The sequence below is a fragment of the Lithobates pipiens genome, unplaced genomic scaffold, assembly GCF_037356315.1.
Source record: "Lithobates pipiens isolate NorthernLeopardFrog02 unplaced genomic scaffold, aLitPip1_a1.2 Scaffold_1, whole genome shotgun sequence".
Lineage (NCBI taxonomy): Eukaryota > Metazoa > Chordata > Amphibia > Anura > Ranidae > Lithobates > Lithobates pipiens.
Window position 1 is genome coordinate 43,922,680 of NW_027507685.1, and position 144,179 is coordinate 44,066,858.

Sequence of the window (144,179 nt, forward strand, 5' to 3'; positions counted from 1 at the left end):
GCGGGCATTTTATGCAAGCTCAGTGCACCAGCACTGCATATGTTACTGTGAGATACACCCTTTAGATACTGTTGCTCTATTCTGCTATTCTGAAAACACCCATTTAGGACAAAAAAATTTTTACAGTGTTTCCTGCATATCTGCGCATGTGAGATACACACTTTAGATACTGTTCTTCAATTCTGCTATTCAAAAAAATAATAATTTAGGGCAAAAAAAATGTTTTGGTGCATTTTCTGCATATCTGTACGTGTGAGATACACCCTTTAGATACAGTTGCTCTATTCTGCTATTCTAAAAACACCCATTTAGGGTAGATTCAAATATTTTACAGTGTTTCCTGCATATCTATACGCATGAGATACACGCTTTAGATACTGTTCTTCTATTGTGCTATTAAAAAAATAATAATAATTTAGGGCAAAAAAAAAAATTTTAAATAACATTTTCTGCATATTTGTACGTGTGAGATATACTCTTTTGATACTGTTGCTCTATTCTGCTATTCTAAAAACACCCATTTAGGGCCCCAAAAAATATTTTACAGTGTTTCCTGTATATCTGTATGTGTGAGATACACACTTTAGATACTGTTCTTCTATTCTGCTATTCAAAAAACACCCATTTAGGGCAAGATCCTAAATTTGAGAAATATGAGAACGTCAAAGAAGGGATGTGGCCTGGTCGTGGTGCTGCTGGTGGAGCTCCTGTTGCAGGGAGAGGACGTGGTCGATCTGTGCCAGCTACACGCACAAGCGATAAACCTTCCTCAGGTGTAAGTAGGCGACAGAGCCTGTAGCGGTATTTGGTCAGGCCTAATGCGGCTCTACGAATGTTGAGGCCAGGACAAGTACAGGCAATAGTAGATTGGGTTGCTGACAGTGCCTCCAGTTCCTTCACATTGTCTCCCACCCAGTCTCCTGCTGAAAGATCAGATTTGGCACCTGCAGCCGATGTCCATCAGTCTTTCACCTCACCCCCTTGCAAATCAGACAAGCAATTTGGGCCCCAAATCATGCAGCAATCTCTTCTGCTTTTTGATGACTCTGTTATCAGGGTTTCCCAGAGCCATCCACCTAGCCTTGCCCCAGAAGTGGAAGAGATTGTGTGCACCGATGCCCAACCACTTATGTTTCAAGATGAGTACATGGGAGGACCATCGCAGCACGTCTTGGATTATGACGAAACACAGGTGTCAACTGCTGCTGCTTTCGCAATTGTGCAGACCGACAAGGAGGGCAGGGGTGAAGACTGGGTGGAAGATGATGTGGAAGACGATGAGGTATTCGACCCCACATGGAATCAACGTCATGCAGGTGACCAGTGTTGTTTGGAGGAAGAGGCGGTGGTCGCACAGAGCCACCAGCACAGCAGAAGAGGGAGCAGGGTGCAAAAGCGGAGCGTCTGTCCCCTAGAGAGTACACCTGCTACTGCCCAACGCAGCAAGGGACCAAGCACACCAAAGTCAGGTCAAGGAGTTCCCTAGAGTGGCAGTTCTTCAGACAATGTGCTGATGACAAGACACGAGTGGTTTGCACGCTGTGCAATCAGAGCCTGAAGCGAGGTATAAACATTCTCAACCTGAGCACAACCTGCATGACCAAGCATCTAAGTGCAAAGCACGAGCTGCAGTGGAGTAGACACCTCAAAAACCAAGAAAGGTCTCTGGCTCCTCCTGCTGCCTCTTCTGCGGCCTCTTCATCCACCTCTGTAGTGACAGTGGCACCTGCCAATCTGCAAACAGAGGATCTGCCAACAACACTACCACCCATCTCCACAATGTCCCATGGAAGCGTTTGTCAGAAACCATGAATCAGACCGAGACAGAAGTACAATTAAATCACACTTGTTTATTAAATAAAAAGGAAAACAGAGAAAGCGTAATCAAAGCATAGCCAGAGTCCAGTAACCAGATCGAGTAGTCAGCCAGGCCAGAGTTCAATAACCAGATCAAGTAATCAGCTAGGCCAGAAGTCAGGGATCCAAGTTGAGCAACAGCAAGCAGGATAAGGAGCCAGAAGGGACGTCAGCAAGCCTTTAAACAAAACCGCAGGAGATGGTTTCTTGTGATGTGACCAAGGCGAAGGCATAGATGAAGTGAGCTGGACAGCTTAAAGTAGGCAGGTCAGACGAGCATGATCAGGAACAGCTGGTAACTATGGAGAGAGATGAGAGCTGTCAATTAGCCAACAGCTAAGTAGCCAGCCCAGAGAAGGAAGGGCTAATCCAGCCCTGACAGCGTTCAGCTCTCTATCTCCCAAACACTGGAGTGGAAGAGGAAGTACCCCCCTACCCACCCACGATCCCTGGTCCTGAATGCCAGCATTTCAAAATTCCTGGCCTTTGAAATGCTGTAATTCCGTCTGGTGGAGACGCAGAGTTTTAAAAGCCTGATGGCATTGGCTGTCCCACAGTACATCGTGCCCAGCCGCCACTACTTTTCCAAGCGAGCCATCCCTTCCCTGCACAACCAAGTGGGGGACAAAATCAGGTGTGCACTGCGCAACGCCATCTATGGCAAGGTCCATCTAACTACGGATACGTGGACCAGTAAGCACGGTTAGGGACATTATATCTCCCTAACAGCCCACTGGGTAAATGCAGTTGCTGCTGGGCCTGAGGCGGATAGCAGTTTGGCGCATGTCCTTCCACCACCGAGAATTGCAGGGAGCTTCAGTTTGCCTCCTGTTGCTAACTCCTCCTACTCTGCTTCCTCATCCTCTACCGCCTCCTCATCCGGTCAGCGTAACACCTTCACCACCAACTTCAGCACAGCCAGGGGTAAATGACAGCAGGCAGTTTTAAAACTTTCCGGTTTGGGGGAAAAACCCCACACCATGCAGGAGTTGTGGAGGGACAAGGAACAACAGACCGATGAGTGGTTGGTGGCAGTAAGCCTCAAGCCCGGCCTGGTGGTGTGCGATAAAGGGCCAAATCTTGTAGCAGCTCTGGGCCTAGCTGGTTTGACGCACATCCCTTGCCTGGCGCATATGCTGAACTTGGTGGTCCAGAGGTTCCTTAAAAATTACCTGGTGGCATTCCCACCTGAGTGCCGGGGCACAGTGGAAGCACAAGGCAAAGGCAGAGGAGGGGGAAGAGGCCACCAACGCAGCCGGGGCACCGCCAGCACCTCAAAAGGCAGGGTTAGCATGGCCAAAATGTGAAAAGCTTTCTCAGCATGCCACAAGAACCAGCACCACCAGCTGAGATGGAACGTCTTAGCAGGAGGCAGCATTTCACCAACATGGTGGAGCAGTATGTGTACACATGCTTACACGTACTGAATGACGGGTCTGCCCCCTTCAACTTCTGGGTCTCCAAATTGGGCACATGGTCTGAGCTTGCCCTGTATTATCTGAACGTGTATTTAGCACGGCAGGGGGTGTTATCACAGACAAGCGCAGCCACCAGTCCAGAGCCAATATGGACAAGCTCATGTTCATTAAAATAAACCAGGCATGGATCCCACATGACTTGTCCGTACCTTGTGCAGAATAGAAATGTATACCGGTGTTCTGACAAAAACTGTCCAGCGACCATCGGATAGTGTCCGCCCCATACTGCGCAGGCGCAGCGCTTGATGAAGCATGAACGGCGCCTGCACTGTAAGTGCAGGTTCAAGCCCCACCATCCAAGTGGACATACAGTAGCACATAGTAACAGGGCCCCTCGCGGGCTCGTTTCGCTCACCACGCTTCGGGCACGGCCTCGCTTCGCTCACCACGCTTTGGACACGGCCTCGCTTCGCTCACCACGCTTCGGGCACGGCCTCGCTTCGCTCACCACGCTTCGGGCACGGCCTCGCTTCGTTCGGCTATTTTTTATTCTAACTTGGATGGTGGGCTTGAACCTGGACTCATGGCACAGGCGCCGTTCGTCTTCTGAGATTTTCGGAATCCCCTTTCCTCCGTACTGCGCAAGCGCAGTATCCGATGACAGACAGTATTCGACACATCACCGGCCTTACCCAGCCATTGTTATTTTGATCTTTCTCACTCTTTTGGGGTGTACCCTAATTAAAAAAAAAAAAAAATTAAAACAAAAACCAGTGTTGGCTACTTCGTCCTCCTCCACCGCCACTTCTACCTACACCGCCACATCCACCGCCATCTCAACCTCCTACTCCATATGGACCTCGTCCTCCTAGGTCAAGATTTTTATTTATTTTTTTTTAATTTCAAAGTATTTTATTTTGTATCACAAGAATAATACATTTGAAAGTGACATTCAGAATATCGATTCGGTCAAAACATAGAAAGGTTACAGGCAGCGCAACAAGATGAATCGAGTGTAACACATCAGAGATATAAAATGTAAAATCATTTTAGACAGACATGGTAGGTTTAGAGTGAAGGGTTGGTATTCCTGTTAATGGTCGGAGGTGTACCTCCTCCCTGGACACCCCCAATGGGAGCTAGCTGTGTCCGAGAGGAGGAACATAACCACCGACCCCTAGGAGTGAATGTAAGGAGAGGGACGGAAATGACCATGTGTCTTTTTCCCTAAGATAGGAATCCGTGACTAGGCATCAGTGTTTGTCGTCTGCAAACAGGCCACATTTGTGAACCTGAGCGCCACATTGAACTCCTTGTATGTTGGGGTCCTGGCGAATGGAGATAGCTAGTGTCTCAATTGCTATTGCAAAGATTAGCGGAGATAAAGGACAGCCTTGTCTGGTGCCTTTGGCTATATGTATTGGTTTGGAGTAGTGGCCTTGAAGCCTAATATAGGCTTTAGGATTTGAATAAAGAGCTCGGATCAGGCCCATAAACTTGTCACCAAAGCCCCAACATTCAAGGATTGTAAAGATGTATGGCCAGGAGACCGAATCGAAGGCCTTTTGAAGGTCCAGTGATAAAACCATGCCTGATTGTTTTGGACCTCCTGGCCAGTTTGTCTGGAGGATGGAGACTATGTCTATGGCTCTTCTGATCTGATCAGGACCCTGACTGCCTGGGATGAACCCCACTTGATCCTTATGAACATATCGGTTAATGAAGGAAGCTAGATGATTTGCGAGGAGTTTGGTAAGGATTTTTAAGTCGCTATTGATGAGGGAGATGGGTCTATAATTACTGACTTCTTTCTGGGTTTTCATCCGGTTTTGGTATTACTGCAATGTAGGCTGTGTTTAGGTGAGGATCAAGTGGGTTTCTCTGTGTCTTTGCGTTAAAAAATGTTGTCAAATGTCGAGTCAGGGTGATGGTAAATGTCTTGTAATAGGGGTTAGGGAGACCATCGGGGCCTGGAGCAGAATCTGATTTGAGATTCTTATGCCCCGTACACACGAGAGGGATTAAGTCTGACAGACCTCCAAAGGAGTTCCGCCGGAGTTTCGACGGAGTTCCGACGGAGTTCTGGCGGACTTTTCGACCGAACGGACTTGACCACACACCATCACACCAAACTCCGACGGAGTCGAACGTGATGACGTACGACTGGATTCGACGTAGGAAGTTCATAGACAGTAGCCAATAGCTGCCCTAGCGTCGGTTTTAGTCCGTCGGAGTAGCACACACACGAGCGAATTTTTCGAAGGGGACCGGGTCCGGCGGAGTTGCGTCGGGAAAATTTGAAGCATGCTTCATTTCTAAAGTCCGTCAGACTTTAGCGAAGCTAAAGTCCGTTGCAGCCCACACACGATCGGATAGTCTGACGGACTCAGTCCGTCGGAGTTTGGATGTCGAAAAGTCCGCTCGTGTGTACGGGGCATTAATGACTTCCTGTACCTCTTCTTCTGAGAAGAGGGCCTCCAGCATATTATTTTTTATTTTTATGTATTATATGTTATTTTAAGTTATTTTCCTATCCACATTTGTTTGCAGAGCACTTGCCATGATCTTAACATGTTGCTGCCATTTGAAGCCTTCTAGCCCTTTTCCATTACTTTTTTAGAGCCATTTTAGTCCTCAAAAGTTCGGGTCCCCATTGACTTCAATGGGGTTCGGGGTCAAGTTCGGGTCCCGAACTCAAACTTTTTTGTGAAGATCGGTCGAACCCATCAAACCCGAACATCCAGGTGTCCGCTCAACTCTATGCGGAACCACTCCGACTTTTATCCAATAATTTTTAGGGTATGGTTTGACCCTTTTTTCTGTGTCTGCAGCAGTTCCACCATCTAATTTCTTTTACACTTGGTAGTGCAGGAATAATATTACTCTAGTAATCAAGACCCATTTAGTGTGCAAAATATGGTAGCTTGCTGACCATAACCTACCTGGATGATATGTACCATAAACAAAACAATTACCATAGCTTTCTTAGCCCACGTACACATGGTCGGAGATTTTGCCAACCAAATCCGTCGATTTTGCCCGTCGGATTTAGTCCGACGGATTGTGTCCGAAACTGTTGCATACACACGGTCGGGCCAAGTTGCCAATAGCTTTGATGTAGGAATTTGATCAGAGCATGCGTGGCACTTGGTCCGATGAAAATGCTCTACACATGATCGGATTAGGTCCGTCCGGCCCAGTTGGTCGGGAAATATTTCCAACATGTTGGAAAATTGGGTCGGACGGAGATTCGGACGGAATCAGTCTGATGCATACCACACACAGTCGGATTATCTGACGACACGGTCCTATAAGACTCATTCCGACAGATTCTCCGACCGTGTGTACAAGGGCTTAGAGTCTACTGTAGAGTCTTTTCTCTACTTTGTAAATTTTTGCAAAAAGCTTTAATAAATATTACCTGATTCAAAAAAGAAGCACTAAGATGGAAATTGGATGGTAAAGAAAGAAAGCTATAGTAAATCTTTTTCTTTTTTGCTCTCCTCATTAGATATCGTTAGATATACTGTGTCCACTGTACGTGCGTGTGTGTGTGGGGCTCCATTTCCATTTGCTTGGGGCCCTCAAATTCCTTCAAATGGCCCTGCTTACCTCTCCATCTTCCCCATTAACCCCACTAGCAAAGAGGACCCCTTTCCAGGTTCTCAGTTCTGCCCAGTGTTGCAATTTTCTCCTCCAGATTTCTAATGCGAGCTTCTAGAAGGGCAACCTGCTCACATCTGCGCAGGGGTATCCACCCTGGAGCAGTTGCTCCATTGTTGTACACATGTGGCACACTGTGCACAAAACCTTCAATCTTGCTAACCCCCATTTTTCCAGTTACAATAATAATATTACTAACAGGAAATTTCAGATGTTACTTACAGGTTTGATGAGGCCTGTTATAAGCTCCTGTTTTAAACTCTGTTTTTTAACTCACCACTTAGTTTAGTTTCACTTGGTTAGAGTTCCAGCAAGCAAATGTTAATGCCCCATTGTTGATATTAATGGGATGAATAGTGCCCCATCATTGGTATCAATGGGAGGAATAGTGCCCCATTATGGTGTCAATTCAGAGGAATAGTGCCCCATCATTGGTGTTAGTGGGAAGAATAGTGCCCCATCATTGGTGTCTATGGGAGGAATATTGAGTAAAAAAGGTATATTAGCCCCCTGTCAGGCCCTAATTTGGATTTGTGTCCCCACTGAGATTAGGACAGGAAGAGGTTTGAAATCTCTGAAGCATTAACTTTTTACAGGTATTTCCATATCATATTATATATCTACAATCATATCAACATTGTAATCTTGTAATACCTTGAAACTATAAACAGTGTAAAGTATTGAATGTGTACATGTATTTTTCTATATGCTCTCGTTGCATATACAGTTTCTATGTCCTGGTTGTGCCTTTGTATTTCCCTTTTTTAATATTCATGGCACAAAAATAGCTTTAAAAAAAAAATATTAATGTGACTTGGTAATTTGACCTGTGCCATATTGATTCATGTGAACTGTGAAATTTTCTGATGAGTCCCCTTTAAACATCTACTAACTGGCATATAGTGAAGGATGGGGTAATAGCCTCAAGGTTGCCACATGGTGCATTAAATAGATGTCAATTTCTCTTATAAAGTAAATATCACTTTGCATAGATGGTCCAACAGTATGTGACCAATAACCCTAAAAAGAGAGTCCAAAGTTATCTACATTTATTTACAATTATTGACAATATGTAAAATTCCTTCAGTACAAAACATATTCATGGAAAAATAAATTTTCAAAGTGACTGCTCCCATTGTATATGTGTTTATGAAGCCATTAACAATGGCATAAGAATATATTTTTAACAGATTTACATATAAAACCATCCTTTAACTAGATGCTGTCAGTTTCTTGTTTTTGTACCTGTTTTTATCCTAACAGTCAGTAAACTGCGTGCAATACACATGACATAAAATGTATAGCCTCTGTTTATTTAAAGAAAAACTCCTCTAAGGCGGCTAGAGGTATCATAAAATGATCAGATATTCCAGAATGGACATCCAAATTTTACGGTATATCCACAAATACTCCTATTGGGTGAATATTTATGTTTAGCATGTGCAGAGGATCAGGAAAGGCAACCTGCAGCAATCCACCTATCACTACTTATCAGGGGAGGATCAATGGGGTTCCTATCGTATCCAATAGTTTTTTCTGAAAACATTTATTCTAATCTAGTTTATGAGCCCCTATATCCAAACTCCAGGCAGATATAAAATTTACAAGTTAAGTCAGATCTGTGTTCTCTAATAAACCATTGAATGCAACCAGCGTGTGTACCTAAATTAGACTTCAGAATGGTAGTGTTGCAATTCCCTGTATAGCAGTGCTCAGAATTGGAGCTGGAGATGGAGCACTGGGAGCCAATCAGATGTATCATGTGCAAATGTTATAATAAGAAGCATACTGATAGGTAGAAAGTGAGCACAGGGATGACTTCCTAAATCTTCTGCTACTTTTTTTTGTGTCTAGTGAGCCAATATGACCATATCGACAGTGGTGTCATTCATCTGGCTGTGCTTTGCGGCAGGTCTTTGTAGGTCTCTGGACTGGGTGGACAGGATAACAATTCCATTGGCAGGTAAAACAGCTCTCATTTGTGTATTTTTCATTAATGTTTTTAGCTATTTGTCTGGAGTTACGCTTATAGATTGCATGTAACTGGCCAGATAACAAAACCTTATTAAGGCTGGGATCACATATGAGCGTGCAGTGGCTCACAGCAGGGGTCCGGTGAGTCCCCGTTCACCATTTCAGGTCCGATCCCAGCCTGAATTCGGACCTGAAATGGACCAAAAGATGCACAGGGCTCCTGTGCAAACTGCACCGGAGTCGCTGTGGAGATATCTCTATAGATAGCCGGTCACAATCTCCTGCTATTGCAAGTTGGATGTGGAGAAATCCACATCCAATTCTCACTAGTGTGAACCCAGCCTGAAGCTGGGCAGACACTGATTATTCTAGGTGCTGGGTACAGGAAAGCACCTAGTATTCCAGAATAATATTTTAGACCAGAGTTATTCTTTAAATAATCGATAAAGCTGACTGGTTAAAAAATGACATGTTTACTATTATTCAAATTGGTTAAAGCGGTTTTGTACATAAAATTGCATCTTCTTATCTAAATCTCATGGTAACATAGATGCAGTAATGAACATTGAAATAAAAAATTATTCAGTATTTACCTTATATTTCTGATGTTTGTGCCGACTTCCGGGCTGTCCTCCCGTGGGAGTAGGTGTGGTTATCGGCTTCGCAATGGTCCCTGGGAAATTTTTTAGCTATTTCCCAAGAATCCATGGGGGACATAGTAATTCCGAAATCTCGTGAGATTTCGGAAGGAGGACGCCGGTCACGTGACGAGGGCGTGTCCGAAATTGCCATTTTCAAAGTGGGCAGGCAGCTGTATCTGCCTTTACCACTATAGCACACGAGGCAAGAGGAAGGAAAACATGCCCGAGGTGGAGCGGTGGATGCTGGGAGCTCAGCGTCATCGCATACAGGAAGTAAATGCCTGTGGGCTTCAGACGCCCACAGTAAAAATGGAAACCGCCGGACTGCTTTTTTAAAAGTTTTCATTTGCAATGAAATCGTCACGCCGGGGGGTCAAAAACACGCCGATCGTGACTGCTAAGACACGGTAGGAATCGCCCACCAGTGACACAGGTAAAAAAAAAAAACGCAGCGGAATCCCGCTTTAAGGACCATATTGTATTGCTAGAGCTGTGACCATCTCAGCACTGAAGACCTGGATTTTCAAATAAAATATTCCCAAGCAGCTAATGCAGGCCATACATGGTCAAATTTCTAACAAATTTTCTTTTCAAAATCAGAAAGTTTGTTTTTTTGGTGATCCGATGGCGCCACCATTGATTTTCGAAATTCGGCCGACCAAGCCTTCAATTTCCCTTGCTACAGAAAATAATTTTTGTGGCCGGGAATCTTCTTTTGTCTCCGTAAATTTTCTTTTCTTATAACATTTCTCGCATGATTCTCCCATCATTGATTAGAATATCGTTAGTTTTTCCAAAAATTTCCAACATGTCCGATTCCTCAAATTTGATTTCCGCACGGAAATCGGCTGTTGCTGGAGCCCACTAATGGTGCGAAATTCATACGAAAATTCTTAGATACGATTTTCGAAAGAAAATTCTTTCGTAATTCGAACCGTGTTTGGCCGGCATAACTCTCCAGTTTCAGTAGGGCAGGAACTCCAATTTTATAATAACTGTAGCTCCAGTGGCTGCTCTGCTGACTCATCCCAGCCAGTCCAAAGGTGGATGGAAGGTGATTTGCTGTGAGTAAGAGTCGGGGGGGGGGGGAGGAGGAGGGACATCTGATGTGAAGGAGGACTCTGGTGGGGACATCTAATGTAAAAGGGGACTCTGATGAGGACATCTAATGTAAAGGGGGACTCTCATGGGGACATCTGATGTGAAGGAGGACTCTGGTGGGGACATCTAATGTAAAAGGGGACTCTGATGAGGACATCTAATGCAAAGGGGGACTCTGATGGGGACATCTGATGTGAAGGAGGACTCTGATGGGGACGTCTGATGTAAAGGAGGACTCTGATGGGGACACGTGATGTAAAGGAGGACTCTGATGGGAACACCTGATGTGAAGGAGGACTCTGATGGGGGCATCTAATGTAAAGATGGACTCTGATGGAGACATCTGATGTAAAGGGGGACTCTGATTGGGACATCTGATGTAAAGGGGGACTCTGATGGGGACATCTGATGTAAAGGGGGACTCTGATTGGGACATCTGATGTAAAGGGGGACTCTGATGGGGACATCTGATGTAAAGGGGGACTCTGATGGGGACACCTGATGTAGAGGGGGACATTGATGGGGGGCATCAAATGTAAAGGGGGACTCTAATGCGAACACCTGATTTATAGGGGGACTCTAGTGAGGACACCTGATGTATAGAGGGATGCTGATTGGTACACCTGTTTAAAGGGGGACAGGGACATCTGTTGTAAAAGGGGGCTCTGATGAACACATATTATGTTAAGTGGTTTTATTTTCTTTTATGTGAAATGTGGATGTGATTGGCCTACTGTGACGGGCACAGTGAGGCTGCATAAGATGGGCACAGTGAGGCTGCATATGATTGACACAGTGAGGCTAAAATTGATTGGCACAGTGAGGCTGCATATGATGGGTACAGTTTTATCTAGCAGTAATGATACAAAATCATCTGAGAAATGGCTATTTACAGCCTTACAAAAAATTTTCAGCACCAGCCACCACTGTGTAGCTCCCATACTGGTGAGATCTAGTACTGTGAAGGAATCAGTCAAGTACAGCACCCTTCCATCTCATTGGCAACAAAGCCATATACAAATAGAAGAGGGGTAACTCAACTGATTTGGAAAAGGGCTGGAGTGGTTGGACTAATTCATATTCCTCAAAAAAAGAAGCAGAATAAGTGCTGAATATCTGTCTGGTTATGAAAGGATAGCCTTACGTGTAAAAAATGTATATGGAATGGGACACCTGCTTTGACATAAAGGGGGGAGATTTACAAAAACTGGGGTGTTCAAAATCTAGTGCAGCTCTGCACAGAGACCAATCAGCTTCCAGGTTTTATTGTCAACGCTTAATTTGAACAAGCTGAAGCCAGAAGCTTATTTCCTACCATGCACAGCTGCACCAGATTCGGAGTGCTCCAGTTTTAATAAATCCCCCCGAAAGTGTGTTCACACAACAGAGTTTACAGCCTTCCACTATTATGTGTACTGTTACTGTAATGGAGTGGCAAACACTAATAAATAAACCACCAATAAAGAGAACAATTAGGAGATGTTCTGCTTGTTCATTCTACATAACAGCCTGTCTCCTGTATCTCAGCAGCAATTTTTACAGCAGTGAATCACACTTAATGCCCTGTAGACACGATCAGATTTTCCGACAACAAATGTTGGATGTGAGCTTGGTGGCGGAAAGTCCAACCGTGTGTATGTTCCATCAAACATTTTTTGGCGGACTTTCCACCAACAAATGTTGGCTAGCAGGTTCTCAAATTTTCCACCAACAAATGTCTATTGACGGCCTTTCCGATTGTGTGTACACAAGTCCATCGGACAAAAGTCCACGCATACTCAGGATAAAGTACGAGCTGGAGATATAACTAGCATTTGTAATGGAGATATCACGTACGTCTTGTACGTCACTACATTCGTAATTGTTGACCAACATTTGTCTGACCATGTGTATGCAAGACAAGTAGGAGCCAACATCCTTCAAAGAAAAATCCACGGTTTTGTTGTCGGAAAGTCCGATCGTCTGTACGGGGCATAATAGTTACATATCGGGTAACCCATCTCATCCATTTCTTTATTTTTTACAGGCAGGAGGGACAAGGGCAGATAGAAGATGTACACAAAAAGTGCAAATATCCTTTAAATCTCTCAAATACATTACATTTAAAGGTTAATGCATGCCATTAAAAAGCCTGTATTCTCTTCAAGCTTGGTCTTTTGGGCAGGTAAATTATAGCTTAAATATTTATAAATACAGAAAGAACCTGTATTCTAGAGATGAACATCTTGTACATCTAGGAGATGATAATTTTGTCACGGCTGACATAGCTGTCATTCTTAGTAGAAATAAAAGTAACATCTGCTTTCCCCTTTGTATTAATACAAAGAAAACACTTTGCAATAGTGTGGGGGCAATTATAGAATTGTGTTCATACACATCAGACTCCTACAGTAGCACTCCTGGTAATGATAATGGTACCATTCTGATGTGTCACATAATAGCACCCAAGCACCCTGTTCACACTGGCCCTTTTCCAGACTCTGATGGACACCACCACATTTTTTTCTTCCTTTTTGTTTTACAAATCACTACTGCGATTAACCAGCTGGTGGTTTGACGTAAAAGTTTATCTATAATCTATGTAGTGCACTACAAGAGTCAATTTCTGCTTCTTCATGATAGAAGATGTTGTGTCCGTCCTTGGCTGGTGAAAGCTGCTCTGAATCATCTTGCCATTGTCTTTAACGTGAAGCTCTTTGCTTTGTCGTGAATTCATAGTGGCATCGCTGTCATGTGGTTCTGATTCACATTTCAGAAGAGTGACAAAACATCTGTAAAACTGGAATAAAATTCATATTTATTAATGACAGAATTAAACACAAGTATTATCAGGAATATATGCCACTTAGTGGTGAATTTAACTGAATACGCCTCTTAGGTTGGTGTCTTATCTATCTCTCCAGCTTAAAGTGGTTGTAAACCCTTACAAACCACTTTGACCTTACTTTAACTTAACTTAATCTAGGCTTACCTGTAGGTCCAAGAAATATCTCCTAAACCCACACGGTTTAGGAGATATTTGCTGAAAGACAGGCACCGCTGTCTACGGCGCATTCGGCGTAGACAGCGGTGCGCAAGCACACTGAGCGTGCCGCTGTCAACGGCGATATGCCGCGAGTGGCGGCTCCCGTGTGCATGCGCGGGAGTGGCGTCATCGCGGCTTCGCCGAATGACAGCGGCAGAGCAGAGAGACCCACCTAGAAGATGGATAGTAGATGCATAGTAGTCCATTATGCTTTACCTTTGCAGGGAATCATAGAGGAAGTAAACTCATCAGGGTTTACTTCCTCTTTAAAGTGGAACTAAAGTTCCCTCATTATTCACTGTAAGCAGTGAGGTTTTTTTTGTTTTTTTTTTGTTTTTTTTGCAGAAGAGACATGTAATGTTTCTTCTACAATAAAATACACCTACCTGCTCTCAGCATGTAACTGAGTGTCTTATGCAGTGTGCCGGGATAATTCGCTTTTGCACATGTGCAACAGTCAAGTCATCTTGTGCCAGCCAATGGAGATTACTGAAAACCAGCACACAGAAGACGCCAATGCATTTAGTTCCACTCTAATGTACACCTGAAAATGACTGTATTTATACATTTGTTAGTGCTTTAAAACACTGATTTCTTTAGCTGAGAGTACAGTGGAGTAATTAATCCTCAGACGCTAAAGTCAGGTTTCAGGGGGTTTCTAAAAGATTGGAAGCATGTGTGTGTGCTGTGTGCTTATATTAAAAGGCTGGCAACCTACCAAAATTCTGCTTCTGTAGAAAAAAAAAATAGGGGCTGTGATTTCAGTGGTTCTGTTGTTAAATCTGAAGATCAGGTTCTCTACAAAGCCTAAGGGTCCTTTCACACGGGGCGGATCAGTTCTGATCCACCCCGTGGATATCCGCTTGCTCAGCGGGGATCGCCAAAGCGATCTCCGCTGAGCAGAAAGATGACAGGTCCGTCTCTGCACTGCGCAGGGACGGATCTGTCACAGCGCCGCTCTACCCTATGGGAGATCGGGTAATGACGAACCGCAGTGTCCGTCGTCACCCGATCCGATGACGGATGGAAAAATAGCTTTTTCCTCCGTCACACTTTTTTGGATCGGAGCGGGTCGGATGTCAGCGGACATGTCACTGCTGACATCCGATGCTCTATAGAGCTCTATGGAGCTTCCGTTCAGGTCCACCTGAAAAACTGACAGGCGGACCTAAACGGATCGGTAGTGTGAAAGGGGCCTAAAGCTATGGAGGTATGTGAGAGCTTTTTTTTTTTTAAATAGGTAAAGGCATTGTACATTTTAAAATGTTTTCCTTATTTTAACTAGACGTTAGTGTAGTTCTATTCCCTGTGTGGTTTGTTTGCCTTACCTTGTAATGAGGAGCTGACATGTTATGGCTTCAGTTCATAGGTTCATGGCTCATTGATTTCCCTTTGTTCTTGTATTACTGTAAGTGGCCTGTCCATATTCACCAGAGGGACAGGCACCTGTTCCAGGTCACACAGCATCGTATGCATTGCCATTTCCTCTGTGTTGCATCTTAAATGTTACTAATATGATAAAAACACCTCTTCCAGCATAGTGATGCCAAACATATCAAGCCTTATAATTGTGTTTGAGAGTGAAATGGGGACAAACTTTGGTAGCAAAAATTTTCCATGTGCTGGGCTTTAAAAGCCCCTACGGGCCATCAATTTAGAATTAGCCATGAAAAAAGAATGCCTATTGGGTTACAGGCAGGAGCAAGGGAAAAATAGGAGTACAATGGTAGCAATTTGGAGGAGTATGTTTCAAGCTAGGAAACTGATAGCAATAAGATGGCAATCGAGGGTGCCTCCTTCAGTTAAAAATTGGATTGATGCTATGAATGAAACCCTCACTAAGGAGAGAGCAGCCTATGTAAGGAGATGCAACCTCAAGGAGTATATTAGAATGTGGGAACCCTGGTTGAAAGGAAAACATACTAACCTACCAAGTAATTAAAATTTAGGGGGAGCCAATGGGGGGGGGGGGGGGTCTATAGGCCATAAAATGTAGGAGGATTGGGGGGAGGAGTACCTACCCTGGGTCCCTCCTGCTAGGACATATGGACGGACTCCTTTATCCTGAGATGGATAGTCCTTGGCCAAAAGCAGCTCTGACTAGCTGCTCTCTCCTTGTGGGTCCTTTTGGGATTAAGTAAAAGGGTATTTTGTGCTTTGTAATAGATATATTTATTAAGATTGTATGTCGTTATAGTTATAAAGGGGAATTCCTTGTATGGGGGGGAAAAAAGATGGTAAAAATTGAATAAAGATTAATATATAAAAAAAAAAGAATTAGCCATGATTAATGGCCTTAGCAGATGACTTTCAAAATATGTAATATGAGCAGCACAATCAACGTTTTTATGTACACGTGCGCTCCACACATGTATTTATGTTAGAATGTGCGTGTCTGTGGGGAATGGAGGTCACTTTTTTTTCTGGGTGGGGGGGGGGGGGTTTGAATGTAACTTTTTTACTTAATTTTTTTCACCAAACTTTACTTTTTATCACATAGAGGACCAGTACATATAATATGTCAAAAGACATTCAAGAAGACCCTTGTCTGTGTTACTCTATATTGCATTTTACCATAGCTGACTACACTATTTTACGCTAGTAGCCTTTAATATGTCAGTCATACCTGTTTATTCATAAATATATAAATTAGAGGATTAACACAGGTGCTGCTCTTGGCCAGAATGGATGGTATGATGCCAACTGTGGGAGAGATGATTCCAGGTTCCCCAAAAGTTGTAATCAAGGAAACTAATCCATAAGGCATCCAGCAGATGAGATAGCAAGTGATCATGCAGAGCACCATAAAAAGCAAATGGTGTTCCCTTTTCTGAGCAGAGCTCAGGTTAATCCGCCCCATCTGTGAAGAAAATTAGAAGACAGTTGTTAATCATACACCCTAATATTATCTGAACAGTCACTAATGTTTAGGACAATTGCAACTATATACTGTATTTGACTGGATGATTCATTGTTAAAATACATTTCCATTTTTATCAAACCTCCCTATAGGGCTCAAAACAGAAATAGTTTGAAAGGCAGTGCAATTTATGGCATGTATTTTCACTTCCCATGTTACTAGTTGCCTCTTCTAGAATACAATGGCTTACATGGAAAATGCTAGCTTCATTAACACTGATGACAATGGGCTAAATATCCAATTGACTATAGGCTGCATACACTTTTATTCACAGTTTGATTTGGTTAAAAGCCCATTTAAAAAAAAAAATGTGTGTCCCAGGCTTAAAGGATCTTGGTCAATGTACCACTAGCCATTGTGTTTGCCCCTTTGCCTGGTCACAGTTTCTCCTCCAGAACTGTGAGTGGCTCTTTAAGGCTTCATGCACACGAGACGCAGATGCAAACGCTGCTGGACACATGTTGAAACCGGCGTTTAGAAACGCGCGGTTTGCCGCGATTTTTACCGCGATTTAGCGACGTTTTACCGCGTTTTACCGCGTTTGCGTCTAGAAGCGTTTAGTTAAGCTAACATCATAGACTCTCCCCAGCTCAAAAATTAACTATTTCAGCAATTTTGTGAGACCAGAGTGAGTAGCAGCAGCTGTGAGAGCTGCAGTGTACTTGTATTTAGCGTGTCACTTGCCACGGCACCTGCCACAAGTTGTGGATTGTCCACTTGCCACGTGACTTGCCACATCACCTGCCACGTCACTTGCCATGTCATCTGCCACAAGTTGTGGATTGTCCAACTGCCACGTCACCTGCCACAAGTTGTGGATTGTCCACTTGCCACGTGACTTGCCACATCACTTGCCACGTCACTTGCCACGTCACCTGCCACAAGTTTTGGATTGTCCACTTGCCTCGTCACTTGCCACGTCACTTGCCACAAGTTGGGGATTGTCCACTTGCCACATCACCTGCCACGTCACCTGTCACAAGTTGTGGATTGTCCACTTGACACATCACTTGCCACCTGCCATGTCACTTGCCACAAGCTGTGGATTGTCCACTTGCCACGTCACTTGCCACGTCACCTGCCGCGTCACTTGCCACGTCACCTGCCACAAGTTTTGGATTGTCCACTTGCCACGTCACTTGCCATGTCAGCTGCCACGTCACTTGCCACAAGATGTGGATTGTCCACTTGTCACATCACCTGCCACATCACTTGCCACATCACCTGCCACGTCACCTGCCATAAGTTGTGGATTGTCCACTTGCCACGTCACTTGCCACATCACCTGCCACGTCACTTGCCACGAGATGTGGATTGTCCACTTGCCACGTCACTTGCCACGTCACTTGCCACGTCACCTGCCACGTCACTTGCCACGTCACCTGCCACAAGTTTTGGATTGTCCACTTGCCACGTCAGCTGCCATGTCACTTGCCACAAGATGTGGATTGTCCACTTGTCACATCACCTGCCACATCACTTGCCACATCACCTGCCACATCACCTGCCACAAGTTGTGGATTGTCCACTTGCCACGTCACTTGCCACATCACCTGCCACGTCACTTGCCACGAGATGTGGATTGTCCACTTGCCACATCACTTGCCACGTCACCTGCCACATCACTTGCCATGTCACCTGCCACAAGTTTTGGATTGTCCACTTGCCACGTCACTTGCCACGTCACTTGCCACAAGATGTGGATTGTCCACTTGTCACATCACCTGCCACATCACTTGCCACATCACCTGCCACGTCACCTGCCACAAGTTGTGGATTGTCCACTTGCCACGTCACTTGCCACATCACCTGCCACGTCACTTGCCACGAGATGTGGATTGTCCACTTGCCACGTCACTTGCCACGTCACCTGCCACAAGTTGTGGATTGTCCACTTGCCACGTCACCAGCCACATCACCTGTCACAAGTTGTGGATTGTCCACTTGCCACACCACTTTCCACGTCACCTACCACAAGATGTGGATTGTCCACTTGCCACGTCACCAGCCACATCACCTGCCACAAGTTGTGGATTGTCCACTTGCCACATCACTTTCCACGTCACCTGCCACAAGTTGTGGATTGTCCACTTGCCACGTCCCTTGCCACGTCCCCTGCCACGTCACCTGCCACAAGTGGATTGTCCACTTGCCACATCACTTGCCACATCACCTGCCACAAGTTGTGGATTGTCCTCTTGCCACGTCACCTGACACAAGTTGTGGATTGTCCACTCGCCACGTCACTTGCCACATCCCCTGCCACAAGTGGATTGTCCACTTGCCACGTCACTTGCCACGTCCCCTGCCACAAGTGGATTGTCCACTTGCCACGTCACTTGCCACGTCACCTGCCACAAGTTATGGATTGTCCACTTGCCACGTCACATGCCAGTCACCTGCCACAAGTTGTTGATTTTCCACTTGCCACGTCACCTGCCAGGTCACTTGCCGCGTCACCTGCCAGGTCACTTGCCACGTCACCTGCCACAAGTTGTTTATTGTCCACTTTCCATGTCACTTGCCACTTCACCTGCCACGTCACTTGCCACAAGTTGTGGATTGTCCACTTGCCACATCACTTGCCACCTGCCATGTCACTTGCCACAAGTTGTGGATTGTCCACTTGCCACGTCACTTGCCACCTGCCATGTCACTTGCCACAAGTTGTGGATTGTCCACTTGCAATTGCAATTGTTTAAAATATTTTTCTAATGGTTTTTCATCATTTGCAATAATTTTTGAGATTTTTAATGTAAAAAAAAAGTAGCGGTAGCGGCGTTTTGCCGCGTTTTACCAGTTTTGCGTCTGAAACGTGGAAATTTTTGCTTCTGAACGCATTTTTTTGCTTCTGGAAAAACTAGATTAAACGCAACTGCATAAAAACGGAAAAAAAAGAGACTGTGTGCATGGACACATAGGATAACATTGAATGAGTTCAGGGGCAGTTGAAAAAACTGTCCAACTGCATCTGAACGCGCGTTTAACTGCGTCTCGTGTGCATGAGGCCTAACTGCATGTGCATGCCTCAAGGTGGATGTGGTGTCATATATGTACTGTATGTGCATACAAAAATGCCCAGTGTTGCCATTTGCTCAAAATGTGGTATGTAAGCTTAATTCCAGAGCACCTTGGTGCTAAAATGATTGTAAAGCCCCACACACACACAGATTTTCTGATGATTTTTGTCTTCAGATTTAATAAAACCATGTAGTGCAAGGGCCTGCCTGATTGCATACAAATTGAAACTCCTAAGGTTTGACCTCATATTATATGGTTTTGGTAAATCTGAAGACAAAAATCAGCAGAAAATCTGATAGTGTGTATGGGGATTTAGCGTTCCTCCTCAGACTGGAACTTATTTGACCTGTTTTTGGGCTGGCTTGACTGATATTTTACCACACTTAACCTATCTTCATCATGGCTATATTTGGCCCTGGTTTGCCTATCTGAACCTCTTGTTGTTGCCCTCTTCTCACTGCTTTTAGTACTTCTTTTGCCTGCTTGCTGTTTAACCACTTTCAGACCGGACCAATTTGCTGGTCAAAGACCAGACCACTTTTTGCGATTCGGCACTGCGTCGCTTTAACTGATAATTGCGCGGTCGTGCGACGTGGCTCCCAAACAAAATTGACATCCTTTTTTTCCCACAAATACAGCTTTCTTTTGGTGGTATTTGATCACCCCTGCGGTTTTTATTTTTTGCGCTATAAACAAAAATAGAGCGACAATTTTGAAAAAAACGCATTATTTTTTACTTTTTGTTATAATATATATCCCCCAAAAATATATAAAAAAACATTTTTTTCCCTCAGTTTAGGCCGATACGTATTCTTCTACATATTTTTGGTAAAAAAAATCACAATAAGCGATTATTGATTGGTTTGCGCAAAAGTTATAGCGTTTACAAAATAGGGATAGTTTTATAGCATTTTTATTAATAATTTTTTATTTTTATTTTTTTACTAGTAATGGTGGCGATCAGCGATTTTTATTGTGACTGCGACATTGTGGGGGACCCATCGGACATTTTTGACACATTTTTGGGACCATTGTCATTTATACAGTAATCACTGCTATATAAATGCAGTGATTCCTGTGTAAATGACACTGGCAGTGAAGGGGTTAACCAGTGTGTGGCAGTGTAGGGGTTAAGTGTTCCTAGGGGTGTGTTACTAACTGTGGGGGGGTTGGGCTTTCATTTAGTGAACACTGATCTCTGCTCCAATCACATGGAGCAGAGATCAGCGTCACTAGTTGCTAGGCAGAATGGAGAAATGTTGTTTACAACGGCACTTCTCCATTCGGCCGCTCCGTGAGACAATCGCAGGGATGCCCACGGCGATCGAGTCCGCAGGTCCCGCGACCGGACTCACGGGGGTCCCGACCAACGCGGGAGCGCGCCGGCGCGGCGCGCTCCCGATGGCAGGGCGGCAAATTTAAAGGGACATACATGTACGCCCATTTGCCTGCCCGTGCCATTCTGTCGACGTACATTGTCGTGCGCTGGTCGGCAAGTGGTTAAAGTGGTACTAAATGCTAAATACAAAAATGACATATATGAAGCAGTTTGTAGCTAGTGTTAACCAAGCAGTCTTCATTTTTCTGAAGCTCCCCGTAACTTAATTTTTACCTGTTGATCCTGTTATTTTTCCACCTCCTTTAACAGACCAAGCTGTGCAGCAAAAGTGAAAGTTTCAGGGTTGAGCCAAACCATTTAATACTGAAAGGGGTGCTTACAATGATCCAATCCATTTATGTAAATCCTTTATCCCAAAATTAAAAAAACTAAAATTCTGTAACTTCTTAGAAAGCGTTAGCTGGAGTTAAGCTTTAATTTGTTAGTCATTTATTTAAATCCACTAGTACATCTAACAATGCTGCTGTCCAAGGGTGACTCTACCGTTCATCCACAGATATAAAACAGGAAGTGTGTTAGTGACCGAAGCATCAGGTTTTAATAAAGGAAGAACCTAAAAATAAAAACGAATGTAGCTACCACATTTAACAATTGGTAAACTGCAATCTATTAAACAATTTTTTTTCTGGAATTAATATGGCTTTAATGCCATTCTGTGCCTGAGTACATTGCTGGATGTCAGTTTTGTGCTTTCAACTCACTTACAGTGTCTTTGTCCAGCCCACAGCGCTGCTGCCACCAATCTATCCCCTCGAACTGTACCAATAGGTACGGGGAGGGGAGAGAGGAACTGGATGTGATGCCAGTTTGTTTACTAGAGATCGCTCCGTTAACGTGGTAAACGGCCGCTTCCGGTGCCCGTTTACTGTGATCAGTGAGAGAACCCAGCGGTCACAGATGTTCCCAGGTGCGCACCCCAGGGGGGGTGCGAGAGTGGGATTCTGGGAGGACGTCATTGTACGCCCTCCCAGACTTATTCGACGGAGCTGCAGCTGTCATTCGGCTATAGTGTGGTCGGCAAGGGGTTAAAAGACAAGTATGGCATTTGGATGGTGATTGTAGATCCATCCATCCAGCAGATCATATATAGGTCTACATCTTGAAGATGCTACACAGCAAATCAATTTTTCACAAAAGATGAAAAATGAAATATAGTGGGGTCTGTAAATCTGAACATAGGTCTCTTTCATAATCAGTTAAACACTATTGAAAATTGTTAGTTCAGGAAATAAAAGTTGTAGCTGAAGTCAGTAAAGGCCATGTTTATATGTTTTCAATTCTATGTAAAGAAACACCTTAACGTGTGCTGCTAAATAAAAACTCCTCCACAAATTATCAAGATCATTGGCTTGCTATATGACATTGGACCCCAGACTTTCAATTTAGAGAATGTATGTTTTTATGATGATTTCCTGTGATAACTGGACGTGGAGCATGTGTTGTGTGGTTCACCCTGAAATGTAATAGTGCCAGTAATGAACGCGGTGATGAAAAGGTAACTGATAAAGATGGAGCAGATTTCACTGCTTTGAGTTGTTATTTAAAGAACGGAAATAAAGCTTTCCATTCTATGTACTTATTTCAAAACACATCTTAGAAATGAAACATCCCCAGAAGAAAATGTCAAAGATACATATGTAACAGGAGAAATGTGTCATGGCTTTTCTTACGTCCTGAACACATTTCCCTGAGTTTGTGCGGATACCCAATGGTTATGCACAAGTGTTCATGTGCCAGTCACTTAAGACATTAAGATGCTTGAGCACATTTTGCTTGCTGTGTGACACAATTGCTATATTTAAAATACATTCAAATGTCACTTTTACAGTTTAGGTTCTTCTGTTTAATGGACAAAATGGCCCCAGAGCTAGGCTTTTAGAGGCTTTTTGTTTTTTGCTGTTTACATGAAACCGATCGTTTTCCATCATGCATACATAAAGCAGTTCTTTAGGCTAGGTTTACACATATGCAAATTGCATGTGGGTTTGTCAATGAAAACGGTTCACACATGTCCGGGGTGGCCACGGTTCGGTTTGAAAAAGAGTCCTGTGCGTTTTTGGCAAAAATTCTGACCTGATTAGCACCTGAACCAGTGAACAGACATGCACTGGACCCCAAGCACGAACCTGCGGCCGCACATATGTGAACACGGCTTTAGGAGACAGAGCACAGTGGTTGTACTAGACTCATTTCACTAAAAGTCCATGGACAGATGAAACGTCAGACTTTTTTTCCGAAGCTCAACACTAGTCAACTGCTTTTTATTGTTGTTTATGTCCCCATTTGAGAGATTTCCTCTCATTACCTGTCTTTTTATTGAGTGCTAAACAGAACAGTGAATGACCAGAAATCCCTCTAATATTGTGGTATTTGATCACCTCTGCATTTTTTATTGTTTGCACTATAAACAAAAAAACTACAATTTTGTACTACAAACTTTTCTGATAAAAAACCTATTTAATAAAAAAAAATGTAAAAAATCTAATTTCTTCATAATTCCTCCCCCCCCCCCCCCTCCTTGTTTAGCCTTACCCGTGGTCCCTGAATAGCCCAGGGCCCTGAGAGAGGGATCCTCTCTTTTAAAAATTTATTTTTTTGCTTTCCCCGAGATGGCGAAAAGGTCTTCCCCAGCATCGTCATTGAAACTCTGTACCTATAATGTCAAAGGTTTGAAAAACGAGTCAAAAAGAGGACAGATCCTATATAGCTTGCATAAAGCGAATGCAGACATTATACTCCTCCAGGAGACAAATTTTTGCACTGAGGGCATTCCTGTATGCTCTAATAAACACTATTCCCAGTGGTTTCATAGTACTATGTCCGGTTCGAAGGCCAGGGGGGGTCACCATCGCTTTTCATAAAAATTTACTGACACAGCACCTGGAACATATAGCCGATATCAATGGTAGCTATTTCTACTCAAATTCTGGTTGTGGGATGAACTTTTCACAATTGCAAATTTTTATATTCCTAACCACTATCAAACAATGACAATTTCTCGTTATCTTCGTCTTCTAGCAGATTTTGCTGAAGGCGTCATTCTTGTAGGAGGAGATCTCAATCTAGTCTTAGAGCCACAATTAGACACTTCTGCTCAGCGTTCCAATATTTCTCACTCTCGACTGAGGGCCTTAAAAAACAACTGTTTGATCACAGACTACTTGATTTATGGAGGATTTTATATCATAAAGATCGTAATTATACATATTTTTCATCAGCACATAAATCTGATAGTAGAATAGATTATTTTCTATTGGGCCCGAAGGTTCTGGAGTGGAAATGTTTTGGTCTGACTATTCCCTGGTATTTTTATCAATATATCCCCCCGAGGCACAAGTTGGACCTGGTGTTTGAATGATACACTTTCCAACAAGGCAATTGTAGAGGCAATTAATCATTTTGCCCTTGATCATGAAGAGGACCAGTCTGCATTACCAATAAAGTGGCAAGCTCTTAAAGCAGTACTACAAGGGTCGTTTATTCAACATGGTTCTCGTCTTAACAAAAGAAAGATCTATGGCCATTCAAAATACTTTATCAAAGCGCTATTCATTAGACACTCTACACAAAGCTTCACAGTCTACAGAAATACTATATAAAATCACCACTACTAGGACATCTTTTTTGCAGCTTATGGAAAAATCTCATAGTTCATATCAAGATAAATGTGCCTTAAGTAACTATAGATATGGAAATAAATGTGGGAGACAATTAGCACATACATTACATCCCTGTTCTCCTTAGACTTTTATACCCAGTATTAAAGACGTCCTCGTAGAGACTACCTCAGACCCGCAAATTCTCCAACGAACATTTAGAGAATACTTCTCAGCTCTTTATAATCTGGCTCAACCACCTTTTATGGAAGACATGGAGTCTGATGCTTGTAGCATTGATGATTATGTTCAGGAAACTGCTATTCCGACATTAGATGATCATAGGAAATCATTAGATTGCCCCTTTTCAATGGAAGAATTACTAGGCGTAATCACAGATATTCCATCAGGTAAGGGCCCTGGTCGTGATGGATTTACTCCAAAATTTTACAAAACATATAAAGACTATTTGTCTCCATTTATGCTATGGGTATTCAACTCCATCTCTTCCTCAAACTAATTTCCGACCCAAACATTGGAAGCTTATATTACCTTGATTCTCAAACAAGGTAAATATTTAACATTATGCTCTAGTTATCGCCCAATATCCTTAATTGGAGTAGATATAAAAATATACGCTAAATTAATTACGTTACGGTGCCAATCTACTATTCCTAGCCTGGTACATAAAGACCAGACTGTATTTGTCCAAGGAAGAGAAACACGCGATAACACAATAAAAAGACTTTTACTCATGGACCAAGCACAAACAGCTAAAATACCAGCATGCCTTCTCTTGATTGACGCAGAGAAGACTTTCGATAGGGTTGGGTGGCCTTTTCTGTATTCCTCTTTAAGGCAAATAGAGATGGGCCAAAATCTACTTAATAAGATCTTGGCGCTATATACTAAACCAAAGGCAAGAATAAGGATCAATGGATCATTAACTGCAAGTTTTCCCATACAAAATGGTACCCGCCATGGATGCCCTATATCTCCCTTGTTTTATGTCATAGTGATGGAACATTTAAAAATAGCAATCAGACAGAACCCCTCTATCACTGGCATAGGGCTGGATCGGCAGTAAATAAAACTCTCCCGGTTTGCTGACGATCTGTTACTCTATGTTACTAATCCTCATATCTCTATGCCTTATATTCTATCTGAATTTAAGCGATTTGGAGTCCTGAGTAATTTTAAAGTAAATGTTTCAAAATTGGAAATTCTTAATGTGTCACTTTCATCACACCAAGTGACGATGGTGAAGAATAATTTCTTGTTTAAATTTTGCTTCTCTACATTGAAATATCTAGGAATTAATATACCCACAGATTAGACCAATATATATCCAGCTAATTATATCCCTCATATACAACATACTCTACTAGATCAAAAAAAAGACACAAATTTATATTCCTAGTTCGGGAGGATCAACATATTGAAAATGGACATAATACCACGTTTTCTGTATCTTTTTCAAACTATTCCTGTTTCTATCCCTAGAACCTTCTTTTCTATTTTACAATCTGCCTTTGTCAAGTTCATCTGGGGGAACAAGAGATCTAGATTAAACTGGAAAATGTTAATATTACCTACAAAGAAAGGAAGAGCGGGTGCACCTTTTATTACTATTATGTTGAGGTAAGCCTTACCAGACAAGTGAATTGGTTCCATCACTCGGATACTAAACAATGGGCATCAATAAAACAAGGGTTAATCCAGTTTGACCTCCAGTCGCTCCCTTGGATAGATCAATCTTATCTGGGAACTCATCGAGATATGTCCTCTTCCCTACCCTTTCTTACGTCCCATTTATTGAGCATTTGGCACAAAATGATTTTGCGTCTAGGGCTCTCTTCACAAATAAGACCAATGACACCTTTATTTGGCAACCCACAATTTCTACCTGCAGTAGACCAGACACTTTTCTGTGGGGGGGTTGGGCTTTCATTTAGTGAACACTGATCTCTGCTCCAATCACATGGAGCAGAGATCAGCGTCACTAGTTGCTAGGCAGAATGGAGAAATGTTGTTTACAACGGCACTTCTCCATTCGGCCGCTCCGTGAGACAATCGCAGGGATGCCCACGGCGATCGAGTCCGCAGGTCCCGCGACCGGACTCACGGGGGTCCCGACCAACGCGGGAGCGCGCCGGCGCGGCGCGCTCCCGATGGCAGGGCGGCAAATTTAAAGGGACATACATGTACGCCCATTTGCCTGCCCGTGCCATTCTGTCGACGTACATTGTCGTGCGCTGGTCGGCAAGTGGTTAAAGTGGTACTAAATGCTAAATACAAAAATGACATATATGAAGCAGTTTGTAGCTAGTGTTAACCAAGCAGTCTTCATTTTTCTGAAGCTCCCCGTAACTTAATTTTTACCTGTTGATCCTGTTATTTTTCCACCTCCTTTAACAGACCAAGCTGTGCAGCAAAAGTGAAAGTTTCAGGGTTGAGCCAAACCATTTAATACTGAAAGGGGTGCTTACAATGATCCAATCCATTTATGTAAATCCTTTATCCCAAAATTAAAAAAACTAAAATTCTGTAACTTCTTAGAAAGCGTTAGCTGGAGTTAAGCTTTAATTTGTTAGTCATTTATTTAAATCCACTAGTACATCTAACAATGCTGCTGTCCAAGGGTGACTCTACCGTTCATCCACAGATATAAAACAGGAAGTGTGTTAGTGACCGAAGCATCAGGTTTTAATAAAGGAAGAACCTAAAAATAAAAACGAATGTAGCTACCACATTTAACAATTGGTAAACTGCAATCTATTAAACAATTTTTTTTCTGGAATTAATATGGCTTTAATGCCATTCTGTGCCTGAGTACATTGCTGGATGTCAGTTTTGTGCTTTCAACTCACTTACAGTGTCTTTGTCCAGCCCACAGCGCTGCTGCCACCAATCTATCCCCTCGAACTGTACCAATAGGTACGGGGAGGGGAGAGAGGAACTGGATGTGATGCCAGTTTGTTTACTAGAGATCGCTCCGTTAACGTGGTAAACGGCCGCTTCCGGTGCCCGTTTACTGTGATCAGTGAGAGAACCCAGCGGTCACAGATGTTCCCAGGTGCGCACCCCAGGGGGGGTGCGAGAGTGGGATTCTGGGAGGACGTCATTGTACGCCCTCCCAGACTTATTCGACGGAGCTGCAGCTGTCATTCGGCTATAGTGTGGTCGGCAAGGGGTTAAAAGACAAGTATGGCATTTGGATGGTGATTGTAGATCCATCCATCCAGCAGATCATATATAGGTCTACATCTTGAAGATGCTACACAGCAAATCAATTTTTCACAAAAGATGAAAAATGAAATATAGTGGGGTCTGTAAATCTGAACATAGGTCTCTTTCATAATCAGTTAAACACTATTGAAAATTGTTAGTTCAGGAAATAAAAGTTGTAGCTGAAGTCAGTAAAGGCCATGTTTATATGTTTTCAATTCTATGTAAAGAAACACCTTAACGTGTGCTGCTAAATAAAAACTCCTCCACAAATTATCAAGATCATTGGCTTGCTATATGACATTGGACCCCAGACTTTCAATTTAGAGAATGTATGTTTTTATGATGATTTCCTGTGATAACTGGACGTGGAGCATGTGTTGTGTGGTTCACCCTGAAATGTAATAGTGCCAGTAATGAACGCGGTGATGAAAAGGTAACTGATAAAGATGGAGCAGATTTCACTGCTTTGAGTTGTTATTTAAAGAACGGAAATAAAGCTTTCCATTCTATGTACTTATTTCAAAACACATCTTAGAAATGAAACATCCCCAGAAGAAAATGTCAAAGATACATATGTAACAGGAGAAATGTGTCATGGCTTTTCTTACGTCCTGAACACATTTCCCTGAGTTTGTGCGGATACCCAATGGTTATGCACAAGTGTTCATGTGCCAGTCACTTAAGACATTAAGATGCTTGAGCACATTTTGCTTGCTGTGTGACACAATTGCTATATTTAAAATACATTCAAATGTCACTTTTACAGTTTAGGTTCTTCTGTTTAATGGACAAAATGGCCCCAGAGCTAGGCTTTTAGAGGCTTTTTGTTTTTTGCTGTTTACATGAAACCGATCGTTTTCCATCATGCATACATAAAGCAGTTCTTTAGGCTAGGTTTACACATATGCAAATTGCATGTGGGTTTGTCAATGAAAACGGTTCACACATGTCCGGGGTGGCCACGGTTCGGTTTGAAAAAGAGTCCTGTGCGTTTTTGGCAAAAATTCTGACCTGATTAGCACCTGAACCAGTGAACAGACATGCACTGGACCCCAAGCACGAACCTGCGGCCGCACATATGTGAACACGGCTTTAGGAGACAGAGCACAGTGGTTGTACTAGACTCATTTCACTAAAAGTCCATGGACAGATGAAACGTCAGACTTTTTTTCCGAAGCTCAACACTAGTCAACTGCTTTTTATTGTTGTTTATGTCCCCATTTGAGAGATTTCCTCTCATTACCTGTCTTTTTATTGAGTGCTAAACAGAACAGTGAATGACCAGAAATCCCTCTAATATTGTGGTATTTGATCACCTCTGCATTTTTTATTGTTTGCACTATAAACAAAAAAACTACAATTTTGTACTACAAACTTTTCTGATAAAAAACCTATTTAATAAAAAAAAATGTAAAAAATCTAATTTCTTCATAATTCCTCCCCCCCCCCCCCTCCTTGTTTAGCCTTACCCGTGGTCCCTGAATAGCCCAGGGCCCTGAGAGAGGGATCCTCTCTTTTAAAAATTTATTTTTTTGCTTTCCCCGAGATGGCGAAAAGGTCTTCCCCAGCATCGTCATTGAAACTCTGTACCTATAATGTCAAAGGTTTGAAAAACGAGTCAAAAAGAGGACAGATCCTATATAGCTTGCATAAAGCGAATGCAGACATTATACTCCTCCAGGAGACAAATTTTTGCACTGAGGGCATTCCTGTATGCTCTAATAAACACTATTCCCAGTGGTTTCATAGTACTATGTCCGGTTCGAAGGCCAGGGGGGGTCACCATCGCTTTTCATAAAAATTTACTGACACAGCACCTGGAACATATAGCCGATATCAATGGTAGCTATTTCTACTCAAATTCTGGTTGTGGGATGAACTTTTCACAATTGCAAATTTTTATATTCCTAACCACTATCAAACAATGACAATTTCTCGTTATCTTCGTCTTCTAGCAGATTTTGCTGAAGGCGTCATTCTTGTAGGAGGAGATCTCAATCTAGTCTTAGAGCCACAATTAGACACTTCTGCTCAGCGTTCCAATATTTCTCACTCTCGACTGAGGGCCTTAAAAAACAACTGTTTGATCACAGACTACTTGATTTATGGAGGATTTTATATCATAAAGATCGTAATTATACATATTTTTCATCAGCACATAAATCTGATAGTAGAATAGATTATTTTCTATTGGGCCCGAAGGTTCTGGAGTGGAAATGTTTTGGTCTGACTATTCCCTGGTATTTTTATCAATATATCCCCCCGAGGCACAAGTTGGACCTGGTGTTTGAATGATACACTTTCCAACAAGGCAATTGTAGAGGCAATTAATCATTTTGCCCTTGATCATGAAGAGGACCAGTCTGCATTACCAATAAAGTGGCAAGCTCTTAAAGCAGTACTACAAGGGTCGTTTATTCAACATGGTTCTCGTCTTAACAAAAGAAAGATCTATGGCCATTCAAAATACTTTATCAAAGCGCTATTCATTAGACACTCTACACAAAGCTTCACAGTCTACAGAAATACTATATAAAATCACCACTACTAGGACATCTTTTTTGCAGCTTATGGAAAAATCTCATAGTTCATATCAAGATAAATGTGCCTTAAGTAACTATAGATATGGAAATAAATGTGGGAGACAATTAGCACATACATTACATCCCTGTTCTCCTTAGACTTTTATACCCAGTATTAAAGACGTCCTCGTAGAGACTACCTCAGACCCGCAAATTCTCCAACGAACATTTAGAGAATACTTCTCAGCTCTTTATAATCTGGCTCAACCACCTTTTATGGAAGACATGGAGTCTGATGCTTGTAGCATTGATGATTATGTTCAGGAAACTGCTATTCCGACATTAGATGATCATAGGAAATCATTAGATTGCCCCTTTTCAATGGAAGAATTACTAGGCGTAATCACAGATATTCCATCAGGTAAGGGCCCTGGTCGTGATGGATTTACTCCAAAATTTTACAAAACATATAAAGACTATTTGTCTCCATTTATGCTATGGGTATTCAACTCCATCTCTTCCTCAAACTAATTTCCGACCCAAACATTGGAAGCTTATATTACCTTGATTCTCAAACAAGGTAAATATTTAACATTATGCTCTAGTTATCGCCCAATATCCTTAATTGGAGTAGATATAAAAATATACGCTAAATTAATTACGTTACGGTGCCAATCTACTATTCCTAGCCTGGTACATAAAGACCAGACTGTATTTGTCCAAGGAAGAGAAACACGCGATAACACAATAAAAAGACTTTTACTCATGGACCAAGCACAAACAGCTAAAATACCAGCATGCCTTCTCTTGATTGACGCAGAGAAGACTTTCGATAGGGTTGGGTGGCCTTTTCTGTATTCCTCTTTAAGGCAAATAGAGATGGGCCAAAATCTACTTAATAAGATCTTGGCGCTATATACTAAACCAAAGGCAAGAATAAGGATCAATGGATCATTAACTGCAAGTTTTCCCATACAAAATGGTACCCGCCATGGATGCCCTATATCTCCCTTGTTTTATGTCATAGTGATGGAACATTTAAAAATAGCAATCAGACAGAACCCCTCTATCACTGGCATAGGGCTGGATCGGCAGTAAATAAAACTCTCCCGGTTTGCTGACGATCTGTTACTCTATGTTACTAATCCTCATATCTCTATGCCTTATATTCTATCTGAATTTAAGCGATTTGGAGTCCTGAGTAATTTTAAAGTAAATGTTTCAAAATTGGAAATTCTTAATGTGTCACTTTCATCACACCAAGTGACGATGGTGAAGAATAATTTCTTGTTTAAATTTTGCTTCTCTACATTGAAATATCTAGGAATTAATATACCCACAGATTAGACCAATATATATCCAGCTAATTATATCCCTCATATACAACATACTCTACTAGATCAAAAAAAAGACACAAATTTATATTCCTAGTTCGGGAGGATCAACATATTGAAAATGGACATAATACCACGTTTTCTGTATCTTTTTCAAACTATTCCTGTTTCTATCCCTAGAACCTTCTTTTCTATTTTACAATCTGCCTTTGTCAAGTTCATCTGGGGGAACAAGAGATCTAGATTAAACTGGAAAATGTTAATATTACCTACAAAGAAAGGAAGAGCGGGTGCACCTTTTATTACTATTATGTTGAGGTAAGCCTTACCAGACAAGTGAATTGGTTCCATCACTCGGATACTAAACAATGGGCATCAATAAAACAAGGGTTAATCCAGTTTGACCTCCAGTCGCTCCCTTGGATAGATCAATCTTATCTGGGAACTCATCGAGATATGTCCTCTTCCCTACCCTTTCTTACGTCCCATTTATTGAGCATTTGGCACAAAATGATTTTGCGTCTAGGGCTCTCTTCACAAATAAGACCAATGACACCTTTATTTGGCAACCCACAATTTCTACCTGCAGTAGACCAGACACTTTTCTTATGTGGAATAAGGGGTCCCGCTGAAGAGTAAATCAAATTCTTTGTCAAGGCAAACGCCCACACCTAATAAACGTAATGCTTACACAACAGCCTTCATTTAGGCAATGGATGGAATATCAGCAATTATTATCTTTTTTGTCCTCTATTCCTTGAAACAAATTCTTTAACATCTCTTTGAGTCCATCTTGGTGCAAAGCACTAGACCAAAAAAACTTTTTTGTCAGCAATAAGATTCTAAATCTATATGGATCTAAATGATGTAATCAGAGCAGAGTGGGATAAGTCTTTTATCCTCACACATTGTCATTGGCAACTAAAGCCCAAGAGACAAGCTATAAGCTGGTTTCTCGTTGGTATCTATGCCCAACTTCATTACAGCATATCTTTCCAGATGCATTGGATAATTGTTGGTAATGCCACATCGCCAAGGGCTCGTTGTTACACATTTGGTGGGAATGCCCTCAAATTTGTAAATTCTGGGACAGTATCATGGAGTTGTATACTATAGTTACGGGGGAGGTCATCTCCAATACACCACAAATTACCCTGTTGTCCATTCTACCATGCTATAAAAATATCAAAAAGGGTTTGCTTAGACATTGGGTGATAGCTGCAAGATTGGTTATTCCGCTCCACTGGCGATCAACACATTCCCCTTCAGTGAATGAATGGGTAGTGGAAATGGACCATATTGAGAATATGGAGGCATATAAACCAGACACACCTAAAAAAATGTCAGTAGATATGGGCCCCCTGGAGGGCATTTAGGGAATCTACAAGAAACTAGAGGGTTAATCGGTATTAGAATAGAACGTAAGTGTGATTTAATAAGGCCACAATATAGGATGTATACAGTATATGTCAAAAAAATAGAAATATACTTTTTTTTTGCCATGTCCCCCCCCCCCCCTTTTTCTTCTTTTTTTTTTTTGTTTTTTCTTGCCCTTCTGTGGGTATCTTTTGTTGTTTTTTATGTTAGTTTGTATAATGCATTTGTAAGATGTTTTGGTGGTGTGACAATACCCCTAATATATGTATATATGTTATGTGTCTAATAACTTTTCAATAAACTAAGATTGATATATACATAAATTTAGGCCAATATGTATTCTGCTACATATTTGTGGTAAAAAAAACAAATTCCAATAAGAGTATACTGATTGGTTTGTGCAAAAGTCATAACGTCTATAAACTATGGGATATTTTATTTTTTACTAATAATGGTGGAGATCAGCGACTCCTAGCAGGACTGCATTATTGCGACAGACATTCGGACACTGACATTTTTGACACTTTTTGGGTACCAGTGACACTAATCAGTGCTAAAGATAAAAGGAACCGTCACTGTACTAATGACACTGGCTGGGAAGGGGTTAACATCAGGGGAGATCAAAGGGTTAATGGTGTGCCTTGCTAGTGTGTTTGTGTACTGTGGGAGGTGATTTTTACATGGATCCATGTCCCTACTTTGCAGGAACAAGGGGGCCATGCCTTCCCTACTGACAGAAAGGTGATCTGCCTTGTTTACATAGGCAGACCCCTGTTCTGCTTCTCTGCTGGAGGACTGGCAGGTGCTGGTGGACATCGAGTCTGCGATACCCACTGCTGGGCTCCCGTTGTGTGTGTCCCCTACCTGTAAGAGCCATATCACGTATATATACGTGATACGGTGCAGAGGTGCCATCCTGCAGCAGTAAAATTGCTAAAGAGCAGCCCTTAAGTAGTTAGGTTAACTTTATGCAAATACATATGGGCACAGCAATCCCTCTTCCCTTGTCATCTGAGGTCCTGCGTCTGGACCCCATGTTACGCTTTATGCATGTAAACATTTGTAAAAAAACACAGTACGGCTCTAAAGAGCCTGGTTGACCAATGAGTATCAGATGCAGCTGTATAAACCTCCTGAAAGTGTAAGTAAAGTAATACAAACCAAGAACAAAAATGAAAACAGAGCACTGAAATTGAGCAATAGTTAGCAGCCAATGATGTAGGAAAATCTTGTCCAAGAAGAGGTTAAAAACAATGTCAATGCTGTCCAATATTGAAGAATAAAAGTAAATCTTTAATAGTTACAAGTGTATAACAATATATAAAATACTTTCTTACTGGACTTGGGGTAATATCTCCTTGTGGGATGTGGAGAACACGGTGTGGTTGAAGATTGCTGCTCGGTGGTCCCCGAGTGAGCTCCAAGTATGCAGACACTGTCCGCAGGGTAACCGACAGGTAACCAACAGTATGGTTACTCTCTAAGGCCACGATGTCCACGACTGGAAGTGATGTCACCACTCAGGCGGATGTGATGTCAAGGGGACCATGGTGTAGATGGTGGCTGAGAGGATCCAAAAAAAACAACTTGATTGATAACGCATTTTAAAGCAAAAGCTTCTTTATCAAATCAAAATGATGAACAAAGGAAGCCTATTATACAGACAACTCAGGGGAAGGGGATGGGGGGATGGGTGGGCCTGGGAGGTGAATATTCTCCACATCACATCAGCACTCTCACTGTTGGTTGGGGGACTTCAATGTTGTAGACTGCTGGTTCAGCAGGTTTCATCCTCTGCCGCGGGATGGAGAGCGAGCATTTCTCTTCGGTGTGCTGGTCACCTGCTGTGTCTCTGGGGCCCTTTTTAGGCTCCCCAGTCTGTACGTGCATTTGAAAAGAATCTGTGAGGGAGATTTACTAGAACTGGAGCAATCAGCATCCCTTATTGATTTTTAACCTCTTCTTGGAAAATAATTTCCTACATCATTTGCTACTAACCATTGGTCAATTTCAGTGCGCTGTTTTCATTTTTGTTAAACATTTGCGCTAACGTTTACATTATAAGTACTAGCAGATTTAGATTTTACACACACACACAAAAAAAACATTTTATTTGCAGTTACGGCAACATATTTTTTTCTTTTCAGTATAAATGTTTTACATAAATACAACCTTACCATTTTAAGCACCCCTGTCGATGTTAAATTGTTTTGCTCAGCGCTCTAACTGCTCTATCTACAGGACAGCTTGTTCTCTTGAATAATCAACAGACTGGCAGGATCACCAGGTGAAAATAAATGAAAGAAAGCCTAAAAAGATAAAACTAATTCAATTGTCATATCTAAGAATTGGTAAGCTGCAATATAGGCTGCTTTTTCGCATGCTGAGAAGTCTCTGTACCCATGAGAGGAGTAGACAGTTTCACGTCAACCTCCAATAACAAAGAATTTACAATGAAGAAATTCATCACATGTAACATAAAACACGTAGTGTATGTTTTGGAGTGCCCTTGTAGGCTGATGTATGTGAGCCGCACAAAAAGACCGCTGAAGGTCCGCATTGCAGAACACATACAGAACATAAAATTGGGGTTCAAACACCATAATGTGTCGCTACATTTTAAACTCCACCATAATCTGGATCCTTCAGGCCTGAAATTTTAGGGTGTAGACCATGTAAAACCAGCATGGAGAGGCTCTAATATGGTTAGGGAATTCTCCAAATGTGAAAAATCACTGGATTTTTTAAATTGACAGACTCGCCCCTAAAGGGTTAAATGTGGAGTTAAATATAAAAATTGCTTTATTAGCAACTATTGAAACTTTTATATTATGGTTGACTTTTTTTTTAAATTGGCAGAATAATCTTTAACCACTTCAATACCAGGCACTTAGAAACCTTCCTGCCCAAGCCAATTTTCAGCTTTCAGCGCTGTTGCAATTTGAATGACAATTGCGCGGTCATGTTACACTGCACCCAAACAAATTTTTTATAATTCTGTTCCCACAAATAGATCTTTCTTTTTGTGGTATTTGATCACCTCTGCGATTTTTATTTTTTGTGCAACAAATAATAAAAAAAAAATTTAGAAAAAAAAACAAGTTTTTCTTTGTTTCTGTTACATTTTTTGTAAATAAGTAATTTTTCTTCCTCATTGATGGGCACTGATAAGGTAGCACTGCTGGGCATGAGGTGGCACCGATGTGCACTGATAGGTGGCACTGACTGATAGGTGGCACTGATGGGCACGGATAGGTGGCACTGGTATGCGGCACTGATGGGCACTCATAGGTGGCACTGATGGGCACTCGTAGATGGCAGTGATGGGTACTTATGGGTGGTACTGATGGGTAATGCTGGGTGGCACTGATAGGTGACACAGATGGGCACTGATGGGCATGGATGGGCACTGATAGGTGGCACTGATGGACACTGATGGGTGGCACTGATGACACTGATGGGTGGCATTGCTTGGCATCCCTGTTTTCTAATGTGCCACAAAGGTGCCAGTCAGTGCCCATTTGTGTGCACCGATTGGAATATTTTTTCACATGTGGATGTCCATGGGGGATGTACCTATAAGTAACATTTGCATTCCACGGCAGGAAGAGACAACTGGAAGTAAGCGGTGGACACTGTCTTCCTTAAGTTTGTAAGCCTCGTGTCGATCCTGTGCTGCGAATTACGCTGCTGGTTTTTGATGACATAAGAACCATCTTACTGTCATATTTTATGGAGTGTGCCATTGAGTTTAATACAGGATAAAACGGAATTACGCTATCTGGAGCTTTTTTCTTTATCCGAGTACCTATGGGAGATGCTGTACAACTCTGACCCCCTCCATGATGTGGATGACGGTTACCTGAAACATTTTAAGGCTTGATATGTTTTGCTTTCTGGTGAGTGAGAACCCCTAAGGGGAGTGTGACGCACGGCTTTAGGATTTTGGTGTGAAGTGCACATCTACAATATCACATTAGGATCGTCACCTGTGTCTTTCTGGACTTTTTATCACCATTTGTCATTCACTTTGATCATATTCCAATGTCATATCAAAGCTAGTCATAATTAAGTAATGACAGTAGCACTGCTTTAGTATTCAGAGGTACTTATTGAAGTGCCTATGGACATTTTACTAACATTAGTGTATAAAAAATGTTTGCTTTTGGGTTTATTACTGCTTTAAACTGGAACAAACTTGCAACTTTAAGAAAAACTGTCACAAAGTGTCCGATTGGCTGTCTCTGCCTAAATATCACCATTACATTGTGCATACTGTATGTGTCCCATAAGTATGGCTGAGTTTTGGTGCTGTGAAGCTTTACTAGAATTTAAAATAAGTAAAAGGAGTATAGGATGGGATTTTAAAGGTGCCACACACAGGAAATGTAGAATATCAAATTTGTATTATAAACATTAAAATGTCATTATTTTTGATAAAACATCATAATAGTGTCATGAAATATACATACAGTACTGATGCAACGTATTCATCTCTACATGTTTTGCCAAACTATGGCGTTCGCTTTGTGAATACTGCATAACAGTTCACTAGAAATTCAGAAAACAGATGGGGGATATAAAATAACCCCAAATCATGCTGCAGCCTTGCTTTGGGAGAAGTATATTTACCTAATTTGTTCGCAATTGTAGTGGCAAGATCCCTGGTCCCTGTTTGCTGGCATAAGCACCTGCTATGGGAATTATATCTAAGTTGTAATTTTTTGTTATTTCAGTTCAAGCGTTGTTTGAAGACCAATTGCTGCTGATGCTATGTATTTGTTATGCAGCTGAATGAACTCCGCTATTGACACGATAATGTGGATCTCTGTGACTCCATATAGTCCATCTTTATGGGCCCTTTTGGATCTTTTGGATCTCTGTCAGTGGTAGGTATAGCCTCTTTTCCTGGCTGTTTGGCTATAATTATCTGCTTATACTGATTAATTGCTCTTACTCCCTATCCTCCATAGGCAGGCTCATTTTGGGTCTATATTCTCCCCTGTGATTGCTGATATCTTCTTAATGTCAAAATGTGCACTGCGCTACTCAAGAAAAGCTGCAAACACTACAATCAGACAAATTGAGTGGATAATGGGAATATTAAGTACAGCGCTAATCCATATTATGTGTATATATAGAAAAAGTGCACAGGTATGCAAACAATAAGTATAATACATAGACTGTGCAAAATAAAATAAATTGCTAGGTGCAAACAGCAATAAATTTATATAAATAGAATTCATAGATTGAAATCACTAAAAAGTCCATATATGTGAAATGGCATTGTGAATAAATAACCCATTAGGGAAAAAAACTGTCCAAACAGGTGAAATTAAATCACAAGTGTTTAGGTAAAAAACAATGTTGAAATTTAAGATATATTCGACCTCTGAAGGATAGGCCACCATCCAGCAAGAAATCACCGGGCCAGTGGCACCGAGTCAAACAGGCATGGGACTGAGAATGTGGTCACTCTCAGGAAACAACATGTAAGGTCAGCTTCCATTCAACCTTGTCACCGGACCCAATCATGGACTCCACCATTCATAAAAGAAAAAGACTGCCACATAGTGTAAAACCATTAATTATGGGTTTTATTGTAAAAGGTACAACACTTACATCAATGATGATATACAGGCGAGATAAGGGTTGTGATCACAAATACATCCAAGAAACGCAGTAAGGTGGCGCTAGTCCAGTCTACCTGATATCTTCTTGCTATACTCAGATGATGCTGGACATTTAGCAGGAATCTTTTTTTGCCTAAATTCAGGTGAGGGAGTCCCCCAGATTGCCTAGGACAGTGATAGCGAACCTAGGCACCCCAGGTGTTTTGAAACTACATTTCCCATGATGCTCGGCTACACTGCAGAGTGCATGAGCATCATGGGAAATGTAGTTCCAAAACATCTGGAGTGCCAAGGTTCACCATCACTGGCCTAGGAAGATTTGCACTTATTGATGTTAAACACTGTAGTAGTAGTAGGGTGTAACCCACCTATATGTATTCATTGTATATTTTTTGTTTTCTGGATGCACTAACATATTGTTTTCTGAATTTCTAGTGAACTGTTATGCAGAATACATAAAGTCTCCTGAAGAAGTCATAGTTTGCCGAAACATGTAGAGATAAATACATTGCATCAGTACTGTATGCATATTTCATGACACTATTACAATATTTTATCAAAAATAATTAAATTTTAATGTTTATAATAAAAATTTGATTTTTTATACATTTACTGTGTGTGGCACCTTTAAAATCCCATCCTCTACTCCTTTTACTTATGTGGTGCCTAGGGAATTTCAGACACCAGTTATGTTCCTATTTACTAGAAGTTACTCAAAGACTCTAAGAGCGGCCTGTGAGCAAAATCTACATTGCTACAAACTATATTTTCTATCTCCGTTAGTTGCTACAACTAGATACTTTAAATACAGCACATATTTTATACTGCAATGATACTTTATTATTAAAGTAGCTTTGTGAAAAATAGTCAATACTTGCACAAACGCTTGAAATTGAGGTGAAGAGTGTTTTATATATTTGATTACTGACAGGCCAATAAGATTGTAAAATAGTTTATGTTACTAAAACTGGAGAGTGCGAAATCTGGTGCAACTCTTCACAGAAACCAATCAGCTTCCCTTATTTTTTTTTTCCTTCAAAGCCTAACTGAACAAGCTTAAAGTGGAAGTAAACCCATCGATTTAAACAGTTAAAAAAAAGGCATGCCGGGAATGCTTACCTGCACATTGGCTGTGCTCGCAGCCAAACTATCAAACCATCCAATGGCTGGTGTCATAACGAATCACATGTGCAGCACCATAGCAGTTGAAGATTAAACAGAGGCAAAGATGGCAGCTTCCTTGGCTGAAAATGATAGGGGAGTTTACTTCCACTTTAAGGTAAAAGCTGATTGGCTACCATACACAGCTGCACCGGATTTTGGCCCTAGCCAGTTTTAGTAAATCAACCCCTTCAAGTCCTCTGTAAGTAGCCTGTATATATGTGATTTAAAGGAGGAAAACAAATGTATAAATAAAAAGAACATGAAGAGGGAAATACAGAAACTCTACGCTGTCAAGAACTCTGGTTAAAAATCAAACTGAAGGTTCCATAGCTTCCAGGCAACCAGGATCACGGATTGTTATATAACATATGAATGTCATTCATTTGTCATGGTGTAGTGTACTTTTTTTTTAAACCCACTGGGATTGATTTACTAAAGGCAAATAAGACTGTTGACTTTGCGAGGGAAGCTGCACTGTGAAACTGAATTTTCCCCATAAATTAAAGTGGAAGAAATGCTTAACTATAACTATTCTTAAAAATTTTTCCCTCCCTCTCCTCGTACCCATCCTATCTACCATGTAAAAAAAAAAATCTGTGTACTTACATATTTTTTATCTGCTCCAGTCTGCTCACGTGATCCTGCAGCTCTGGCTCCCCTGTGTAAGGTGCACTCAACAGCTGTGAATTCTGGGAGATATCACCCATACGTTTTCATGGCCCAGCCATTCCTGATGCTCCCTCCTCTACCCTGCAGCAGCTGCTCGGTGACACAGGGGAGCTAGAGCTACAGGATCACATGACCAGGCAAGAGCGATTTCAATTTAGGTAAGTACACAGATCTTTTTTTTTATTAATGGGTAGACAGGATAGGTATGATGAGGGTGGGAAAGAGCATATTTTTAAGACTAGTTATAGTTGGGCTTTTCTTAAACTTTAATGAATGTGGTAAAGTTTCCCATCTTAAAGTATACCCACTCACGTGCAATGGAAATAAAAAAAAAACTGCATTTTTGCTTCCACATGATTAGATGATGGAAGTCAGCACAGCTTCACCTCATTCACTAAGCTCTAAGGAATATAACCTTGCAAAGTGCAACTTCTATTGTAATGTGAACAGCCTGTTTACTTTTAGTAAATGAATCCCATTATGGCCAACATGTCCATATAATAGAATTTAATAATTGGAGCCAAGAAAATAAAATTGAACTTACCCCTCGAATGACTTTCACAATGTGTCCATAGCTAAATATCATAACAAGCAGAGGTAAGACCAGACAGAACAGGAAGAGGCACACAATATATGATACATTGTTTTGTGACCTTGAGTGCCATACCACTGAACATGTTGTTCCCGAACTTTCCAGGCCATAGCTGCTCCAGCCAAAAAGAGGTGGTACTGTCCATAACAGAGAATAGAGCCAGGATCCAATGATACATAGCCAAGCCTTTCTGTAGTTGGATGCATCAACTTTTCGACATTTTAGCACTGTTAGGTATCGCTCGTAGGATAACATAGACAGGGAAACCAGGGACACAATACCTGCAGTACAGATTATGTGGTTAGAATTGTTGTAGATTTTCATGAAAACATATTTCTACACAAAACTATATAAGAAAGACAATAAAAAATTAAAACATAGTAAGTTAAGGGCAACTCTGCTTTAAGTGTAACTCTACTTTTGTGGAAACAAAATATCGCAAATAAAAAACATAATATAGCACATATATTTGCTACACAAGTCATGTTGTCATTTAATGTAGTTAAAAACGACCTTTCCTTTTCAATCTGTGGGTTACTGTAATTTTCTGTAGAATTCTGTAACATTTATTGCAATATGGCAACCTATTATTTCCTGTTTGTGTGATTGGCTCACTGATTTTCCTGAAAGTCTGCACTAAGATACAAGCTACATTTTAGGGGGGCCCGCAATAAGAATTTCAGTTTTAGTGAGATACTCCTCAAGACTTAAATACTTCTAATGCCGCGTACACACAATCGGACTTTCCGGCAGACTTGATCCGGCGGACCGGAATCTGTCGGATAATTTGATCGTGTGTGGGCTCCCGCTGACTTTTTTTCCCAAAAGTCAGACGGACCTAGAAATAAAACATGTTTCAAATCTATCCGACGGACTCGAGTCCGACAGACTAAAAATCGGGAAAACCGATCATACCTGTATGCTAGTCCGATGGACCAAATACAATGTAAGGGCAGCTATTGGCTACTGGCTATTGAACTTCCTTGTTTAGTCCCATTTACGTTATCATGTTCAAAACTAACGGACTTTCGAACGGACTTAGTTCGGTGTTCTGACACAAAGTGTCTGCCTATCGGATAGTGTCCGGGCCGTACTGCGTAGGCGCAGAGCTTGCACAGTATGGGGGACAAGGAGAAGCCGAACATCTCCGAAGAAGAACGGCGCCTGCGCACTGAGTCCAGGTTGAAGCCCCACCATCCAAGTGGACATAGGGTTGCTCATAGTAACAGGGCCCCTCGGTTCCCTCGCCATGCTTCGGGCACAGCCTCACTTCGCTCGGCTCTTTTATATTCTAACTCTATGTCCACTTGGATGGTGGGGCTTGAACCTGGACACAGTGCACAGGTGCCGTTCTTCTTGGGAGATGTTCGGCTTCTTGGCGGACACTATGTGATGGGGACAGTATCTGATAGGACACCAGTCATGTGTGGCCAAGTCCGTTTCATTCAGAAAGTCCGTCGAACCTCTGCCGAAAGTCCGTCGGGAAGACCATCGGACATAGACCGCTGAAAAGTCTGGTCGTGTGTACGCAGCATAAAGGGATGGAGACCCTGCAGCTTTTCTCATGAGAACACTCAGTCAAGTCAACTGCCAGACCATTGTTCCTAATTTTTACTGACAGTCTACTGACTGGTATGGTATCAGCTGATTGGAGAAAAGCCCAATATTTAAAAAAATGACCAATTTACATCCCTGGGAATTACAGACCAGTTAGCCTAACACCAATAGTATGCAAGCTTTTGGAGGGGATGATTAAGGGAATATATACAAGATTTTACTAATGAAAACGGTATCATTAGCAGTAATCAGCAGGGATTTATGAAGAATTGTTCTTGCCAAACCAATCTATTAACATTCTATGAGGAGGTGAGCTGCCATCTAGATAAAGGAAGGCCCGTAGACATGGTGCATCTGGATTTTTCAAAAGCATTTGACACAGTTCCCCATAAACGTTTACTGTACAAAGTAAGGTCCGTTGGCATGGACCATAGGGTGAGTACATGGATTGAAAACTGGCTACAATGGTGAGTTCAGAGGGTGGTGATAAATGGGGAGTCCTCAGAATGGTCAGGGGTGGGTAGTGGGGTCCCCCAGGGTTCTGTGCTGGGACCAATCCTATTTAATTTGTTCATAAACGACCTGGAGGATGGGGTAAACTGTTCAATCTATGTATTTGCGGATGATACTAAGCTAAGCAGGGCAATAACTTCTGCACAGGATGAGGAAACCTTGCAAGAAGATCTGAACAATGTTAATGGGGTGGGCAACTACATGGCAAATGAGGTGGGCAACTACATGGCAAATGAGGTTTAATGTGTAAAAATGTAAAATAATCCATTTGGGTGGCAAAAATATGAATGCAATCTACTCACTGGGGGGAGAACCTCTGGGGGAGTCAAGGATGGAAGAGGACATGGAGGTCCTAGTAGAAGATAGGCTCAGCAATGGCATGCAATGCCAAGCTGCTGCTAACAAAGTAAACAGAATATTGGCATGCATTAAAAAGGGGATTACCGTATATACTCGAGTATAAGCCGAGATTTTCAGCCCCTTTTTTTAGGCTGAAAGTGCCCCCCTCGGCTTATACTCGAGTCACCGCCATCTGTCTACCCGATCAGCGTGTCGTGCAGACAGACGGCGGCCATTCCACTATTCAAAAGCCGCGCCTCCCTGTCTGTGATAGGCGGAACACTCAATTTCCCAGCAATCAGTGGTCCGCCTATCACGGACATCCGCTCATCCTCATACTACGGACGAGGATGAGAGGATGTCCGTGATAGGCGGAACACTGACTGCTGGGAAATTGAGTGTTCCGCCTATCACAGACAGTGGCGCGGCTTTTGAACAGTGGAATGGCCGCCGTCTGTCACAGACGAGAAGAGGTGCGGCGATCCTGGCTGTTTTTACATGCAGATCGCTGCAGAAGGACACAGGCTGCAGAAGGACAAAGAGGCACAGGACACAGGTAGGCTGGACACACAGGGATGGACGGACACACAGGGATGGACGGACACACAGGGATGGACGGACACACAGGGATGGACACACAGGGATGGACACACAGGGATGGACAGGCATGTCTCACCCTCGGCTTATACACGAGTCAATAAGTTTTCCCATTTTTTTTGTGGGGGGCCTCGGCTTATATTCGGATCGACCTATACTCGAGTATATACGGTAACTCCAGAGATAAAATGATAATTCTCCCGCTCTACAAGACTCTGTTCCAGCCTCACCTGGAGTATGCTGTACAGTTCTTGGCACCAGTCCTCAGAAAGGATGTACTAGAAATGGAGCGAGTACAAAGAAGAGCAACAAAGCTAATAAAGGGACTGGAAGATATTAGTTATGAAGAAAGTTTACAAGCACTGAACTTATTCTCTCTGGGAGAAGAGACACTTCAGAGGGGATATGATTTCAATTTACAAATACCATACTGGTGACCCCACAATAGGGATCAAACTTTTCAGTGGAAGGGAGTTTAATAAGACATGTGGCCAATCATTAAAATTATAAGAAAAGAAGTTTAACCTTAACTGCGTAGAGGGTTCTTTACTGCAAGAGCGGCAAGGATGTGGAATTCCTTCCACAGGCGGTGCTTTCAGCGGGGAGGAACGATAGTTTCAAAAAACGATTAGCTAAGCACCTGAACGACCACAACATACAGGGATATACAATGTAATACTGACATATATTCACACACATAGGCTGGACTTGATGGACTTTTGTCTTTTTTCAACCTCACCTACTATGTACTATGTACCACAGAGTGCGCCAGCTGATTATAATGAACCAGTCACTCCTCTTTAGAATCAGTCTGCAAAAGACTTGGTGAAACAAATAACTTTTTCTTCAGAGCAACAAAAAGGTAAGAATCTACTGCAAAGAGAGTTAAAATCGCTGAAATGTTCACATAATAGTTTTGGGTTTTTTCTCAACAAAAGTGAAGGTACACTTTAAGGGTTAGTTATCAAAAAAATCCAGCGTATGACCAATATGCGACCCTCCTCAATTCAACCACTGGCCAAGAAAAAATGCTTCACTGAGTATTGACACATACTGTAGAAAGAAGAGAGCTGTGTCAAGGCCTACAAGACTGTGGGTGGGAATTTCCACACCCATCTGAACAATATCTAGTATAAATGGTCACCTAAGTCCCAGAGGCTTGCACAGATTGTATGACTCCCCTGTATAGGGCACATCAGTGATGGATTTAGACCTTTGGGGGCTTCAATCAGAGTCAAGTGGGGGTGTGAGCCTCCCTCTCATGTTTCTCACTGCAATAAATCAATGCTAGTCATTAACTTCACTCCCACATGATGGGGTCGGGGCTGTTGCCTGGCACCTTGTAATAATTTTTTTAAGTTTCCCTTCTCCTATCCACTTGTCTCTCGTAAACAAGGCAATAAATTCTGTTTATTTAACCACTTCCAGACCACCTCCCTTCAATGTACTGCAGATGGGTGGCTCGTGCAGGTAAAGCGACATACTGGTACTAGGGTTGCACTGATACCCATGCCGATATCTGTGCCGATACTAAGCATTTGCATGCAATCGGTACCTATGCAAATTCTCTGATACCTAAAAACAATACTTTCAGGCTCCATTCTTTCAACTGTCATCAGGACACTGACAGCTGAAACATACAAAAGAAACAAAGCAGGAAATTATAGTTGTTAAGGAGCCAGGCCACCGCATCCTTAACAACCAATGACTCATTCAGCTGTTAGTGGGGTTCCCCTGTTGACAGCTGTACTGTAAACGAAGTACTGGCAATTGGAGCTTAAAAAAAAAAAAAGGACCAGTTGATTGGCTATGTCCAATCACAGTTGACAATCGACACACAGCTCTGTACAGAGGGAACAATCTCTCTGTTGCTCATTTCTGCAAAGCAAGGATACAAGGATAAGAAACAAAGAGAGTAAAAGCAGCTCATATTACACACAGTACACATTGTTGGACATACATTTAACCCCTTGATTGCCCTAGATGCCATCCCTTCCCAGCCAGTGTCATTAGTACAGTGACAGTATATATTATTAGCACTGATCACTGTAAAAGTTTTACTGGTGATGCCAGTGGCAGTTAGTCAGTTCCCTGGAGCACTATCACAGTCCCATTACTGTCACTGATCACCACCATTAATTGTGTATAATATATATATATATATATATATATATATATATATATATATACCATAGTTTGTAGACACTATAATTTTCAGGCAAACCAATCAATATACACATTTGTTTTACCAAAGATATGTAGCAGAATAAAGTTTGGCCAAAATGTATAAAGAAATTCGATTTAATTTTTTTATTGGATATGTTTTATAGTTTGTAAAAATTTGGGGTGTTTTTTCCTTTATTTCACAAAAATAAAAACCCCAGTGGTGATCAAATACCACCAAAAGGAAGCTCTATTTGTGTGGAAAAAAATATATAAATGTTGTTTGGATACAACGGTGCCTGACTGCACAACTACCAGTTAAAACAGCACAGTGCCGAATAGCAAAACATTACCTGGTCATGAAGGCGGTAAAACCATCCGGAGCTGAAGTGGTTAAAACAAACGTCTTGGATAGTAAAATATGAGAAATTGAAATGTAATGCCTTCATCCCTTTCTTTGCCTCTAAAGTCAGGCTTAATTGTTCCCTATCCTGACACCCATACACGCTGTTATTTTTTTTTAATATTAAAACTAATTTTATAAATATTACATTTTTTTAAATAAAGGAAGTCTGGGGCCCCCTCTGGCAGGGGGGCCCAGGGCAATTTCCTCTTTTGCCCCCTTATGAATACAGCACTGGGCACAGGAGATTTGATCTGTGCCCCATGCAGTGGTGTGTGTTTTCAATAGCTTTTCATTTTACAGTAACTGCAATGGTGAAATAGGTTATTGCAATATGTGTTAATCGTATGTGATCTTTATGTGATGCGTTGTATCTCTCTCTAAAGGATGGTTGCAGGTGGTGGGTGGGGGTCACATGTGGTTGCATCGCAGCAATCCAGTTATGCCCCATACACACAGTTGGAAATTCCGATGGAAAAAGTCCGATTGGATTATGTTGTCGGCAAATCCAATCGTATGTGGGCTCTATCGGACTTTTTCTGTTGGAATTTCCGACTGAAAAAGTTTGAGAGCTGGATCTAAAATTTTCCAACAACAAAATCCGATCGGACTTTTTCTGATTGTGTAGAGAATTCCAACGAACAAAGTGCCACGCATGCTCAGAAAAAATTTGGAGACAAAAGCTATTGGCTACTGGCCTCTACGTAGTTCTGTTGTACGCTTTGTATGTCACCTCGTTCCGAAACTATTGGATTTTCCGCCAACTTTGTGCAACCATGTGTATTTAAGACAAGTTGTGGCCAAAATCCGTCTGAAAAAATCCAACGGATTTTGTGGTCGGAATGTCCGACTGTGTGTATGGGGCATAAGACATGTTTTTTCTAGAAATTTTAAGGTTTTGAGTCAATATTGTTTACTTTATTTTTAGATGTATACATTTTAGACTGATATTTTATTTTATTTTTTTACTCTTAATCTTTAATCTTTGTTTTATAATGCCAGGCAAAGCTTAGCAGACCAATGTCTCTTTTTTTTCAGCTCTGCCTATAACCTGCCCATGATACCATTAGATCTTACAGTTAATCTGTAGTGCTGTACATGTTGCTGCAGAATGAATACATGCAGGTACCTGCCCGTTCATAACCATGTACTAGATAAGAAGAAATGGGTTGTGGCTGTGTCGTGCTGACCACAATTTTTTCTTTGCAATGATTTTGAGATTACAGCTTGGTTTCAATTTAAAGCACACAGTAAAGATTAGGCTGTGTTCTGTTTAAATACATTATAATTCTAAGAAACACTAAGAAAAATGTAGCAGTCTGCATTAACATAAGTGCAGTTTTAAAACTATCTTTTATCATGCAACAGTCTCAACAATGCCTTAATTTTGCTGTCCCTTGGAGCAGATCACCTCAATCAAGAGGGTTTGTACTGATAGCAAGAGCCCACAAATTAGTTCAGGTTTAAAACTGCCCACAACCAACTTTATTAGTTGTTATATTGTTAGCCAGGTTGAAGAAAGATACAAGTCCATCTAGTTCAACCAAAAAAAAAAAAAAACAACACTATACAATCCCATATACACAATCCTATACCCACTGTATCCATCCAATTTGCTACAGCAGGGGAAAAAAATCCTTCCTTGTACAGCTGTTCCAAAAAATGCAATGCAGAAAAATAAATCCTAGCCCTTCTAGGGTTTACCACAGAGTAAAGTTGACCATAGATTATTCATTGTGAAAAAAATATATATAACAGATCCCTCCCATCCACAAAAGTGAGGTGGATAGAGTAATCCTTCCTGCTTGAGACAAAGAGCAGGTACCCTTCACCGTCCGAATACATTGGTCAGCATTTCCAACATTCCTGTTGAAAAGAAGTTGATTGTTAGATCGATTTTTGTTGAGCAGGAGTGGCCACACATAGATCGAAATTTCGATTGGGTCAGCAGGGGCCATCTATGGCCAGTCTTAAGCCCCATACACAGGGGCAGAATGGCTGGAGTACAAAAAAAAAATACTAGCTGATAGGGATGAGCTCTGGCGTGTTTGCACACTCCACATGCAGAGCCCATCAGGAAGTCGGCGCAGCTCTGCGCTAATCACAGGCAGTGAGACATTTCCTGATCTCTGCAGCCGCACATCGGGGCAATGTCTCACTGCCTGTGATTAGTGCAGCAATGTGCCGACTTCCTGGCGGGCTCTGCACGTGGAGTGTGCAAACACGCCAGAGCTCATCCTTACCGGCTGACATTCTGCCCGTGTGAATGTCAGCCTGTCCACAGAAGCCAGTTGTTCAGGCTGGCTTCTGTCGGACATGGATGCTAGAAAACCAGCAGCCAACGAATCCTGATCAGCGTTCTCAGCCAATGGCAGAGAGAGCTGATCGGAGTGTTCTGGAGAAGCCACCTTCAGCCGGAAGTCCATGCTGAAAAACCATTACCCGACCTACTCCCAATCAGCGCCAATGGCAGAGAGTGCTAATCGGAGTGTTCCCGGGAGATCACTGGTCTAAAGTCGCATGGTTATTACTGTGACTGTCAGTTTTTTTTTCATACAACCCTAAAAAAATAAAAATGTAGTGTGTACCAGGCTTCAACATTTCTCTTTGGCAGGGCAAAAGACAATGGGAGTGATTTACGAAAGCTGTGCTCCATCAGTAGAGGCGCAATGCACATTTCCATATTTAAGAAATGGTGCGCCCGTAGCAGAGTGCGAGTCTCCCATTTACTATAGCAATCTCAGCGCATGGGAGAATGCAATCTGTGCGCCACTATGGACATAGTGCACAGCATCTCTAATTCAATATTGACAGAAGATGGAGGTGCCAATATTATGGGGTGATGTGAGGAAGTTCAGTAACAACCACCCAAGTAACAAATATGCCCAAAATAGAATGAGAAAGTAAATTTTTCATAGAAAGCCTGCTGTGCCTGCAAGTACGTTTACAACTGCATGAGATCAAAGTAAGCAGTTCGCATGCGGCTCTTGTGCTCTTTCACATGAGTTTGTTTACTGTGCAGCCAAAATCTTAGTAAATGTTAAGCAACGTACATGCAATTGCATGGGTTGAACGGGCACACCTCTAAACTTGACAATTTTTTTTTACACTGGTTCACCTTTATGTATTTTTTAAGGAGATTTTCACACAGGTCATGTTAGCATGTTATGTTGCCAACATGTGATATGCACCTTGTTAAAATGATGTAAAAAGACTCTCCTTCCTCTAGCTCCTCCTAAAAGGGCATTTAACCTTCCCCCTCTAATGCATATGATTTCCTTGGGTTAGCTTTTGCTTTTAAAGGGGAACTCCACACTCCACTATATTCTCCAAAGGCTATGAGCTGCCTTCAGCAATCCAAACCACGTCCTTTTTCAGAACATACAACAGGGCCAGTTAGGAAAGGGACAAGAACCATACAAGACCACATGCACTCAACATAGCTGGCTGGCTTTGGAGCATGTTGGGCTCAGCCCAATACCACCCACAAAGCACCTTGTACCCACTAGTTTAAATGGGCTTTCCACATTCTGTAAAGTCCCCTGTCTGCAGCCCCACAACCCCAGCCTAGGGTTTTGTGAAAGAGGCCCTTGTCCCCCTGAATATGGGAACAAGGTGGTTGACGATTGGGGTGCCCGAGCCCCTCCTGCCCCCAAGCATCCATCCCCCTTTCATGGGCTGGCTTGTGTGTTTGGCTAGGGGTTTGTTAGTGTGTGGGAGGGGCACAATATGTTTTTTTTTGTTTTGGGTGGTATTTTTCACGTGGGAGGGGGTTCTCATTTTAAGCCTTAACAGATCCAAATGGTGTTGTATGTATTGGGGGGGGGGCAGGCTATTTCTTGTTTTGGGTTAAAATCTTGCAGCTGCAATGTAGATTTGTACATTTTCTCTAAAGTGATACATCTTTGAAGCAGCATTTGGATACATGCTACAGATGCACCACTTTACAGGCAGAGTAAGCCCCCCCCCCCCCCCCCCAAGTTACTAGCTTTTAAGCAAGTTTGCATTTTTAACCACTTGCCGCCTGCCCTATAACAAAAGCACGGCGGCAAAGTGGTTTCAAAATCCTGACCGGGTGTCATATGACGTGATCAGGATTTTGAGCCGCTGCGCGCCCCCGGGGGCGCGCATCGCAGCGATCGTTGTTGCGGGGTGTCAGTCTGACACCCCGCAACTACGATCTTGGTAAAGAGTCTCCGACGGAGACTCTTTACCATGTGATCAGCCGTGTCCAATCACGGATGATCACAGAGTAAATAGGAAGAGCCGGTGATCGGCTTTTCCCCACTCGCATCTGTCAGCTGCTCTTCTGACAGGGGGGGGGGTCTGTGCTGATCGATTATCAGCTCAGCCCCCCCCCCCGAGGATGCCCACACTGGACCACCAGGGACGCCACCTGACCACCAGGGATACCCAGCACAAGGTATGCCACCCTAGACCACCAGGGATTCCAGTCAGTGCCCACAATGGATGCCAATCAGTGCCCACAATGGGCATCACTGATTGGCATGCATTATTGTTTGGCATTGATTGGCATGCATTAGTACAGTATAAAACAATACAATGCCGCCTATCAGTGCCCATTCGTGCTGCCTATCTATGCCCATCTGTGCCGCCTATCCATGCCCATCCGTACCGCCTATCCATGCCAATCTGTGCCAGCTATCAGTGCCAATTTGTGCTACCTATCAGTGCCCATCCGTGTCGCCCATCAGTGCTGCCTATCAGTGCCGCCTATCAGTTCCCATCAGTGCTGCCTATCATTGCCACCTATAAGTGCCACATATCAGTGTCCATCAATGCCACCTCATCAGTGCCACTTCATTGGTGCCACCTCATCGGTGCCCATCAGTGTAGCCCCATCAGTGAAGGAGAAAACTTACTTATTTACAAAGTTTTGAAACTGAAACAAAAAACCTTTTTTTTCAAAATTTTCGGTATTTTTTTATTTGTTTAGCAAAAAATAAAAACCGTAGAGGTGATCAAATACCACCAAAAGAAAGCTCTATTTGTGGGAAAAAAATGATAAAAATTTAATTTGGGTATAGTGTAGCATGACCGCACAACTGTCATTCAAATTGCGACAGCGCTGAAAGCTGAAAACTGGTCTGGGCAGGAAGGCGCCCTGTATTGAAGTGGTTAAAGGTACTGTTTTTTTCCTGTGCTTTTTGTGTGTAAACAGCACCTGGATTTTTCTGAGCATGCTCAGAGAGTGTGTTTTTTGGGTTAGTAATTTATGGACATCCTTAACAGGTGTACCCACTATGAAGTCCTGTCTCTACATTAGGTGAACTTGCATTTTGTGTGTTTCCTGGACTGTGCATGTGTTTTCAATTGCCTCATTAGCACACAACCCTTGCAGATAGCATTCTTTACCTTGCCCTGAAAAAAGGTGTGTGTTTTTTCATTTTGTTTGTTATGCTTTTGCAAAACAGATGCGTTTTAGAGCAAGTATTTTTTACTTTTGTTTATTTTTTGAGGGGATATTTTTGCCTGAAATATTTTTAATGTCAATGTGTGTTGTAGGTTGTTAGTTTCACTTTGATTTAATTGTTTGTGCTGCATTATTTTGCAAAATCTTCCTCAAGATGTTGTGCCTCAAATTTAAAATACATGTGTTTTTTGCTTTCCTTGCCCTTTTCCAAGTCCTGTTTTGACCAATAAAATTTGTAGCAAATTTTTATGGTTTATGTGTTTTGTTAATAATTTGCAGATGCATGCTCAATCATACAAGTAATGCATTTTACACTCTCTCTTCCCCTCCTCCCCTTTGCACTACAAGTGCACTTGCTGGAGCTCCGAGGGGTGACATACAAGGGGAAAAAAAAAAGCATCTTTGCTTCTACATGATTGGATGATAAAATCACCAGTGCTTCCCCCTCAGATTTACAGCGAGTACACTTGTATTGCAGAGTATATTTGCCTTTAATAAACCCCAAAATACCTAATAATTTGGGGTGTACACGACAAAGTGCTAGAGTGCAATTTGCCTAATGGGGACACTAATCAGACTGACCTGTGTGTCCCCAAGGAAAGACATGGGTAGGGTTTTACCCTCACTTCCTGTTTGGCTATGTGACAGGAAATGAAGCCAATTTTCAGCAAAGGGACACAACGCCCAACCTAAAAAAGACAAGCAGGGATTCTAACACTCAATTGGTTTCCCTCAAATGCCCACTATTAGTATAGGATTGTTTTGAGCTAGATTTTAACTCGGCGCTCTAAATGCGTGGCTCTCAACCCTGTCCGCAAGTACTCCCCAACTGGTCATGTTTGCAGGTTTACCTTCATTTTGCATAGGTGTTTTAAATCACAGTCAATGGCTTGGTATTTTGGACAACTATTTAGCTAAGATAAATTCCCAAAACATGATCTGTCGGGGGTACTTGAGGATTGAGGCTGAGAACCACTGTGCTAAAAATGAAAAATTGAACACTTACCTCTCAGTAATTTTTCTTTCCTGGTTCCTATCCATGGCAGAATACACACAATCCATGCATATACTACCGTGAAGGCACCAGGACAGAAGCTTTTAGACAAAAATCACACTTTTTTTTTGCCATGCATATCAGCCTAGTTAAGCTGCATGAAATTTTTTTGGAGGGGTGGAGAGAGTGTAAAATGCATTATTTGGATTAAGCATGCATCTGCAAAAAAAATATTACCAAAAAAAAACACATAAAAATTTGCTACAGATTTTATTGGTCAACAAAACAGGACTTGGAGCTCAGTTAAGAGACAACTGCTGTCCCAAAAGACCCACAGAAGGGACTCTCTATCTTATCAGTGCATTTAGCTGTCCAAGAATAGGGACTGCACCTGGGAATGGCTTGAACCCAGCAAGGTGCCTTCGACCACTATGAGGGGAAAAAAGGAAAATGCTGGAAGTGCACTAATCCTTTTCTTTTAGAATATTCACTGGTCCCGAGGGAGGAGCCAAGGCGGAGCTTGTCACAGGTATGCTGCCATGGAGGCACCAGGAAATAAAGTTTTCATGGAAAAGATAGAAGAGACAATGGGCAAGCCATATGTTTTGCTAAACCAGGGTTCTGATTCAGGGACAAGGAAAAACTCTTTTTAGTGAACTAAATTAGAATATAAATATGATTGTTTGAAGAAAATCTATTTATGTACTGTATAAGTGATTTCAATGTACAGCCTAGCCTGCTGTATTAGATAGAGACATAGCCTGGCCACACAGTGGAGCATAATCCCTAAACTCCACTCTCCTCACTCCCTCCAATTTTTGCAGAGGTTTTTGGTTGTTAGTGAGGCGATTTTAGCCCCCGCTAGTGGCCAAAAAAAGGGTTAAAACGAGCTGCAAATGCTTTGCTGGCGGTTCAGCTGTGCTGCCCATTCATTTAATGTATACACCGCACCTTCAAGATGCTGCTTGCAGGAGGTTTTTTTTTATCGTCCCTCCAGCGTATCGCCTCAGTGTGAAAGCACTCGGCTCTCACACTGAGACTTTTTAAGGCGCTACACCGGCGCTATTTTCAGCCCAAAAGCGCCTGAAAAATGCCTCAGTTTGAAAGGGGTCGAAAGATGATTGAGTTACCACAATTTCTTCAGTCTGAAAATATCAGCCATGGGAGGAACATTTCTGACACCAAAATAACACAGATGGCAAAATTATAGTGCTTGGAATAATCATTTTTTTTTTTTTTTTTCCTTTTCAAGTCCAGATAGAGTTGCCGCCTCATCCCTTTAAACCTGAACACTTATGAATTATACAGCTTCTGTGGCTGATTAAGGTGGTAATTTAAACTCCCTTGGTGCTTTATCTGCACTAAATTAGTCTCAGAACCTGTGTAATTCATAGGTGTTCGGGTTTAAAGGGATGAGGTGGCAACTCTAATGCCGGCCATACACGGTTCGAATGTCGAAAGAATTTTCTTTCGAAAATCGTATCTAAGAATTTTCGTATGAATTTCGCACCATTAGTGGGCTGCAGCAACAGCCGATTTTCGTGCAGAAATAAAATTTGAGGAATCGGACATGTTGGAAATTTTTAGAAAAACAAACGATTTTCTAAACAATGATGGGAGAATCGTGCGAGAAACGTAATAAGAAAAGAAAATGTACGGAGATAAAAGAAAATGTACGGAGATAAAAGAAAATTTACGGAGAGAAAAGAAGATTCCCAGCCAAGAAAATTATTTTCTGTAGCAACATCACAAATCACAAAAAAAACGAATTTTCTGATTTTGAAAAGAAAATTCGTTCGAAATTCGACTGTGTATGGCCTGCATTAGTCCAGATGACACTGCAACCTTTAAAACATATTTTTCTATGCCACAGGTTTTGTATGCATGAAACGTGGATATTTGCACTAACATACATTTAAAATAGATGCATTTCATATAAAAATATGAATGGATTGAGGTATTGTTGTAAAAAAAGTACTGGAATATAAGGCCCCTTTCACACTGAGCACTTTTGAAGAGCTTTCCCTTAATTTCAATGGAGAGGGGGTTTTTTTCACCACCCTGCCAGCCCAGTGACCCAATGTGAAAGCAGTCATTGATTTTAACTACTTCAGATCTGCGTTATAGCCAAATGTCGGCTACAGTGCGGACCTGCTTTGCCGGGAGTACATCTACTGATGTCCTCCCGTGCCCGAGAGGCCTCGCTGGATCACAGGTCAGAGTAAGGGGTTGATCCTGACCCCTTACCACGTGATCAGCTGTCAGCCAATGACAGTTGATCATGTGATGTAAACAGAGCCGTTATCGGCTATTTTTTCCCCTCGTGCCGATCACCGGCGGCCGTGAGTGGGACATCAGGGAGAGCTGCCACCAGCTCTTCAGTGGCCGTCTGTGCTACCTAACAGTGCCGCCTACTAGTACCACATATCAGTGCATCATCAACAGTGCTGCAAATCAGTGTCACCTACCGGTGCCATCCATCAGGGTCCATCAGTGCAGCCTTATCTGTGCCTATCAGTGCCGCCTCAATTGTGCCCACCAGTGCTGCCTCATCAGCGCATATCAATGAAGGAGAAAAATTACTTCTTTGCAAAATTTTATAACAAACTATGAAACATGATTTTATTTATTTTTTGTTTTAGCAAAAAATAAAAATCCCAGCTGTGATTAAATACCACCAAAAGAAATCTCTATTTGTGTGAAAAAAAATGGGTGTTGTATGACCGTGCAATTGTTATTCAATCTGCGTCAGTGCTGAAAGCTGAAAATTGGTCTGGGCAGGAGGGGCTTTTAAGTGCCCAGTAAGCAAGTGGTTAATGGAAATAGTGTTTTGTGATCTTTTCAGGCGTTTCTTTTTTTTTTTTTTGCGTGAAAGTGCCTGAAAAGCTCCCCAGTGTGAGGGGTCTTAGTGTGCGTATATATTTAGGATAGAATTTTTTATATTTTTTTAAGCATTTAATTAACCACTTGACCACTGGGCACTTAAACACCCTTAATAACCAGACCAATTTTCAGCTTTCGGTGCTCTCACATTTTGAATGACAATTACTCAGTCATGCAACACTGGACCTATATGAAATTTTTGTCCTTTTTTTCACACAAATGGAGCTTTCTTTTGGTGGTATTTAATCACCGCTGGTTTTTTTATTTTTTGTGCTATAAAAGAAAAAATACAGAAAATTCTGTAAAAAAATGAATTTTTCTTCATTTCTGTTATAAAATTTAGCAGATTAGTAATTTTTTCTTCATAAATTTTGGCCAAAATTTATACTACTACATATCTTTGGTAAAAATAAGTAGAAATTGGTGGATATTATTTGGTCTTTGTGAAAGTTATATAGAGTCCACAAACTATGGTGCCAATATCTTAAAATTGATCACACCTGAAGTACTGACGGCCTATTTCAATTCTTGAGACCCTAACATGCCATAAAAGTACAAATACCCCCCAAATGACCCCTTTTTGGAAAGAAGACATTCCAAGGTATTTAGTAAGAGGCATGATGAGTTTTTTGAAGTTGTCATTTTTTCCCACAATTCTTTGCAAAATTAAGATTTTTTTACTTTTTTTTTTTTTTTTCACAAAATTGTCATATTATCAGTTTATTTCTCACACAGCATATGCATACCACAAATTACACCCCAAAACACATTCTGCTATTACTCCCGTGTACGGCGATACCACATGTGTGAGACTTTTACACAGCGTGGCCACATACAGAGGCCCAACATGCAGGGAGCGCCATCAGGCGTTCTGGAGCACCCAGGACAATTCTGACATTTCTCTCCTACATGTAAAAATCATCATTTATTTGCTAGAAAATTACATCGAATCCCAAAACATTATATATGTTTTTTTAGCAAACACCCTGGAGAATACAATGGTGGTCGTTGCAACTTTTTATCTCGCACGGTATTTGCGCAGCAATTTTTCGAATGCTTTTTTTTGGAAAAAAAACTGTTTTGTGCTTAAAAAAAAAAAAAAAACACAGTAAAGTTAGCCCAATTTTTGCATAATGTGAAAGATGAAGTTACACCGAGTAAATCGATACCTAACATGTCACTCTTCAAAATTGCACAGGCTCGTGGAATGGCGCCAAACGTCGCTACTTAAAAATCCCCATAGGCGACGATTTAATTTTTTTTTTACTGGTTATATGTTTTGAGTTACAGAGGAGGTCTAGGGCTAGAATTATTGCTCTCGCTCCAATGTACGCAGCGATACCTCACATGTGTGGTTTGAACACCGTTTTCATATGTGGGCGGGACTTACATATGCGTTCGCTTCTGCATGCGAGCACATGGGGACAGGGGCGCTTTAAAAAAAAAATAAAAAATGTTATTGTTCATTTTACTTTATTTATTTTAGTTTGACATTTTTTTCCCCAAAAATAAATTTTTTGATCACTTTTATTCCTATTACAAGGAATGTAAACATCCCTTGTAATAGGAATATGGCATGACAGGTCCTCTTTACAGTGAGATGTGGGGTCAATAAGACCCCGCATCTCACCTCTAAGCTGGGAAGCCTGAAAAAAAAAAAAAAAAAAAAAAAAGATTCTGGATTTGATAGTATTGGTGAGTCGGTAGAAGCACCGGAGGGCGGCGGGAGGGGGGGGGTGTCTATGGCTGGGTATTGCAGGGTATCACCGACTATGGCTGGGTATGGCTGGGTATATCAGAGTATGGCTGGGTATCTCAGAGTATGGCGTTGCAGAGTATTGCGTTGCAGAGCATTGCAGGATATTGTAGGGTGTTGCAGAGCATTGCAGAGTGTTGCACGGTATTGGCAGGTATTGCAGAGCATTGCAGAGTGTTGCAGGGTATTGGTGGGTGTTGCAGAGCATTGCAGAGTGTTGCAAAGCATTGCAGAGTGTTGCAGGGTATTGGTGGGTGTTGCAGAGCGTTGCAGAGCATTGCAGGATATTGGAGGGTGTTGCAGAGCATTGCAGAGTGTTGCACGGTATTGGCGGGTGTTGCAGAGCATTGCAGAGTGTTGCAGGGTATTGGTGGGTGTTGCAGAGCATTGCAGAGTGTTGCAGGGTATTGCAGAGTGTTGCAGAGTGTTGCAGGGTGTTGCAGGGTGTTGCAGGGTGTTGCAGGGTGTTGCAGGGTGTTGCAGGGTGTTGCAGGGTGTTGCAGGGTGTTGCAGAGTGTTGCAGAGTGTTGCAGAGTGTTGCAGGGTATTGCAGGGTATTGCAGAGTAATGGCAGGGTATTGCAGAGTATTGCAGTGTAATGCAGACTATTGCAGAGTAATGCAGAGTAATGCAAGGTAATGCAGAGTAATGCAGAGTAATGCAGAGTAATGCAGAGTAATGCAGGGTAATGCAGGGTAATGCAGAGTAATGCAGGGTAATGCAGGGTAATGCAGAGTAATGCAGGGTATTGCAGGGTATTGCAGAGTAATGCAGGGTATTGCAGGGTATTGCAGAGTAATGCAGAGTAATGGCAGGGTATTGCAGAGTTTTTGCAGGGAATTGAGGGGTTAATTTTTGGTGAGCAGCGATGTGGGCACTGCAGATGCAGCCCACATCGCTGCTGACACCGATCTCCTCCCCCTCCGCTGTTCCGATCAGTACAGAGAGGGGGAGGGAGGAACCGGCGTCATAAGATGACGCCGGTTTGTTTACAAGTGATCACTCCGTCATTTGACGGAGCGATCACGTGGTAAACGGCCGCGACGAGCGGCCGTTTACCATGATCCGTGATGCGCCGGGTCCTGTGGACCCGGCTGTCACGGATGCTCTCGAGTGCGCGCCCCAGGGGGCGCGCGAGAGCGGAATTCTGGGAGGACGTCATATGACGGCCTCCCACAGTTAAGAAACCGCCCTAAAGCCGTCATTCGGCTATAGGGCGGTTATTAAGTGGTTAATGATTAAACTATTAATGAGTCTGAATTGAGTAAGGCTTTTTTTTAGCATCTGTGTTCCATTAGGAGATTTCCCTTTACTTCCTGTCTCATAGCTGCAACAAAAAGTGAGAAGAAATCCCTCCAAAGTGAGTAATGAATAAGCGCTGCTGAGCGTGAAACATCTACCTTCCTATTTGTCAGTGCTCCAGTGCTGTGATGTTTGAATCTGTATTTGACACTTCAGTAAAGTATTTGCACTATCAGGGGTGTGTGTGGCCATTCCATTTCTATTGCAGGAACTCCTGATGATGGTTGTTAAGGACACAGCGGCCGGCTTCCCGAAACCACAAAATGCAAAAGACATAAAAAATCGCATCACAAACACAGCACTTGCATTTCTGGTGTGATTCCATTGAAGTCTATTAGACACAAAATGTGGGAAAAAAGTCCCTGACCCATTTAAAAAAATGTGTTAGCTGCAAAACGCATAGATATGAACGTGTGCCATAGGGAACCATATTAAATGGACTGTAGTGCATTTCTGCAAACTGAAAAACGCACTAGAAAATGCATAGGTTTGAACCTAGGGTTAAATCGCACCTGAACCAGACTAAAAAATGGACAGGACCCTTTTTCAGGAAAGGAAAATTACGGTAAGTATTTGATATACATTTTCCATTTTCCTGACAGACTCCATGGCAGCCTACGTATGGAAAATAACTAGCCATACACACCCGGGTGGGCAATTGCTGGTTAAAGAAAAGAAGGTTTAATTGGCACCATCAACAGATAAGACATTCAAACCAAAATTAACCGAAGACAAAGAAGCCGGTTCTACACAATAGTGTGTCATAAATGTATTAATCGATGACCATGAGGCCGCTTTACAGATCACTTCCGGGGAAACATGACGGGAAGCTGCCGCCACTGTAGAAACACTCCTAGTAGAATGAGCAGTAACTGTGGGAAGCCAAACCCTTATGCCGCGTACACACGAGCGGACTTTTCAACATCCAAAGTCCGACGGAATGATTCCGTCAGACTATTTGATCGTGTGTGGGCTACAACGGACTTTTGATTCGCAAAAGTCTGACAGACTTTAGAAAATGGAACATGCTTCAAATTTTTCCGACGGAACTCTGCCGGACCCAGTTCCTACCGAAAAATTCGCTCGTGTGTATGCTATTCCGACGGACTAAAACCGACGCTAGGGCAGCTATTGGCTACTGGCTATGAACTTCCTTATTCGAGTCCAGTCGTACGTCATCACGTTCGAATCCGTCGGAGTTTGGTGTGATTGTGTGTGGCCAAGTCCGCTCAGTCGAAAAGTCCGTCAGAACTCTGTCGGAACTCCGGCAGAACTCCGGCAGGACTCCTTCGGAAGTCTGTCGGACATAAGTCCTCTCGTGTGTACGGGGCTTTAGCCTTATAATGGCTTGGACAATCCAAGATCCAAGATTGTCCAAGCCTTTGGATGGCTTGGACAATCCAAGACGTGATGGTTCTGGAAGAGGCACGTAAACCCCTATTCTTCCCATAAAAGTAAATGAACAGGTGGTCTGAATTCCGGAAAGGAGCTGTGGCTTCTTGGTATTGCTTTAAGACTTCCCCAACATCTAGAGGATAAATACTGGAGTCTTCATTTGACTGAAAAATTGGAAGGACAATTTCCTGATTTTCATGAAAAACAGTTGTTACTTTTGGATTTGATCCTAACATAGGAATCAAGACTGCCCGGTCCGGGAAAAAAGTGAGAAATGGCTCCTTGCAGCCCAGAGAACTAATCTCAGAAACTCTCTTGGCCGATGTTATGGCTACTAGAAAGGCAGTTTTAAGAGAGAGATCCTTAATAGATGCTTGTCCCATATGCATTTCTGAGAAAAAGTCCAAAACAAACGGAAGATCCCATTTTGGAAACCTCGGTTTTCTCTGAGGTCTGAGTCTTATTGCCCCTTTGAAGAACTGCCTAGTGAGAGGATGCTTGGCCCATGAAACTCCTGAGAATGCAGAGATTGCAGAGACCTGAACCCGCAAGGAACTTACTGATAAGGACAAATCTAGACCCGTTTGTAGAAAACCAATAACATCCCGTATCTTCGGATCTTTAAATGAGCCGTTGGATGTAGACACATAGTGTGCAAACTTTGACCAAATTCTCTGATAAACTTTGTTGGTACCTGGTCTTCTGGCGTTTAGTAAAGTAGCAATGGCTGTCAGGACAGCCTAATCCTTCCAGCCTTTCCCTCTCCATCAGATGGAGCTGTGATGGGCATGGGTGATAGGTTGTTCCCTGTAACAAGAGATCCGGTCTGGAAGGGAGAGGAACTGGATCCTGGTAGCTGAGCTGTAACAAGAGAGGAAACCATGGCCTGTTGGGCCAGTATGGAACAACCGCTACTATTTAGACCTCTTCCCACCTGAGCCTGGACAGGAATCGGAGAATGACCGGAACCGGGGGAAAAGCATAAGCCTTGTGGAACCTCCACTGGTCCGTCAGTGCATCCATTCTGAAGGCCTGGGGACGACACCTCGTGTAATATTTCTCTAGTTTGAAATTGCAGGGGGAGGCAAACAGGTCCACCTCCGGTAGAATTCCCAGAGACAGAATCCAGTTGAACACCTCGATGTGGAGAGACCATTCGTTGTTGTCAAGGGAAAACCTTGAGAGAAAGTCCGCCTGGACATTTTGAATTCCCAGAAGATAGACCACCGTCAGATTCAATAGATTCGACTGGGCCCAAGACATAATCGGGCTTACTTCCTTCAGCAAGGAAAGCCTGCGGGTGCCCCCTTGTCTTTTGATGTAAGACACAGCCGTCGTATTGTCCATCCTTAGAAGGACCGAGGATCCTGAAGTCAGGTGGAGAAAGGCCTGCAAAGCACGGAAGGCGGCCCGGAGCTCCAACACATTTGAGACTACCTTCTGGGACGGGAAATTCCATACGCCCTTAGTTACTTCCGACAGACAGAGAGCACCCCAACCTCTGCTGCTGGCTTCCATTGTCACTGTTACCCAGGAGACCGGGGCTATTGAATGTCAATTTAGAAGATTTTTCTGCTGTAACCATCAGGGGAGACTCTCCCTCACTGAAGGGGTTATCCGAACCAGATGGTCTCGGGAGCCCGGATCCCACTGTTGGAGAAAGCCCTTCTGAAAGGGTTGCATCTTCCATTGTGCCCATTTCACCATTGGAGTTGTGGCCATTACTAGTACCTATTATCATCAGACACTGTGAGGCCCTGAGAAGGGGAGAGACATTGCAAGATAGATTCTGTCACGAATCACCGGAATCTTCTCTAGAGGTAAGGAGAGTGTACTCTTTACTGTGTTGAATTGGGCTCCGAGAAACGTTAAGGACTGAGTTGGGATTAGATTACTTTTCTGTTCAACAGCCACCCGAACTCCGTCAGGGTAGAAATGACCTGATCTCGATGTGACAAGAGATGGTCTCTGTTTTGAGAAAGTAAGAGTAGATCGTCCAAGTGATGGTGCAATCAAATACCTTTGACCCGGATTAGAGCCACGATAGCCAGTAAGAGCTTGGAAAACACCTGAGGCGATGTTGTAAGCACGAATGGGAGACATGTAAACTGAAGGTGCGATTGATCCACTGCAAAACGAAGATACTTCTGAAAATCCCTTGCGATAGGAACGTGAAAGTAAGCATCTTTCAGGTCTATGGAAATAATCCAGTCGCCTGGTTGGATCGTCTGGCGTATTGTTAGCAGTGTCTCCATCTTGAACTTTTCTTTCCTTATAAATGAGTTCAGGTGTGTCAAATCGATGACCGGCCTCCAGGAACCGTTCTTTTTGAGGACCATGAAAAGGGGGGAGTAAATCCCTTGGAACCTTTCCTCTGCTGGAACCCGAATGGCGGCCCCTTGGGCCAACAGGGATTCTGTATAAGACAGAAGAATTTGTCTCTTTTCCTCTGAGTGTGGCAGTATTGTCTGAACAAACCGGTGTATGGGCGGGCTGCTGAAGACCCAGGAATGACCCACTGACACTTTTTTGATCATCCAATAGTCCTTGACCGAGGCTGCCCAGACGTGCTGAAAAAGGAGTAAACGAGCCCCAACTTGCTCCGCCTGGACAGGCTCTATATCAAAAGGACTTGGAAGGCTCCCGTCCCCCGGACGAAGCTGACTTTGAGGACTTCTGGCCAGAGGGCTGATTTCTCCTCCAGTTCTTTCTAAATTCACATCCAGGTCTGTAGCGACAGGCATCTCTAGCGCGCTCTGGATCCTGTCCATATTGAGATCTTCTCTGGCCCAGGAGACGGCTATCCTGGGGTAAGAACCCCGACTTACCACTTGTAGCACGCGTAATAGCTGAATCCAGCTTGTTCCCAAAAAGGGAAGAACCCTCAAAGGGAATTCTTTACCACGCCTGTTTAGAGGCAGGATCAGCAACCCAGGGACGTAGCCACAAGGCACGCTTACCCGTAACGGAAGAAAGCATAACACGTGCTACTAGGCGAATAATATCAAGGGATGCCTCCCCCAGGAAGGCCGATGCAAGCTTCAGCTCATGTATTGGTGATCTCCTGACCAAATCTTCAGACATATTGCCCAGGGCTGCGCCAACATCATCCGTCCAGGACTCCATCGCTTTGGACAATGCTGGCAGGGCTAAGGCCGGTTTACAAGCCATACCTGCTGTGATATAAATACGTTTTAAGTCCGTATCAATCTTTCTTTCTAAGCTTTCCTTGAAGGACACAGTATCTTCCAGACGGAGTGTAACATGTCTCACTAACCTCATTAAGGCTGCATCAATGAGAGGGGCCGACTCTAGATGTTTCACCTCATTACTCTTGAATGGGTACATTTTTGATGTTTTAGAAATCAAGGAGTTTTTCCTCTCAACTTTACTCCCTTCGTCCATGATAATTTCTCAGAGTTCACCCAAGAAGGGGAAGTTTGGACGTTCCTCCTTAAGATGTTTAAAATATTTCCTCTGTTTAGAGGGAGCTTCTACAGGATCTTCCCATCTCAATGCATCCTTAACCGCTCTGACCAACTGCGGAACTAAGGAAAAATCAAACCCGGCACCAGGTTCCATCCCTTCTGCCTCGCTGTCAGAAGATCCAGTAAATGAGGGACTATGATGAGAGGGACCAGGAACCTCTGTATCCAACATTTCAGTGGCAAGAGCCGTAACAGAGGGAGGAATAAACGGTTGATCAGAATCTGCTTTACTCAGTGATTCCTGGACTACTCTCCTGACCAGAGCTTCCACTTGCTGGTCCCGGCTCCTCTCTCCTTCATGGCTCTGTCATAACATAACTCGCAGAGGGATTTAACCTCTGGGACCTGAGCATTACATCCCCAGCAAGCTCTTTTCTCTGAGCGGCTGGCATGGCGACCAGACTCAGACTTAGACCTCTCTTTGCGGTGTCTGGATGGTGATCTATTATGTCTAGAAACTTGACATGGAATGGCGATGTTGTGACCTAGACTGGTCCGTATCTTTATGCACTGAGGCTCAGACCTAGAAGAGCTGAAAAGAGAACATACAAAACAAGATCATCCTGATCCTAACCCAAGCAATACAGGCAGAATGAAAAACAAAGATTCCATCCTACCTGCGGCAAAAGGGTTGGCCACTGGGGGGCAGTGATACATCCATAGCGGCAGACTCAAACAGCTAGGTAGTAAAAACAAAAACAGTGCTCCCAGTGCAGGGCAGGCATAGACTGACAATAGGAAAAAGAGACCATACTTTGAGAATCAGGGAAGCGGACACCGGGAGCAGCTGCCTGAGGTCTAAAGCATACCAATCAAATAGCTGTCTCTGACTTACCAGCTGCGCAGATCAAGGCAGGAAGCGGCGAGTCGGAACGCAGAAGCGTCCCAGCGCCATGACCAGGAAGACCCACATGACAGAAACAGCACAAAACACACAAAAACTGCTCCCATAGAGAGAGAAAATATGTATACATTACCACCGCACAACACATGATCCGACCTGGACTGGGAGCTTGAAGTACTCACTGTGCACCCGGGGCATCATAAATGGGCCACCTGCTAATAGCAAGGACGTTTGGCCAATTTGCCGCTTGCTAGTCAGTAAGCTCTTCATGGCATCGCATCAAAATCGCCCATGCCCACTATGCTAATAGCTGGGAAAACTGGGCTCCAGAAAGAACTGCCATCCTGAAATTTGTGCACCAAAACCAGCAGGCCCGGATCTGAAAACTTCATAAGGTAAGACACCTTGGTCCTAGGAGGAGGACAAAAAAGGAACGTGGTCTCTGACTAGAAGCAAAGATTTATGGGAGTGGGGTCCTATGAGGTAGGAGGGGCGGGATTAACCCATACGTAGGCTGCCATGGAGTCTGTCAGGAAAGGCTTCTTTTTTTAAGTGACAGCGATCCTCTGCACACTCAAACCTCCCTGCATATACAATAGAGGAGGAGAAGCAGGGGGTGGGCGGGGTATGCACACAGCTCCAGGATCGCGTACGCAGCATCTCCCGAAGCCCGCACCGGCAGCCTAATTTGCTACTGTAAGGCATAAACATTCTCTTCTGTAGGATAGAAGATTGTGCATTAGACAGGGAGGAGGGTAAAGGTCTGAAAGAGGAAGAGAGGAGCACACTGCTCTGGGCATGGAGGAGAGAAGAGCTCTGTAGGGGGGGCAGACATTTGGGGAGAGAGCTCTGTACCGGGGGGAAGATATAAACTGGCCTGCGATTTATGCATACCTGTACATAACACAATCCTGAACCCTGCGCTCTGAATGTAACACAATCCTGAACCCTGCGCTCTGAATGTAACACACTCCTGAACCCTGCGCTCTGAACGTAACACACTCCTGGACCCTGCACTCTGGTTGTAAAGCACGCCTGCACCCTGAACTCTGAATGTAACGTACTCTTCGTCCCTGCACTCTGAATGCAACGCAATCCTGAACCCTGCACGCTGAATGTAATGTACTCTGAATGCTACGCACTCCTGAACACTGCACTCTGATTGTAATGCACTCCTGAACCCTGCACTCTGAATGTAACACAATCCTGAACCCTGTACTCTGATTGTAAAGAACTCCTGAACCCTGCACTTTGAATGTAATGCACTCCTGAACCTTGCACTCCATACGTAGCACAATCCTGAACCCTGCACTGTGTTTGCAGGGCACTCCTGAACCCTGAACTCTGTACACAGCGCACTCTGGAATGCAGCACTCCTCAACCCTGTACATGGCACACACCTCAATTCTGCACTCTGTCTGTAGCACACTCATGAACTCTGCAGTTTCTACACTGCGCACTTCTCAACCCTGCACTCTGTACATAGTCCACCGCTGAATTCTGCACTTTGTATGTAGTGCACTCCTCAACCCAGTATGTAGCACACCCCTCAACTCTGTTCACAGAGCACTGCCCAATGCACTCCCCAACTCTGCTTTCTGTATGTAGTACCCGGGGGGGGGGGGGGGGGGTGTTGATGGGGGCGTAATAGAGTTTCTGCACCTAATCTCTGAGGAAAATGCATGCACTTGAAGACAAAGCTGAATTTTATTTCAAGGCTGGGTTAGGAGAGTAGAAAATAAAAAGATGTTTCTGGATGGCCTCACGTCAGACAAATGGATATTTATTGGTCGATAAAATCCAAATGCAGTCACGCATCAAATATGGAAAAACAGGGTATCCTGTTTATTTGATATGTGACTGCATTTGGCCAGCCAGCACCTGAGTGTCTCATTAGGGATATATGTTTGTGGTGTGTCTGAGAGGCTGGAGCGGTAAACCCTTTTTGTTTGAACTTTACCTGGGTTAGGGGAGTGGTTGTGGGCAGGGCCAGGTGTCGAGGGTGGGGGTCGAAGGGGGGGGCCCCATTCAGGTAGGCTGTACAAGGCCACATGATTTCTAACAGAGACCCTGGTGGTGATTTAACAAGAGAAGAAATACACGACTGAGTTACACATATAGCACTGTATCCATTGGTAGTAATTGCATCTATCACACTGAGTAATAATTTATAGAAGAAGCATCATATTATTCATGATCAATTGATTTTTATTTTACTGTAATTTTTTTTCACAAATTGATGTATACGAGGTTGTAGTTTTAAGTTGCGTGGCACTATTTGCATATTGGTATTGGATATGGGAAACACATTACAGTGTGAGCAGCAACACTAATTACTTGAGTAAACAGGATTGCACCATTGATTTAATTATTGTAAGAACTAATTGGGTTGCAAGAGAATATTTTGTACCATTTTTCACTGTGATTGTTATTTATCTACACGTGATCTGTGCCTCACGATTTGTAGCCACATATTAGTAACAAGCTTTTGAATTTTATCGGTTTTGAAATCTTCCGTGGTGGTGTAGCGGAAAGGCCCCAGTCTCTTGGCTTCAGATGCCTCCTGTCTTTAGTAGTTATGAGCTGAACACCCCTGGTTCGGTTTGAGGCATGCTCACATGCTGTTCGGGTCCCCCGTGAGTCCGGTCATGGGTCCCGCGGACTCGATCGCCACGGGCATACCTGCGATCGTCTCACGGGGCGGCTGAACTGAGAGATGCCGTTGTAAACAGCTTCTCCCCGTTCTGCCTAGCAACAAGTGACCCTGATCTCTGCTCCATGTGATTGGATCAGTGTTAACTAAATGAAGGCCCAGCCTCCAACAGTTAGTAACACACCCCTAGGAACACTTAACCCCTACACTGCCACCCACTGGTTAACCCCTTCACTGCCAGTGTCATTTACACAGGAATCACTGCATTTGTATAGCAGTGATTGCTGTATAAAGGACAATGGTCCCAAAAATGTGTCAAAAATGTCTGATGTGTCCGCTATAATGTCGCAGTCACAATAAAAATCGCTGATCGCCACCATTACTCCTTAAAAAAAATTAATAAAAATGCCATAAAACTATCCCCTATTTTGTAAATGCTATAACTTTTGCGCAAACCAATCAATCGCTTATTGGGATTTTTTTTTTTTTTTTACCAAAATATGTAGAAGAATACATATCGGCCTAAACTGAGGGAAAAATATATTTTTTTATATATTTTTGGGGGATATTTATTATAACAAAAATTAAAAAATAATGCGTTTTTTTCAAAATTGTCCCTCTATTTTTGTTTATAGCGCAAAAAATATAAACCGCCGGGTGTGAACAAATACCACCAAAAGAAAGCTCTATTTGTGGGAAAAAAGACATCAATTTTGTTTGGGAGCCACAACGCACGACCGTGTAATTGTCAGTTAAAGTGACGCAGTGCCGAATCGCAAAAAGTGGTCTGGTCTTTGGCCAGCAAAATGGTCCAGGGCTGAAGTGGTTAAACAGGGGCTGAAAAATTGGGCCTTAGGCACTGGTGCTGGTGCCACGACACTGCAACCTCTCCCAGATACTCTAGTTGGAGTACAGGAATGAGCCCTGCTGCAAAGCATTGCAGCAAAAATTGTAATTACATGCATTACTGTCCAGAGAGGCATGGACATTGCCTTCATCGTACCCCTACCCATTCATCTGAGGGGAAAAAAAGTGTCAATAAAAAAAACACACTACACGGGTTTTTAAAGTAATTTATTAAGCAGCTCCGGGGGTCTTCTTCCGACTTCTCCGCTCTCTTCCGACTTCTCCGCTCTCTTCTGCCCCTTCTCCCAGTGTCCGGTTCTTCTCCCGCTCTCTGGTTCTTCTGCCAGCTCCTCCACTATCTTCTTCCAGCTCTTTTGCTAGCGGAGGCCCAGTCTTCTGTGTCGTCTTCTTCCCTCTTCTCTTACTCCTTTGGTGACACGATGCTCTCTCCCACTGTAATGTTGTGTGAGCGGTGTGGAACAATTTATATAGGCATGGGGCGTGGTCACCGGGTGATGTCACCTATTCAAGGTGTCAAACATTCCTGTAGATCCTCAGGTGAACTACAAAACACTCTACAGGAACTACATCTTATCAAAAGATCGTCAACTATCCCTTGACGACGCACAACATCCAGCTCCTCTCAAGAATCCTCCAACTCTGAAAAAAATAGAGGCCAACAAAATTCCTCTAAGAGAAGTCGATTTAATTCTCCTGATATAGATCCTGTAGACACAATGGACTTGAATGACTTTCACTCCTCATCTTGAAGCTTATTCAATCTTAAGGATTAGCTTTTCTTTGGTCACTAAGTAATGTACCACCTTCAGTATAATCTGACTAAACTTATTTAAAATTATACTGTCCTATTGCATTTTGACCTTCCCCCTTTTAACCCCCACAACCTCAGATAAACATTTTATGTTTTATCTATTTACTCCCTTTCTCCCTCCACCTTCCCTCTGTCTCTACTGCCCTCTTGCCCCCCCCCCATGCCCCCCTTAAGTGTCCTTACGTTAAACTTACAAGGTCTAAATAGCACATGTATGCCTCCAAGAAACCCATTTCACAGATAAGGCGACCCCTAAATATTTTGGTTCAACTTATACCCAGTTTTCACAGCCTCTGCCAAAACGAAACAATGAGGGGTGCTAATAGTGTTTCATTGTACTACACCCTTTTCCTTCTGACCGAGATAAAAGACCCATAAGGTCGCTATCTTATACTCACGGGATATCTATTTGATTCTCTAATCACAGTGCTATCCTACTATGCTCCTAACAAAACTCCATCCTCATTCCTCTCCCATTTATTACAGGTAATTGATACTCATAAAACAGGCACACTTTTAATCTGTGGAGATTCAAATTAAGTCCTTTATCCTTTTTTAGATAAATCCCCAACTCCTATTGCATCTAGTTCTCAAACTCGTAAGTTCAAACAGCTTATTCAACAACACTCTTTATTAGGATCTTGGCGTGAAATCAATCCTGCTAGGCGCCAATTTACTTTTTATTCTCATCCCCATAAATCATTTTCCCGTATTGATCACATTTTGATCTCAATAGGCATGACCCCTGAACTACTTTCTTCATCTATTATGCATTTTACATGGACAGACCACTGTGCTGTACTTTCAACTTTCACTTCTCTAATACCCAAAACACAATATTCTACATGGCATATTAATGACTCAATCATATCTCATCCATCACACTCCTCTGACCTAGAAATAGCCATAAAGGATTACCTGGCCAATAATGAGACCCCTGATATATCCCCACTGACCCTATGGGAATATACACCAAGCCTAATTTCTTAAAAGAGAAAAACAACAACTAAAAGAAAAATTAGAAGCAGAATTTAATACATCAATCCAATCCTACCCCTGTGACTAAATTACAGCTTGATGAAGCACATTTAAACCTTGACCCTTTTTCATCAGAATTTGTAGATAAAACGTAAATTTTATCTTAAAGTGATTTAAACCAGACACTCTTTTAGCCCGAACAAAAACTAAATTCCCCCTTTAAACCGATTAGACCTAAATTATCTCATGATACATTTACTAGTAATCCAGTAAAGATCCACCACGTCTTTCAAAAACATCTTATATAAAAAGGAAGGATATTTTGATCAAACTTTAGCAGAATCTTTTTTTTCACAAATCTAATTTCCTACTATTCCTTTAGCTCAATGCGATTGTCTGAAAGCCCCATTACAGCTATCAAAATTAAATTGGAAATTAACTTACTTAAACCAACTAAACATCCAGGCCCAGATGGCTTCTCTGTCCTATACTATAAGAAAGTCTCTCATATCCTTGCTCCAATGTTAACAGATGCATTTAATTCTCTCCTTAACGATCAATCCTTTCGCCCGAAATATTAACTGCTATAATTTAAATGATCCCCAAACCTCAGTCAGACGATACATCTTGTTCTAACTATAGACCCATATAATTACTCAATCTTGACATTAAGTTACTAGTGAAAGTCTTAGCGACCAGTTTAAATAGTGTAATAGGTTATTTAACCATTTAAGCCCTGGACCATTTGGCTGGCCAAAGACCAGAGCGTTGTTTGCGATTCGGCACTGCATCGCTTTAACTGACAATTGCGCGGTCGTGCAACATGGCTCCCAAACAAAATTGACATCCTTTTTTTTTCCCCACAAATAGAGCTTTCTTTTGGTGGTATTTGATCACCTCTGCAGTTTTTTTTTTCTATAAACAAAAAAATCGCGTCAATTTGGAAAAAACTCATTATTTTTTACTTTTTGCTATAATAAATATCCCCATAAAATATATAAAAAAACATTTTTTTTCCTCAGTTTAGGCCGATACGTATTCTTCTACATATTTTTGGTAAAAAAATCGCAATAAGCGTTTGATTTTGTGCGACAGTTATAGCGTCTACGAAATAGGGGATAGTTTTATGGCATTTTTATTATTATTTTTTTTACTAGTAATGGCAGCGATCAGCAATTGTTATCAGGACTGCGACATTATGGCGAACACATTGGACACTTTTGGTGCGATTTTGGGACCATTTACATTTATACAACGATCAGTGCAATGAAAGATGCATTGATTACTGTGTAAATGTGTTTGTCAGTGAAGGGGTTAATCACTTTGTGGTGCTGTAGGTGTTAAGTGTGTCCCAGTGAGTGATTCTGTGTGGGGGAAGGGGCTGTGTGTGAGACGACACTGATCACTGCTCCCGATCACAGTGAACTGTGATCAGTGTCATTAGGCAGAATAGGGAAATGCTGGTTTACATTAGCATTTCCCCATTCTTCCTCCCCGTGAGACGATCGTGGATATCTCCCCAGACATAGAATCCGCAGAACCCGCGATCACGCTCACGGAGCTCCCGGTGGGCGCCCACAAGCCGCCTCTTAAAGGGCAATGTACAAGTTCGTTAATCTTCCTGTACGTGCCCTTCTGCTGCAGTATATCTGGGGGAGGCTGTTGAGAAGCGGTTAATAAAGACCAGGTCAGCTTTATTCCACAGCGGCAAGTGGCAGATAATGTACACAGGACTACTTTACTAATTCAAGCAGCTAAATCACGACAAATACCCATCTGTCATTAACCTTTATATATCAAAAAAGCATTTGATACAGTTTTGTGGCATTACCTAAATTTTGTCCTGCATCGTTGGGGATTTGGTCCTCATTTTCTTAGCTGGGTCTCCACATTATACAAAAATCCCAAAGTTTATGTTAAAAATGCTGGATATAAATCAAACCTATGACATCTGTAGGGGTACACGTCAGGGATGTTCACTTTCCCCACTCTTATGTGCCTTACTTATTGAACCCCTTGCTCAATAAATCCGTACTGACCCCTCTATTAAAGGTCTAGATTTAGCTGGACACCAACATAAACTTTGCCTATTTGCTGATGATATCCTAATCATTATGTCATCTCCTTGTATTTCTGCTCCTAATCTTATAAGTAAACTTGATCACTTTTCTCATGTATCTGGCCTAATTATTAACTCTCCAAAATCTATAGCCTTAAATATATCTTTACCTCCTCATATTTTACAACAAGCGCAAACATTCCTCCCTTTCTCATGGTCCACTTCACGCCTTCTTTACCTAGAGATAACTCTCACACCCAATTTTCTGACATTTTCACTGCCAATTATCCTCCAATTTTGCGTCAAATATCTAATCTTCTGACACAATGGTCCTCTCTACCATTATCTTGGATAAGTAAAATTAATGTAATAAAGATGGCTTTACTGCCAAAAATTCTTTATCTTTTTGGAGTTTTACCTATCAATGTTCCAGCATACTTTCTCAGAATACTACAATGTAAGGCATTAACTTTTGTTTGGGGCTCCTTAAAACCCCATCTGCCCAAACAAACCCTTTACCTTCCAAAGCCCAAAGGGGGACTAGGGTTTCCTAATGTTACCACCTATTACCATGCAGTTCAATAAGCCCATATCCCTAAATATCATGCAAAAATGTGAAATTTTGCTTTGGGTTGCACTGGAACCAATAGATTGCGACCCACTTTCAATAACCAACCTCATATGGTCTAATTCCTCCGATCATAAAAAAGCTCAATAATCCTATAACTAAACCTACATTAGCCATTTGGAATACATTTAAATTAGTAAATGAACTACAATCTCCCCATATACCTCTTTTATCATGTCTTAAAAATCCACGTTTCTATCTTGCTTGGCCTTCCCCTAAATCTATTAAAGCATGGACCTCCACTAATTTAACTCAACTCTGTGAACTAGCATCCTCTACTTCATTGAAAACTTTCCCTGACTTATGTGAAAGTCACAAACATCCTAATTCCTAGCTATTTTGATATCTTCAGATTAAAAAAAATGTTATGCCCTATATACAAGGAAGAATTAATTTAGATAAATTAACATGCTTTGAAAATATATTTAAACGTGACCCATACACTAAGGGACTTATTTCAACTCTTTTACACTCATCTTATTACTAAACCCAACTCAGACCCACCATCATATGTGGCTAAGTGGGAGGTGGATCTTGGGTTTTCGTTGGAAGCAGCCACAACTAAGTCATCTTCACAAAACATAGCTGCCTTAAGCCCCATACACACTATCAGATTTCCGCTGAGTTTTTCCTTCAGGTTTACCAAAACCATGTAGTGTAGGGGCCTACCTGATTGCATACACATTGAAACTCCCAAGGTTTGACCTCATATTATATGGTTTTGGTAAATCTGAAGGAAAAACTCAGCAGAAAAACTGATAGTGTGTATGGGGCTTTAGAGACAAATAACAAAATACTCACATAGGGGTATTTGGTCCATGTCAGAACTGGGAAATATGTTCCAAATTATTCCCCGTCTTGTTTTGGTGGCTGTGGTGGATCTTGGATCACATCTTCATACTTGGTGGGATTGCCCGGTAGCAAAAAAAATCTGGAAAGATGTATTTCTTATGATTTTAACACTGTTTGAAATCCCTATCAATCCTGATCCTACATCAGCACTTTTAAGCTTAAAACCGGCTACTCTCTCCTACCACCAATTCAAACTCCTATTACAGATCACTACAGCCGCGAAACAAACAATTGCCAAAGCTTATTAGATTTTCTGCAGATTTTTGTTTTCAGATTTAACAAAACCATGTAGTGCAAGGGTCTGCCTGATTGCATACAAATTGAAACTCTTAAGGTTTGACCTCTTATATGGTTTGGGTAAATCTGAAGACAAAAATCTGCAGAAAATCTAATGGTGTGTATGGGGCTTAAATCAAGCAATAATCCATGCCAAAACAGAGGCTATAACTCAAGATAAAATATCCAACTTTGAGAATATATGGAATCCCTGGGTGACTCACTTTTTGCCTTCCAATTTTGATGCTTCCCTACTAATACCTTGGTAATGTCGATTTTTACTCCCATCCTCAGCATTCATGGTATGTGTTTACTACCATGTACTACCCTGGGACCCCTACTACCTCTCATTTCTTTCTTCCCTATCTATTTTTTCTCCTACCTAAGACTACTTTCTTTTATCAATTTACTCTTTATATAGTTCTGGAAGCAGAACTTTATTTCCTTGGTTATCATTATACCAATTGTACATACCGTATATACTCGAGTATAGGCCGACCCGAATATAAGCCGAGGCCCCCAATTTACCCCCAAAAAAACTGGCAAACTTATTGACTCGTGTATAAGCCGAGGGTGAGACATGCCTGTCCATCCCTGTGTGTGTGTCCGTCCATCCCTGTGTGTCCGTCCATCCCTGTGTGTCCGTCCATCCATCCCTGTGTGTGTGTGTGTCCATCCATCCATCCCTGTGTGTGTGTGTCTCCATCCATCCATCCATCCATCCCTGTGTGTGTGTGTCTCCATCCATCCATCCCTGTGTGTGTGTGTGTCTCCATCCATCCATCCATCCATCCCTGTGTGTGTGTATCCATCCATCCCTGTGTGTGTGTGTGTCTCCATCCATCCGTGTGTGTGTGTGTGTGTGTGTGTGTGTGTGTGTGTGTGTGTGTCCAGCCTACCTGTGTCCCGAGCCTTTGTCCCGAGCCTCCGTCCCGTGCCTTGCCTCCTTGCCTCCGTCCCGTGCCGTGCCTTGCCTCCGTCCCGTGTCGTGCCTTGCCTTGCCTCCGTCCCGTCCCGTCCCGTGCCGTGCCTTGCCTTGCCTCCGTCCCGTGCCCTCTTCGTCGGCGCCTCGGCGGCCATTGTAAAATTCAAAAGCCGCGCCTCCGCCTTCGCCTGTGATAGGCGGAACACTGAATTTCCCAGCAGCCTGTGTTCCGCCTATCACGGACATCGTATCATCCTCGTCCGTAGTACGAGGATGATACGATGTCCGTGATAGGCGGAACACAGGCTGCTGGGAAATTCAGTGTTCCGCCTATCACAGGCGAAGGCGGAGCCAGAGGCGCGGCTTTTGAATTATAGAATGGCCGCTGTCTGTCTGCTCGACACGCTGATCGAGCGGGCAGACAGCGATGACTCGAGTATAAGCCGAGGGGGGCACTTTCAGCCTCAAAAAAGAGGCTGAAAATCTCGGCTTATACTCGAGTATATACGGTAGTTCCAATATGGAGTATAAGATTATATATATATATATATATATATATATATATATATATATATATATATATATTATTTTTATTTTTTTTTTAAACTATACTCTTGATAATAACTAAGACCTTCTTCTTTCTTTTATTTTAATTTTTTTTTATCTGAGGTCATCTTATATTAACCTGGTCTAAGTTGGTTTTTTCCTCTCTTATACAATGTATGATGCAATCTTTTGAGCAGTTAGATCTATGCTACTTTTAGTTTATTTTGGAACTACAACTCAAAATTATTACCATATATGTGATCTTTTCTTTTGCTGCCACCATATGTACTTATGTATACTAATTGTTAAAATTCAATAAACCAATATGACAAGAAAAATGAAGGCACATGTAACTTTATTACAGAAAAAAAAAATCTCCCTTTCAAGTAATGATGATTAATGTGTCAAATATAGGCAGTTGAATGACAACATTTATAATGCGGTACATCACCTCCAAACTACACTAAGCCTCTCAGTGTAGGCTCATTCTGATAAAGGGATAGCTGTTAAGAACATTGACAATTAGGGTGCTTGGCCCTTAACAAAGGATTCCACAAGGCCTGTCTGTAATTAGAGTGGACTTTATACAGTAACTGCATTAAGTTGAAAGCTACAGTCCATTTCTGACAGCGTCTATTACATGATTTATCTCTTACGTTTGGGGTTACTGAGGTGGCAATCAAATTCCTTTGCTCAGAAAATAACTAGTCTGAAGTGCTCACTGACAAACTGACCAAAGGGAGGACTATAATGAAGCACCATTAAAGTTAAGTCAATCTATTGATGTGCTGTGTATATTGGGGCATGTCTGATAAGTAAAGCAATTACATGCAGTAATTTATATCTACCAATCAACACTCAGTAATGATCTTTAACTGATCCTAATTTGATAAATTTAAGTCTGATAGGTTGCTATGGGTTCAGGTTCTCTGCATTCTATTCTAGTTTTTAGAATGTTTGTAACAACCAAGACGTGTAATAATGTTAAAGCTGAAGTTGTTTTTTTGTGCAATAGTGCATATGTCATCTCTTGAAGGCTGCTACTTTGTTATGCAAATAACTTTTTATGCCACTGGATATTGCTGTGAGTGGCTATCTTCCAATGCTGTATAGGTTAACAGCAGCCAATGCTAGTGTGAAAAGTTGCACTGCTTGTCTGCTCCCTGCTGCCCTCTCTGCCATTTAAAGACCTTGTACTACTATTCTCCCATAATAAGTTCTGGGAATAGAGGAGGAGCAGATGAATGTCAGGATCTCCATCACCCAGTAACAGAACACGATGCATCCTGGGAAAATAGTAGTATGAGGTTTCTGAATGGTAGAGAGGGCAGAAGGTTGAGCAGCACCAGTCTTCACACTAGCAGCTGCAGCATCATTGGACAGCCACTAAGGGCAATTCTCAGCAGCTATGAAAGTGGTATGAAGGAAGTATCAGTTTGCATGGCATGGCATACATACCATTACATATAACTCATGCGTTTGTCAGCATGCCCCTCCCCCCCCCCCCCCCCCTCAAATTTTTTATATCTAGCTTTAAAAATGTGTATGTGTAGATGTGGTTTGCAGTCAGTTCTACTGAATATGTTATGTTTCTATTAACCACTAGAAGGTACCCAGATCCCAGCTTGGTTTGCTTAGGCAAACAGAGATTGGTCATTGATTCAAGGTGCTTTTCACATTCATTAATATTTGGATTGCTTGATTTCTTCAGGGAAAGGGAAGCCAACCCAGTGTCTGCTTAAATAAGCCCATGTAATGGGTTTTCCATCAGGAATTGCGCCAGCACATTCCCTCCCTAAGCTGACAAGCAGTGAGTGCTCTGGGGCAATGAAGCGTAAATCTGCTAAATGACAAGGCATCTAAATGGGCTTTCATGTCTGGTTATGGACAGGTTTTGTAGTTCTGAAATTAAAGGGTTAAATCTCTTCATAGTTTTTAAACATTTTTCAAATATATGACAGCAGAGGACAAAATTGAACCTAGGCCCTTGGAAATTTTCAAGTCATAAACCCCATGACATATATTCTTACAGCGTAACACCTGATTAAGCATAAGGCCCTGTTCACACCTGAGCAACTTTCTGTTTAAGGCTCGATTTCCACTAATGCGTTTTTTGATGCATTTTGCAGAAACGCAGGGAATTTCACTTGCCGACCGCCTCCTGTACATATACGTTGGCACTTTGAAGATGGATATCCCTGTAACGGCAGCAGCTGCTGCCACAACCGAGGTATCCATCTCTTCAGGAGCCGGTCACGTTTACAATAATGGTGGTCTCCGTGGCGGATTCCGCCGCTTACTGGAGCCGTTGGCCGCAGCGGAGGCGATCGGGTCCTTTAATGGCTGGGTATGGAGACAAGTGAGGGGAAGATGGCCCCCACCCGTCTTCATACCATAGCAGGGCAGAAGCGACGTCATAACGTCCCTTCCGCCCATACGTCTTAAAGAGACATTTTTTTCAGTGTCATTTTTTCAAATGACAAAATTTTTTTTTTATTTTTTTTTATTAATTGCATTTTAGTCCAAATATGAGATCTGAGGACTTTTTGACCCCAGATCTCATATTTAAGAGGACATGTCATGCTTTTTTCTATTACAAGGGATGTTTATATTCCTTAAATCCTTTCATAAAAGTGACCCAATTTTTTTTTTTTTTTAAACTGTGAAAAAAGAAATAAAATTAAGTAAAATAAAGTAGCGCCCGCATATGAAAACGGTGGTCAAACCACACATGTGAGGTATCGCCGCAATCATTAGAGCGAGAGCAATAAGTCTAGCCCTAGACCCCTTCTGTAACTCAAAACCTGCAACCTGTAGAATTTATTAAACGTTGCCTATAGAGATTTTTAAGGGTAAAAGTTTGTCGCCATTCCACGAGCAGGTGCAATTTTGAAGCATGACATGTTGGGTATCAATTTACCCGATGTAAGATTATCTTTCGCGATATGAAAAAAATAAATTGGGCTAACTTTACTGTTGTCTTATTTTTTTTTATTAAAAAAAGTGAACTTGTAAGATCGCTGAGCAAATACAGTGTGAAAAAAAGTATTGCAGTGACTTATTCTCTAGGGTGTTAGAAAAAAAAAACAATATATAATGTTTGGGGGTTCTATGTATTTTTCTAGCAAAAAAAAAAAAGTTTTAAACTCGTAAACACCAAAATCTCAAAACTAGGCTAGTCCTTAAGTGGTTAACATCCCATGGAACACATTCACATCACTGCATTTTTGGAAATGGTCGGGGACACCTGCTGAATGTAAAGAAAAAAGAATTGCCGGCAAAAAAAAATAGTGAAAGAAAACAGAGTGGGGTCCCCCCAAAATCCATACCAGAACCTTATTCGAGCATGCAGCCCGGCAGGTCAGGAAATGGAAGGGACGAGCGAGAGCTTCCCTCCTCCTTAACCGTACCAGGCGACATTCCCCCCAACATGGGGAGTGGGTCTTTTGGGGCAGGGGCTCTGCCCCCCCACCCCAAAGCACCTTGCCCCCATGTTGATGGGGACAAGGGCCTCTTCCCGACAACCCTAGCTGGTGGTTGCATGGATCTGCAGGCAAGGGGCTTATCAGAATCTGGAAGGCCCCTTTAACAAGGGAACCCCCAGATCCCGGCCTCCCCCCATGTGAATGAATATGGGGTATATTGTACCGCTACCCATTCATCAAAAAAAAAGTAGTGTAGTGTGAAAAAATACAGTAGACTGTTTTTGACAAGTCTTTTATTAAAAAATATCTTCTTCTTCCCTGCTTCTTGCTCTGGTCTTCCTCCATCTTCTTCCGAATCTTCTTCCTCTGGGCTTCTCCTTTTCCCATTTCTTCTTTCTCCTGTCTTCTTTGTCCAGTGTTCTTCTTCCTCTGCCACCGCTCCTGCAAATGACCCTCCTCCGATGCTGCATTCCACTGATCTGTTTGCACCGATTTCAAGCATGTCTTAGATAACAATGGGGGTGTGGCCATCAGATGACATCTGTCGGAGGCCCCGACCGCATGTGACTTCACCACTCATAGATATAGGGCTCTTTACGCAGCTTGTCAGAAGCTAAATACAGAGCAGCCAGTTTAAATACAAGCTGGTACACTCTGTTTGCAGCAGACTGAGAGGATGAGCTCACAGTGCCTCTCCTCACTTCTTGTCAGAGGCACTGAGCTCAATGGACAGCTTGGAGCCTTGAACCAATGATAAAGTACCATTAGCCCCAGTTGTCCAATAAAATGCTGCAGTGGAGGCACGCCTCTAACTGCAGTGTGATAGAAGGGGTATGTGTCTAAAAGACAGATGCTCCCTTCCAGCCCAGCCCTCTAAACTACAGGGAAAAAACATGGGTTGTTTATGGGTAAAAGATTTACCCACAATCCAATGTTTTTCTTACACAGTTAGGAGGGAGAATGAGAATGTGCTGCTGTTGAAAAGGTACTGTTATAATCAAGCTAAATCATATATTCTTATGCTATATGTTATAAGATAATTTATTATTTATTTACTGTGAAATTACTGGTTTAAACTGATAACTTCAGTAATTTGTCTGTTAAGCCACCTGCTTGACTACAGTTTTTGAAAATAAATTACCTTAAAAACAATATATAATAATTATTTGTATATTATGGTACTTATTTTTAATTAACTCCTTGCCACCCAGGCCAATTCTTACACTTCTCCCCTACATGTAATAGCCATCATTTTTTTGCTAGAAAATTACTCAGAACCCCCTAACATGAATATATTGTTTTAGCAGACACCCTAGGGAATAAAATGGTGGTCGTTGCAACTTTTTATGTTTTTTATGGCGTAGCAATTTTACAAACGCGTTTTTTTTTTTTTTCTGTTTCGTGAATATAAAAAAAAAGCACTAAAGATAACCTGCTTTTTTTTTTTTTTTTTTTTTTTTTGTATAATGTGAAAGATGATGTTACACCAAGTAAATAGATACCTAACATGTCACGCTTTAAAATTGTGCACACTAGTAGAATGGCACCAACCTTCAGTATTTAAAAATCTCCATAGGTGATGCTTTACTTTTATTTTTATTTTTTTTTACATATTACATGTTTAGAGTAAGCCCTTGTACACACGGTCGGAGATTCCGACGGAATGTGTCCGATCGGAACGTTTTGTTGGATAATCCGACTGTGTGTGGTCTCCATCGGACTGTTTCCGACGAGTATCCGACGGACCAAGTTTTCCAACTTGTCGGTAAAAAACATGATCCGATCGGACCTTGTCCGATCATGTGTAGAGCATTCCCATCGGACAAAGTGCCACGCGTGCTCAGATCAAATTCCTACACCAAAGCTATTGGCTACTAGCCTGAACGTAGTCCCGTCGTAACGAAATAACGTCATCACGTTCTGAACGATCGGATTTTCCGTCAACTTTGTCCGACCGTGTGTATGCAACAGTTTTGGACAAAATCCGTTGGAATGTCCGACCGTGTGTACAAGGGCTTACAGAGGAGGTCTAGTGCTAGAATTATTGCTCTCGCTCTAATGTTCGTGGCGTATGTAATCTGTTTGTATCTGACTCTGATACTAGCCAGTGCATCACCAGCCACTGACCTCACCGCACGTCCCTGGTGTACATTGAGCATTGTACATTACCACAACTAATATGCACTGTTTGTTCCAAACAAATTGAACTGGGGAGGAATGGAGGAGGTTTGGGAATGCACAGAGGATGCTACAAGGAGTCAGAAAAAGACTGAAGCCCCATACACACTATCAGTTTTTCCTTCAGGTTTACCAAAACCATGTAGTACAAGGGCCTGCCTGATTACATACAAATTGAAACTCCTAAGGTTTGACCTCATATTATATGGTTTTGATAAGTCTGAAGGAAAAACTCAGCAGAAAAACTGATAGTGTGTATGGGGCTTAATGGCCCTAAATCTATTTTTCATTCAATTGTTTATTAAGTAGTGAATTTGCATGGATTATTTTTGGGGAATAAGGTTATGATTTTAGCATTTCAGCAATTTTAAAGCAGACCTTCACCCATTACAAAAACAGTGCTTCCTGTTTTCCTGCCTAGGCAATAATTATGTATATACCCTCTCTGCCACCTGGGATTGCTACGTCACACATTCCCACGGGGCAGTTTTACCAAGGGCTCACGCTGTGAGATTCTATGCATACACAAATGGGATATTGCACTTTGCCAGATATTTGGGATCTGGCAGAGACCAGCGGCATCTCTGCACACACTGCGGGGATCCCATGCCTGTCCCATAAACCTAGCTGAGATCTGTGCACAAGATGGATTTTTTAAAATGGTGTTGCACATAAACAGCAGTAGGAGGGTAATAATTTGGAGTGCAATCTGCTTTATGTGGCTTTTTTCTACCAGGGTGGTGCCTTTTGGAGGTATTTCAGCACTACTGTTTCAGCCAGCAAAGTTGATGAAGTGTAGACGGGAAGGATGGAAGTTGACTTTAGGGCTGCCTCATTACACTAACCTAGAACAAGGTCAAGGTCTGCTTTACACTGATAAAGTCATATAGGTATAAAACACAACTAAATAACTAGTTCCCCTGCAATGTCTTTTCTTAACGCACATTATTACACATAAAATAAGGTATTGCAAGAACATGACTGCAAATGACTTGTTCATTTTCTATTTTAAATGTTGCTTTGTTGTTAAATATGTTCATATGTGTAGCAGCAGAAGAAATACAATATAATAATCTAACCATTTTTTTTTTAATTTTTGTGAAGAATAAAAGATGTTTGAATGTGAACTAGAGAAGGGAGGACTGAGTGGGAGAGCAAGAAAAAGGACTAACATATTTTATGAAGTGATAATAACAGGGAAGACGGTATATATGTGGAAAGATCAAAATGCTTAAGAAAAGAAGAAACGCCTCATTCACTGGCGCTTTGAAAAAAAAAAAAAAAAAAACATATAGTAAAACTGTACAATAAATACCAAAATGTACATGAAACACAATGGGAAGTTATGAAAATGGTCTAAGGCCGGGTACACACTTATGCTAATTGGATGCGGCTTTCTCCACATCCAATTCGCATGACAGGAGAGTGTGGCGGTTCCAATGTCTCTGGGGAGGCTGCGGAGCGCACTGCAGAAGGGCCCTGTGCGTCTTTAGCTCTGTTTCAGGTCCGAAAAATCTGGACCGTAGTCGGACCTGAAGCGGTGAACCGGAACGCACTGCACGCCCCGCAGCCACACATAGTGTGAACCCGGCCTAAGGGTCTTTTTTGACAATCAGTTTTTCAGACAGATCTGACTGGAAGCTCAATGTTTGTCTACAGGCATAGAAAATTACATTGTAAAAGAAGAAAAAAATTCATAAGCCTCGGTTCACACTAGTGCAACTTCTGATTTGAATTGCACAGAATCTCATTGACAAGGAAAATTTCAGTTTTTTTCATTCTAATCAACGCAACTCAGAACGTTGTGATGAAGGAAAAGGTTCCTGCACTACTTGTGATTTACAGGGTGATCTGGCCCCACTGAATACGTAAAGTCACACTACAAAATTGCTCTGAAAATTGCATCAACAGAGAAAGGAAGGAACACTGCTTACCGATTCAGTCCATGAACATGTGAATGAGTGTGGCCTCAGTCAGTGCCGTTCCAGCCACGCCCCTCTGACATGTTTCACCCTGCACACCGGGGCCTGATTAGAGGAGTGCAAGGTGAAACACGTCAAGGGGGAGTGGCACTGGCTGAGGCTACACTCATTTACATATTCTTGGGTCATTGAACGGTGTTCCTTCCTTTCTCCGTTGATGCTTCTACATCCCTGAATAGTGCGTAGGCGCCTGATCCCTTCACTGCAATCGGTGGGGAGATCTTTGTCTCGGCTTAGAGCAGCACTGCAACTTATACTTGGATCACTGTGAATGGCGCATTGCAGCAGTTTGACAGGAAGCTTGTACATAGAGGTAGACTTTTACACTGGATTTCTGCACAGATTTGGAAGAACTACAGAAAGCACACTAAGATTCAAGTAGAAATATACATGGCTATTGTAGTTGACAACATTTGCTTATCCAGGAGTTCATGTTTAACAGTTAATATTCCTTCATGTCAGAAGATCATAGTCTGAGTAAGCACTTAGGCAAAGAAAACACTGACTGCTGGCAACCACCTTGAAGAGGAGGGCCGCACAATAAGTACCTAAGGTACTCATGCTTTGGGTTGAGTACCAGAGCCTTAAGCCTAGTATACATCTAATGTCGGCAGTATCGGCTGGTACAATAGAAACCAGCCGACATTCGGCCCATGTGCACAGCAGAGAGCACGTACTTGAGTGTTTTTGGTAGGGGGGTGTTCCCCTGTCAGGACACAATAGAACAGCAGAGGACACTGTACTAACATTGGATTGTTAGTACATCATCAGCTCCAACCTGAGCTGTCAGTTTTTTTTTTTTTTTTCCATTCAACCTGCTGGGTTGAGCAAAAAAAACTGGTAGTGTCTACGGGTCTTTATACAGTACAGAACAATCACCCAATCTGTAAAATCTTCTCTCAATCTTGGCAACAACCTGATGTTTATGGGGCACCAGCAGACACTGACAGCCAATGATTGCCAGGGATGATCTGATCAGACATGTTGATAAGCTTTGTCTTTTGCAAAAACTGGAGGCATCTTCAGCATGGCTCCCAATCCCTACTCCAGAGTGTAAACACGAATAGTCATACAATGTGTAAATTGGTGGTTAGAGGAGCACTGCTTGGCAGGTTCAATCACACCTGCTCATCCAACTGGCCTTTTGTGCTGATTTTAAGGCCCAATTGAATACTTTACTCTGTACTGTACTGTACTGTTCTTTTTTTAAAAATCAATAAACCAGTGGTCTCCACTCTGCACCCATATGTGGTCCTTTGCTGGCTTTCATCCGCTCCTTGGGGCACTTTTCCTTCCACAGACATTAATGATGGTGCACTATTCACTGCTGCAACCTAACAGACTGAAATTTACTGACACAACACCCAAAGTTTACTGGCACAGACACATTTCTACTGGCTAATGGCAGTTAAAAAAATAACAGTTTTAGGTACAAATTTCAGTATCTAGGCTAAAAAACAAGTACAATATGCAATTAGCAATGTGATTTAAGATAGATATTAAAGCAAAAAACATATTTCTTATTTTATTTTAGATGTAGTGGGGGTTATTTACTAAAACTGGAGCATGAAAAAATCTGGTGCAGCTCTGCATAGAAACCAATAAGCTTCCAGGTTTTATTATCAAAGCTTAATTGGACAAGCTGATGTTAGGAGCTGATTGGCTACGATACACACCTGCACCAGATTCTGAGTGTACTAGTTTTAGTAAATCTCCCTCAGGCCGGGTTCACACTATAGCGATGCGGGAACGCCGCGAATCCGCGGCGTTTACCCGCATCGCACACCTCCCGCCGGCAGTTCACACTGCCCTATGCGGACGGCTGGGAGTGTCAATGTTATGTTAATGACACCCCCAGATCCGTCGGCATATCGCAGTGCGATCTGCCGACTCGCACAGGAATCGGATCGCATGGTGTGAACCCCCATGCGATCCGATTCTGTTGCGGACCCAAAAAAGGGTCCCGTGCGAGTTTGCTGCGGGAGCGCTGCGAATTCAGCCATACTATCTGTATGGCTGAACTCGCATCGCTACGGAGATCGGATGTGATTTGCTGTGCGAATCACATCTGGATCTCCCCCCGCAGCGATGTGAACCGGGCCTCAGTAAGTTGCTCAGAGACAGGATTCAGGAGGGCAAGAAATTAGAATGGGCAGGCACAAACACATGACATTGACCCTCACAGTGACACTAACAGCAGTGTGCTGTAGCACAGATGATGACACCTCACCGACATGACACGTTTCCTCTTGAGTCACAGTCACAGGCTCTCGCCACACTATGTGGTCTCTTTACAGTCCCACGCCTGTCTTGCCTTGCTCCCATCCCGCAGACCCGCATAGGAGGCTCCAGCCACTTTGCTCGACTCCCTTGCACCATGACATCATGACAACACACCGCCTCCGCCAGACCCCCTCCCCACCTGGACCGCCCAAAAACACTGTAGCAGGTATAGAAAAATGGGGTTCCCTCGCGCTATCATAGTGAAAAATATCTGAATGTGGTATGTCGGTTAGATTGCTGCTAGACCTAAAGTGTATACCATGCACTTGAACAACAATAAATAAAAAAGGTGATCAGTGCAAACTATATACCAAATATTACTACAAAGATAGAAAATCCTTGTTTGATATGTATTCTACTTCATAGATAAAGTGCAATAAATCAATAATGATAATACTATTTGTGAATCCTAATGCAAATTGCTGCTGTGCATGCAATTATTTAGCTGCTGTGCAAAACTGCTACTGTGCAAGCTACATAAATAAATTATTCGCTGTGCATAAGATTTAGCTGCTGTGCAAAGTGCTACTGTGCAAACTACGCAAATAAATTATTGGCTGTGCATGTAATTATTTAGCTGCTGTGCAAAGTGCTACTGTGCAAACTACGCAAATAAATTATTTGCTGTGCATGCGATTATTTAGCTGCTGTGCAAATTGCTACTGTGCAAACTACGCAAATAAATTATTTTCAAAAAATGCACAACACATTACCATAAATTCATAAAGTGAATAAAATAGCTGCTGCTGTGCAAATAATTAAAACAAACAATTAATATAGTACAAAATCGTGCAAATCATCATCAGGTGCTAAACATTAAAAAATAACTGAATGAACACTAAATAGTGCAAAATGGTGCAAGATAATCATAAAGTTCTGAGTATCAAATGATCCTTTTTGTACACCTTTAAGTGTGTAGGTGTACCAATACAGTTCTATTTATATTAAGAAGTGATACCCATAAAAGTCCATCCATAAACAGTAAACGTGCAAATTAGTGCAAAGAGTGCTGGTGTGCAACAATGTGCCAAGCAAACTCTTTAGGTGCCATCCACTGTGTACTCTTCGTGTGCTCCACTCAGTGCTCTCTATGTGCTTACCTCTAAATGGGTAAGAAATGCCACTCAGATATTTCTAATGATGAGTCCTCCTGAGTGTGGTAACCAGGGATGATGTCCTTAAGAGTGCTGTATTGCAATAATGGCTCCCAGTTGGTTAGTTTGCCCGTTCATCCACAGCAAATGAAAGCGGGTACTCAGATGGTCTCTCCCGGCTACGAGCATCAGACATATTTTTTTACTGCCAGCCTTTTTCTGTCACTGGCATTTACAGGCTGCCAGTAAAAAGATTGGCTATTCCTTCCACTGATACCAATGAAGGGGCACTATTTCTCCCATTGAGATCACAATGGGGCACTATTCCTTCCACTGACACCAACGATGGTGCACTCTTCCTCCTCCTACTGACTACAGACGGGTTGTAATTTTTTTTACGCCTGCTGACCACCAAGCCTCACCTATTGATCTTCCAACCCTTCTGGCCACAGACCGCCCCCTCCCTAAAGTCTAAAGGACAGAAAACTGGCCCTTTGTTTAGAAAGTTTGGAGACCCCTGCAATAAACTATTATTTGAGTAAAGAAATAGATTTGCAGTCAGATAGACTTTGTATGAACAACTCCATTTTCATTTTGGCCAATAAACCTTCAGACTGAACAGAAAGTATCTAACCGATATCTCCATCCACTATACAAAGCATGGATGGACAATTCTCCCACTACCGCTATTGTTTTTTGACAGCTGGCCCTGTCAAAAAAACTGAACTGTGCCTGCATCTGACTCACATATACCCAGTGAAGTGAACAGCCTCAGATGATACACAGAGATGAAACAAATTTCCCTACATAAGTTTTATATGTATATCTGCTGTCTATCAGCTTTATATATTCTTTAGAAAGTTCAGATAGTGTTCAGAGATTTTCTCTTCCTGATTAGCACTGCAGTAAAGCCTGGGCATACAGCCAAGACAGCTGATTGGAGGAAAGGCACACACCCCCTCTCCTTCATAGGTAGAGACTTTCAGCTCTACTTGTTGAATAGTTCAGCACTCTGCTAATCTACTGTATTTATAGCATCCTCCCCAACATAAAACCCAGGCTGCTTTTATCTCAGTTGTAGAAGAACTTGTCAGTAGTGATGGACGAACTTCCGACGGGACGTTTCGCGAACGCGAAACGCGAACGGACACAAACGTTCGCGAAAACGACCGTTCGCCGCGGGCTCCATTGACTTCAATGGGAGGCGAATTTCGCAAACCTTTAGGTCGAATTTGCGGCCACGGGGTAATTATTAGGGGGTAGCACGTAGTCCCACCACCTGGACAATAGCATAATACATGTATGAGGTGAATTTGGGATCGATAACTACAAGCATTTTTTTTTTATTTGGGAAATTGTTCTGACAATTCAGGACTATGGAGCTAATGAAGGCAATGGAGGAGAGGGAAGGTCAGGGACCAGGGTAGGCAAACAAGAGGGTGCAGGAGATACAGAGCACTGACAGCAGCACCGTAATACAGAGCACTGACATCAGCACCGTGACATACAGCGCTGACAGCAGCTCCGTGACATACAGCGCTGACAGCAGCTCCGTGACATACAGCGCTGACAGCAGCTCCGTGACATACAGCGCTGACAGCAGCTCCGTGACATACAGCGCTGACAGCAGCTCCGTGACATACAGCGCTGACAGCAGCACCGTGACATACAGCGCTGACAGCAGCTCCGTGACATACAGCGCTGACAGCAGCTCCGTGACATACAGCGCTGACAGCAGCTCCGTGACATACAGCACTGACAGCAGCTCCGTGACATACAGCGCTGACAGCAGCTCCGTGACATACAGCGCTGACAGCAGCACCGTGACATACAGCGCTGACAGCAGCTCCGTGACATACAGCGCTGACAGCAGCTCCGTGACATACAGCGCTGACAGCAGCTCCGTGACATACAGCGCTGACAGCAGCTCCGTGACATACAGCGCTGACAGCAGCTCCGTGACATACAGCGCTGACAGCAGCACCGTGACATACAGCGCTGACAGCAGCTCCGTGACATACAGCGCTGACAGCAGCTCCGTGACATACAGCGCTGACAGCAGCTCCGTGACATACAGCACTGACAGCAGCTCCGTGACATACAGCGCTGACAGCAGCTCCGTGACATACAGCGCTGACAGCAGCACCGTGACATACAGCGCTGACAGCAGCTCCGTGACATACAGCGCTGACAGCAGCTCCGTGACATACAGCGCTGACAGCAGCTCCGTGACATACAGCGCTGACAGCAGCTCCGTGACATACAGCGCTGACAGCAGCTCCGTGACATACAGCGCTGACAGCAGCTCCGTGACATACAGCGCTGACAGCAGCTCCGTGACATACAGCGCTGACAGCAGCACCGTGACATACAGCGCTGACAGCAGCTCCGTGACATACAGCGCTGACAGCAGCTCCGTGACATACAGCGCTGACAGCAGCTCCGTGACATACAGCGCTGACAGCAGCTCCGTGACATACAGCGCTGACAGCAGCTCCGTGACATACAGCGCTGACAGCAGCTCCGTGACATACAGCGCTGACAGCAGCTCCGTGACATACAGCGCTGACATCAGCACCGTGACATACAGCGCTGACAGCAGCTCCGTGACATACAGCGCTGACAGCAGCTCCGTGACATACAGCGCTGACAGCAGCTCCGTGACATACAGCGCTGACAGCAGCTCCGTGACATACAGCGCTGACAGCAGCTCCGTGACATACAGCGCTGACAGCAGCACCGTGACATACAGCGCTGACAGCAGCTCCGTGACATACAGCGCTGACAGCAGCTCCGTGACATACAGCGCTGACAGCAGCTCCGTGACATACAGCACTGACAGCAGCTCCGTGACATACAGCGCTGACAGCAGCTCCGTGACATACAGCGCTGACAGCAGCACCGTGACATACAGCGCTGACAGCAGCTCCGTGACATACAGCGCTGACAGCAGCTCCGTGACATACAGCGCTGACAGCAGCTCCGTGACATACAGCGCTGACAGCAGCTCCGTGACATACAGCGCTGACAGCAGCTCCGTGACATACAGCGCTGACAGCAGCTCCGTGACATACAGCGCTGACAGCAGCTCCGTGACATACAGCGCTGACAGCAGCTCCGTGACATACAGCGCTGACAGCAGCTCCGTGACATACAGCGCTGACAGCAGCTCCGTGACATACAGCGCTGACAGCAGCTCCGTGACATACAGCGCTGACAGCAGCACCGTAAGCAGCCCCAGGAGGAAGTCAGCACAGCACAGGGATGGTGTGATCCCCTCATAATAAGAACCCCCAGGAGGAAGTCAGCACAGCACAGGGATGGTGGGAGCCCCTCATAATAAGAACACCCAGGAGGAAGTCAGCACAGCACAGGGATGGTGGGAACCCCTCATAATAAGCAGCCCCAGTAGAAATATGACACCGCTCAACCTCTTCAAAGAGGAGGGTAGGGGCATATAGTACGGTGTGCTTTTTTGGGTCAGGGAAGTGAGCCAAATGAATTAAGAAGGTCTGTGTGCTTGATTCCAAAAATTGTTTATAGACATATACATGGTCTACTGATCACATGTGTTGAATTCCTCCGAGATCCATGCCTCATTCATTTTTAGAAATGTGAGGTAGTTAACACTGTGGTGAGCTAGGCGAGTACGCTTATCGGTCACAATCCCCCCTGCTGCGCTGAACGTCCTTTCGGACAGGACACTGGATGAGGGGCAAGCCAACAGTTCGATTGCAAATTGGGCAAGCTCTGGCCAGAGGTCAAGCCTGCCCACCCAGTAGTCTAGGGGTTCATCACTCCTCAGAGCGTCCACATCGGCCGTTAACCCAATGTAGTCGGACACCTGACGGTCTAGGCGTTCCCTGATGCTGGATCCGGATGACACCTGTCGATGGGTCGGCTGAAAGAATGACCTCATATCCGAAGTCACCAACACATCTTCAAACCGGCCTCTTCTTGCAGGCGCTGTTGGATTGGTACCCGCAAATCCTTCTCTGGGAGTGGGAATTGCTCCTCTGCCAGCGCACGCAAAAGCAGAATGCAGCATTTCTCGAAGCAAGGCCTGGAAGTGCTGCATTCTGACAGCCCTCTGCGACGGCGGTAACATTTCCGCCATTTTGTGTTTGTACCGGGGGTCTAAGTACGTTGCCACCCAGTACTGGTCCTTGACCCTCATGCTTTTTATACGGGGGTCCCTATTAAAACACTGGAGCATGAAGGCCCCCATTTGCACTAAAGTGGAAGCGGTGTGGTGGCCTGGCTCCTGCTCATCATCCAGGATAATGTCGTCCTCTTCATTCTCCTCTCCCCATCCTCGCACAACAGGGATCCCAGAAAGGTTTAAAGCATGCTCTTCTTGCTCCTGCTCATCCGCCCCGGCACCATCCTCCTCTGACTCCTCATCAGACTCCTGTTGTTGACTTGTCTCAGATAGAGTAGCCCCCCCTGGGAATTCATCCAGCATTGCGACTTCCTCATCTTCCCGCTCCTGCTCCTCCACAGCCTGATCAATGACACGACGCAATGCACGCTCCAGAAAGAAGGCATAAGGTACCATGTCACTGATGGCGCCATGGCTGCGACTGACCAGTTTGGTGATCTCCTCAAATGGCCGCAGAAGTCTGCATGTGTCGCGCATGAGCAGCCACTGGCGCGGTGAAAAAAAACCCAGCTCCCCAGAACCGTTTCTTTCGCAGAGTTCATACAGGTAGACGTTAACTGCACGTTTCTGCTGGAGCAGCCTATCAAGCATATAGAAGGTTGAGTTCCATCGCGTCGGGCAATCGCAAATAAGACGTCTGACCGGCAGATGGTGTCGCCGCTGAATGTCAGCAAGGCGAGCCATGGCCGTGTAAGATCTTCTGAAATGGGCCGAGATTTTCCTTGCCTGCCGCAAGATGTCCTGGACCCCAGGGTATTTGACAAGGAATCGCTGCACGACCAAGTTTAAGACGTGTGCCATGCACGGCACGTGCGTGATTTTGCCCTGTTTCAATGCGCTAAGCAGATTGGCACCGTTGTCACACACCACTTTACCAACTGTCAAATTGAGCGGTGTTAGCCACTCATCTGCCTGTGAACGCAAAGCTGAAAGGAGTGCCGGGCCAGTGTGGCTCTTTGCTTCCAGGCACAACAGACGCAGCACGGCATGGCAACGTCTCACCTGGCATGTGGAATAGGTTCTGGGGAGCTTGGGCGGTGCAGTGGAAGAGACGCTAGCAGCGGAAAAGGAGGAGGCAGCTGAGGAGGAGAGGGAGGAGGATGGAGTAGGAGGAGGAGAAGAAGAGTCAGGCCTGCATGCAATCCGTGGCGGTAAAACCAAATCTACACGGGTGCCACGGGTTACATGCTTGACGGCCGTCAGAAGGTTCACCCAGTGGGCAGTAAAACTGATATACCTTCCCTGCCCGTGTTTGCTAGACCACGTGTCTGTGGTCAGATGTATCTTGGCACCGACACTGTGTGCCAGAGATACATTCACTTGCCGCTGAACATGGCCATATAGCTCTGGGATGCCCTTCTCTGAGAAATACTTCCTTCCTGGGACCTTCCATTGTGGTGTTCCAATGGCCACAAATTTGCGAAAGGCCTCCGAGTCCACCAGTTTATATGGCAGTAGTTGGCGGGCTATGAGTTCTGACAAGCCAGCCGCCAACCGTTGGGCAAGAGGGTTATCCGGCGTCATCATTTTTTTACGCTCAAACATTAGGCCCACGGAAGCCTGCCTTTTTGCAGAAAAATGTGAGCTTGGCGTGATGGAAGGTGGAGTGGAGGACAATTGTGAGGAGAGAGGAGAAGGAGAAGTAGAAGACGAGGCTGGACGGTGAGAGCCTGCAGTGTGGCTTTGTGTGTTCCGTTGCTCCCACTGGGCTCGGTGATGGCTGCTCATGTGCCTTCTTAAGGCGGTCGTCCCTAGGTGAGTATTGGGCTTACCGCGACTAACGCGTTGACTGCAAAGATTGCAGATGGCAACGCTATTGTCAGCAGCGGACACGTTAAAAAAAGCCCACACTGCGGAGCCATGTGCCGGTGTCCTGGGAGCGCCAGATGTGACCGTACATGGTCGATGACTCGCTCCTGATACATTTGCAGTCTGCTTTGTCCCTGCTGTGCAATGTAAGTCATTGCTGCTTCTCCTCCCTATCTGCTGGTCCATATCTCCCTCTGAACTCCCCTCCTCTTCCTCTCTTGTGGGCACCCACGTGACATCACTAGACACGTCATCATCAACGTCACCTTCCCCACCGCTATAAGTAGAGTAGGCAGCAACACCGGGGACCAACCTCCTCCTTGGGCTGATCTGGGTACTGGCGTCAGACTGCTGAGTAGCGCTTGTTGCTACCTCCTCTTCCTGATCCAATACCAAGAGTGGCTGCGCATCAGAAATGTCCTCTTGATATGGATCGGAAAATAATTCCAGTGACTCAAGCGGAAGGTATGTGGTGGTGGTGGTGGTGGTCGTGTTGTTGGTGGTAGTGTCTTTGGGGGTGCACATAGCAGAGAGTGAAGAAGAGGGTGCAGATCGAGAGGATGAGGAGGGTGCAGAAGAGTAAGGCTGAGCGAGCCACTCAACCAAGTCTGGTGCATCCTTTAAAGTAATTGAACGCACCTTCTGCAACTTCCCACTTTGGCTCAAGCCTGTTGCTCCTGCCCTACCCCTACCACCCCTGCGGAAGGGCCTGCCTCTTCCTCTGCATGTCATTTTTTAAATGACCCTGTGACAAAACTCTTAGTCCCTATACCGCTGAAGGACTGCTGCAGTATAGGTGAGCGGTCAGCAGTGGTGCACGTCAACCCTATCTATTGTGGACCTATAGCGGTCCTTACAGAACAGCAGACTGTACCGCACTCAAGCCTATGTACCGTAGCACCCTATACCAAGTTACCAGTCCTTATAAGAACTTTTGTGGACCAAGCAGGTTGTGTATTAGTGTTTAGCAGACTGTACGTCAGTCCCTATACCGCTGAAGGACTGCTGCAGTATAGGGCAGCGGTCAGCAGTGGTGCACGTCAACCCTATCTATTGTGGACCGATAGCGGTCCTTACAGAACAGCAGACTGTACCGCACTCAAGCCTATGTACCGTAGCACCCTATACCAAGTTACCAGTCCTTATAAGAACTTTTGTGGACCAAGCAGGTTGTGTATTAGTGTTTAGCAGACTGTACGTCAGTCCCTATACCGCTGAAGGACTGCTGCAGTATAGGGCAGCGGTCAGCAGTGGTGCACGTCAACCCTATCTATTGTGGACCGATAGCGGTCCTTACAGAACAGCAGACTGTACCGCACTCAAGCCTATGTACCGTAGCACCCTATACCAAGTTACCAGTCCTTATAAGAACTTTTGTGGAACAAGCAGGTTGTGTGTTAGTGATTAGCAGACTGTACGTCAGTCCCTATACCAATGAAGGACTGCTGCAGTATAGGGCAGCGGTCAGCAGTAGTGCACGGCAACCCTATGTATTGTGGACCGATAGCGGTCCTTACAGAACAGCAGACTGTACTGCACTCAGGCCTATGTACCGTAGCACCCTATACCAAGTTACCAGTCCTTATAAGAACTTTTGTGGACCAAGCAGGTTGTGTGTTAGTGTTTAGCAGACTGTGCGTCAGTCCCTATACCGCTGAAGGACTGCTGCAGTATAGGGCAGCGGTCAGCAGTAGTGCACGGCAACCCTATGTATTGTGGACCGATAGCGGTCCTTACAGAACAGCAGACTGTAACGCACTCAGGCCTATGTACCGTAGCACCCTATACCAAGTTACCAGTCCTTATAAGAACTTTTGTGGACCAAGCAGGTTGTGTGTTAGTGATTAGCAGACTGTACGTCAGTCCCTATACCAATGAAGGACTGCTGCAGTATAGGGCAGCGGTCAGCAGTGGTGCACGTCAACCCTATGTATTGTGGACCGATAGCGGTCCTTACAGAACAGCAGACTGTAACGCACTCAGGCCTATGTACCGTAGCACCCTATACCAAGTTACCAGTCCTTATAAGAACTTTTGTGGACCAAGCAGGTTGTGTGTTAGTGATTAGCAGACTGTACGTCAGTCCCTATACCAATGAAGGACTGCTGCAGTATAGGGCAGCGGTCAGCAGTAGTGCACGGCAACCCTATGTATTGTGGACCGATAGCGGTCCTTACAGAACAGCAGACTGTACTGCACTCAGGCCTATGTACCGTAGCACCCTATACCAAGTTACCAGTCCTTATAAAAACTTTTGTGGACCAAGCAGGTTGTGTGTTAGTGTTTAGCAGACTGTGCGTCAGTCCCTATACCGCTGAAGGACTGCTGCAGTATAGGGCAGCGGTCAGCAGTAGTGCACGGCAACCCTATGTATTGTGGACCGATAGCGGTCCTTACAGAACAGCAGACTGTAACGCACTCAGGCCTATGTACCGTAGCACCCTATACCAAGTTACCAGTCCTTATAAGAACTTTTGTGGACCAAGCAGGTTGTGTGTTAGTGATTAGCAGACTGTACGTCAGTCCCTATACCAATGAAGGACTGCTGCAGTATAGGGCAGCGGTCAGCAGTAGTGCACGGCAACCCTATGTATTGTGGACCGATAGCGGTCCTTACAGAACAGCAGACTGTACCGCACCCAAGCCTATGTACCGTAGCACCCTAGACAGACCAAGTTACCAGTCCTGATAAAGAGCTTTGTGGAACAAGTGAGTTGTGAATGATTAGCAGACTGCAGCAGAAGGGCAGCAGTCAAGTATAATATTCTTTCTATATTTGGAAGAAAGAATATTATACGTGTACAAGCCTATTACCGTACCACTGATACCAGTCCTGAAAAGAACCTTTGTGGAACTAATAGTAACAGCAAGTCTTTAAAATTATCCTCACTGCCTGACACACTGCTTCCTGCCTGTCCCTATACAAATTGGCAAAAAAGAGTAGGCTGGAACGATTAGCTGGAACAGCTCTTTTGTGGACCTGATAGTAACAGCTAATGATGATGATGATGATGATGATGAAGAAAGACTAATCTGGCTGAGCTGTCCCTAAAATAGCAGCATACAGCGCTCTGTCCCTTTATCTAAACTGACAAAAGAAACTCAGGCTGCTGACCTAACACCTATACCAGTCCTGAAAAGAACTTTTGTGTACCAAATAGCTAGCGTTTTCTCTGTCCCTACTCCACACAGGATCCTTTCCCTACAGTGACAGAAGAAAGAATGTAAAATGGCCACCGGATCGGGTGTATTTATAGGTTAGGGGGAATGTCCAAGTGTCCATGAGCTGTCATGTCTCAATTGGTTGTCCTGTAACACATGATAAACGTGTCACGAAAGGTTAAAGTTCTTGTATACATTAAACACGTAAGTCCGCCGGGGCGAACGACGGAAAAAGGCGTTCGAACCCGCGGACGGCGAAAGTCGGAAATTCGCCGCGAAACGACCGCCGGGCGAACCGTTCGGCCATCACTACTTGTCAGAAGTTATCACGCTGATAACAGAACGGAGTGGGAGACAGCTACAGGACATAGTGCTTTGAAGATTGATAAGAAAACACTGCAGATATATGTTCCCAGCTCAAATTTCATGAATTGGAATTACATCCACTTTAAGGTATACATGAATCCTATAACGATGGTATGGCAACAACTGAGATAACCTTACTTTTCTAATTAGCTCCCACATGCACATGATTGACATATATATTAGCCACTTGCCAACTGTAATACGTATATATACATTGCAGTTTGCAAGTGGTTTATTGGGATTATGGCTGAAGATGTCATCCATAACCCTGGGTACTGTAGTTTTACAGTCTGGTTTTCTCTTGAAAGCATTCCCGAGTGGCTCGTGAGCTTTCCGAAACAACGGGAGAGGACTTCTCCCCCTCCCATCGCTCGCCGGTGTTTCTCGAACTTACCGTTTCCACTGGTTCACCTGAGAAAGGATTGGGCAGTGCCCCCGGCTGGCCACACAGGCAATCAAAGAGGAGATCTGATTTGATTACCTCTATGGCCTTGGTGGACCGGAGCGATGTCATAATGTCACTGCTGGTTCAGGCTGAAAGTAAACAAGTCGTTTGGGGTTTTTTAATAGCAAAAGATCAAAAAATATATGTAATCTTTTACTTTCAAAGGTAAAGAAGAGATTTTGGCTCTTTCTGACCCCAGATCTTTCCATAAAAAGGACATGTCATCGGTGGTGGCTGGTGGTATATTTTTTGGGGGCGTAAAAACGTTGCACCCACAGACACCCCCCCCAGTCGGGTCATCCGAACCCCCCCCCCCAGGTCGGTCGGGTCACCTGCATTCCCTATTAGGCTAGGTTCACACCGCTGCGATGCGGGAACGCCGCGAATCCGCGGCGTTTTCCCGCATCGCATACCTCCCGCCGGCAGTTCACACTGCCCTATGCGGACGGCTGGGGGTGTCAATGTTATGTTAATGACACCCCCAGATCCGTCGGCATATCGCAGTGCGATCTGCCGACTCGCACAGGAATCGGATCGCATGGTGTGAACCCCCATGCGATCCGATTCCGTTGCGGACCCAAAAAAGGGTCCCGTGCGAGTTTGCTGCGGGACCACTGCGAGTTCAGCCATACTATCTGTATGGCTGAACTCGCAGCGCTACGGAGATCGGATGTGATTTGCTGTGCGAATCACATCCGGATCTCCCCCCCGCATCGGTGTGAACCCAGCCTTACAAGGAATGTTTACATTCTTTGTAATAGGAATAAAACTGATCAAAATAAATAATAATTGAAGGGACAGTAAAAAAATAAAAAGTTAAATAAAGAAGAAAAAAATTTAAATGAATGCGCCCCTATCCACACATGTGAGAAAACGCTGTGAACGTTAGAGCGAGAGCAAAAATTCTAGAATTAGACTTCCTCTGTAACCCTAAACAGGTAAACCCTAAAGGTGTTTAAATCATTGCCTATGGGGATTTTAAAAGTGTTTGTTACCCCAACACTTCATATTTCTGATATGTGCCTGCTGTACCATGTGCTTGTATGAGATAATACCCTGTTCTTTTAGCATTGCTTTCGTTATGTGAAACCTCTGGTGTTCCTGCCAGTCCCTCTGCTTTGCTATTAAAAACTGACCACACTAAGCAGGAGAGCACACCATAACCAGTACTCTAACTATGCTGGGAACTCCGTGTGCTCTCTTCCAATGATCAGACTTGTCCTGACACGCCTCCACTGCACAGACATTCACTGGGAAACGCAGAGTGCTGCTGCTTCTCCTCCCCAGCTCTTATGCAGATGAGAACATAGAATGTGATTACTTATATAAAAAGGGGAAAAAAGGTATTTATAATGTATTCTATATCTAAACAAAAATGTTTTGCTTTTCATTTCTATTTTAAACTGAATAGGTTGTTTTACAAAGTGATCATTTAAAATCACTTTAAAGGGGTTGTAAAGATTATTTTTTTTTCAAAAATAACAAACATGTTTTACGTTCCTCCTCTGTGCAAGGGTTTTGCACAGAGCAGCCCAATCCTCCTCTTCTGGGGTCCCTCAGTGACAGATTGGCACTTTCCATGGGGGCACTCATGTGGGCATGCTCCTGAGTCCTGCAGCTGCGTCTATTGACACAGACAGCAGGAGTCGTCCCCTCCCCCAGTGTCACTGGATTTGATTGACAGCAATGGGAGCCAATGAGCCAATGGCTTCTGCTACTATAGATCTATACAATGAGGACCTGAGACAGCGGCTGGAGTAGCTGTGCTCGTCCCCATTGCTGGAATGATTGGGTTTAGGAAAGTAAAATGGGGGCTCTGGGGGGCTGCTGCACTACAGAAGGTTTTCCATAGAATGCATTAAGGTGAAAAACCTTGAGGGTTTACAACCCCTTTATTACCATAGTTTGTTGCCATTCTACGAGTGTGTACAATTTTAAATGGTGACATGTTGGGTATCTATTTACTCAGCATAACATCATCTTTCATGTTTTACTTAAAAATTGGGGTAAATATTCTGGGTTTTTTTTTTTTTTTTATTCATTAACTCCTTCCAGCCGAAAGACGGCTACAGCTTGGGCAGCGAGCTCAGTAATCGCTGAGTTCTAAGGACTCAGCTGATCACAGATCTGGGTAAAGGGCTAATCACAGTGGCCCTTTACTACGTGATCAGCTGTCAGCCAATGACAACTGATCGGGGAAATAAACAGAAGCCGGTTATCGGCTTTTTTTCCCCACGCGCTGACAGCCTGAGGAAAGAAAAAAGCTGTTACCAGATGCTGTTAAAGGGACATCGATCTCCACATTGCTGTTCAGTCGTTGTAAACCCTTACAAACCACTTTGACCTACAGGTAAGTCTAGATTAAGGCTACATGTAGGTCCAAGAAATATCTCCTAAACCTATACGGTTTAGGAGATATTTACCCGAAGACAGCCACCGCTGTCTACGGCGCATGCGCTGAAGACAGCGGCGTGCAGGCGCACTGGGCAGGCCGCAGATCGCGGCGATATGACGCGAGTGTCGGCTCCCGTGCACATGCGTGTAACGTCATCGCGGCTCCGGCGAATCACAGCGCCGGAGCCGCGAGACCTGGAAGTCGCTCCGGGATCCATGGCAGTGGTGAAGAGGAAGACGGAGGGCCGCTTTGGGGGCTTCGTTCTCAGGTAAGTTATTCATAATGAGCTAGTATACTATGCATACTAGCTCATTATGCCTTGGCCTTGCAGGGTGTGTTTTTTATTTTTTTCCCTTTACTTCCTCTTTAATCAGTGCCCACCAGAGCTGTTAATCAGTGCCCACCAGTGCCACCTATCAGTACCCATCAGTACTGCTAATCAGAGCCCACCAGTGCCACCAATCAGTGCCCATCGGTGCTGCCAATCAGTGCCTCATCATCAGCGTCATTTATTATTGCCGCCTAACGGTGTCCATCAGTGCCACCTATGGGTGCAGCCTCATCAGTGCCATCTATCAGTGCTCACCAGTGCCACCGTATCAGTGCAGCCTATCAGTGCAGCCTATCAGTGTCATCTATCAGTGCAGCCTATCGGGCTCATCAGTGCAGCCTCATCAACGCATGTCAGTGATGGAGAAAAATTACCTGTTTGCAAAATGTTATAACAAACTATGAAAAATTACATTTTTTATTTTCATTTTCTGGATTTTTTTTTTGTAATGTAAGATGTAAAGGTGAACTAACACCACAAATGTAACGGTGAACTAACACTGGTTTGACTATTCAGGATTCATTTGGTCTGTCCTGGAAAATCATTTTTTTTTAATTTTCTGGATTTATTTGTTTAGCAAAAAAATAAAATAAACCCAGTGGTGATTAAATACCACCAAAAGAAAGCTCTATTGGTGTGAAAATAAAAAAAATGTTATAATGTATTTTTCCAAAAAAAAAAAAAGTGTTTGCAAACTGCTGCACAAACACAGTGGGGCATAAAAAATTGCGATGATCACCATTTTTATTCTCTAGGGTCTCTGCTAAAAAAAATTAAATAAAATAAATAATGTATAATGTTTGGAGGTTACAAATCATTTTCTAGTAAAAGGAAAATTGGTAAACAAAACGCTTGGTCTTTAAGTTGAATAATGACCCGAGGATAGAAAGCAAAGGTTAGGACAATAGATGATTGAAGCCCCGGCTCGATGTGACTGTCACCTACCGGCCCGTTGGACTTACCGAAGAGAGAGTTGCAGAATCCGTACCACGTACAGCCCCGCGGTCCTATGAGCCACTGTCCGGACACATTGGAGGCGAAGCTGAGCGGAGTGCCGAACACACACACCAGCAGATCGCTGACACTGATATTCAGGAGGATCATATTGATCGGGGTCCGGAGCGCTTCAAACTTGATGAAGATGATGAGCACCAGAGAGTTATAGAGAGATCCTTGTACCAGGATACAGCCCAGGAACACCGCCACCACACTGTGAGCGCTCCTTGTCAGCCCCGCGGGGGGGGTCCTACTCTCCCCTAGGCTGACATTCCACACTCCGCTCTCATTGTACATCATCGCTCTTCACCCCCTGATCTCCGGGCACCGCACTGCCAGCCTCACCCCCCGATCTCCAGCCATCACAGGGACTCCACATTATATATAGAGGACTGAGGAGGGATGCTGGAGTGACCGAGCAATACAACCCCCCCCCCCCCCCCCTACCACAGTCTGCCTATAGAAGCACATGACTCCGGAGGGGAGGGGGATGTATATGTACTGCAGGGACAGGCAATGCAGGGTCATCTATAGCAACACCTACACAATCATCATTGCCTCTCCTTCCTAGGATCTTGTCACAACTTGTCACAGATGCTGCAGGATATGTCCTTACCTGAGGAGACTGACAGCTTGTTGTATGTGATACTGGAACACCTCTATGCCTGACAGTCAGATCATTCTTCTAGGCTCTGTCAATGGTGGCTTTGTTTGTTTGTTTGTTTGTTTGTTTGTTGTGTAGTTAGCTGTGTAGCTTTTGAGAAAAAGTTTTGTTTTCTGAATGTATTGTAATAAATTGTTCATTCACCTCTAACGAAAGTAATGTAAAAGTGAACTAAAACCGGAAATAACGCAAAGGTGAGCTAACACCGGAAATAACGTAAAGGTGAACTAACACCGGAAATAACGTAAAGGTGAACTAACACCGGAAATAACGTAAAGGTGAACTAACACCGGAAATAACGTAAAGGTGAACTAACACCGGAAATAACGTAAAGGTGAACTAACACCGGAAATAACGTAAAGGTGAACTAACACCGGAAATAACGTAAAGGTGAACTAACACCGGAAATAACGTAAAGGTGAACTAACACCGGAAATAACGTAAAGGTGAACTAACATCGGAAATAACGTAAAGGTGAACTAACACCGGAAATAACGTAAAGGTGAACTAACACCGGAAATAACATAAAGGTGAACTAACACCGGAAATAACGTAAAGGTGAACTAACACCGGAAATAACGTAAAGGTGAACTAACACCGGAAATAACGTAAAGGTGAACTAACACTGGAAATAACGTAAAGGTGAACTAACACCGGAAATAATGTAAAGGTGAACTAACATCGGAAATAAAAAGGTGAACTAACACCGGAAATAAAAAGGTGAACTAACACCGGAAATAACGTAAAGGTGAACTAACATCGGAAATAAAAAGGTGAACTAACATCGGAAATAAAAAGGTGAACTAACATCGGAAATAACGTAAAGGTGAACTAACACCTGAAATAACGTAAAGGTGAACTAACACCGTAAATAACGTAAAGGTGGCCTAACACCGGAAATAATGTAAAGGTGAACTAACACTGGAAATAATCTCCTATTGCCCGGGGGCCCCAGGAGTTGTCAGTCTGCCTCTGCCTCCGACGATCTGCGCATGCGGCCTGTTGACGTCATGCCAACTGATCAACATCAGCTGGAGTGACGTTGCATACTGCACATGGGCAGACCCATCGGAGGCATTTTCAACGGAGAGCATTTCTCGATAGAACACCGGTCATAGATGGTGAGATTTCTTTCCTGTAACCATGGGTTGCAGAAAGAAAATCACTTGGTTCCCCCATCAATACAGCAAGTGTTGATGGGAGAATGCCTTCAGGTGAGCTATAGTGTTCTCCCAGCAGGGGGGAGGGGGGGGCCGTTATTGCCTGGAAAAACACACAATCATTATTGCTAGCAGTTATAGCCGCTGGCAGTAGTCGCATGAAAAATCCAATATGCTGGTTGTACTGAGGTTAATCAATCAAGTTGATCGGGAAGAATCAGCCTGCCCATACATGGTTAGAATCTCAGCCGTTTCAGCAGGAATTTAAGCCATCTATGGCCGGCTTTACTCTACTGGAAGACAATATTGTATTCCTGCTAAAATAAATGGACAGCTCTACGGTGATCTGCGAAACGTGGTAAGAAACCCAGTTCAAAATCACTTATTGGGCGTATCTCCCATTTTGCCACAGCAAAATTTGACTCCTCTATCTCTACATGCCCTTGGTGCATTACTCCCCAGACCATCCCTTTTCCACAGACTATGGACCTGTCAAGCAATTGCCATCTTTTGGGACCAGGTGTTGAAATACATTGATAAGTCTCAGCAATTATTCTACCTAAGGACCCTATGTTATGCCTTTTCAGCTGCGATACCTCGCAGGCTTCCTCGTCAACGCCTTCCTGTTACTCTCTTCCTCAATGCATCCATATCTGCCTTCTGACAGCTCGCAGGGCAATAATGCATTCTTGGATCCACCCTTCCCCACCTCAAATTGCCTTGGTAAAACAAGCAATCTTAACTCTATTTCACATTGAGAAATTAGACACTATCACCCAACATTCTACATCACTGAAACGCTTTATTACAAGATGGCGTCACTTTAGGGAACACTCTTTCTCTCCAGAAGAAATCTCTTTTCACATGACTCCCTTCCACTATATGGACTGGTACCTGCGTGCAGACCTTGCTAATACACTGGGTACAGGACAACGCTTTAACCCCTCATATCCCCCCCCCCCCCCCCTGCATTCCACCTAATTTATGTGATTAAGTAGTACATTTGATGTGAATTGTTTGATATTTCTTCATAATTTTATTAATATTTCTATCCGTTTCCGGGGTAAATGTTCACCTGCTTCCACTCTTGGCCACCACTTTGGCAGAACCACCAGTTAGTTACTCTTGTTGGACCAGATACTGTGTTATTAGTTATCTCATTAATATTAGCTCCAAAACCACGCTGTTTTATCCTGCTTACTATGTAATATTATGTCTGTTACTTTGTTGTCTTTGCTGGTAGACTACTCCTGCTTCCACAAATCTTGTACTTTTTTTTATGAAAATTTAATAAATATATATTTAAAAAACAAAAACAAATGGACAATTGTGAGTACAGGAAACCTGCATGGTTGAAAATTAGGGATGAGGTTTGAGTTTGCTGGGATGCAGTGTCCATAAACAATTTTATCCATTCATGGTTTTAACCACTTCAATACCCGGCCATAGTCAAATGATGCCACAGATGGGCTCTCCCATCCTGGGTGGGCGTCATATGACGTCTTCGGTATTCCGCCGATCCTGCGGGCCCCTGTTGCAGTAATTGGCATTCAAAGTGTGAGAGCGCTGAAAGCTAAAAATTGGTCTAGGAAGGAAGGGTGTATAAATGCCCTGTATTGAAGTGGTTAAACAAAAAGGACAGCACTGTTCTGTTTGCCCGTGTGAACCTCTGGCTGCTAATGCTGCTCGCGTCAGAAGTCATTCACTTAGTGGCGTTATTACTTCTTCCACTAAATGACAACTTCCCACAGTGCAGGCCGGAAGACTTTTCAGCTGTGGATGCAAGGATGATGTGTGGACTGGCAGACTCTGTCATACCAACCAATGACATCACTGACTGGTAGGGCACGGGCAGCTGCACAGTGATTGGTTGTTATGATGCACTATAACAACCGAAGATGCTATACAAAAAAATGATGTGGGGTCCCCCCAAAATCCATTAGACCCTTGTACTAGGTGGAGGATATTGTTTGTGAAGTTTCCTTTTTCAATTGTTCCCTGTCCAGGTCACTATCCCATTCTCGCCATGCCCCCTGTGCAGTGGGAACCTATGAAGTCCTGTGTGCATCCCTGCAGTGTACACGCTCCCTCTCTGTACCACAATTCTATGTGTAGCCGCTCAGAGCACTGCACACACAGCTAGCATGGGAGAGGGTTTAGGAGTTTATGTCCTTTTACTTGCTACTGTTTTTTGCAAATGCAGGTTTGGGCTAAAGGACAACCCAGACAAAATACATTTCTACATTTTGGAGTTGAGTGGGAAATCTGAGATTTTAGCACACAGCACAAATATAATTATTTGTGATGAGTTCTCCATATATTCCAAAAAGAATCCATTAGAGAGAACGTAATTACAGTCTATGGTGTCAGGAATTCGATCTGTCTGTCAATTGTTTCTGTAAAATTGAAGGTTATCTTCTGAGGCATGGCTGTACATGCAGAGACCATTCAAGACAATGGGCACGTTGGGATAGAAAGGTTATGATGCCATACCCTCCGTTACAAGCATGACATAGAAGACATGAATAAAATCTTCCAGCTTTTCTCCAAAGCTGCTAAAAACCCACAGAGAAACTTAGATCTGCTTCATCACATGCAGCTGCCCACTGACCCTCTTTTTCTCCTTTGTGGTAACTTCTGCTGATTTTTCATTTTATGAGTTTCCAATTAGTTTGGGTTATTAGACTCCATTTGCATGGGCGATTACACGTGCTGCGATTTACAGTGGCAAGAATCTGTGGCTTCCTGCAGCTGTAATTGACAGATGTGTGCAAACAGCTGCACCTCTGAGCCCACACAGTGCAATGACAGACTGATGGCAACCGCACCTAGTCATGGCTGTTTGCACAGGCAGCGATTAACTGCTGTGATCGTGGCTAGACACACCAGGAAAAGTACTTGCATTGAATGTGGCTGCATTGTCCATTGAAATGTTATTTCCTCTAGCCACCCCCTCCATATAGCTGCAGCTGTAATCTTCCAGTGCTGCAGCGGTTAATAGAACCTGCTGGACCTGTCAGAGTCATTCCTCAAAAGTGGCAACTATGTCTGCGCCCCCCCCCCCCCCCTCTATTCACAGAAGCTATACTATTGCTTCCCACAATGAAAAGAGCTCTGTTAATGGAGAACAGGCAGATGATGAAAGATCTGTCTCCTCCATTCATAGAAGGCTTTTCATTGATGGAGGAGATATTATGAGTAATGGAGAAGGGCAGAAAGGGCAGGCATTGTAGCTCATAATAAACTCTGCAGCAGTAAAAGATCACACCTGCAGGGCAGAGAGCAGCAACCAGCAAAAGGGACACTTCTCATTCAATGTAAGTATAAGTACCGACCATTGTGCTAATTAAGGTTGGGTTCACACTATTGCCAATTGGATGCTGGTTTTCTGCATCAATTCACATGTCAAGAGACTGTGATCAGCTCTTTATGGAGTCGGATCACACATCTCCGGAGCGCCTCTGGTGTCAATTGCACAGGAGTCCTGGTCCGTTTCAGAATTCAGACACAAATTCAAGCGGAAACTGGACCTGAGATTCTCGGCCCTTAATTTAAGCTGGCTGTGAAGATTGCAGCAGATTGGATATCCTTGTTTTGTGGCAATATATAAATAGGAGGGGGTGACGGGCTCTATCACATGACCCCTGATGATGTCAGATGCTGCTGATGAAATGCCTCGGGTCCGGTGATGCATGCTACGTCACGTCCACCACTCGGAATGCAAATGGAGCGCTAACGACATCCCTGCCATTCTTTCAAATGCATTTTTTTTTCTTCTGCTTATGTAAGTGCAAGCTGTATACTTTTAATAAATGCTTTTAATGGTGCTGCACTATGAGGAGCTTCTGTTTTTGTCTTTTTGATAAATATGCCATTTCCATTTGGTGATTGTGCCAAATCTCTGAGCTGCCGTTTTCTGGACATCCTTTTGCTTTGCTGATTTTGACTACCTGTTATGGGTGTCAATTCCGCCCGGTGAGTAGGACATCTACCTAGAAGTTGGTGGAAGGAGATGCAGTGGAGATACTAGCACTTTACGTTTCATTGTAACATCTGATACAATGAGAGGAATTACCAGCACTTTATGTGGGTTCAATTTAATTGTGGTGGTGGATTATTGGATATATATAAATTTTATTTCATTTTATATTATTATCTACTTATTATATGATTATGCACTATAATGTTCTGAGAGCGGTATGAAATCACAGCCGTTTTTCTTTAAACGTTGAGCCGTTGAGCCTTACTACCAGCTGCTTTATTTATACATTGATTTTGTTAATATTTAGATCTCATATTTACACTGCACTGTATACTATTTAATTTCAAATCCAGGGCGCGCAGGTTATAAGGGATTTTTAGATCGTTTTTTTCTTCTGTTAAAAAAAAAGCACTTGTAGTTTTTTTTTATAATTCTCCTTTTAAGGGAGCATGGCATGGGGTGTGTCCTATGTCTACATACTTTTGCTAATAGATGTCCCTTGTTCCCATCTCAAAAAATTGGGAGGTATACTGATTAAAAAAATATATAATAATATAACTTAAGCTGTAACTACTGAATGCAAGGTGAATCCATATCAACATGCAGAGCTGTATGCTGATATGATTTTTAGTGATAATAGGAAAAGATCCACTTTAACAGAGCTGGAGAGCTACAGGTCTGCCGATTGCTGAAAGGCAATCTTTTGATGTGCGTTCTTCATGTCTACTTGGAGTGAATGTTAGGGAGGGGGAACCATTGCGCACATATGAAAATTCAGTTCAACCAAAGCTCCTAATAAAAACACGATAGAATACTCTAGAAAGTGGGCCTAATTTGTGCCATTTATTCTTTGCTATTGTAAAAAAATTAAAATAAGATGTGTGAATATATGGTTTAATGTATTAAAAATGTTCTTGTTACTGTAATCAACCAAATTCATACTATTCTCAAGCCAGCCAAAAACTAGTATATTTTTGAATGACCGTTTGTACGAACATTCTCGGTACGTGACTTGACAAATGTTGTTCAAAAAGTACTTAAAATTGAACTTATCTTTTAACATTCAATTTTGGAATAAATGGACTTTCCTGAATGAAAACTACATTCACTGTTAAAACGTTGTTCGCTCAAGAAAAAACTTCCATTCTGCTCCTTCAATCTTTGTTGCCACTGCATCTGAAAACAATTATCAGATTTGACACTACCATTGATTAGAAAATTGAACTTCTTAAAACCAGGGCTTTTTTTTCTGCAGGAACTAGGGGGAACTCAGTTCCACCACCTCTGGCTCAGGTCTTCTGCTCCCTGCTCACCACTATCACTTGGTAACACTGAAGTCCAGCTTCTGCATTTACAAGTGATAGCTTATCTCCCAGTAGCTCCCGCAGGTCAGATCTCCTTTGCAGATCCCACTGAGTTCCGGACAGGGACAAGGGATATACAGAACTGGTGCCCAGGGTTCAGTGCAGTCATTGGCAGTAGAGGTTAAGTGGTAGGCTGCACCCTCTGTGGTCTCCATTTTTTTCCCTGGTGACCAGTTGTTGATGCTCCTACTGCATGATCTCCTATACAAGTGACTGTTGTATAGTATAGTATGCTGGGAGGTACTACAGCCAGATAGGTGCTTCAGCTTAATATTGCAACAAAGCTAAGACATTTGACAGATGGTGGCGCTTTTAAGGAGGGGGGAGAAGATGAGGGCAGTGGAGGGAGGGGGTTGTATGCAGAGGGAAGAGCTACTATTTGATGCCATTTGCCAGGTATGTGTGTGTGGTGGGAATAGTTAAGTTCCTGCGCCTATTCTCTATCCCCAAAGCACCCACCCCCTATGTTGAGGGCACGCGGCCTGGTGCGGTTCAGGAGGGGGGGCGCTCACTCGTCCCCACCCCCTTTCCTGACTGTCCGTGCTGCGCACTCAGATAAGGGTCTGGTATGGACTTTGGGGGGACCCCCATGCTGTTTTTTCGGCGTAGGGGTTCACCTTAAAGAGGTTCTGCACCTAAAAAAAAAATATTAAAAGCCAGTAGCTACTAATATTGCAGCTGCTGACTTTTAATAAAATCACACTTACCTGTCCCAGGGTCCAGCGATGTCGGCGGCAGATGATGAGCGATCGCTCGTCTCGCTGCTGCCCCCGCCGCCATCCTCTGTCAGGAAATCGGGAAGTGAAGCATTACAGCTTCACTGCCCGGTTCCCTACTGCGCATGCGCGAGTCGCGCTGCGCGTCTCTTATGGTCCCCCGCTGTGTCTCTGGGAACTGTGTGTTTCCCAGAACACAACGAGGGGGGGGGGGGGCAGGGCGTCTGTGGGGGTCTGTGGCAGTCTGCCCCGAAGTGGGTGCAGATACCTAGATTATCCGGGTAACTGCACCCCCCTCCCCCTTGAAAGGTGCCGATTGTGGCACCGGAGGGGGGGAGGGGATCAGATGAGCGGAACTTCCCCTTTAGGGTGAAAACCGCTTTAAAATCCATACCAGGCGACGGGGCTTGCGATGTGTCAATCTCACAGGCAGCGACATTAACTTCCTTCGCTAGCCCCGTCTACCTGGAGTCGCATTAAAAATGAAAGGACTTTACTCCGTGTGTGGGCAAGTCCCTTCATTTCAAAAGTCCGGCGGACTAGGACTTTTGGTCGAGTGTGGGCAAGTCCGGCGGACCTCCGATGCAAAGTCCGGTGGATTGTCCATCGGTCTGATCGTGTGTACGCAGCATTAAAGGACTTGTTAGGGTTAACCATGGAATTCTACTTTAATGCCCTGCCTGCTGGCTACAAATGGTAAATTAAAGCTGATCTCTAGTAGGGATGAGCTTTGTGTTCGAGTCGAACGTACGTTCAACTCGAACATTGGCTGTTCGGCCGTTCGGCGAATTCCGAACGTTTGGGCCGTTCGCGTCAAAATTCGAGTGGCGCGCGCGGACCACAATGCACTGCGGTGGCGCAGTGCATTGCTGGCTCATGATTGGCCAAGCATGCACTGTGACCCCGCATGCTTGGCCAATCGTAGCGCCAGCAGCGAGGAGAGCCATGATTGGCCACAGGCATCCTGCCTGTGGCCAATCATAGCTCAGGCTGTGTAGTGCACGCCCCACACTATATAAGGCCGCCTTTGAGGCGGCCTCGTGTAGTGTGCTAGCATCTGAAGCAGTGGGTGTTCTGTGTACCTTCAACACAGTACACACCAATCGTTTTTGGCTGATTTCCTATCTTGCTGCTGTGTAGTGGTTGTTGTCTGTGCCCTGACCGCAGTATACACCACTATATTCACCTCACCTATATAGCTAGTGATCTAGCTTTAACCACTTAACAACTGCCCATTGCCGATTAACGGCTTCAGGGCGGTTGTTTAACTCTGAGAGGCCGTTAATTAACGGCCTCCCAGAATTCTGCTCTTGCGCGCCCCCTGGGGCGCGCACTCGAGAGCATCCGTGACCGCCGGGTCCACAGGACCCGGCGCATCACGGATCACGGTAAATGGCCGCTCGTCGCGGCCGTTTACCACGTGATCGCTCCGTCACATGACGGAGTGATCACTTGTAAACAAACCGGCGTCATGTTATGACGCCGGTTCCTCCCTCCCCTCTCTGTACCGATCGGTACAGCGGAGGGGAAAGAGATCGGTGTCAGCAGCGATATGGGCTGCATCTGCAGTGCCCACATCGCTGCTCACCGAATTTAACCCCTCAATTCCCTGCCAATACTCTGCAATACCAGTGCATACTCTGCAGTACCCTGCCATTACTCTGCAGTACCCCGCCATTACTCTGCAGTACCTCGCCATTACTCTGCAGTGCAGTGCCCTGCCATTACTCTGCAGTACCCTGCCATTACTCTGCAGTACCCCCCATTACTCTGCAGTACCCCCCAATACTCTGCAGTACCCGCCATAACTCTGCAGTACCCCGCCATTACTCTGCAGTGCAGTACCCTGCCATTACACTGGAGTACCCTGCCATTACTCTGCAGTACCCCCCATTACTCTGCAGTACCCCCCAATACTCTGCAGTACCCCCCAATACTCTGCAGTACCCGCCATTACTCTGCAGTACCCCGCCATTACTCTGCAGTGCAGTACCCTGCCATTACTCTGGAGTACCCTGCCATTACTCTGCAGTACCCCCCATTACTCTGCAGTAACCCCCAATACTCTGCAGTACCCTGCTATTACTCTGTAGTACCCCGCCAATACCCTGCCAATACTCTGCAATACCCTGCCATAAATTGCCATACCCAGCCATACTCGGAGATACCCAGCCATACTCGGTGATACCCTGAAATACCCAGCCATAGACGCCCCCCACCCCTCACCGCCCTCCGGTGCTTCTACCAATTCGCCAGTACGATCAAAGCCAGAATCTTTTTTTTATTTTTTATTTCAGGCTTCCCAGCCTAGAGGTGAGATGTGGGGTCATATTGACCCCCAGATTTCACTGTAAAGAGGACCTGTCACCCCATATTCCTATTACAAGGGATGTTTACATTCCTTGTAATAGGAATAAAAGTGATCAAAAATATATTTTTGGGGAAAAAAATGTCAAACTAAAATAAATAAAGTAAAATGAACAATAAAAAAAAAAAAAATTTTTTTTTTTTTTTTTTTTTTTTTTTTTAATCTTTATTTAAATTTTTTCCATACAAAAAGTATAAAACATAGTATACATATACATATGCATCCTACTACCCCCCCCCCCCCCCTATAGCCCTACTACCTCTTCATATTTCTTCGTTGATTTAAACAGTTTCCATTGCTTCCATTTCTTTCGAAATTTCTTTTCCCCGCTCTCCTCATCCTCTTCCCATCCCTCCATTCTATACATGTCCTCTACTTTACCTATCCATTCCCTCAATTTTGGGGCTTCCGCCTGTCTCCAGTTTTTTGGTATCAAGCTCTTTGTTACGTTTATTAGGTTTCCTATGAGGCCTTCTTTGTACTTTTGAGTTGGGGTGTCTGTACCATGGAAAAGACATGTCCATGGGTTTTCTAGTACCTGAGTTCCTGTTATTATTTTTATTAAAGTTAATGTTTCTCTCCAGTAGTTTCTAATTTTTGGGCATTCCCACCAGATATGTGCCGCAGTCCCTTGCTGTCCACACCCTCTCCAGCACATCCCGAGTTGCTCTTCCTGATATCTCCTCATCTTGTCTGGTGTCCTGTACCATCTAGCAAGGCTTTTATAATTCATTTCTATTGTATTAAGATTTTTCGATGTCCCGTGTGTTAAGTGTAAGATTTTTTCTAAATTCTGTTTCTCCCCTCGTGGCCCTATTTCTTCTTCCCACTTTTTTATATATATAGGTACCTCCGTCTCGTCCACTTCTCCCAGCATCTTGTATATCTGTGAGATATTTACTCTTATTATTTTCCCCTCACATATCCGCTCTAAGGCGTTAAGGTCTGTTCCACTTCTCAGTGGTTGTGGCAATGATGAGACAAAATGTCTGAGCTGGAGGTACCTCCATCCATCTATATCCATGTACTCCTGTAGTGTTTCTAACGTGTTTATTTTACCCGCATTTATTATGTGTCTCAATTGAATATCTTCTCTTCTAATCCAGTGTCCTCCCATAGTGCTCTTCCCCGGTGGAAATAAATTATTTTCTTTTAATGCCATTAGTGGAGAGTTGTATTTCCACTTATTATGCTTGTGAATTCCATCCCATATTCTAAAAACGTTTTTTGTGAGTGCAAGTGTTGTTGGTCCGAGTGATCTGTGTTTTGGGGGTATCCAAATTTCCTTTCCTAATCGTGTCTCTGCAGCGCTGTGTTCTATTGCCACCCATCTTTTTTCATTATCTAATTTTGTCCACTCCACCACCCGTGTTAATACTATAGATTCGTAATATTTCTTAAAATCCGGTACTTTTAGACCTCCCCTCTCTTTTCCCAGTTGTAATACCTTTAAGGCTATTCTAGGCTTCTTATTTTTCCAGATGAGCTTGGTTATTAGACGTTTAATAGTATTAAAGTAGACTGGGGGAATATATATCGGTAACATCTGTAACTTATATAATATTTTTGGTTGTATGATCATCTTAAGGGCATTTATCCGGCCAAACCAGGACAATGGTTTCGTCATTATTTTTTTTGTGTCTTCTCTTACTTCGTCCAGTAGGGGGATATAGTTTATCTCATAGATTTCCTTTAATGAGGCTGCCAGCTTTATACCTAAATATTTAATTTCCTTTTTCCATAGGAAGGGAAATTTGCCCTTGATATCCTGTTCTTCCCCACTGCTCGTGCTGACACTTAAAACCTCTGTTTTTTTTAAATTTATTTTAAAATTTGATATATCTCCATATTGCTCGATACTCTTTACCAAATTTGGCATGGAGATTCTAGGTTTTGTCACATAAAATAGGACATCGTCCGCAAATGCGGCTACTTTATGAACCTCTTCCCCCAGCTCAATTCCTCCTATATCGGGATTTTTCCTCACTGTCTCCAGCAGTGGTTCCAAAGTCAACACGAACAGTATGGGTGACAGTGGGCAACCCTGTCTAGTCCCATTGTACATTCTAAAGGGGTCAGACAAGTTGCCGTTTACCCTTACCACTGCCATTGGGCACTCATAGAGTGTCTTTATCCAACTCAGGATTCGGATACCAAATCCCATTTCTTTCAACGTGCCCAGCATAAATCCCCAGTCTACTCGGTCAAATGCTTTTTCTGCATCTATTGACAAGAGAAGACTGGGGATTTTGCTCTCCTGGGCTTTCTGGAGAAGCAATAGTGTCCTCACTCCATTATCCCTTCCCTCTCGGCCCCCCACGAACCCCACTTGATCTGGGTGGACCAAGTTCGGAACTATTTTTTTCATTCTAGTAGCTAGTATTTTTGCGAATAATTTTATGTCGGTATTTAATAATGAGATTGGTCTATAGTTTGAACATATCATACCTTCCTTCCCTTCTTTCAATATTGTGGAGATAATTGCTAGAGAGGCTTCCTTACCCAGTCCGTATTTTATATCTAGGCCGTTAAAATATGCACATAACCTTGGTGACAAAATTTCCCCAAATTTTTTATAATATTCTATTATATAGCCGTCCGGGCCCGGGCTTTTCCCTCCTGTTGTTTCTTTTATTGCTTGGTTTACTTCGGATGTTGTTATAGGAGAATCCAATTCCTGTACTATTTCCTGTGATAGTGTAGGGACCTTAGCGTTTATTATATATTCTTTGATTTTCCTCTTTCTAATATTCTCTTGCTGCTCTGTCTCCTTTTTTCTCACCCAATATAATTGCTCGTAGTATTCTCTAAATACCTCCGCTATATCTTCAGTCTTATATTTAATCTCGTTTTTTTTATCTATTATTTTCTCGATATAATTTTTTGCTTTCTTTTTCCTCAATATCCTAGCTAAACTCTTGCCATTCTTGTTTCCCAAGAAATATCGCTCTTTCGTTATTTTATGATATTCTCTCCTTACTTCTTGCTCTATTATTTCCTCCAGCTCTAGTTTTTTTATAGCTAGATTCCGTTGTAGCCCCTGTATCTGTCCCTTTCCATTTTGTTTCTCTATTTTGTGTTTTAATTCTAATCTCCTAATTTCTTCTCTCAATTCCTTTACCTTTTTATTCCTTTCTTTTTTTCTTTTTGCCCCAAGTGAGATATATATTCCTCTTATGTAAGCCTTATGGGCCTCCCATAGTATGTTCTCCGCCATCTCGTCCTTCCCATTTGAGGCAAAAAAAAATTGCAGCTCCTTTCTTATTGTTTCCTCTCCTTCTACGTCTAATAGATCTTTATTTAGTTTCCAGGTAAACGGGGGTTTCTTTACCTCTGGGATTTTAATTCTCATGGTTACAGGCGCGTGGTCCGACAGAGTCCTAGTTCCGATGTCCGTATCTACCACTTCCTCCAATAGCTGATGTTCCACCAGCCAATAATCTATCCTGGTGTACGTCCCATGCACGGGGGAGTAGAACGAATAATCTCGTTTCTTCGGATGTTGTATTCTCCACACATCTATCAGCTGTAATTCGGTCATCCATTGTTTAATTACATTTCGCTGCATGTTCGCCGTCTCCCGTGCATGGGACGAACTATCCAGTCTCGGATTTATCGGAAAATTCAGGTCTCCTGCCACAATCACCCTCCCCTCCTTAAATTCCCAAAGTTTTCCCAGTATCTTTCTCAGATAAGTTATTGGATTCTTATTCGGGCTATATATATTTGCCAAGGTATATTTTATTCCCCATAGTTTTCCTTTTAGAAACAGGAACCTCCCTTCCGGGTCTCCCATCCTGCCCTCTACTATAAATTGGATATCCCGGCCTATCCCCACTGCTACCCCCCTTGTTCTACTTGAGACTGAGTCTCCATAGAACCAGGTCGGGTATCTTGGGGAGTACAGTCTAATTTTACTTTCATGGGTTAAGTGCGTTTCCTGTAAGAACACGATCTCTGCATTAAGTTGCTCCAATTCTCTTAGTATCTTAAACCGTTTGTTAGCTACATTTAGACCTCTCACATTATACGACACACAGTTTACCATTGTCATGTTAGAACCCAAATAGTGCCCTTTACTCGAAATCTTGAGCTATAGGTTATTCTCCTCTCTCCCTCCCCCCCCTCCTCCCCCGCCCCCCCCACCCTCCTCTCCCACCCCCCCACCCTCATCCCCCCCATGGCCCATCTCCGGGCCTCTTGCATCCAACCTGGATATATCCCCGTCCTGGTGTCTGCACCTCTTCCCTTGAGGTGGAGACCCCAACCCGGCGCCCCGTGTGCACCTCCCCGGGTCCTGGGATCCCGGGGTGGGCCCTAAAGAGAGAGACCCTTCCCCAGCCCCCCCCACCCCCCCCCCCAGTAAACAGCTTCCACCACCTCAATGTACTTCCATAACTTTAGAGCAGCCTTTTTACTACTTCTTCCCTCCCCCCCCTCCCTATACCCCCCGCCACCCCCCCTCTCCCCCCGGTAGCTCCTCTCTTATTAACCCTTCATACTCTTTTGGAATTGGTATCTGTAGGTTTTTACAAAAGTCCTGCATATCTTCCAAAAATCTCAACCTTACTGTCTTCCCATCTCTGTGTACTATTAATGCTGCGGGAAATCCCCAGCTATATCTAATGTTTAGTTCTCTTAGTTGATCCAGCAGTGGTTTGAGCTTTCTTCTTCTTATTAGGGTCTCCGCTGATAAGTCCGCAAACACTTGTAAAGTCTTTTGTTCGTACTGTAGAGGAGGTCCCTTCCTAAGATTATTCCATATTTTTTCTTTGTCTGAGTACTTATGGAACTTAATAAGCACATCCCGTGGCATGTCCTCTTTTAGCCCAGGTGGTTTCCTCACTCTGTGTACTCTATCAATTTTTATCTTTTCTGCCTCTCCTCTCTCCAGTAGGGGGTTAAATATCCTCTTCATTTTTTCCTCCAGATCTTCTCCATTTTGCTCTGGTATAGCCCTTATCTTCAAATTTTGGCGCCTATTTTGGTTTTCTTGCGCCTCCATTTTATAACAACATTCTTTCTGTTGTCTTTGCAGCTCTTTCATTTGTGTTTTTAGCCCAGCTATCTCCAGTGTTTGTCTCTCCGCTTTCTCTTCTACCTCTTCTACCCTTTTTAACAGATGTCCCAAATCCATACGTACGTTGGAGACCTCACTTTTTATCAGGTTTTCCATTCTCTCGAACATTGCTAACATATCCAACTTAGTAGGCATTAGGGATTCACTCCTCAGATCTTCCTCCTCTGTAATCTCCGTCTCTATTCCCATGTTCTCCTGTATCTTTTCTCCTTGGGCCCCCTTTAATTTAGCTGCCTCTTTTCTTGCGCCTTTGTTTACCTGAGCTGTTTTTTTTTCCATACTGGGACTTCTGGTGTTCCCTTCTTTAGTTGTTAAATATTTCTGGATTGAGCTTGCGTTTGCACTTGAATTTAAACTTTCTCTGGGGGTTTTGGGTTCTGTTACTTTTTGGGATCGGCCTTTCATTATTTCTTTTGGGCTCACATCCCCTCCGGCTTACCCCTCTCCCGTGTGCTTATCCCTCTGGGATTTATAATATATTCCTCCTTCCCCTCCTCCTTTCCTTGTGTATGTTTCCAGACAAAAAAAGAAGGGAGAGACCTCTCTTTGATAGTCGATAACTCTGTTCTATGCGAGTGCAATAGATGTATATACGTGCTCGTGCAATTTTTTTTAAAGCGCCCATGTCCCCATGTGCTCGCATGCAGAAGCGAACGCATGCGTAAGCCCCGCCCACATATGAAAACGGTGTTCAAACCACACATGTGAGGTATCGCCGAGAACGTTAGAGCGAGAGCAATAATTCTAGTCCTAGACCCCCTCTGCAACTCAAAACATGTAACCAGTAAAAAAAAATGTAAGCGTCGCCTATGGGGATTTTTTAAGTAGCGACGTTTGGCGCCATTCCACGGGCATGTGCAATTTTGAAGAGTGACATGTTTGATATCTATTTACTCAGCATAACTTCATCTTTCACTTTATGCAAACATTGGGCTAACTTTACTGTTTTTTTTTGTTTGTTTTTTAAGCACAAAACTGTTATTTCCCCCCAAAAATTGCGTTTGAAAAATTCAGTGTTGCATGACTGAGTAATTGTCATTCAAAATGTGAGGGCACCGAAAGCTGAAAATTGGTCTGGTTATTAAGGGTGTTTAAGTGCCCAGTGGTCAAGTGGTTAATAATAGAGCTTGCAGTCAGTAGTGTTAGGAGATAGTGCGTGCTGTCTGCGTGCTCTGTACCCAGTACATACCGCTATAATATAGGGCAGGCCCCTACTTTCAAACATCCAACTTACAAACATCTCCTACTTGCAAACGCAAGGAGACAGCAGCAAGTGAGATGAAAAAAGATGGACGACAAAACAAATTATACAGGGGTGATAACCCTTCCCTATGTTTTCCAAAAAGCTTAAAAATAGTTTGTTTGACTGGAGCTACACTTTAAAAATGTACCAGTTGAACATTACAAACAGATTCAACTTAACACAACAAACCTACACAGTCCCTGTCTTGTTTGCACCGCCTGTATACTGCTGTTCTGAGTATATAGGGCCTGGGGGCCACACGCTTTTCCTTTTTTTAATATGGGTACGGGGTTCCCCTTAATATGCGTACAAGACCCAAATAGGCTGATAATGGGCAGGGAGGGCTACCCATGCCATTTTTCTGAATGATTTTCAACCATATTGCAGGAACCAGATATAACATTAAAACCGCAAGCAGCTTTAAATGGTGTTATTTCCGTTTAATGTCATTTTGTGAAGGGACTGTTCCAAACACGGGAAACACGTGGCACTTCACAGGCATACTACAGACACCCCCCAGGCACCATATTTAAAGGAATATTTCACCTTTTTTTTTCACTTTAATCATCATTAAAATCAGTGCTCCCGCCAAAACGGCAGTTTTTAAAACTTTTTTCTTGCAGTGACCCATGTCCCCTGAGGCAGGAGGCAGGTCCCCAAACCCTTTTTAGGACACTATCTTGCATATTAGCCGTTAAAATTAGCACTTTCCATTTCGAACGTTCGAGTCCCATAGACTTCAATGGGGTTCTAACGTTCGTTTCGAACGCGGGGGTCGTTCGCAAGTTCTGGTGCGAACCGAACCGGGGGGTGTTCGGCTCATCCCTAATCTCTAGCCTTTCCTTTGTACCAACCCTTCTAGCTTTGCTGCAAGCCAAGACATAGTAGCAGGTAAGGGGGGATGGGATTCCTATTAACACTTTTGTGTTTCTAATAAAAACATTTTGTACATACAGTATGTATCTATTATTTAATAATAAGTTGAATTGTATTATTGAATAAAGTGTTACCATTTAGAAGTGTAACCTGGTGCCAGGGTCACTTTAATCATTTTTATTGACTGGGGCCCCAGACTGTTCTATGACATTTAAATCTTCTGCTTTATTATGTAAGTTTGCAGCTCAGTACTTAGAATTATATTTTTTGCCATTATCACGGATAAAACTATATAATATGCAGCTATTACATTAACCAGGAAAGTGCCTTAGCATTATTATAATTAGGCATGTGCTTTCCTTACTAGATCTAATGTGGCCCCTTGCTGTTCTTCTATTCAGTTTGTCCCTTGGTTTTACATTAGGCTGACATGCTTGCTTTATAAAAACAGTGTAATGTAAGTTTGGGCTTTCAGCTGATGGATACCTTTACATATGCTCAAATACATCTTTATCCTATTATCCATGCTATATATGAGTGGATCATTTTACCCACAGGCAATTTTAGAAAATTTTAGAAACTTAGCAATACAACTCTATAATAAATCAACTGAACTCAAAAGTATAGTATAAAAGTTTTCACCTGGCTCAAAGCTTTTACAGTTAAAATGTGTCCATTCATGGGATGGTAATTAATATAGCAGATTATTTAATGAGAATCATCATGTTCATGGTCGAGTGGTATTAAAAGCAAAAATAAAAATGTCATTTATTGCAGCTTACCCGTCCTTAGATGTTGTGGCTGCATTTGTTTGTTTTTTTATATTTTTTTTATTTTTACCTTTTTTATTACCTGCTGATCTGGCCGGTAACACACTTCCTGTCTAGGTCATACATGAACTAGACAAATTTTGATCCATGTATGGGCAACCCTGGTTGTGCAGAAGTCAACCTATCAATCGACTTCTGTAAAACCAGCCTGATGGGTTTTTTCTGACCAAAAGGGGGAATCAGATCATTTTATTTTTTGTTGAATAAAAGAAAAAATAAATTATGCTTGACTGAATTACCAGGCAAAGATAAAGTAAAAGAGCCTAAAAATGAAAACGAATGAAGCCATCACATCTAAGAATTGGTGAGCTACGCCTTATTAAATATTTCCTGTATTTTAATGCTGCTTTAGGGCCAAAACAAAATAATTATTTCACATTCAATTTCTAGAAATTTGAAGTAAACCAGTAACCATTGTGGTAATAGTCAGATGCCTACATGGCAATACAGGCATTGAGAGGAGCGTGCATAGTTATACTTGTTTTTTTTTACAGCTTGCCAGATTTTGTTAAAATAGGAAGCTAAAAAGTAAATGAAGCAGGTCTCTGGCCTGCCCCTTCCCTCTCTATTGGCCCTATTACAAACTGTAGCTAGTTGTCAGGAAAACCATGCTCAATCCCATGCTCAAGCCTATGCTGAAAGGCGCATGTGTGCAGAATGGTCCCTAGAGCTGCACACAGAATTAGGACTCCGCACGCATCTACACCAAAGATTATAAAGATAAGAAAGTTTATAAATGGCAGGAAGAGACAGTGGGAACTGTCTCTAGAGAATCCTCCATGGAAGGGCCAGATGCGCCCCAAAGGGGGAACCAAGGGCGTGGCAACACAATGAGTAAAGGGCAGTGGGTGGAGAATAACCAAACAAGAGGGAGGCAATATTACCCACCACCTCCACCACAAGACCCAGCATGCTCCACATACAAAAACATAGGGGGCACATCAGGACACAAAATATTAGTTCATAACAGATTTTAACCCCTGAAAGACAACCTAAAGGAACATAGAGGTTGTGAATATGAGCCACAGGGCAGACCCTTTACTAATAGACCCCCAAAGAGGTAGACCCAGAGGAGGATATAGGTGAATCAGACCACAACAACCCAACAGACTACCCCAGCAAGGGGTGGGGAATGGAGGGAACCCTTCAGATACTACCAGAACCAGCAGGGGGGAGAATGGAGACATGGGGGGAGAGCCCTACACACCCAATTGGAACCACAGGAATGTCAAAAATGAACAATACCCACACACCAGAAACCAAGGAGGAGAGGATGCAGAGGGGGACAGAAAAAAGGAAAAGAATCATAGGGGAAGGCATTTCTAATATAAGCAATGTGGTGTTAACAAAGGAAGAACCACAAGTCCTAGACCTAGTTTTAAAATATGCCCTAATAAGATGATAGACAAATTTGAAACATACATTAATTTGCAAGGTGAATATTTAAAACATTTTGCCATTCAGAAAAAGAGCAACGAGAAAAAGAATCCAGATGATGAACCAGAAAGTTATCAGCACAGTGGCTTAAAAAACTAGTCCACATTCAATCTCAGACCCACAAGGCATCACTATGTGGAAGTAGTTAAAAGTATGGTTGAGAATGACATTAATCACATACAAGGTAATAAATAAAATAAAAATAAAAATCTAGAAAAGGGAATGCGTTCACTGGAAAAAAGAAAGGACATTATCATCAGACAAGGCGGGTGGTGCGGTTATCCTGAATAAAAAAGACTATGATGCCGAGATGAAAAGAATTTTGGGTGATTCAAACACATATAAAGAACGGAGATTCTTCTACTAAGAAATTAAAAGGTAAACTCACAGAGCTCATAAAGAGAGGAGAAAAAAATTAAATATTGAAAAAGAAACAGGCTAAATATCTAATACCAGAAGACCCAAACTGACCATTTACTGAGTCCAAAAAGGCCACAAAAATATCAACAAACCGCCAAGCACACCGATCAGTGGTAAAAAAGTTCCCTATATATACCCGCATTGGTAAATACATTGACATCTTTCTACAGTCATTGGCTAAAAACAGCCCCTCATATACACAAGACAGCAAGGATGTCATTCTACATCTAAAAGATTTGGACATACAACAAAACAGTATATTTGTGTTGATCGATGTAGAATCGCTCTACACCAACAATAAATAAGAAGATGACCTTTCAGCAATGAAATGGGCATTAAAAAGACAGTCGGGCCCTAAAAGGAAACAAAAGATTTATACAATTATTTCTTGTATAACAAATAATTTAGTAAACAGGTTAAAGGCTTTGCAATGGGGGCAAAGTATGCTCCAGTGTGGCCAATATCTTCTTATATAAATGGGAATCAGAAGAAGTATATGGGAAAAATTGGCCACAATTAAAAACATACAAAATGTGCATTGATGATATCCTAATGATGTGGCAGGGCACACTAGAAAGCCTGGACCAATTAATGGCACACATAAGCAGAAATGCATATGGCATCAAATTCAATGAGAATAGACACTATAAAAAGGGATAATTTTTGGGTCTTGGACATTTTCCAATCAAAAAGACATTTGAACACCAGGACACATTTTAAAAACACTGATAGAAATGGGTAAATCCTGACAAACAGTTGCCATCACCCAAAACGGGTAACTAACATACCAAAGAGGCAACTTACCAGAATTAGACGCAACTGTACCTCCAAGGAAGAATATAATATTCAAGTTAATGTATGAACTAGCGGATTATGAGTCAAGGGATACACAAAAAAAGAGTGAGATGGGAAGCAAAATAGGAGCTGCAAATAGGAACACCTTACTGGCTAGTAAAACAAAGGACATGGCTAATACAGGGTCAAACTTTGACCTAGCATTTATTACAGGGTCCAATAGGCAATATAAAAAAGTAGAAGCCATTATCAAAAAAAGCATCAGCCCATTTTGATGGGGGATCCCACACTTAGGCAAATACTGCCCAACACGCCCAAATTCATATATAGGAAAGCCCTGGCTTTAAGACATAGAATAGGTAAAAACATACCTCCCCCCCCCCCCCCTCCATTAAAAATATGACCTTTTTGGACCAAACAGGGTTCTATAGATGTAGGAAATGTTTGGCCTGCAGGACCAGTGGAGACTCCACCAGAAAACATGGTTCTGGTTCTACAGGGCAAAAATTCTAAATTGATAAATTCATCTCATGTCAATCTACGGGGGTCCCCTGCATGCTGGAATGCCCATGCAGGCTCCAGTACATGGGAAGGACCACCTGAGCACTATCATTTAGGGTGCTGGAGTATATGCAAAAAATCCACAAGAGACAACATAGTAAGGCACTTTTCACAATTCTACAACAAGGACTCATCTCTGCTAACCTTTTTTGGTATAGATAGGATCCACAAACACTGGAGAGGTACAAATATCAAAAGAGAGCTTGATACACTGACTCCCCAAGGGTTAGACATTGACGTTGATTTGAATTGTTTCTTGGTATATAATTATCAGGAGAACATTTTTTTCACTTCCTTATTTTTTATTTGTTTATTTTTTTTGCAAAGAGGGCATTTTTTGTAAAAACATACATACAGTGCCTTGAAAAAATATTCATAGCCCTTGAAATTTTGCACATTCTATTATGTTATACCCAAAAATCTAAATGTATTTTATTGGGATTTTCGTGATAGGCTAACACATAATTCTGAAGTGGAAGGAAAATGATAAATGATTCTCCAACTTTTTAAGTCAATACTTTGTAGAACCACCTTTCCTGACAGACTCCATGCCAGCAACGTGTGGGTTAAGTCCCGCCTTCACTACCCTATAGGACACTACTCCCATAAATCTCTCTGCCCATGGCCGTGTTCTTTTTTTGTCCTCCTCTGTAGGACCCATATGGTCTTTCTACCTGAAGGTTGCTCCCACATGGTTCCATTATTGGTTTTGCCAAATAACGACTGTGGACTGGATTGTCGCATAGCTCCACTAAGCTCTAGCTACAAGCGGGGTATGGAGTGGGCACTGGATATAGCACTGGAGGAAGCCAGGAACCTAGCCATTGGCAGGCAGGCTGCGCATTTGCTCTTACAGCCCAGCTAAATAGCAGGTGACCTATTTTGCCCTGAGAAGTCCGTGTGTTCCTTACCTTCGGCCTGGAGACGATCATGTGGGAGCGGTGAGATTGTTCCTCTTTTTCATGGCAGCAGTTTGTGTTTGTTTCCTGCTTTTGTTGCTTTCTTTTCCCTTCTTGTCTCCTGTTTTTAATTTTGTGGTTACAGGAATGTTCTGTGCATGAGCGAGTGGCGCCACACTCGGCGCTGTGATGAGGTCACTAAGGCACCTTATTTAAACAGGGGAAATAGCCTGCAGGCTCTGGGAATGCTTGCAGGCTATTGCGCGGCTTCCCCTTGTCCATGTCATTTTCTGTGGAGGTAGGTGGCCTTCTGGGACGGGGGGGGGGGGGGGTGTTGCTGCTCTCGTCCTTACTTGTATGTCTTTGCAGCAACAATGGAAGCCTCTAGAGACATGGACTCTCCTCCGCCTGTATGTGGCCAGCCATCTTATAATAGGTATTGTCTGGTGGGGGAAGTGGGGGGGGGGATCCTGTCTTAGTCAGTCTGTTATCTTTCCTTATCAGTATGTTCCCTCTATCTCTGTCTTACTCCAGCCCATCTAGGTCAGAACAGCGATGCAGCTCTCACAGAGGAAGCAATTCTTCAAAGTCTTACCACCAGCATTCCTCTTCTAAATCTAAACATCACAGCTCACCCTCAAGATCTGGGCACCATATCGAGGATCGATCTCGCTCCTCCAAGGCTCATTCCAGCCATTCAGTTATCATTACCTGCTGTGGGTGCAGGTTGCAAGTTCCTACTGGGAAATCCCTGTGTGACCTCTGCTTTTCCAAAGCCTCTAGTGAGAAAGGGGGTATGGACCAGCAGCTAAGATTCTTTGTGGAGAAAGTGGTTAAAGAGTCCCTCAAGGGGGTCGGGGCCAGCCAGGCCCCTGTGCCTCAGTCAGAATCGCCTCAGTCACCAGTGAGGGAGATGCAAATTCAAGAGAACTGGGAGTCCTCTCTACCAAGTCACCCTTCAGCTGCTACGTCAGACAGTGAATCTGAGGAAGATAGTCCCTGTGTGGTTTGACTTCGCCTTACTCTCCCCCCTGGTGAAGGCTATCAGAGAGGCTTTGAACTGGGAAGATGAGGTGGCTAATCCTTCCAAACAAAGAAAGTATTTCAAGCAGCTTAAAAAAGAGCATCTCAACTTTCCATTCCTGTCTGAGCTTGGTGAGGTCATTACGGATGAGTGGAGTAAGGTTGAGAAGAAGAATAGTATGCTTTCAAAAGTCTTAAAGTTATATCCCTTTAAGGAAGATGAGGTCAAGTATCTGGAATCGGCTCTGCTAGTGGATGCAGCAGTGATGAGACTAGTAAAGCATGTGATACTTCCACTGGAAGATACAGTTTCATTCAAGGATGCCTTGGATAAGGGGATTGATTCCGATTTAAAGAGAATTTACCTTACTGCTGGTATGGCTTGTAAACCAGCGTTGGCCTTTTGCAGCAATGTCCAAGGCCATGGAAGTATGGACAGACAATGTGGATGATACCCTCAGGAATATTTCGGATGAAGTCGTAAAAAGTTCTCCTATCCAGGAGTCACGGCTTGCATCGGCTTTTCTTGGGGAGGCCTCGATTGACATCATCTGCTTGGTGTCTCAGGTTATGCTTTCAGCTGTCACCGCCAAACGGTCTCTTTGGCTCCGTCCCTGGCTGGCTGATCCAGCTTCAAAACAGGTGTGGTGCTGAATTCCTTTTGAGGGTTCTTCCCTCTTTGGTAATAAATTGGATAATGCCATAACCCTGGCCACTGGCAGGAAGTCTTGGTTTCTCCCTCAGGATAGACGCTTAAAAAGCCAAAGAAGGTTTCTTCCTAAGAAACAATATCAAGGGCAGGCCAGGAAGGCCCGTAGTTATAGACCTGGTTGTGAATATCTCAGGTCCCGAAAGTCTAGGCAGTCTTCCTTTAAGAAATCCACCAAAAGCAGTTCGACAGGAGAGAGGGAACCGACAAAATATTTTTGAGATTGGGCCCGCTCAGATAGGTCAGGTGGGGGCTCGTCTTCTACGTTTTCGGCATGTCTGGGCGGCCTCAATCCAGGACTTCTGGACTGTCAGAACGGTCTCTTCAGGCCATTCCTGGACCTTCAGCAGATCCCCAAGACTCAGGTGCGTTCCCACCTCCCTTCCGGCCTCAGAGGGAAAAAAGGCAGATCTGTTCGCTGACATGAAATCTTTATCGGCTCAAGGCACTGCCATTTCCATGCCAGACGATCAACGAGGGTTGGGAATTTATTCTGCTCTTTTTATGGTCCAAAAGAAAAACGGAACTTTGAGGCCATAGACCTTACACATCTGAATCGTTTTATCAAAAAGGAGAGGTTCGTATGTCTCCCGTTTGGGCTTTCAACATCTCCCCGAGTTTTCTCAAAGGTGTTGTTAGCTGTGGTGGCCCTATTGAGAACCAAAGGAATTAATCTTTTATTACACAAGGGTCAGGTTATCTCCACTCTTCAAGAATTCAGTTGGATCCTGAATCTAGAGAAAAGTCAGTTAATTCCTTTTCAGTCTCTTGTATTCCTGGGAGCCCTCTAAAAGGGTACCATCTCATTACACGAAGAGAAGGTGTCAGTAATTCGGGACAGAATCCGTCCGGCTCTTTCAGCCTCCCATCTCCAGGCTCTCCAGTGTCTGAGAATTATCTGCACTATGGTGGCCACGATTCCAATGGTGAAGTAGGCCCAATGGAAGATGAGACCTTTCCAAAAAGGGTTTCTTCACCAATGGCTAGGCGACAAGACTCAGCCCATCCGGATCACATCCTCAATGAGAAGCTCTCTTCCCTGGTGGCTTCAGAGGAAGAATCTGTTCAATTGTCATTCCATTCTCCCCATCTCATGGATAACAATAACTTCGGAGCCAGGAACAAAGGCTGAGGCGCCCACTGTTTGACGGAAATAGCACAGAGCACCTGGGACTTTCCTTCCAGGAGGATGGTGTCGAACGTTCTAGAATTAAGGGCAGCTTTCCAGGCGCTCCTAGCATTTTGTCATCTGACCTCAGGAACCTCGGTTCTACTCAGACTAGACAACATGACGACAGTGGCATATATAAGGAGACAAGGAGGAACTCGGAGTCTGTCTCTACTTCAGGAGGTAGAGCCAATTATGTCTTGAGCTCAGAAGAACCTGGCCAACATTACAGCAACTTATGTTCCAGGGACGCAGAATGTTCATGGAAAACTTCCTGTCTCTAGTCCTTCTAGAGAACAACGAATGGTCCCTTCACGAGGAAGTTTTCAGTTGGATTCTAATGTTGGGGTTCGCCCCAGAGGTCGACCTGTTTGCCTCCCCTTGCAACAAGAAGCTGCCAAGGTATTATTCCAGGTTTCGGGATCCTCAGGCCTACGGGGTGGATGCACTGACGGAACGATGTTGGTTCAATAGAGCTTGTGCTTTTCCTCCAACTCCCATTATTCTACAGTTCCTGCGGAGACTCAGATCAGATGCAGTAGAAGTGATAGCTGTAGTACCTTACTGGCCCAACAGACCATGATTTCCACTACTAATGCTCCTCAGTGTCAGAGACCCGATTCCCTTACCTCTCAGGCCCGATCTTCTGTCTCAGGGCTTGAAGCTACATCCCTGTCCATCCCATCTATGTCTGAGGGTCTGGTTTTTGAGAAGGGAAGGTTAGAGGCTCTGGGTTGCCCCAAGGAGGTCATTCCTACTCTCATGAGTACAAGGAGGAAAAGTACCAACCGGGTGTATGAGAGGATTTGGTCTAGATTCACAAGACACATGTCCTCCAGGTCTAGCTCCGACAGTAATCTGACGGTTCAGGATGTTTTGAGTTTCTTACAGTCCGGACTAGACATCTCCTTATCTGTCCACGCTCTTTGTGTGCAAGTCTCTGCAATTTTGCCTTTTTCTGGAGTTTCTTGGGCTAAACATCCCTTGGTTCAGCAATTCTTTAAGGGAGCAATTAGACTAGATTCCCTAAGTGGGAAAGTGGAAACCTAGATTCCCTAAGTGGGATTTACCACTGGTTCTTGACTTCTTCTCACAACTGGACAAACCACTTTCAGTCAAAGAATTGTCCCTCATGACATCTTTTTTAGTAGCCATATCTTCGGCAAAGAGTCTCTGAAATACAGCCTCTAGGATCAAAAGGGCATTTCCTCACGTTCTTCCCTGACAGAGTGGTCCTAGTGCCAATGCTAGGGTCGAATCCCAAGGCCACTTCAATCTTCCACAAAAAAACAGGATATTACTTTTCCTACCTTTATTTTGAAGCGATACTTGGAGGTGACAGCTTCTTTCCAGCAATCAGATACCCTTTTGTTCTTTTCCACGGTAAAAGCAAAGGCCTTAGGGCTTCTGTCAGATCCATCTCCACATGGGTGGTTCAGGCGATCCAGTGGGCTTATAGAGAGAAGGGCTTGGCTCCTCCTGAGGCAGTTACAGCACATTCCACAAGAAGTCTCTTTACTTCTTGGGCAGCTTCACGTGATGTGGCTCCTGATGTTATCTGCAAAGCGGCCTCTTGGTCATCCATTCATACATTTATGGCTCATTATTGTGTTCAACCTGCCAGTTTATCTTCTGTTGATTTTGGTTTAAAGGTGCTGTTGGTCGACAGTGATGAATCTTTCTTCAGAATTTTTTGCCCACCCGAGTGTGTTTGGCGAGTTATTTCCCACACGTTGCTGCCATGGAGTCTGTCAGGAAAATATAAAATTCCTATCAAAATACTTACCATCATTTTCCTTTCCTGATGGACTCCGTGGCAGCAGGAGTTCCCTCCCAAAATGGCTGGAGTAGGCTAGTTACCGAACACGGCCATGGGCAGGGAGCAAAGATTTATGGGAGTAGTGTCCTATAGGGTAGTGGAGGCGGGACTTAACCCACACGTTGCTGCCATGGAGTCCATCAGGAAAGGAAAATTACGGTAAGTATTTTGATAGGACTTTTCCATTTTTGCTGTAATTACAGCTGCAAATCTTTTTTGGGGATGTTTCCTCCAGATTTGCACATCTAGAAAGTGAAATGTTTGCCTATTCTTTTCAAAATAGCTCAAGCTCTGTCAGATTGAGTAGAGAGCATCTTTGAACAGCAATTTGTCAAATCTTGCCACAAAATCTTTACTGGATTTAGGTCTGGACTTTGGCCCAGGCCATTCTAACACATAAATATGCTTTAATCTAAACCAGGGGTGGCCAACTAGTGGCCCGGGGGCCACATGCGGCCCGCGGAGCCCTCTGATGTGGCCTGCGACCTCCTGCTCTGGAATGGCGGGTTAGCAAGCCCAGATCACAGGTTGCCGACCCGTCATAGCACAGCAAAAGTGTTGTGAATGAAGCTGGTGGTAGAGGAAGAAAGCGGCTGTAGAGCAGAGCCACATAAGCCGATGCTTCCTGTACAGCGCCAGCTTTTGCCACAGGCAGAGTCTTTGGCAAAGTTCAGTTACCCCACAGGATAGACACAGGTGCATTACCCTGCACCCACGGTGTGGGTAAACCGCAGCACATCAGTGTGAAAGCAGTTTTGGCCCTTTTCACATGATCGGCCCTACCCAATTGGACCCTCAATTCACTTCTAGAGTGGTAGATGCAAACACACTTTTGACCAGTTACTCCCGCCTGCCTCCAATCCGATCCTAAAAATCTGATAAAAAAAATAGAAGGGAATTCGTCCCCATCCATCTAGGTGGATCGGATCAGAGTGCCTATAGAGTAGCCGTGACCTGTCATCCACCCGCTCCACTCTTTGTGGCCCTCGACTTGTTACCAAGTTGCTTAAGTGGCCCTCACTCTTAAAAAGGTTGGGCACCCCTGATCTAAACCATTCCATTGTAGCTCTGGCTGTATGTTTAGAGCCGTTGTCCTATTGGAAGGTGAACCTCCGGCCCATTCTCAAGTCGTTTTCAGACTCATTCTCAAGTCGTTTTCAGAGTTGATCTTCCCATCAACTCTGACCAGCTTTCCTGTCCCTACTGAAGAAAAAAATCCCTTTGATTAACTTTTTATGCACTATTTTGATTATCCTTTTATGCACTATTTTCACTGGCAACATTCTTGCTTCTGCATTAATGGACTAGATTTACAATTTTTTTATTTCTCTACACTGATGAGTCTTGCATATGTTACATAAATTGATGTACATGTTGATATATGAATAATTGATTGAGACGGCACACCAGTACTTTATTTTACATAGTATAAATTTAATAGGGAGAACAGCAAAACACTAGAAGAGTGATGGTATTTTGGCCTTACTTTTTTGTGTTACAGGAGTGCACCTAGTTTTGTACTCCTGTGATCCTTATTCAGCCATCAGAGGGCTAAAATCTTCTGTCCAGACTCAGAAAGGATCCTGACTTTAATATCAGGATCCACCCAGACGTCTGACTGGCAACTAGCTCAGCCTCTCAGCACACTGCGAGAACCTGAGCCAGATGTGCCAGTTACTTCCACAAACTGGTGATTCCATGAGTTCTGGAGGGGCAGAGAGCCGGTGACTGACAATCAACAGCTCTTTGCTCATTGCAAACCGAGAACTTAGTGATCAGTGGTCTTTGATCCCTCAGTTCTCGGTTGACTAACGCAATATCAGACTGATGCTGCATCCACCTAGGTGAGTATTGTGTTTTTTTTTGTTTTGTTTTTTAAATCCAACACTTCTCTTTTAACCACTTGACATCAGGAAAGTTTACCTCCCCTTCATGACCAGGACATTTTTTGTGATACGGCACTGCGTTACTTTAACTGACAATTGTGCAGTCATGCAATGCTGTACCCATATAAAATTGATGTAATTTATTTCCTCACAAATAGAGCTTTCTTTTGGTGGTATTTGATCACTACTGTGTGTTTTTAGTTCTTGCACTATAAACAAAAAAGATCGACAATTTTGAAAACAAAAAAAACTTTTTGCTATAAAACATATCCAATAAAAACATGTAAAAAATCTGGTACATGTTTATGGTAAAAAAAGATCCCAATAAGCGTATATTGATTGGTTTACGCAAAAATAATAGCGTCTACAATCTGAGATATATATTTTTGATTTTATTTATACTGGCGGCGGTTAGCGATTTTTAGTGGGACTGTGATATTGCGGCGGACAAACGCACACTAACTGACACTTTGCGGGAACCAGTGACACTAATACAGTGATCAGTACTAAAAATATGTACTGTCGCTGTACTAATGACACTGGCTGGGAAGGGGTTAAACATCTAGGGCTATCAAAGGCTTAACTGTGTGTGTCTAACCAGTGTTTTTTGACAGGTGTGTGTTGCTTTTACTATGGGAAGAGAGAGATTTTTTTCCCTGTTTTGCAGGGACAAAAAATCCATCCCTTCCCCCTTGTCAGAACGGAGATCTGCCTTATTTACATAGGCATATCTCTGTTCTGTGTGCTTTATCGAGGATCAACAGATACCGGCAGATATCCAGTACCTGGCACCATCAGACTGGCTTCTGCTGTGAATAATCACAGGAGAAGTGGCACGCCGGCGGCCCATGTGTGCCCCCTGTAGGCAGAACTGCAGAATCACATATATATATATATACATGATCCTGAGCAAGAGAGCCACCCTGTAGCAGTATATCTGCTATGGGGCAGTCCAGAACTGGTTAAGTAATTGTATTTTCCATTTTGTCTAGCATGTTGTAATTATTGTTACGCTGTAAAGCAATTGCATTTCCAGAAAGCATTCCCATAAAACTGTCTGCTTAATGAAGATTTAATTGATCTATAGCAATTCATTGTCTCCACATCAATACATAATCATTGGTAAAAGAAAAAATAGGATGTTTTTTGTATTGTTCATTACTGAATACAACTAAATGTATTGTCATAGCAGGTGACATTAGTGGCTTTTGTATCTAGTGGTTGTAAAACTAAATCAGCTGCACTTATTGATTATTCTTCAATATATTTCTCTTCACACTGGAGCTACCTAAATTGGTGGTGAAGTATGCTCAGTAAACCCAAATCAGCTGGTCTTGCTTATTTTTCTTAATACTAGACATTCCACAACCCGAACATCTGAATACATTTTGTACAGCCATGTGAAAAAGTAAGCACACCCCATGGCCTTTGTTATCTTTTTCAAAATTGTGCCTACAGTGACTGTGATATGCTTGAATAAGAACATAAGAAAAACAAATGTACCTTTTCGTTCACTTATTCTATATAAATATTAATAGATGCAATGGTGCATTGCAAATAAAGTATGCCTTTAGCTTTAGAAGCTTGTGCCCTTCTGGCAGAAATTACTTCTTGTAGCCTTTTTTAGCATAACTGTTCACCAGTCTTTGACATTGACTCTGTAAAATTTTTGACCACTCCTTCATGCAAAATTGCATCAGTTGCAAGATGTTTGTGGGTTTCCTTTCATGAACTGCCCCTTCAAATCTTCCTACAACATTTTATTGGTTTTCAAATCAGAGCTTTGACTACGCCACACCCTAACCCTCCATTTATTCTGTTCAAACCATTCCTTGGTGGATTTTATGATTTCCTAGGATCATTATCAGAAAAGATCCATTTCCAGTTGAACTTCACATTTTGGACAGAAGGCCTCACATTCTTCTAAAGCACTTTTTTAAGAGTGCAAGCTGCTCAGGCCCTGAAGCAAAAAAGCAAATCCAAACCATATCATTTCCAACCCCAAGCTAGAAGCTACACAGTTGGCAAGAAGTTTTTCTCCAAAATATTGTCTTCTGTTTGCTCCAAACATGTCTACGTTTGCTGTGCCCAAACAGCTCTATCTTCAGTTTCAACAGTACACTTTGTTCTAGAAAACCTGGTCTTTGCCTATGTTTTCAATGGTAAACTGTAGTCTTACTCCAGTATTTTTTTTTTAGATGGCAAAGATTTTTCCTGCCACACCTTCCATGCAGGTTACAATGGTACAATCTCCTCCTGATTGAAGATAACTGAACATTGCCATCAAATGTTGCAAGAGTTACCTGGAGATAACGCAAACAAAGTTGTGGTTGTTGGAGACTTTATTTACCCATTTGCAGGTTATTTTACTTTTAATAATTTGGAAATCTTTTTAAATCTCGACTGGATCTCAGACATTTACAGCTTTGTTTCTAAGAAACGTTGAGTGCTCTTTTGATCGTGGCATGATGACATCACAGACATGAACAGAGATAGCAAAAAGAACACCAGACCCTAGATATCCAATGTTTTCATAAGACAGGTTCCATCCGAATTCTTCGTAAGGATGTTTATAATCTGAAACATCTTATTGTAATTTCATAGATTGAAGTAGTGTAAATGTAGAGGTGTATGTACTTTCTTCACCTTACAAATCTGTATTTTTCCAAATTTAGATAATGGGAATGAGTATACAGTGTAAATTTTATGTGTCATTTGTTGAAGTGTATCAACCCTTATCTGTAGACACTTTTGAATGAAGATTTAAAGTTTGCCTGTTCAAGCATGCTAAAAACAATTAACAATTTCCATAGGGTGCACTTACTTTTTCAAATGACTGGAGTTATAGTGAGTTTTGGCATTTTGCATTTGTGCCTTGGCTTATTTTTTTCTATTGTAGTTATAAGTACTTTGTGCCGTTGCTTAACATTTACATAAAAACTTAAAGTGAACCTGTGGCCAGGTTATGGACATTCAAGTATGGTATGTTATGGGGATTCAAATATATTTGAAGTGTATGTCTAGTGAAAAACTTTTAAGTCTTGTTTTGGAAAGAGTGAGGAATGTTTAGAACTCCTGTAAGGTTTTTACTGTTACCAAGGCTATGTTAGAGAGATTTACCATTACTCACCATCACTGGTGTCACCTGGTGTGGTAAAACATGCTGTCACAACCCCCCCCCCCCCCCCCCCCATATAACTTTTTCCCCATATAAAACTGCATATATTGTCAACAGTAGTGCTGTTACTAACACCTCCTTCTTGTTGGATGGTCTCATTACACAGTAAATGTATAACAAAAAAATTCTGCACTGTAACATTTAATCATGTGTGTTGAATGTGTAGCCATATTTTGTTATTTATAATATTTTACTGTAATCAGTTCCAGTGGCAGTTATATTATACACAAATTAAGTTGTGCTAGGGTTCCCTACAATTCAGCTTAGTAAAGCTGCTGACACAATATTGCTGGAAAACAACATTATATATACAGTATGCTCAATAATTTTTTATGGGGGGGGGGGGCAGTGGTCAACCCCCAACTCCCCCCATGGGAGACAGATGGGCAGGCAGACGTTGGTTGGGAAGGCTGTTCCTCGCTCCAGGCTCCTGGCTGAACAGGCATTGCTTCTGCTCCAAGCTAAGACTCTCTGGCCAATTGGATCTCAGGACCCACTTCCTGATTGGCCAACAAGGCCACACTCACTGAGCTCACCCTTTTCTGAAGTCAATTAGAGCCTCAGGTTCTAATCACGTGCTTAAAAAAAAACATTGAAGTCCATGCGTCCGGTTTGCGCTTTAAAATAAGCTCTTAATGACTTCCATAGCTGCAGGCATTTTGGAGTAATTCATCCTCACAGGTTACAGCAGAAAGACTGAAGGTGGGTCTAGTTAATTTCTCAACAAATGGATAAGATTTCAATTTAAAAAGAATTTTAATACATCACTTTAAGAAATTTTGAATGGATTCTTAAAACCCAACTACCAAGTTTTTGTTGGTATTGGCTGCTATGTATCGCTAACTGGAACCTTGATTTGGAAACACAAAGATTGGGGATGATATACTATAGGGAAATAGGCTGTTCACTTTGCAAGGTAATTTTCCTTTATCTTAATGAATGAGGTGAAGCTCTTGTGACTTTCAACATTCACTCTTGTTAAAGCAAATATTCTGTCTTTATTTTACTTGCACCTGATTATGTTTGCTTTGCATTTTTACAACATTCATTAAAGTGGAGTTCCACACAAAAATTGAATTTTCGCTTTTTGGAATCTTCCCCCCTCTCCGGTGTCACATTTGGCACCTTTCAGGGGGGAGCAAATACCTGTCTAATACAGGTATTTTGCTCCCACTTACGGGTATCTACGCTACTTCCCGCCCCCCCCCCCTGCTGTCTTCTGGGAGACACATGGTTTCCAGGAGACAGCAGAGACCTGTGTGAACGCGCAGCACGAGTCGCACATGTGCAGTAGGGAACCAGGAAGTGAAGCAGCAAGGCTTCACTTCCCGATTCCCTTACTGAAGATGGCGGCAGCAGCACCCGAGAGCCGAGGGACAGATCGGCTTTGGGTGCCGACATCGCGGGCGCCCTGGACAGGTAAGTGTCCATATTTTAAAAGTCAGTAGCTGCAGTATTTGTAGCTGCTGACTTTAAAAAAAAAAGAAAAATCGGCGGAACTCTGCTTTAAGCTAAGATAAATTTCCCTTGCAAAATAAACATTTCATTGCAAAGTGAACAGCCTATTTGCCCTTTATAAATTAACCATATTGCATATTCTATGGGTAGTTTGTTCAAAACTTGGGGGGAAAAAACTTGAGGTAAAAAAAAAAACTTTGAAAATCTAGCATGAGATGTGTGATCCAGCTTTGTTGTTCTAGTAGTGACTGCTATATTCAATATAATTAAAGTGGTTGTAAACCCTTACAAACCACTTTGACCTACAGGTAAGCCTAGATTAAGGCTTACCTGTAGGTCCAACAAATATCTCCTAAACCTACACGGTTTAGGAGATGTATCCGAAAAGACAGGCACAGCTGTCTACGGTGAATGCGCCATAGACGGCGGCGCGCAGGCGCACTATCACCGTTAGCGGCGGCTCCCGTGCGCATGCGCGGGAGTGACGTCATCGCTGCTCCGGCGCTGTGAGTGGCCGGAGCAGCGATACCCGGAAGAAGATGGACCCTCTGGACTACAGGGGACAGCGGTGACATCGCTGGCTCCTGTGTCAGGTAAGTGACACATAATGGGCTACTATGAGATACATAGTAGCCCATTATGCTTTACCTTTGCAGGGAGACATAGAGGAAGTAAACCCATTAGGGTTTACTTCCTCTTTAACAAGTATACTAGGCAAACAACACCTCACTATGATAAGTGATGTGTATAGGTACATTAGGAATGGGGCTAACTTTACATCAAATACAGTAATTGAATAAAGAATTCCTAAGTTCCCATGGACATGTTAGATAGTTTAGATGACATTTGTACTTTCTGTGAGTGTAATGAAACACTCCCTCTTTCTGGCAGGTTGGGGATGATCCCCAAAGTAGTGTGGCATTCTAACTTTTAACCTCTCAAGGAGGAATCCTTTGTTTATTGAGGAGTAAAATTAACAGTTGGGCAACAGCCACTATAATCTTTTCTACAGTTTATTCTACATTGCTTTGACTCTGTGAGAGCAGTCACTGTCTGTTATTTTCTTTGTTCTCTAAATAGATTCTTGGCCATTACCTTTATGCAAGCAGTCACAGGTATTGAGCAATTGTAGAACCTGGTACACACTAGAAGAGCTCAGGAGGAGCCCCTGTACTAACAATCTGATATTAATACAGTGATCTTCCCTGCTGAGCTATTGTGTCCCCCCCCAGAGTACACCGGTCAGCACTCTCAGCCATTGTCAATCCACAGCCCTTTTTGGTTATGCAGAAGCTGGACGTTTGGCTGGCTTCTGTCGGACTGGCTGTCTATTGAACCAGCCGATACCCTTAAGGCTGACAAGCCTTTTTCTTTTGCACTGTATTAACTGATATTACAAGCTTTAGTGATCAGAGATGTGGACCTATATGTTTTGTGGCAGTGGGACCCTGTGCTACCTGGAAGATTGCTGGTTTACGCCAGATTTTGGAGAGACAGGCACGCTAATTGCACAGCTGTGTGCTGGGCTATTTAGTGGTGACCTGACTATGGCTCAGGGCCCCACCCAACAGATAGGAAGTCTGTGCATGGGAGTCAGGTGGACTCCCATTCCTCTGCAGGAGTCAGAGGCTGCATGGGGCAGCAAAGAGCATGCATATCTGCAGGAGGTAGATTTAGTCTGTGACAGAGCAGCAAGGAGCTGATTGTGAGTAAGCTATAAGAGAGCTTGACTCTAAGAAACTCTTTTGGTCTGAGGAGCAGACCTATGGCCTAAGCTGGAGACCTGATGCAGCCGTATGGCAAGAGAGTGTTCTGATTTTGCAAGATACAGTAATGGTGGAACCTTCTTGTGTGGGCTACTCATGTCTTTTGTGGATTTTTCCATTCTTTTAAATAAAAGTGGGCTACTATGCCCTTAAAAAATACAGTGTTGGACTGGAGCACTCATTGAAAACAGACCTACCATCTGATCACCTCAGTCTTACAGTTTCCAAGGTTCTTACCTAAGGCACCTTGAGATATATATAATCTAATTAGTTTTTTATCAAAATCTGTAAAAATATTGAACAAGTAAATGTTGAGCTGTGAGATCTCAGTGCAAGTTAAAATGATTGTAAGGAGATTTTTTTAATTGTATTTTTTAATAACAAACATATCATACTTACCTCCACTGTGCAGCTCGTTTTGCACAGAGTGGCTCCTCACATCTGATAACCCCCTCGGAGAAGTGCTTCCTCAAGGGAGTTACCTTGCGTCCGCACTCCCAACAGTGTTGCCAACCTAACAGATTGAAATTTACTGACACAACACCCAAAATTTACTGGCACAGCCAAGTTTTTACTGGCATTTCCAATTGCAAAATTACAGTTTTAAGTACAAATTTCACAATTTAGGCTACAAACGTGTACAATATGTAATTAGCAATGTGATTTAAGGTAGATAATAAGGCAAAAAACATATTTCTTATTTTATTTTCGATATAGTAAGTAGCTCAGGGACAGGACTCAGAAAGGCAAGAAATTAGAATGGGCGGCACACACATAAAATTGACTCTCACAGTGATACTGACAGCAGTGTACAGTAGTACAGATTACCAACACGGCGTGATCCCTCCAGACTCACAGTGACAATCTCTCTCCAAGCCAGGTGGTCCCTCCAGTCCAAACAGCACTGATGGTCCTGCTTCTGGCCTGCCTTGCTCCCATCCCACAGACCCACACACAAGGATCTGCCCGCTATGCTTGGCTCCCTTGCATCATAATATCACAAGGCATGTTCAGGCGCCGCCTGAACAAACTGTAGCAGGCACTTGTATGGTCTCGGCTGGCTGTGGGCCGAGCGTCACAGCCATATATTTTACTGGCAATCTTTTCTTTTTACTGGCAAGAGAAAATTGCCTGTTTTTTACTGGCTTCCAGTAAAAATACTGACAGTTGGCAACACTGGCTCCCAAGTCCAGGACTCAGCCAAGCCCACCCGGCACCTGTGTCATTGGATTTGATTGACAGCAGCGGGAGCCAAAGGCTGCGCTGCTATCAATCTATCCAATCAAGAGTCGGGAGCCTGTGAGAGAGAGACAGTGAGTCCCGACGACTGAATTAAGGGGTTCAGGTAAGTAAAACGTGGGGGAGCTAGGGGGCCGGTGACTGCCAGGTGTTTTTTCACCTTACTGCATAGGATGCAAAAAAGTGAAAAAACACAAACCTTTACAACCTCTTTAAGGCAGATAAATATTTAACTCACACATTGTTACCATACCTCTCATGCAAGCTACTGGAGACAACTCAGCAACAGCAGGCAGAAATAATATACTGTGGGGTTGATTTACTATAGCGCGAACAAATACTCTCAAAATAGCCAAACCGAGTAAATTGGCGTGAAAATGGAATTCACTATAGCCCTTGGGAAAAAATACAAAATAGAATTCACTATAGGTCACAAACAACAGAGACCATCCAAATGATTAGGCGTGCTAGAAGCACAGAAATTGCACATGGAAATAATGTTTAGAGCATTATATGATAGCCTAAATGGTTCTTAACCGCTTCCCGCCCACCCTATAGCCGAAAGATGGCTATAGAGCGGGCGCTCTCATCCGGGAGGCCGTCCCTGGACGTCCTCGTGTTTTACTTCCGCAATGCGTGCCGCCGCGGGCGCGCATCGGGGAAGTTTTGTATTTGCCGTGTCCCCCGGAGACAGGCAAACACAGATCGCTGTAAACGGCCAATCACAGTGGCCGTTTACAGCGCGATCGGCGTGTCCAATGGGAGATGATCTCATATGTAAACATATGAGATCATCTCTCAGCGCCGCTCTCCCTCCTCACACAGACAGCGTGTGAGAGGGGAGAGGTGAACGGCTGCAGCGGCCGTAAGTGAAAAAAAAAGTAAAAAAAGTGCCATCCTCCCCCAGTGCCATCCTCCCCAGTGCTACCTGCCCCCAGTGCCACCTGTTAGTGCTATCTGTCCCCAGTGCCATTTGTCCCCAGTGCCATCTGTCATCAGTGCCACATATAAGTGCCATCTGTCATCAGTGCCATGTGTCATCAGTGCCACATATTAGTGCCATCTGTCATCAGTGCCACATATTAGTGCCATCTGTCATCAGTGCCACGTATCAGTGCCATTTGTCATCAGTGCCACCTGTCAGTGTCACGTGCCCTCTGTTGTCAGTGTCACGTGTCATCAATGCCACTAATCAGTGCCATCTGTCATCAGTGTCACGTGTCATCGGTGCCACGTATAAGTGCCATCTGTCATCGGCGCCACGTATTAGTGCCACGTATTAGTGCCATCTGTCACCAGTGCCACGTATTAGTGCCGTCTGTCATCAGTGCCACGTATTAGTGCCACGTGTCATCAGTGCCACGTATAAGTGCCATCTGTCATCAGTGCCACATATTAGTGCCATCTGTCATCAGTGCCACGTGTCATCAGAGCCACGTATAAGTGCCATCTGTCATCAGTGCCACGTATAAGTGCCATCTGTCATCAGTGCCACATATTAGTGCCATCTGTCATCAGTGCCACGTGTCATCAGTGCCACGTATAAGTGTCATCATTGCCACGTATCGGTGCCATCTGTCATCAGTGTCACGTATCATTGTCCTGGTGCTCCACGGCCTTCAAAAGTGTAATAGGTAGTTAACAAGTTAGATGTGTAATTTATGCTCCTAGAACATGTGATGGCGCTCCCTGCATGTTGGGCCTCTCTATGTGGCCAGGCTGTGAAAGTCCCACACATGTGGCATTGTAATATTCAGGAGGAGTAGCAGAATTTTTTGGGGGTGTCATTTGTGGCCATGTGAGAGAAATAACCTATTACAATGACAATTTTGTGGAAAAAAATAAAAAAAATAAAAAATCTTAATTTTGCAAAGAATTGTGGGAAAAAAATGACAACATCAAAAAGCTCACCATTCCTCTTACTAAATACCTTGGAATGTCTACTTTCCAAAAAGGGGTCATTTGGGGGGTATTTGTACTTTCCTGGCTTGTTCGGGTCACTAGAAGTGAGATAGGCCACCAGTACATCAAATGTGATCAATTTTGTATGATTCACACCACAGCTTGTAGACTCTCTAACTTTCACAAAGACCAAATAATATCCACTAATTTGGGTTATTTTTACCAAAGATATGTAGCAGTATAAATTGTGGCCAAAATTTATGAAGAAAAATTAATAATTTGCATAATTTTGTCACAGAAACAAAGAAATATTTGTTTTTTCCCCCAAATTTTTGGTCTTTTTTTTTATTTATAGTGCACAAAATAAAAACCCCGGAGGTGATCAAATACCACCAAAAGAAAGCTCTATTTGTGGGAAAAAAAGGACAAAAAATTAATTTGGGTACAGTGTTGCATGACTGAGTAATTGTCATTCAAAGTGTGAGAGCACCGAAAGCTGAAAATTGGTCTGGGCAGAAAAGGGGTTTAAGTGCCCAGTAAGCAAGTGGTTAACCTCCTCGCGCCCGCCCTATAGCCGATTTACGGCCGTAGAGCAGGCGCGTTCGTTTGGGCGGTCGTCCCTGGACGGCCTGATGTTTACTTCCGCAATGCGCGCCGCCGCGGGCGCGCATCGCGGAAGTTCTGTGTTCGCCGTGTCCCCCGGGGACAGGCAAACACAGATCGCTGTAAACGGCCAATCACAGCGGCCGTTTACAGCGTGATCGGCGTGTCCAATGGGAGATGATCTCATATGTAAACATATGAGATCATCTCGCAGCGCCGCTCTCCTTCCTCGCACAGACAGTGCGAGAGGGGAGAGATGAACGGCTGCAGCGGCAGCCGTTCTGATTCCGGAAAAAAAAAAAAAAAAAAAAATGAAATAAAAAGTGCCATCCGCCCCCAGCAGTGCCATCCGCCCCCAGCAGTGCCATCCGCCCCCAGCAGTGCTATCTGCCCCAGTGCCATCCACCCCAGTGCTACCTGCCCCCAGTGCCATCCACCCCAGTGCTACCTGCCCCCAGTGCCATCCACCCCAGTGCTACCTGCCCCCAGTGCCATCCACCCCAGTGCTACCTGCCCCCAGTGCCATCCACCCCAGTGCTACCTGCCCCCAGTGCCATCCACCCCAGTGCTACCTGCCCCCAGTGCCATCCACCCCAGTGCCACCTGCCGTCAGTGCCACCTGCCCCCAGTGCCACCTGCCGTCAGTGCCACCTGCCGTCAGTGCCACCTGCCGTCAGTGCCACGTGTCATCAGTGCCACATAGTGCCATCTGTCATCAGTGCCACGTATCAGTGCCATTTGTCATCAGTGCCACCTGTCAGTGTCACGTGCCATCTGTTGTCAGTGTCACGTGTCATCAATGCCACTTATCAGTGCCATCTGTCATCAGTGTCACGCGTCATCGGTGGCATGTATTAGTGCCATCTGTCATCGGTGGCACATATTAGTGCCACGTATTAGTGCCATCTGTCATCGGTGCCACGTTTCAGTGCCACGTGTCATCAGTGCCACGTATTAGTGCCACGTGTCATCAGTGCCACGTATAAGTGCCACGCGTCATCAGTGCCACATATTAGTGCCATCTGTCATCAGTGCCACATATTAGTGCCATCTGTCATCAGTGCCACCTGTCATCATTGCCACGTATCAGTGCCATCTGTCATCAGTGTCACGTGTCATTGTCCTGGTGCTTCAAAAGTGTAATAAATAGTCAACAAGTTAGATGTGTAACTTATGTTCCTAGAACACATGATGGCGCTACCTGCATGTTGGGCCTCTCTATGTGGCCAGGCTGTGAAAAAGTCCCACACATGTGGTATTGTAATACTCAGGAGGAGTAGCAGAATTTTTTGGGGGGTGTCATTTGTGGTATACACATGCCACGTGAGAGAAATAACCTATTACAATGACAATTTTGTGGAGAAAAAAAAAAAAAATGAAAAATCTTAATTTTGCAAAGAATTGTGGGAAAAAAATGACAACATCAAAAAGCTCACTATACCTCTTACTAAATAACTTGGAATGTCTACTTTCCAAAAAGGGGTCATTTGGGGGGTATTTGTACTTTCCTGACTTGTTCGGGTCACAAGAAGCGAGATAGGCCACCAGTACATCAGATGTGATCAATTTTGTGCGATTCGCACCACAGCTTGTAGACTCTCTAACTTTCACAAAGACCAAATAATATCCACTAATTTGGGTTATTTTTACCAAAGACATGTAGCAGTATAAATTGTGACCAAAATTTATGAAGAAAAATTAATAATTTGCATAATTCTGTCACAGAAACAAAGAAATATGCGTTTTTTTTCAAAATTTTCGGTCTTTTTTCATTTATAGCGCAAAAAATAAAAACCCCAGAGGTGATCAAATACCACCAAAAGAAAGCTCTATTTGTGGGAAAAAAAGGACAAAAAATTCATTTGGGTACAGTGTTGCATGACTGAGTAATTGTCATTCAAAGTGTGAGAGCACCGAAAGCTGAAAATTGGTCTGGGCAGGAAGGTGTTTAAGTGCCCTGTAAGCAAGTGGTTAAAGAGGAAGTAAACCCTGATGGGTTTACTTCCTCTTTGATTCCCTGAAAAGATAAAGCATAATGGACTACTATGCATCGCATAGTAGTCCATTATGTGTCACTTACCTGACACAGGAGCTAGCGAAGTCACCGCTGTCCCCTGTAGTCCGGAGCATCCATCTTCTCGGTGGGTCTCGCTGCTCCGCCGCTGTCATTCGACGAAGACGCGATGACGTCACTCCCGCGCATGCGCACGGGAGCCGCCACTCGTGGCATATCGCCGTTGACAGCGGCACGCTCAGTGAACCTGCGCGCCGCTATCTACAGCGCGTGCGCCGTAGACAGCGGTGCCTGTCTTTCGGCAAATATCTCCTAAACCAGTGTATAATGCCCAACCCACACTCCACTAAGGCTGTGGTTTGATGATTGCCTTCTGTGTTTTGCATTAGGGCCCTCAAAAGTGTATTTTTGTGTGCATGGTTTCCAAATGGTGTCTTTGTCCAGTCTGACCATGTGTGATTTGTTTGTGCACTGCCTTTTTGGATTGTGTATTCATTTGGTCTGTTTTTGCTTATGATCCTGCATTTTAACTCTTTAGGAGTTTGGGGCGATGAGTTCTGATCACCAAAAAGGTTTGTCATGCTTATATTAGCTTTATTTGTATCCCTGCTTTTCTACCTTTTAGATTGTAAGCTCTTTTGAGCAGGGCCCTTCTAACTATATTTTCAAATGCTGGAGCATCACTTCCATGCCTTTTTATTTTTTCAGCCCAAGTATATTAATGTACCAAATGTTTATACTAATGTTGAAATAAAAAGTTATTTCTTTTTTGCTTTATGTTTGACTTTTGCAGACTATAAATACATATTTTATAAGTGCAAACTATTTAAATCTGTATGAAATCTAGTTGCATATGTAGCACCGACCCCGGAGGAACCACTGGTTTTCTTGGGCTTACAGTTTACCTCCTCCCAGGGCCGTCTTTAATATTGATTGGACCCTGGGCAAAACTTTTCTTGCCCCCCCCCCATGCAGTTTTGCTCTCCACATGCTCTGAGACATACAATAAATAGCAGCTAGCCTCAAAATCAGTTTACTGAATCAGATCAGGCAGCTATTGCAGTTGGTTGCCAGAAGTTACAGTCTATCATTACCGTTCACTGACTGGTTGCTAAAGGTTGCAGCACACGGCTCATTAATTGGTTGCTAGAGGTTACAGCACATGATTTCTGCTTGTTGATTGGTTGATAGAGATTACTGTGTATATGACCTCAGGGGTGCACGATATGCATATCAATGCTGCTGGCTGCCTCTATTTACATGTAAACACAGGGTTTGCAGGTGAGTCGTCTGTACACAACAATAGGGCAGAGCTGGGCAGCATTAGTAGCAGTGAGATATTGGGACACAGGATGGTACTAAAACCTTAAGGGACGAGGGAATTTAAACCAGGATAGTTGGCAAGTAGGAGACACCTGCAAAAGAAAAAAAAATAGGGATACTCATTGGAATATACATAAATAGATGCACACGAGGTAGAGCACATATCACAAAACAATATTTTATTCAGTCATGTGATCATGGCTGCAGTGCAGTTCCAAACTCGGTAGCAATTGGTAGTTTTAAATTTGTGGCTAGGCAGATTTCATATTTACAAAGGCATGTTTGCCAGTACTAGAAAGCTTTTTCATTCGCATGTTCGCCTTATTGAAGTCTTAATTGACTTAATTGGGCGTCAATAAATGCAGAGCGACCAATAATTCCCGTTCTTAGTAAATCAACCCCTGCATGTTCCAAACTTAGGGGAAACCTACTGAGCACAGGAAATATAAACAAAGTTCATGCTGACTACAACCCAGCTACAAAAACAATACTAAATTGAAAGTACAACTAAAGGCAAAACTTTTTTTTTTTTCTTTTTTTTTGCCATCTGTGTCCCATTGGGGAAGCGGTTTCACTTCCTGTCCCTTTGCCAAGACAAGAAGTATAAAGGAAATCCCTCCAAACTGAGGAAATTCCTTGTTTTCACTAGGGTCACCAGAACTAGTGTCCCCATTTGAAGATTTAGCCTCTATTACTGTTCTGGGGACAACTCAAAATATATTTCCCTTTACATTTACTTTTGGTAGTAATGATAAACGTGACATTTAGAGAGGGAGAATCTTCTGAACGGGGGCACAGACAGCAATAAAAACCTGACAGGTGTTCTTATCCCGCTCCACTCTATCCAAAACTAATACAAAAATATGTATTTAGTTAGGCCGCGTACACACGCGGGGACTGTTCGCCCAACTTTGTCCGTCAAACAGTTTCGGCAAACAGTCCGCTCAAACTTAGCATGGACGGACATGGCCACACACGACGGACGAACAGTTTGCTGAAACCGTGCGCGATGACGTGAACGGCACGTACGACGGGACGAAAAATACGACGCCCTATACACTGCATTATAACTTTCGGCGTGTAAATCCTTTCTGAGCATGCGCGGAACTTAGTTTGACGAACAAGCCTACACACGAGCGGACTGTTCGCTGAAACAAGGTTTCAGCGGACAGTTTTTCGGAAATTCCGAAAAACCTTGTTCGTCAAACTGTCCGCTGAAACTGTCCGCTGAAAGCCCACACACGAGCGGACTGTCCACCCAAACACTGTTCAGCGGACAAAGTTGGGCGAACAGTCCGCCCGTGTGTACGCGGCCTTATACTTTAACTAGGCACACTAGAGTCCATTCAGTAAATTACCTATGCAAGTGTATGAAAGGTCATTCAGAGCTCTTGGAATAGCAAACCTGTAAAATTAGTGCCGTTTAGTTCTTATCTCCACAAACTCAATTTGATATTATGTTAATGGTACACTAATGATATATGCAAACAGTTTAATTCTCTGGTGTGCATCATGAAGTTAAAGCAAAACTGGAAATGAACAAGAAAAATCAGGTTTCTGAAATCTTTGTAGAAAAAATACCACTTTAGGCCACTTTAGTAATGGAGGTAAATTCCTTCTCTGATCAACTTATGTACTCTATGTATAAATATAGACAACAAAGCTTTT

The 144,179-nt window shown here is 43.3% G+C and overlaps 1 protein-coding gene across 1 annotated transcript; it reads right to left on the reverse strand.

The window, feature by feature from the left end:
- Positions 1-9,369: 9,369 nt before the first annotated feature.
- On the reverse strand, positions 9,370-100,457 carry LOC143993019 (pinopsin-like). The gene is made up of 4 exons (XM_077490422.1): positions 99,995-100,457; positions 41,090-41,418; positions 16,306-16,539; positions 9,370-13,433 (listed from the first exon to the last, which is right to left on the reverse strand). The coding sequence occupies exons 1-4, from the start codon at positions 100,326-100,328 to the stop codon at positions 13,221-13,223; spliced, it is 1,110 nt and encodes a 369-aa protein (XP_077346548.1). The 5' UTR covers positions 100,329-100,457; the 3' UTR covers positions 9,370-13,220.
- Between the last annotated feature and the right edge of the window lie 43,722 nt (positions 100,458-144,179).

Bases quoted from the DNA above. Each gene is read 5' to 3' on its own strand.
- LOC143993019 (XM_077490422.1), bottom strand. From the start codon at position 100,328: ATGATGTACAATGAGAGCGGAGTGTGGAATGTCAGCCTAGGGGAGAGT. The intron at 41,419-99,994 runs GTAAGTCCAACG...TCTGTACTGCAG, and splicing joins ATTCTGCAACTCTCTCTTCG to GTATTGTGTCCCTGGTTTCC. The intron at 13,434-16,305 runs GTATGACTGACA...ATTTTATTCCAG, and splicing joins ATATATTTATGAATAAACAG to TTTTACAGATGTTTTGTCAC.